The sequence below is a fragment of the Mixophyes fleayi genome, chromosome 4 (assembly GCF_038048845.1).
Source record: "Mixophyes fleayi isolate aMixFle1 chromosome 4, aMixFle1.hap1, whole genome shotgun sequence".
NCBI classification, from domain to species: domain Eukaryota; kingdom Metazoa; phylum Chordata; class Amphibia; order Anura; family Limnodynastidae; genus Mixophyes; species Mixophyes fleayi.
The window spans coordinates 308977241-309121419 of record NC_134405.1 but is presented as its reverse complement, the minus strand read 5'-3'; the positions used below and the strand labels follow the sequence as shown (position 1 = coordinate 309121419).

At 42.6% G+C, this 144179-nt stretch overlaps 3 protein-coding genes across 4 annotated transcripts in view; all 3 read left to right on the top strand.

Annotated features, from left to right (window-relative positions):
* The first annotated feature begins 41266 nt into the window (after positions 1 to 41266).
* Positions 41267 to 109769, top strand: LOC142152894 (leukotriene C4 synthase-like). Its single transcript, XM_075210015.1, has 6 exons — positions 41267 to 41499; positions 70689 to 70782; positions 72902 to 73001; positions 80988 to 81058; positions 83034 to 83115; positions 106678 to 109769. The coding sequence occupies exons 2-6, from the start codon at positions 70722 to 70724 to the stop codon at positions 106787 to 106789; spliced, it is 426 nt and encodes a 141-aa protein (XP_075066116.1). The 5' UTR covers positions 41267 to 41499; positions 70689 to 70721; the 3' UTR covers positions 106790 to 109769.
* A 121-nt stretch (positions 109770 to 109890) lies between these two features.
* Positions 109891 to 115966, top strand: LOC142152893 (protein chibby homolog 1-like). Of its 2 annotated transcripts, XM_075210013.1 has the most exons (4): positions 109891 to 109981; positions 111588 to 111704; positions 113815 to 113950; positions 115446 to 115966. In XM_075210013.1, exons 1-4 carry the CDS (start codon positions 109918 to 109920, stop codon positions 115882 to 115884), a joined length of 756 nt encoding a protein of 251 aa, XP_075066114.1. In that variant the 5' UTR covers positions 109891 to 109917; the 3' UTR covers positions 115885 to 115966. The 2 variants fall into 2 exon arrangements, with proteins under 2 accessions (XP_075066114.1, XP_075066115.1); XM_075210014.1 differs by lacking the exon at positions 111588 to 111704 and having other exon boundaries at positions 109897 to 109981.
* Positions 115967 to 139340: 23374 nt separating this feature from the next.
* Positions 139341 to 144179, top strand: part of PCDH12 (protocadherin 12) — a 12612-nt gene continuing 7773 nt past the window's right edge. The window contains exon 1 of the mRNA XM_075210012.1: positions 139341 to 142455. Within this exon, the coding sequence (XP_075066113.1) occupies positions 139549 to 142455 (2907 nt within the window). The 5' untranslated portion in view covers positions 139341 to 139548. The remainder of the gene's footprint in view (positions 142456 to 144179) is intronic.

Sequence of the window (144179 nt, the reverse complement as noted above, 5' to 3'; positions counted from 1 at the left end):
CTTCATGAGTAGTACAGTGTGAAGCGGGACATACCTCCCAACTGTCCTTGCAGTCAGACCAAATCCTGACTAAGCGAGAAAGTCACCCAAATTCGGGACTGCTCCAACAGATTCAGGACAGTTGGCAGATTGTCCTCCTCTCTCCTACCTGTTCTTGTCACTTTCACCACTTGTGGCTGCTGGTGTCCTTTGATCAGTTCCTGCTTGTCTGGATCCTGGAATGTTGTAGGCCCTATTGGTAAAAGAAATGGGTACATGAAGTTTGAACTTTAGAAACTTATCAATATAACAGCCACGTTTCATAAAGCCTCCTTCCAGCCAAAAATAAAATAATAGCATTCACATTTGATTGTCACAACTGTATGTTGCGTAGCTGCTAGCGTTGGCACTACTTGGAGGAAGGTGCGGAATCTAACGTGCCCCTGGTATTCACCAGGGACCCCCGCAAGGAGGTATGGACTCCGCTGCACTAGACACGCAGGTCGTGGTCCTTCCCCAATTCGGATAGCGAGGCACGTGAGAAGAATGGTCAGACAAGCTGGGTTGGTAACAATGCTGGCAACCAAGGTACACTAGGAGTATCCAGAAGAATGATGAGACAAGCCGGGTCGGTAACAGTCTGGTAATGCAGTACAACAGGGAAATCCAAAAGAGTGGTCAAACGGTCCGAGTAGAAGGGGCACAGGCAGGCAATGAGACCTGATACTCTGGCACTAGAGGACAGACAGGATATACCTTATAAGGGCTGGACAGCCAATGGATGGAGAGGGGGCGGCGGCGCTGTCATCAGCCACCGCCGGAGGTCATGAGTAGCGTCCCGTTGCTAGGCAACAGGACGCACATGCGCAGATGGCCGGGCCGGGTGGCTGGAACCAGGCAACCAGACGCGCGGGGACGATATGCAGGCGACCATCCCGGAGAGACAGCGGGACGGTGCCTGACATTGATAAATAGATCTACTTTCCTCCAACTAGTCCTGACATTAAATACAGAGCATACACATTTAATAAGTAGACCTATTTTCCCCAACATTAAATAGTATTTACATTTTATAAGCAAACCTATTTCCCTCCCTCCAAACAGCCCCAGCAATAAATTAAATAACATTTACGTTTAATAACTATAACAATTTCTCCCTCACAACTGATCTTCCGGCTCTAATCTCCAAAAGAAACTTACACGTACATTATACAGAGCCAATTCTATTACAAATTGCATAGCTTGTTCTGATTACACATATACAATACAGAGCACATTATGGTTACTGGTATACAAAACCCGCTCTCTGGTAACCAGTGTACGCTACAGAGCTCATTCTGGTAGTAAATATACATGACAACATATCTAATGGCAATAACATGCCTATTAATATACCCAGCAGTAGTAGGATGTCCATAATATTCCTAGTAGAAGTAGTGCCTAGTTGTGTGCCTCGCAGTAGCAATATTCAATAGCACGTAGAGCAGTAAGAATGCTCAGTAGCATGATAATAGCTGATAATAGGCGCTCTTACTGAAAATGCTAATGCTGCTCTGTCGTGAACATAGAGAGCTTACAATTATTTATAAGGGTTAACCTATCAAATAATTGTGGGGAATAAGTGATAAATCATAACTGCAGTGTAAATATGTTATATCAACTGAATCCATTGATAAATTGAGCTATTAAAGTGTAAAATGGGAAGACAGAAAGTCTGTTGTATGTTCCAGTGTGAGAAGATAGGAGTGTCACCTGTGGCAGCAAAGAGCCCCTGCTGTGAGATATAGCCTGGCCCGGGATGGAGTTTGACACCTGAATAGACTTTTAGGAACCGCTCAACATGGTGTTTGGTTCACAGAGGCCATGTGCCAGCGTGGCTATACTTTATATAGACAAATGGAATTCAGTTTTTAAAATATGCCACTTAAAATCAATAAAAGTAGCGATCAACCACATATTCCTCCATAGCATGATGAAGAGCAAATCATATGTCAAATTCAGAATTCTTCCCCACAGAGAAGTTAAGGAAATGAGTATAAGCTCTACAATTACACTGTATCTGGGTGTGTTTGATATAAAAAAATGGACAAGTTCATAGGGGATTTATTAATAATAAAATTGGACCTCTGTGACACTCCACAGGAAAGTTAGGTCACATAGTAGAATTTATTAGTAAATCAGGTAACATACAAATGGTGATTGAAAAAGTGTCACAGGCCACAACCACTGGGGGTAGGAAGAGGTGTGGAAGTGTCTTTCAAAGGCTGAAACCAGGTACAGCAAATTGTCAGACTTTGGGAAATCAATTCACATTGATAAGCTCTCTATTTTCCAAGCCAATTTCCCTTGGCCAGAATATACCACTTCAATGTAAGTTATACTCTGAATGTAATCCTTTTTATTTTAAACTGTTTTGCTTGTGTATGTGATGTTAATTTATTAATTGCTTAATAATTAATTTTTATATCTGAATGCCCAGTACTTCTGTATATTAAATAGTCTAACAAATCCATTACCCTATTAAGAAGAGATAGCTCGACCAAGGTGACCGTTTGAATGCCAGTGTGTGATTTGTTGATACATTTGATTAACAAGCTTAGTATGTGCTTGAATTTATATTTGTGTAACAGCCTGGAGGTGTGACGAGTTAACCCTTTGCTTGCTGGTGTGGGCTTTGTTAGCCTGTGGGTAGCTAGAAGCCTTGTGTGCCAGTGTGGGACAGTATATTGGCGTCCTATTGCCCGTATTCAATAGGTGGTGGCAAACCTGAAGTGTGTAGGGGTGCGAGCGCTGTTTGGGGGCGATTCAGTTGGTCTATAACCTGTGTAATAGGTAGAGAGAGACTGCGGGTTGGAATCGTGTGTGACCTCATACAGCAAACACCCCAAAGTCACGGCATCTGGGTGTCAGTCGCCGCCCCACTGCTCCTTCAGGGCGGCTGTCTGTCTCTGCTCCCGTCGCAATACTTCCAGCGGGACCGCCGGTTCATCTGCGCATGTGCATCCCGTTGCTAGCAACGGGACGCTATTCTTATCTCCGGCGGCGGCCAATGACAGCGCTGTCGCCTGTCTCTCCATTGGCTGTCAGCACTATTTAAGGCAACCCCTGGCCACATACCTGTGCCACAGTATCAGGTCTTGTCCCGCTCCAGCATCCTAGTGTGTTTTTGGCTTGTCTGACTACCCTCTGATCTCCAGTGTCCTTACTATCCGGCTTGTTTGACTTATCTTTTTGGATTTCCCCTGTGTATTGTTAGCTCCAGAAAGTTACCGACTGGGCATTGTTTTACCTCACTTCTGGATTCTCCCTTGTACCTCGTTGCCAGCACATTACCAGACCGGCTCGCTTGACTACTCTCATTCTGTGCCTCACTATACGACTCAGTGAAGGACCGCGACCTGAGTGTCTCCTGCAGTGGAGCCCATACTTCCTTGCGGGGGTTCTTCGTGAAGACCAGGGACACGTTAGATTCCGCACCTTCTACTCGAGTTGCGCCAACGTTAGTAGGTACTCTAAGCATAACTTGTGACAGTATTCTCTGGCCATGACCACCGAGGGTACAGGTGAACAATCAGCCCGTGACCTACTCCTCCATCTGGCTCAGCGAGTTGAACAGCAAGAGACGGCTCAGACTCGCCTGCTTCAGTGCGTCAATGGAATGTTCACCCGTTTTGACGCCTTGCAAAGTTCTTTGACCACCCCTCCTGCTGTAACCTCCTCTGCAGCGGCATCGTCCAGTGTGGCCACTTTCTCCCCTGCTTCGTCCAGCTTGTGCATTCCGGCTCCGTAAAAATTTGATGGAGATCCTAAACGGTGCAGAGGGTTTTTGAACCAATGCATCATACAGTTTGAATGCAATCCCGGGGCATTTCCTTCGGAGCAGACTAAGGTAGCTTTCATAATCTCTTTATTGAGCGGCCAAGCTCTTGCCTGGGCCTTTCCACTCTGGGAACATAATGACCCTCTTCTTGGTAGTTCTGCATCCTTCATTGAATCCTTCAGGAAGGTCTATGACGAACCTGGGAGAGTGTCATCTGCTGCTGCAAGTCTGTTATGTCTCCGCCAAGATAACCTTTCTGTGGGACAGTACGCGGTACAGTTCTGTACGCTGGCATCAGACTTAAAATGGAACAATGAGGCTTTGGTAGCAATATTTTGGCAAGGTTTGGCCGATCGGATCAAGGATGAACTAATTTCCAGAGAACTACCTTCAGATCTAGACACACTCATATCTCTGTGCATCAAAGTGGATCTGCATTATCAAGAACGTACGCAGGAATGATCTTCTACAAGGTGTTTTGTACCACAATTGGCACACCATTTCCAGAACCTGGTCCTGCCCCCGGAGGAACCAATGCAAATTGGACGTTCTTGACTGTCTCCGGAGGAATGGGAGAGACGATTTAAACAGCGACTCTGCCTTTACTGTGGAGATTCTGGTCACCTTCTCAAGGCTTGCCCTAAGAGAATGTGAAACCCCTCCTCCTAGACGGTAGAAGGGAGGCCACTTTAAGAGAATCCAGTTTTGCTCCCTATTCCAAAAACACTTCTGAACTTCTCATGGCTATCACCCTGGACACCCCTAAAGGATCTTATCTCACCATGGCTTTTGTGGATTCCGGCTCCTCCGGGAACTTCATCTTGGCAGTTCTCGCTTCTTGGCTCCAGATTCCTCTACAATCTTTGCCTCAGCCGGTCTCGCTTACAGCAGTTGATGGTAATCGTGTCAGCAATGGTTCCATCTCCTTTGTTACTTCAACAGTTTGGCTGATGGTAGGAGCTTTACACAGTGAGACTATCCCGTTCCTGGTGCTGCCTAAATCTATTAATCCACTCATCATGGCTTCGAATGCATTTGCCTCAGTTGGACTGGGGTCGTGCTCAGAGTGTCATCATAGATGTCTGTCCATGGTGTCTTCCCCCATAGCTCGGGTGGTCTGTTATTCCATATATGCAGACTCTACTCTTCCTTCAGTGTATGCTGCTTTTCGAGATGTCTTTTGCAAAACTGAAGCTGAAAGTCTTCCTCCCCATCGATCCTGGGATTGTCCTATCGAATTAACGCCTGGTCAACCAATTCCCAAGGGTCGGATCTTTCCGTTGTCTCGATCTGAGATGCTAGACATGTCTCAATACATTGCAGAAAATTTGAAATGTGTGTTCACTTGCATGTCTTCTTCTCCGGCCGGAGCAGGGTTCTTCTATGTTAAGAAAAAGGATGGTTCTCTACGCCCATGTTTTGATTAACATCCCCTTAACCGCATTACCGTTAAGAACCGTTACCCTCTACCCCTTATCTCCGACTTGTTTGACAGGATCAGCGGTTCCCAGATATTCACTAAACTCGACCTTCGAGGTGCCTACAATTTAACTCGTATTATAAGTGGGGAAGAATGGATGACGGCCTTCAATACCAGTGACGGGCATTATTATTATTATTCATTTTTATTTATAATACGCCACTAGGTATCAGTAGCGCCGTACAGGGACAGACAGAAATACAGTACAGGGTGAGACAGCACGGTACAGTTAACAAGAAGCACAGTAACTCAGAAGCTCAAGGTACAGCTAGATGAAAGGTGAGGGCCCCCATCGAGTAGCAAGAGGGGCAGAAGGACCTCACGGAAGAGACAAGGAGCTGGAGAGCAGAGCTAAGGTGGTGGAGAACAGGAGGAGAGGAGGCCCTGCTCGAAGTAGCGTACAATCTAAGGGGAGGGTGGGACGGGCATTTCGAGTATCTTGTAGTGCCCTTAGGCCTCTGTAATGCCCCTGCCATCTTTTAATCGTTTGTCAACGAGATCTTACAGGACTTATTGTATATTTCCGTTGTAGTCTATCTGGATGACATTTTGGTGTTTTTTAAGGATTTTTTCTCCCACCGTGAACACGACAAAGAGGTCATTTTCAGACTATGCAAACATTGCCTCTACTGCAAACTAGAGAAATGCGTCTTTGAGGTTCCACAAGTGTCTTTTCTTGGATTCATTGTTTCCGGCAAGGGGTTACAAATAGATCCAGCTAAAGTATCCACTATTTTGGAGTGGCCCCAACCCCGGGGTCTCAAAGCAATTCAGAGATTCATTGGTTTTTCCAACTACTACCGACAATTTATCCAAGACTTTTCTATCATTATTGCACCCATCACAGCATTAACCAAGAAATCCGTTGACCCCAGAGTTTGGTCTCCGGAGGCCATTGCAGCCCTTGTCATTTTAAAAAAGGCTTTCTCCTCTGCCCAAGTTCTTGCTCAACCTGATCAGGAACGACCAATCTTCTTGGAAGTTGATGCATCATCTGTTGGTATCGGAGCAGTTATCCTTCAAAGATCTTCTTCGGGCATTCACACTTCTTGCGGATTCTTCTTCAGACGATTTCTTCCCAGTGAAAGTAACTAACGAGTTGGGGATAAGGAGCTTCTGGCCATAAATGCGCACTCGAGGAATGGCGCCATTTACTGGAGGTCGCTCTTCATCCAGTCACTGTGTTTACAGACCCTAGAAATCTGGTATTCATCCGGCAAGCCCGCTGTCTCAACCCTCATCAGGCTCGCTGGGCATCCTTCTTTGCATGGTTCAATATGGTTCTCACGTTTTGTCCAGGCGCCAAAAACGGGCGGGCTGATGCTTTATCACAGTCCTTTCATGATTCGGATCGCTTGACCCCGTTGGAAACTCAATCCATCACTGATCCCTCAAGTATAGCTCTAAACAGAACAGAGACCTGTACTCCCCCTCGTGGTCGATCCTTTGTGGAAGTCCATCTACGACTCAAGACCTTACATTGGGCGCACTCTTCATGCATTGCTGGTCACGCCGGGATTAAGAAGACCACCGCATTACTTTGTCGCCGGTTCTGGTGGCCCACAGTCCATTCGGACATTCGTAAATTTATTATGGCTTGTACTGTCTGTGCCCAACATAAATTTTCCAGAAGAGCTCCTGCTGACTTGCTTCATCCGCTACCCATTCCCAGTTCTCTCTGGGAGAGTATTGCTATGCATTTTATTACAGATCTTCCCTCCAGTGCTGGACATAACACCATCTGGGTCGTCATAAGTTTTTTTAAAATGGCTCACTTTGTCCCACTATGTGGGTTGCCTTCTGCTAGTTGTCTAGCTGACATCTTCATAAAAAGAGATTTTCAGGATTCATGGCTGTCCCAAAGAGATCATCTCTGACCGAGGGTTCCAGTTTACATCTCGCTTCTGGAGATCCTTTTGTAAAAACCTTGGTACAGATCTAACATTCTCTTCAGGGTACCACCCTCAAACTAATGGCCAGCCCGAATGGATAAACCAAGACCTAGAGACCTTCCTTCAGTGCTTTTCTTCTGAAAATCAGAATAAATGGTCTCAACTTCTTCCTTGGGCCGAATTCTCCCACAACCAACATGTCCATGAATCTACAGGATTTTCTCCATTCTTCATTGTGTTCGGAACTCATCCTACTTTGCTGGATTCTTTTGTGTCCTCAGCCTCCACGGTTTCTGCTGCTGACTCTCTCCTCCGGGAGTTCTTGCTTATTTGGTCTAGGACTAAAGCAGTATTACTTAAAGCCACCCAACATCATAAGTTTTGCGGATCGCCGCTGGAGACCTATGCCGCTTCTTGCACGCTCCTCGACTACTTAAAGAGTTTAATAAAAAGCGGGACGAGAGGAGAGGAGGGTATACTGTCAGGCGCTGCCCCGCTGCTCCTTCGGGAAGGCTGCCTGTCTCTGCTCCCGTCGCATCTGGTTGCCAGGCAACCAGACGCAATACTTCTGGTCGGACCGCCGGTTCATCTGCACATGCGCGTCCCGTTGCTAGGTAATGGGACACTATTCTACTCTTCTCTCCATTGGCTGTCAGCACTATTTAAGGCAGCCCCTGACCCCATGCCTGTGCCACAGTATCAGTTCTTGTCCTGCTCCAGTGTCCTAGTGTGTTTTTGGCTTGTCTGGCTACCCGCTGATCTCCAGTGTTCTTACTACCTGCAATGTTATAGACACTTTTGCAGAGTGTTAGCGCTGCAAAGCTCATGGAGAGGAATCTGGACTCTATCCCTTACTCTAATCTTAGTTCTTACCCTGTCAGATTCTTCTTACTGACGGCCGGTCTTCTCTCTTCCACGCGATGTAAGAACTAGTATTAGAATAAGGGATAGAGTCTGGATTCCTTTTCATGAGCTCCTCAGTGCTAACACTCTGCAAAAGTGGCTATAATATTGCTGCGTGCATCGAAGTAGCACATTTATATCCTATCATTCTTGATATTACATACTCACAGTTCACAGTCTTATTAGCCTTACCCAGTTTGACACCACAGGTGCTTATTGTGCTCCTTTTCAATGCTCAGTAGCATGCCACCAGTGTTAAGAGCCAGTAATATGCACAGTAATATGATATTATACCCAGTTGTATGCTTAGTGTTTGGGATAGCACCACCACCACTGTGCAGTAAAATGCTAGCCTGTCAACCACATTCTCCAATAAATGTTTGCAGCAACAATGCGTAGGTATATGTGGATTGGAGCAAAGCTTGCTGAGTTCTGTCTAGGCACCTGAGTGCAGTTAGTTAGACAGCCACATGCAAAATTAATGAGATTGAAAGAACGAAAAAGGTGCATTTAGGTGTTACGAGCCGCGGCGGCTCTGGGCACCGCCACGACTCGCTCCCCTCTGTCTCCCGGCGTCCCGGCCGTCGTCATGACGACTGGGACGTCACTTCCGCCTTACCCCGACCGATGCCAAGGCAACGGTCGGGGCGCAATTAGATGCAGCGCCGCGTCCTAGCATTCATGGTAGCCGGGCGCGCGCGCTAATCAATACCTTAGCCAGGTGGCTAAATGTAGGTTCTGCCCCCAGTCCCCTTCCATTGGCTAGGGCACATTTATAAGGCAGGGAGAGGCAATCCTCCACTGCCAGTTATAGTCACTGCATCTGCAAACTTTGTGCTGTGCTGCTGTTGTTGCTGTATCTATATTACTCCCCGTTGCCGACCTCTGCCTGGATATCTGACTACGTTTGACTGCCTGTGCCCCTTAGTCTATTTGCCTGGACTCTTACGCTGCTGTTTTGCCTGTGACCCCTGACCTCGGTTTGTCTACTGGATATGCTGTCTGCTGCCGGCCCTCGACCCTTGCCTGAACTTCACTCTGCTGTTTGCTCCTATACTCTATCGCTGGGTTCTCCCCAGTCAGTGCACAACTCACGACCCTCTATTGTCTGCGGCCAAGTCTGTCGCCACCGCTAGGGGCTCCAGACTTCAGAGCAGACTCCGGGTTTTGTGGTGCTTACTGTTTGGGTTCCTAATATTATAACTGGCCCAAATATACACTAGGAGTGAGTGAACTGTCTATTCAGTCCTATGGAACCTAGTCCAGGTCAGGTGTTGGCAGGACAAATCCAGACCTTGTCCCAAATGGTCCAAGAGTTGTCTCAGTGAACACCAGACTTCAGAGCAGACTCCGGGTTTTGTGGTGCTGGCTGTTGGGGTTCCTAACATTAGGGGGATATTCACTGTTTGAATTCCACAAACAGTTTTTAAATTTAACATGTTTGTAGAAATGGTAGAAACCAGGTATTGATCTATACTTTCAATAGAATACCTATGCACCTACCGAGAGCATTTCTTACTGGAAAGTGTATTTTTAAGCATACGTTATACAATTTATTTGGAGCCCCTTTGTGCGTTTGGGAGCTGAGGGTGCACACACCTGAGCACTTACTACTGGAGACTCTCTGGAACTCATTACTCATGTCTAGCACAGCTCTTCATCTCAGGATACAATGAGTTTCCATGCAAACAGGTACCCCTGCTCATGCAATTTTGATTAGAATAAAACATGTACAGTGAAGATGCAGTCATAGTTATGCAGTACAATCTCCTGATGTTAAAGTACTGGCTGCCAAACCAACTCACTCAGATGAATTAAATAAATCAACATTATTACCTCTTTAATTTTTGACAAAGAGGGTATCAGAAAAATATTTCATAAAGGTTACGCTATGTGGTACGACCTCTTGTCAGAAAGCCATCATTTCTGGATATTCTTAAATACTCATTTGCAATATAGTATTGTCATGAAAAGTATGTTAAGTGTTGACACGAAACAACCATTTCCCTAAGAGAGCAACAATCACCCCTGGGTACCTGCCCTTACACTGACCTTACCACTGAACCTTGCGGGACAAATACTGCTGGAATTTCATTCCCATGATATTTACAATAAGGGTTAAATCAAAAAAGAAAACAAACCCACCCCACTGTAAAATAATAATGGGCCAGGTTGGAAGTGTGCAGAAAGATTGTTTCATTGCTAGCCCCCCAAGATAAGGGCTATCAATACACATCAGACAGGGTCTAGATCACCAATGTACCCAGAAGAGTCCAACATGGGAATTCCTTCTGGACTGTCATCGCTGATAGAATAAAGGGAGGACTCTCCAAACTCCAGGAAAGCATGCAGGTCTTGCTACCAGTGTGAGCCCAGTTGAAGCAGCGTGATGCCTGAGCTGGACCGCTGCCACCTCAGCTCTAAGGCATGGGTGATCAGCCTGCGTTTACACGGCCCATCCCTCTCCTTTCCTGCCTCTCCAGGCACAGACAGGGTAACTGTCAGAATCAAGCAAGTCAGTATAGACGCATATGTGTGCTCCCACTTTCATGCAAGAAATGCAGCACAAATTGCTGTTTGCCCCAAGCTACACCAATCTTTTTAAGGCAAATTATGAAACATTGTTTTTGGGGGACACGCACCCTTTTGGGGCAAGCCTGGTGTCCTGGCATGGTTATATTGACGATATACTGTTCGTGTGGGGAGGAGAACCAAATTCTTTGGATTCTTTTTGTGATTGATTGAATAAAAAGTGTGTAGTTTGTATGTTCTCCCCATGTTTGCGTGGGTTTCCTCCAGGTGCTCTGGATTCCTCCCACACTCCAAAAATATACTTGTAGGTTAATTGGCTGCCATCAAAATGTGCCAGTGGTAATACCTGTCAGCCACAGACCGCTCCACGCTACCTCGTATCTTACCTGCACCTGGACCAGTCTCTTCTCCACGTCAGTGGTAATACCTGTCAGCCGCAGACCGCTCCACGCTACCTCGTATCTTACCAGCACCTGGACAAGTCTCTACTCCACGCCAGTGGTAATACCTGTCAGCCGCAGACCGCTCCATGCTACCTCGTATCTTGCCTGCACCTGGACAAGTTTCTTCTCCACCCCAGTGGTAATACCTGTCAACCGCAAAACCGATCCATGCTACCCTGTGTAAAAATTTATTTTATGTTCAGTAGACAATAAGATCATCCTAATAAATGTATTTCATGAAATAGAAAGAGCCAGTTTATTAATCCCAAAAAAGAAAAATAACACAAACGACAAAAAATTTGAAGACGCTTTCACAATCCAGCAAAGCTGCCACCACTAAAAAACAGAGACAATTATAAACCAACACTGGAAACTTTTACATAAATATTTCATACTGCATCAATTGTTAAGCGGTTCCATAGATGTGGCATGTGTTTGGGATGTAGATCCATTAAAGGTGATTATGAAATTCAGGAATTTACTTCTAATGGTGTAACATCAAAATCAATCAGCTAATCACATGCAGCACTAAAAATATGATTAATATATTACAAAGTTGGGAAAACCAGCAGGATATTTAAAAAATGACTTGCAGAACATATATCGAACATAAAAGGTGGAGATACCAAACACATTCAGTCTCGGCCCATTTTAAAGAGAAACATAATTGTTCCGAAAAATGTTTGACTAACTCTTGGGGAGTACAATCGTTAAATAGTAGCTGGAAGTATATAAATATTGAGATACATCTGGCAAAAACTGAAATGGAATGGATCTACAAACTCAACACACTCACCCCCCATGGTCTAAGCAATGACTTTGAACTTAAATGTTTCTTGCTTAGACCAAGATATAGGGGACCTATGTTTTTTCTCAGTATTATCCCGTTAAAATATTTCTAGTAAGTTGATTTTCACTAGAGGGCAGTATCACCTTGGAAAGGAAGTCTTCTTGACACATATCATTGTGGCAAATTCATAAAATAAGACTTTTTATACTGTATAAACCTTGAGTTTGTATTTCTGCTTTCTTTTATGTTTTATGTTAAACAATATCACACCATGTTATTTTAGTACATTTGACCACTTTTGATTGAGTAAATAAGAAAACAACAAAACACAGGGGATTGGAAGAGGGAGACAAAGCACAGAAGAATTATTTTATCATTTAGGTATTCTTTATTAATCTTTTATTTTACATATATATACTTTATATACATAAAGATAAATAGATAGATAGATAGCTAGATAGATAATAGGACCTGGCCAAAATAACATCTCCTACAGGCTGTCAATTCAAAGGGTTACATGGTATGTCACCCCAGGACGAGTACTTAAATTTCACCCATTGGATAGGGGGAGGGCTTATTGTGGACACATGGGGGAGTAAGAAGGACAGTACAGGAAGTGAGGGACAGCTAGATGTCCTGATACCACAAGCTTAATTTAAGGAGGGATTGGGTACTATCTGAGGCTATCTAAGATCTGGAGGTGGGAAAAGCCAATGATTACCCATTGTCTTCCACAGGACTAGCCTAGACATTGTGGCAGGGACAGAGCAGGGGAGCCCCTGTGGAAGGCTGACTCATCTCCACTCTCACTCCAACCCCCTAGTTAAGCATCCTCCAATGTTTAAGAAGCGGAGACCCAGCGGAGGGAAAAACACTGTGGGGATTTGACCATGGATATAAGGTGCCACTCCAGGGGGTATGTGGAATTTTGAAGCATTGACTTCCAGGAAGGTGCATGGTTGACCAGGGACGGATCTAGAAAATAATTTTACTGGGGGCGATTTAGGGGTGGGGGGGGGGGGCATTTAGTCCACTATTTGCAGGTCCGTTCAGCAGAGACAGGCAGGAAAAGTGTGCTGCCCGGCTGCCGTGATTGTGTTTAAAACACAATCAGAGCAGCTGGGCAGCACACTCTCCCTGCCGCGCGGAGCTGCCCATAGTGTGGAGCCGCCGGCAGCAAGCCCCGATCGCCCCCCCCCGGCCTCCCCCTTCCCTGGATCCGCCACTGGGTCTGACTGGTGTTGAGTTCCTGTGCTCTACGAGCAGACCCAGTGATCATTGCTGTCCTGTATTTGGCTGTTGCTCCATTTTGGGATATGCCTTCATCTGACTCTATGGGGAGGTACTCACCAGGTTCTACATAATTGGAGCACCCACAGGAGGGGGAAGACTGATACCCGGAGCTTCATCACTCTGGTGGAGAGTTGACCAAGAGAGAACAGCAAGGACCACCTAAACCTTCTGTTGATAGAATCTTTTGCCTGTGGAACGGTTGCATGACTAAGGTGGGTGGGGAACTTTGCTGGGACTCCTATTGAAAATGGTGATCCACTGACCTATTGTTTAAAGTGTGCAGGCTTATGCTCTGTTGCGTTACAGTAGTAAAAGTAAAGATAGCGTTCTATCTTTCGTCCTGCTCCTTGCCTGTGTGATTCCTGAACCTAAGAGGACAGGGTAACCTAGTGAACTTTGGTTCTAGAATCCTGATATCCTCACAATATATATCATAGGAACAACTTTGGTAAGGACACTAGTAGCGCCAGGATTTGTTATGTTTTGTTGCTGTAAGTTATTTCAGAAATTCTATGTGCAATTTCCCTTAGAAAGGTAGCTGGAGTGCTGTTGTTTACATTTATAACAATAATTTTTTGCGTAAATTGGTTTCATCAGCCCCATTGCCTCTAGAACCCAACTTCAGTCAAAAGGGTACAGTGACACATGTCTCCAAGGTAAGCTTCTCTTACTGAAAGTAGGGGTCTTTCCCAGAGCATTACTACTGAAACCTCTCCCAGAGGTGGTACGCTTACTCACTTAAGGTCATCACTCATACATCTGCTTTCAAAGTGGTATTATATATTAAAAACATTCCAAAACACTGAAAGAAATCAAAGTGAGGAACCTTGTACGAAATTAGAATTACCTAAGTCACATTTATTTAGTAGATAATACCATGTACGTTACAGAGAGGCACCCCCTCCCCCCAGAATAAAACACTGCTACTTATATAAAACATAAAACAATAAACTGAAGTAAAAAAACATATTAACATATTGTGTGCTGAGAAAGCAATTTCTTATCAGTAAATAACACAATCTTTTCTTTTTGGCAATTATATAAGTTAATTTCCTTCCTATACTGTCTCATTTCCCAGGCACTGAGACTTAACAATTCTCACAAAAGCACAGATCTTATTGTCACACTTACACAATACTATAACTCATGAAGCTCTGGCCATTATGGTCTACTTCCACAACACACACGTGATATAGTAAAGACAGTTCTGAAGTCCCTTCATTATTAATTTAAGACATAAATGAGGTTAAATTAAGCATAGCAAAGGTTGAGTCCTAAAGTTGTTGAATGATAGACCTTGAAGTAGGGTTTTCACTTGTTCCACCATCCAGATTTGTAATCAGATCTGAAAGTTGGTGCAGATGAGTTTTATTTGGTAGGCGCATTCACGCAAAATGTTTTGCACTTTTGGAAATGGCCTTTTCTAGGGGTACACTCAGCTGCCAGGTCTAAGAGTTAGAGGAGGTCATGTAAGAACAGTGCAAAAGTAGAATAAGAGGCCGATATTTGAGGAAACCCACACAAACATGGGGAGAATATACAAACTCCACACAGATAAGGCCATGGTTGGGAATTGAACTCATGACCCCAGTGCTGTGAGTCAGAAGTGCTAACCACTAAGCCACCATCTCCCAATAGTAGAGAGTAAGCATATAGTTTGATGTGCGCTGGGTGGAATATCCAGGCAAAAAAAAAGGGCCCCGTTCCATCTGCTATTGAAGATCCAATTCCTAAAGTATAAGGAGAGACAAAGGAACGAGTAGCATCAAAGGAACATGGGGTTGAGCAGCAGCATTCTTCCCCTATGCATGAATTCAATAGATAGAGCCATTAAAATTTCTAGTTCCTGTGCTGGTTTTAAAATTAGTGGGCACACTATCCACTATATTTCACCATTGGACACCTCTGGTTTAATTTTAACACACAGACTGAGACTCACCAAGAAACAGGGACACAGAAGTTTGTCACCCCCCAGGGAGTGATTTATACAGTTGTTATTGTATTATACATATATTATCTTATGACTATTAAAATAAGGATTTTAATGACTTTAGATATACATATACGAGTCAGTACTGAGCTGCATATTTGATTGTACATAATCACAGTGCCTATTAATTCTCCTGTTTTTTTATCCATATTAATTACATATTTACCTACACACATATTGCCTACTGTGTAATTGAAGCAAGGATTTCTCCTTAATTGCTCATGCTCAGTAGAGCAGAGAGGTGGCATCAGGTAGGTGAACCAGCATTGCAGGGCCTCCCTAACTTCCATGCCCCATGCTTGCCACACCCCTTGCAGTGACAGTAGTTTTGCCCCTAGACTATTCTGAGACAAACCCAGCATGCACTAGGTAAGGGAATTACATACCTCACAACATTTAGACCTCTGGACAAAATAGGCTTTGATCTGCCCCAGCTCCACTCAAGCCACCCAGAAACCCCCAATTTTGCATGATACCCAACCCACTTTCATGCAAGCTCCACCCTTTTCTAGGCCTTTTCCTCTCCTGTGCTACCAGACCTCTACTGCATTTGAATGTTACAAGTCCTGGGAGGTCAGACCTTTCCTTAAGTTATTATTCTAATATTTTCTTTCTTCCTTTTTGATCAGGTAATATGATCAGTAATTACATTTTTATGCATGCATTGTTCTTTGTATTATAATATGTATCATCTGCCTGATTCTTTAAGGAAGGTAAGTACTGTTGCGTGCCATATTTCGCGTGAAATTGCTCTGTGCATGCTCAGAAAGGGAGTACACACACATTTATCCGATTCAAGCTGTGGCATCTCTGAGGTATGTGATTTTTAGCAGTATTATTGCACCAGCCACAGGGCAGGTGTAAGCGCCGATTGATGAACAACATGTATGCATGCCAGAACATGTGTTTGCAATTAAGAGTAACTGTAAAAATGCATTTTATGTTCAGTAGGCATTAAGAACAGCCTGGTATATGCATTTCAAGTAAAAAAAAAATATGTATGTAACATTTATTTTTTTCTGTGCATTATAATGGTACTTTATATTGCACATATGCATTGTGCGTATCCTGTCTGTCTGCATACGGCAAATGCCATATAGCCAGAGCATACTTATGTCCATAATTAGTGGTCGAAGTGGTAATTTAGAGGTGGCACCATCTTCTCCCCTGTCCCTCTCACCTGTCTTCCTGCATCATCTTTTCCCCTGTTCCTCTCACCTATACCCCTGCACTACATTCTCCCCTGTCCTGTCACTTATTCCCTTGCACCATCTTCTCCTTGGTCACTCTCACCTATCCCGTTGCACCATCTTCTCCCCTGTTCCTCTCACCTATCCCCCAGCACCATCTTCTCCCCTATTCCGCTCACCTATCCCCCTGTACCATCTTCTCCACTGTCCCTCTCGTCTATCCCCCTGCAGCATTTTCTCCTCTGTCCCTCTCACCTATCCCCCTGCACCATCTTCTCCCATGTCCCTCTCACCTATCCCCTGCAACTGTCATCACCATCTTCTCCCTGGTTCCTCTCACCTATCCCTCTGCACTATCTTCTCCCCTGTTCCTCTCACCTATCCCGCTGCACCATCTTCTCCCTTGTCCCTGTTACCTATCCCCCTGCACCATCTTCTCGCCTGTCCCTCTCACCTATACCTCTGTACCATATACTAACCTGTCCCTCTCACCTATCCCCCTGCACCATTTTCTCCCCTGTCCCCCTCATCTATCCCCTGCAACTATCATCATCATCATCATCATCTTCTCCCCTGTTCCTCTCACCTATCCCGCTGCACCATCTTCTCCCTTGTCCCTGTTACCTCTGCACCATCTTCTCACCTGTCCCTCTCACCTATCCCTCTGTATCATATACTAACCTGTCCCTCTCACCTATCTTCCTGCACCATCTTCTCCCCTGTCCCTCTCACCTATCCCCTGCAACCATCATCATCATCATCTTCTCCCTGGTTCCAACAAGTCCCAGCCAGCCCAGGCTGCCATTAACAGTCTGACTATGCTGGTAGTTCTACAAGCACCAGCATGCCCAGACTGTTAATGGCAGCCCGAGTTGGCTGGAACTTGTTGTTCCACAAAGTAAAATTGTGCTTTTCTCTCTTTCCTTGCTTTTCCATATTTTATTACCCTACAACAGAGGTTCCCAAAGTGTGCGCCGTGGCTCCCTGGGGTACCGCGGCACTGTCAAAGGGGTGCCGCGATCGCCCTAGCAATAAAAAGAAGAGAATTTTTTCTTTACCAATCATCCAGCGCCGGATACTCCTCCTCACTAACTGCCGGGCATGACGTCATCCCGTCCGTCAGCCTCAGTGAGGAGCAGCAGCAGAGAGGACGTCAGGAAAGAAGGTAAGTAAAGGAGAGTGAAGGGGGCATAGAGAGACACACTGAAGGGGGCAGAGAGACACGCGGAAGGGGGCAGAGAGACAAGCTGAAGGGGGACAGAGAGACACGCTGAAGGGGGGCAGAGAGACACGCTGAAGGGGGACAGAGAGACACGCTGAAGGGGGACAGAGAGACACGCTGAAGGGGGACAGAGAGAGATGCTGAAGGGGGCAGAGAGAGATGCTGAAGGGGGACAGAAAGAAGTTGAATGGGGCAGAGAGACACGCTGAAGGGGAACAGAGAGACACGCTGAAGGGGGACAGAGAGACACGCTGAAGGGGAACAGAGAGACACGCTGAAGGGGGCAGAGAGACACGCTGAAGTGGAACAGAGACACGCTGAAGGGGCAGAGAGACACGCTGAAGGGGAACAGAGAGACACGCTGAAGGGAAACAGAGACACGCTGAAGGGGGACAGAGAGAGACACGCTGAAGGGGGCAGAGAGACACGCTGAAGGGGGCAGAGAGACACACTGAAGGGGGCAGAGAGACACGCTGAAGGGGAACAGAGAGACACGCTGAAGGGGGACACAGAGAGACACGCTGAAGGGGGACACAGAGAGACATGCTGAAGGGAGACAGACACGCTGAAGGGGAACAGAGAGACACGCTGAAGGGGGACAGAGAGAGACACGCTTAAGTGTGACAGAGAGAGACACGCTGAAGGGGGACAGAGAGATGCTAAAGGGGGACAGAGAGAGAGATGCTGAAGGAGGGGGACAGAGAGAGACGCTGAAGGAGGGGGACAGAGAGAGACACTGAAGGAGGGGGACAGAGAAAGACGCTGAAGGAGGGGACAGAGAGAGACGCTGAAGGGGGACAGAGAGAGATGGCAAAGAAGGGGACACAGAGTGTGAGATGGCGAAGAGGGGGACAGAGTAATATGGTGAAGGGGAGCAGTGATATGATGAAGGGGCACAATGTGATTGTGAAGGGGCCTAAATACATCTTATGTCATTTTGACCCAACTACTTAATAAACGGGACTACCCGGTAATTATTTTGGCTTAGGGGTGCCTTGGAAAGATTATGGTGAGCCTAAGGGTGCCTCGAACTGAGAAAGTTTGGGAACCACTGTCCTACACCCAAAGACCCAGGGCTGTAGGAAGAGTCCTAGTGCTTTCAGCACGGGGCTGGGTATTCCTAGAGAAGGGGGGCTCGCACACTCCCTAAGGAATCCACCCCTGTAACACTGGCTGGTTTGCCTAGTAATGGTTTTTGTGAAGTCAGGGGAACCCACACTTTTCTTTAACCCCGATTTCACGGAAACCAGCAGTAGGCTAGTAGCACTAGAGTTAATGGTGTTTTTTGGTTTATCTAGTTTTAACACTTTATTGAGCCGGCCGAACTGCCGGCTAACTTAGACTAGCCCCAGAGCTGGAGCAAGAGATACGGTGGAAACAAAGGGTTACATCCAGGGCCATAGAGCTTGCTGCGGCTGAGGCTGCGTATACTAGAGTTTGGCATTCCCACACTATACACTGCCTACGGCCACACACCCCTTCCCCGCACCGATCACTCCCCCTTTATCGTAGGCTGTAGTAAAGGATGTTTTACCGGCTGTATCTGACGGTTCTGAGTGATTTTACATACCATACACTCAAAATCAGTCCTGATATTTTTAAATAGAGTCTATTTTATTAACTCTCATGTATACGGATCACTTTGGTCTAAGACAGATCAGAAGGGTAACAATGATACATTTGTACATACGTTTTATAAGCAATAATCTTGGCACCCATATGCAGAAGGGCATTCAGCTTGGCATTTACACTGATTGGATAAATATTAGTTACGTGCACCTCTACTCAAAGAATGTACCGCCTTCCACAATGGGCCTGATTCATTAAGGAAATTAATGGCTAAAAAAGGAGTACGTTTTCTCATTGACAAACCATGTTGCAATGCAAGGGGTGCAAATTAGTTTATTATTTTGCACCTAAGCAAAATATTGGCTGTTTTTTCATGCAACACACAATTTTCTGCTAGCTTTATGATGTCTACACTGACATTTAAAGTTGATCTAGGACATGTCCTACCCTAACTATAAATCTGCCATCACTTATTAAATTTACCTCCCCCTCCAGTGTAGTTTTGCCTAGGTGTAATGTCACTCCTTTTCTATTGCTTTCCTTTCCTTGATGAATCAGGCCCTAATTCTCTTATCAATGTTATAAATAAACACTAGTGCGAGACAGTACGAATTTATGAAGCATGAAAGTTATAAACATTTTTATTTCTTTCAAAACTTAATTCCATTAAAGCTATAGCATATAGTTCCTGTAATCCAGACTGAATATTCAAACAATTCTATATCACCTATATTCTGCTGAGCGGTGACAGGCTCAGCAGTTTTAAGGACCCCCCAGGTGTCTGAGGAACCTGGGCTGTAGCCCAGTTAGACATCGGGTAAATCCGGCCCTGCTTGTGCCTCACTCAGCGAGTGAATGGGATGCATGTATGTAATGCAAATGTGCTGCTACACTGTTGGGGGCTGGGGACGTGTGACGGCAGACACACTGCAGGGGTGTGTGGGGGTAGGGGGTACTTTGACCCCTGTCCATATTCAAATGAAAACATTTCTTGAGATCCATTTTCAAAACGGACAAATTGCATTCACTAATAAATCAGGCCCTATATGTGTAAATTGAGGTATAAAAAGGAGTACTTTTAGTAGATGTATGCTGCCTTGTAGTAAAATGTGTGAAATGTTCGTTTGAATTGAGGAGTCCCTGGTTGCTAGGAGAACGTATGCTGCCCCCTTGTGTACGGGCTAATGAGGGATAACAACGCTATTCCAGATGCCTCAATGATTTGACTGTGTGTGTGTATGTGCTATTGTGTGTGTGTGTGCATGTATGTGCCTGTGTGAACTGTGATGGGGTTAAAGACCCTTCTCATACACTATCAGAAAAATGCATAAACTAACATAAAGTGTAAACAAATAAGCCACTGAGTAACACAAATGCAACTATGTTTCTAAAGAAGATGCCTAAAATGTTAAATATGGTACCTACTTTAAGAGCAATTAAAATATCTCCACAGAGCAGTAACACACACATTGCAGTCTAATCAAGGTTCAACTTCGTTTTTGAAGACTATATTATATTTTAGTTTTAGTGTATTGTAAAGATTTGTTATTATTTCTCTTTAATGAACAGTGTTGTGGGAACCTTGTGGCACTTTATAAATAAAATATAATATTAATAATAGTAATAAATAATGATAAAATAAGTTTCCTTGGGTGCTAATTAAGTATTAAAAGATACTATCAATATTTTAATAATAAGAAATGTAGCTGCTGTCAGAGGAGACATGATTGGGGAAGAAAATAGGGAGAAAATTGACTGTAAATACAATCAGAGGCACTATAATATTCTCAGAAATCCAAGAATCTCAGCTTCAGGATGTGTTCCCACAGTCAATCCAACACCTTCAGCAGTCTCTTGATGTGCTCCACCAGAATACTCCTGAACAAATATAGATACACCAGTATTTACCTAAAGTTCATGTCACATATGACTCGATCCATACATCTATGGAACGTAGCTGGAGCACCTGACAATCCTTGCGGCATTGTATGAATTGGTAGGATCCCAAGGAATATATGAATGCAGTTTTTCCTCTACTTTGGCACTCATAGGGTAGTAGCCACTGCACAAGTCTAGTACAGAGAACCACTGACTTCTCTGAAGATAAATCAGGACCTTATTAATTCAGGTTTATGATGTACTGGTTATTATTATTATTATTAATTTTTATTTATAGGGCGCCACTAGGTGTCCGCGGCGCCGTACAGGGACAAACGAAATTACAATACGAGGTGAGACAGCACAGTACAGTAAACAATAATCACAGTAACTCAGTGAGCTCAAGGCACAGCTAGAGGGCCGGGGGAGTGGAGAGGAGAAGGTCTGCCAACAGCGGCACCTAGTTGGAGGACACGGATGAGAGGGAGACCCCCAGGGGGAAGAGGAGGGAGCGAGGGGGGGCGGGGAAGAGGATCCTCGAGGAGGAAGTCAGGGAAGCTGGCTAGCAGAGTTTAAAGTGGAGAAGACAGGAGGAGAGAAGACCCTGCTCAAAGGAGCGTACAATCTAAGGGGTGGAGTAGACTGACAGAGAGACACAGGGGAGAGAGGGAGAGAAGGAGGAACGGAGGATAAGGATAGGGGAAGAGGAATGAAGGGGAAGAGTCAGAAGAAAAGGAAGGAAGTTAAGTGGGAGACTGGAAAGCTTTAAGAAAAAGGTGGGTTTTTAAACACCGTTTGAAGCTGGACAGATTAGGGGAAGTTCTGATGGAGGGAGCTTGTTCCAGTGGAGGGGGGCAGCGCGGGCGAAGTCTTGGATACGCGCATGGGAGGAGGTGATCAGGGGGGAAGAGAGGCGACTGTCATTGGCAGAACGGAAAGGGTGGGATGGAGCATGAATAGAGAGGAGGGAGCAGATGTAGGGTGCTGTGGAGTTGGCGAGGGCCTTGTATGTAAAAGTGAGGAGCTTGAACAGGATTCTGTAGGGTAAGGGGAGCCAGTGAAGGGATTGGTAGAGGGGGGAGACAGAAGAGGAGCGGCAAGAAAGGAAGATAAGCCTAGCGGCAGCGTTAAGTACAGATCGAAGGGGAGCAAGGTGAGAGTGGGGGAGGCCAGTAAGGAGGAGGTTGCAATAGTCCAAGCGGGAGATGATCAGGGAGTGAATAAGACATTTAGTGGCATCTTGGGAAAGGAAGGGCCGGATGCGAGCGATGTTACGCAGCTGGAAGCGGCAGGATTTAGCAAGAGAGAGAATGTGGGGGCCAAAGGAGAGAGAGGAGTCGAGGATGACCCCGAGGCAGCACAGTTGGGGGACAGGGGAGATGGAGGTGTTGTCGACAGTGATAGAGAAGTCAGAAGGGGGCGAGGGGAGGGAAGATTATGAGTTCAGATTTGGGGAGGTTAAGTTGAGGAATCGAGAGGACATCCAGGAGGAGATGGCAGAGAGGCAGGCGGACACCCTAGAGAGGAGGGAGGGAGAGGTAAAGTTGAGTGTCGTCAGCGTAGAGATGATAGTTGAGGCCGTAGGAGCTGATGAGTTCACCTAGGGAAGAGGTGTATAGAGAGAAGAGTAAGAGTCCCAAAACAGAGCCCTGAGGGACCCCGACTGGAAGGGTGGACGGGGGGGAGAGAGACCCAGATGTGGTGACAGAGAAGGAACGGTCAGCAAGGTAAGAGGTGAACCAGGATAGGACTGGGCCGAAGAGGTCAAAGGACTAGAGGGTATGGAGGAGGAGGGGGTGGTCGATGGTGTCGAAGGTTGCAGAGAGATCAAGGAGGATGAGAAGGGAGAAGTGACCCCTGGCTTTAGTCGAGAGAAGATCATTGGTGAATTTAGCCAGGGCAGTTTTAGTGGAGTGAAGGGGGTGGAAACCAGACTGGAGAGAATCAAAGAGGGAGTGTTCAGAAAGGTAGGAGGAGAGACGGCTACAGACGAGCCTCTCGAGAATTTTGGAGGCAAAGGGGAGAAGAGATATGGGCTGATAGTTAGAGGGAGAAGTGGGGTCAAGATTAGGTTTTTTAAGAATGGGGGAAATGAGAGCATGTTTGAAGGAGGAGGGGAAGATGCCGGGGGAGAGGGAGAGGTTAAAGAGGTGAGCGAGGTGGGAGCAGGTAGTGGGTGAAAGGGAGCGAAGAAGGTGGGAGGGGATGGGATCTAGGGGACAGGTAGAGGGGGAGGATGAAATGAGAGAGTGGACTTCCTCGCCCGTGGTAGGGCGGAAGGAGTGGAGGGGAAGGTGGCTAGGGGGGGAGGACGGAAGAGTGGGAGGGGTTGAAGAGAGAGTGGAGGAGATTTCAAGTCAGATGGCCTCAATTTTAGAGGAGAAAAAGGAGGCGAAGTCGGAGGCAGTCAGGGAGGAGGGGGTGGGAGGAGGGGGCGGGGCCAGGAGAGTGCTGAAGGTGGCAAAGAGGCGGCTGGGTTAGAGGATTGGGTAAGGATGAGGGACTTAAAGAAAGATTGTTTAGCGAGCGAGAGGGCAGAGCTGTAGGATGAGAGGATAAATTTGAAGTGGAGGAAGTCAGCCAGGGAGCGGGATTTTCTCCAGTGGCGTTCAGGGGTACGGCATTTTTGGAGGAGGCGGGTAAGTTTGGAGTGCCAGGGTTGGGGTTTGGAGCAGCGAGGGTGGATGGAGAGGGCAGGGGCGACCTCGTCCAGAGCAGAGGTGAGGGTGAGATTGTAGAGGGAGACCGCCTGGTTGGGGCAGGACAGGGAGGAAAGGGGAGAAAGGAGAGTATCAAGAGAGGAGGACAGAGTGGCCGGGTCAAGGGCATCGATGCTGCGTATGGAAAGAGTAGGTTTGGGCAGGGGGAGGGGAGCAGGAGAAGAGGAGAAAGAGAAGGAGAGGAGATGGTGATCGGATAGAGGAAAGGGAGAGATGGAGAAGTCAGAGAGATTACATAAGTAGGAGAAGACAAGATCAAGGGAGTGGCCAAGGCAGTGGGTAGAGTAGGAGGTCCATTGGGTAAGGCCAAGGGAGGAAGAAAGGGTGAGCAGTTTGCAGGAAGCAGGGTCAGAGGGATTGTCCATGGGGAAGTTAAAGTCGCCGAGGATGATGGAGGGGAGGTCGGAGGAAAGGTGGTGAGGAAGTCAGGCAGCGAAGTTATCAAGGTAAATGGAGGTGGGGCCAGGGGGCAGTAGATGACAGTGACGCGGAGATCGATGTGGAAGAAGAGGCGGATGGAGTGGGCTTCAAAGGAGGAGAAGGAGATGGAGGGTTCAGGGGGAATGACACGAAAAGTCCAGGAGGATAGGAGGAGGCCCACTCCCCCACCTGGGCGGGCACCAGGTCTGGCGGAGTGGGTGAAGGAGAGGCCACCATAGGAGAGGGCAGCGGGGGAGGCGGTGTCAGAGTCGGAGAGCCAGGTTTCAGTAAGGGCGAGAAGGTTAAGGGAGGCGGATAAAAAGAGGTCGTGGATAGCAGTCAGCTTGTTGCGAACTGATCTAGCATTTCAGAGGGCACAAGAGATAGGGGGAGATGGGGATGAGGTTAGCAAGATGGGCAGAGCACGGGGGAGGGCGGGAGGGGCAGAAGAGGTAGGGCGGGGGGAGAGTATGGGTATGGAGCGAGAGCCGGGAGGCATAGTAGGGAGAGAGGGGGGGGGAGACGGAGAGAGAGGTCTGAGAGAGAGGCCTAGAATGAAGGAGCCAAAGATAAGGCAAGGAGGGCTAGGAAGACAAACAGAAAATAGGGCAGGGAAGGCAAGGAGTAGCAGAACAGTGAGATAAAGAGTATAGAGGATAACAGGTAAGAATAAAACCAGGGGGACAATAGCGATAAGGAAGACAAGGGCAAAATGAAAGACAATGGCAACGTGAAAGACAATGGCAAAATGAAAGACAATGGCAATGTGAAAGACAATGGCAATGTGAAAGACAATGGTAATATGGAAGACAATGGCAATATGGAAGACAATGGCAATATGGAAGACGAAAAAGTTAGAGCAAGGAAGTTAAGGACAATGAATGAAGTAGGACTGTAGAGGGCTAAAGACCAGGGGGTAAATGTATCAAGCTGAGAGTTTTCTGGCGTGTTTGAAAAGTGGAGATGTTGCCTATAGCAACCAATCAGATTCTAGCTGTCATTTTGTAGAATGTACTAAATAAATGACAGCTAGAATCTGATTGGTTTTTCAAACCCGCCGGAAAACTCTCAGCTTGATACATTTACCCCCAGAGCGGAATAGAAAGGCAGTGTCAGAGACAAAATAGAGTATAGTAGGCAAAAAATAAAATTGGAAATAAAAATAAAATCAGATGCAGTAAATAAAATACAATGAATGAACTAAAATGAGAGAAGGTAAAGGTGGCCTAATGGTAAAAATTAAAATGAGAGAAAAAAAAGTACAATGAAAAGAGAAATACAATATAGATGAGATGAAAAATGCAATGTGAACTAAAATGAAAAATACAATGTAACAGAAGAATGGAGGACTAAAGAGAGCAGGTACCAGGCGATGAGAAAGGAGATCACAGGAAACAAGCGAGTCCAGGCAGAGTCCAGGCAGATCACGGGTCACAGGTAGTAGCTGGAGGGACAGTGATCTGAGGGAAACCGAGTTCAGGCTGGATGAGAGGTCCGGGGAGTCGCAGAGTCACAAAGAGCAGGTAGCACCAGAATACGGGAGACCAGAGGTAAAGAAGGACCAGGAGAGCCCAGAGTTCAGGAGGACCAGCGATCAGGAGGGCCAGATGAGACAGCAATGGAACATCAGTAGGAGCAGCAGGACGGGAGACCACAGAAGACGGAGCAGCAGGACGGGAGACTTGGAAGGATCAGCAGGAAATCACGGGCAGCGACCCAGGAGAGGATCAGAAGGACCGGAGAGAGCAGCAGCGTCGTCCCGGAGGAGTGTAGTAGAGAGGGCCACAGGACTGGAGACAGCCGTAGGACCAGGACCGGAGGCAGCCGGAGGACCAGGACCAGAGGCAGCCGATGAAGGAGCAACAGCAGAGGACAGCGTCTTGGAGGCAGGAAGCGGCCACGTGGTCAGAACTGCAGGCGTCCAGCAGAGACGGAGTCAGAAGGGCAGCGGGAGTCGGCAGCATGAGAGCCAGACGGCAGCGTGGCAACAGGTAAGAGCACCACAGGGTAGGCAGGTAGTAAGAGGTATTCGGGAAGTCAGGTGGACACCCGGGGAGTTGACCCAGGTCAGGGCGGAGGGGGAGGCCGGAGAGTGAGGCCGAAGCCACGGCCTGGAGTGAGGTGAGTTGCCGGGGAGGGGTTAGAATGCCCCTTAGCCTAAGGAATGCCACAATGCTTGTAAAATAAGCTTTGCATGGAGAAGCTGATCTCTGGTGAAAGCCAGAAAATCTACTGGTTGGGGACTAATCCAAACACATTCTGATGCCTCCATTCTTTTTCCTTGCCACCATGACGGGAGAGGCATAGGGGCTCTCAGAATCAATGGTGATTCCTGTATCCTATAGTTATTTTCAAATGTTGTCAGACATCCACTAGGTGGGACACAGCTAAGCATATTTTTTGGGACTGCCCCACTGTTGGATGCCTTGGAGCTCAAACTTAAGGACAGTGTGCCCAGGACTTGCCTTTCATATCATTTGGTATTTTATAGATTATTTCCAGGTATCCACACTCTTACTTTTGGGGCATTCCAAGAGGCCTGGCACTGTTTTGGAGTACGCTATATGACTTGCAGGGAATCACCTCATTTTAAAAAGGGAGAAGATATCTGTGCAGGACTGTCACAGGCTGATCCACAGCATGCTAAGAGTCTATAACACCATTGACAGTCCTGAGGAAGAAAAGATTATTGATTTTTGTCTCCTACTATTCCTTCTCCCCATGTGTCTGCTTTTCAATACAACATTAAGCCTGTGACTCCCCCTCCCTCACCCCCTCCATCACTCCCCCATCACTGTTTGAAGTTTTGTTGATATGTCTTGCCTCTAATTTATTCACCCTCTCCTTATATGTGTCTGTCCTGCAATAAAGCTTCGGGCCTGTGATAACCCCGCCCCTCTGCTCCACCTACCCCCCCCATCCATTTCTTATTTTAATTTGCTGTGTTGTTAATGTGATGCATAGTTAGTGCAGTACTTGATGTATAGTGCAGGATGTCATATCTTGTACCTTATGTCTTGTACTGTACTAAAAAGTATGTCTGATTATGTGTATTGTGCTTGTAGCTTCCCTGCGACACAGTACACTTGAATGTAATGTATTGTATGTTTTTTTAACCAAAAAAGAAAATGCCTGTTTGATTGATAAAAAAAAATGTTTCCTGCATTTGTATTTCAGGGACAGGTTCTGGGGTGTTTATATGAGTGTGATATTGAAGGAAGCCTAACCCAGTATCCACTGGTGGTAATAACTAGCCATACCCAAAAAGGTTCTCATCTGGGAGACAATGGTAGGTCTTGAAATCTTGAAAATGGATTCTATTCCTTCAGGACTAATGGAGCATTCTCTTGCTAAAATATCATATCAAAAATAGTGTAAGTTAGGGAAACAGAGCTGCAATCAATTTTGCATGCTTCCACAGATGAGAACAACCCAGGTCAACAACAATGAACTAAGTAGACCTGGGAGGTAAGAACAGAAGAGAAGAGTTACTTGATTTGGAACAACAGCAACAGCTTTGTTAACAGTTTCAATATCTTCTACAAACCAAGAAGGTGATACTTTCTATTAAAGTAATTCTATCGTTTTAAAATAAGCATTGCTCAATCAATTGTATGTGTGTCCAAAGCACATGGTGGTTTATTTTAGCAGATGTAAATAGTCAACAATTCAATACGTTAACATATTATAATACAGTACAGTACAGCACAGCCAATACCAAAAGTTACATACATACATACCGCTGCAATCGCTGCGCTTCCATGGGTCCCAATGGAACAGTGTATCTGTTAGATAACTGTGGTCAGAGTTGACTGACCCTGATGGGGGATGCAGCTAATATATACAGTCAGTGTTTCATTGTAAACAATAGAGATGACGTAGCTTGCTTCCATAGGTCCAGGCACAGGGTGGCTTCAGGGTAAACAGTTCATAGGCTGATTCAATCTAAGGAATCCAAAGGAGGGGGTCGTCTCTCCAGGGGGTCTGCTCCTTTCATAGCCAGCATCATACAAAGGTTTATTCCCTAATATCAATAACTAAAGTATGCAATGTGCGATCTCTTCGCCGACTGCACCGGACAGCTGCTGATGATTAGGGCTTCAATATGATATCATGCATGACACCTTTCCTATAACCTAAATCTTTAATAACACTAAAATGTACATATAATCATATTATATAAACTAATAATAAACCAAATGCTATCTGCTCATAAATTACAGTGTAACAGAACCAATATGAATTGTATAAATAACTAAATGTTGTAATGCGAGTGTGTGCGTGCGTATTTTACCCTTGCGATCGCATCACGCCACTTGTTACGTGGCGTACGCTTCGCAATACGCACGGCAAACCAATATTAAACCAATATACTTTCGTTCATCCAATTATACGACTTCAACAGTCCACCCTTTGATAGTATAATAAACTATCACCTTAAAGATGTTATATGCAGGATCTCAGTACCGCGTTTCATTGTTATGTAATACAAATCCCCTTTGGTGTATGACTACGTTGTTTGTAGATCTAAACAAGTTATCATAAGAGAGAGTCTTAATCCTCTAAACGATTTCTTCTTTTACTATAAACCGTACACTTCTGGAGCTTGGAGATAACCTTTTGTATGCCCTTCAAGGGTGCAATAAAACACTTAATACATTATTTGGAAAGGTGCAAGGTACAGTAGAACATGTATCAGCTATACAGAATTCCCTACTACAGTTCTTCAAGTTTAACAGGTTCTTCTGTCCAACGCATGTCTTTAAGCTCAGAATACATTTAAACACTTCATGTTCATCAATAGCATCATCCTATGTCTATCAATAATGTCATATACAATCTCCTTCAGCTTGCGTTAATATACACACTTCTAATAATGTCATCAGTTCTTTTCATCAACACTTGTGGGCGGGCTATTGTCTGTATGTTCTTCCCAGTCTCTCAATACTCAGATTTAACAGTGATTGGCTTGCAAAGCATTGGGAGACTTCAGACTAAGGGACCTAGGTGTCCTACTTTTTCCCTTAGTGACCTCCCGCCTATAGTTCGGGTACCTCAAGAATATTTAGTGGAAAGAGAACTAATCCTACTTGATATAATCACTGAGGCACGTGTGAGCATGCCCAGCACTTTGTTTGGTCTAAAACCTTACCCTCCCAAGAATAATAATCATTCTCAAGGATGCCTGCTCAAGTCCGAAGCATTGGACTGGCATTGCTGGGTGTATCTCTTTTCTAACCATGGGGTCGCCGTACTTACGGATGTTATGCTACTCAGACAATAGCCCCTCACACTTTCTCCAAGCTCCAAGGTTTCTAAATTTTCCTTTACCCCTGAGTTGAATAGAGTAATTGGCTGGACTGATTATGCTTCTAACTTCTTTCTCCCCAATACCTCCTTATCATTACCTGAACCAGTCTCTGTCACCTGCTAATAATCAAAAGAATTAACCGCCCTGAGAAGAGAATGAAATGAGAGAACACAAAACAGGAAAAACTACAACTTCATGCTGGACAACAGTCTTAGCCTTTGGCTCAGGTGCTACTAACAGCATTCGAGGCCTTCCAGTACAGACTCATGAGTGCCCTTGGACCCTTCTCTGAGTGTTGGCCCCTCTGCAGTGGGTGGAATGGGCACCAGTGTGTCTCTGCTACCCTTGAAGCCGTGATGCTGGTAGCCTACACCTGGTACCTGTCTGTCAAATAACCTAAGCTTAAAAAATTTCTGCTCCACAACTGACTCTCCCGATCCAACATCCTGACAGTTAGTGTGACCTTTCAGGAAACAGTTTTTTTGGACGTTCTTGGTTGCTGTCTCACTATTTACCTTCTCTCAAGATCTAACCTAACCTCCCAGTTACAATCTCATCTCACGAGGGGTCAAGAACATTTCAAAAACTGACAGGTTAGGAGTCTGCCCAGGAGTGATCTTTTGGTAGCGGGAAAGGACTAGTGGCCGTAGTGATCAGTCACTTCAATCAAGTTCCAACTCTTATTCTATTCAATTCGTTCTACCGAGTACCACTACTATTTTTCACACTGGTTTATGGTTAATTGAAAGTATGTGATTTGTTACCACTACTCATACATTATACCTCTATTATCAATAACATGAATACCCCTATCATCTATTATAACTCTAGGACTATCACATTGAATAACAAAAGCTTTGAGTATGATACAGTAATACATTAGACACATTTCAATACACCTCTACCCAGACATTTTCATTGGCACACCAGTGTATACTTGAGGATCCTGCATGGTGGTAATTGGATGACGTGTATTTGTTTTACCTGGAGGAAAACCCATCAGCAGGAGGGATATGGGATGGCTCTATTGGTCTACCTTGTCCATCTCTCCAGAGTCCACCAGACTCCTCACCACATCTCTTCACCTTCCAGACAGTTTATCCCTCAGGTAACACAAATCTTCCTATATTAACCAATATGTGTATGCGTGCATGTGTGTGTGTGTGTTCACATTTTAAAACTTAAAACAATACAATGAAAAACAAAACAAAACATAGATTTGTTAACTGTCACATAAAACCCTGCTGTCTATTTGACAGCTATGTTCGCCCTGGTGTGACAGCCATGTATGGTAGTGTGTGTAAGTGTGGACTTTACTAGCAGCTACTTCAGTTGGTAACTGTGTTACTGTATAAAGTCCTCTATGTAGTGTCCTAATCATGTGCTGGTATTGCTATAAAACGATTTCTTAGTCACCTCAACATCGCCCCCTTGACTAGAAAAATGCTGAAGACCAATATATCAATCGATTTTCCCTCTGCCAACTCAGTACCTCACATTCAGCTACTTGACTAAGTGGGAAAGGCAAAGGGGTCTATTTCTATAACACTTTCGTCAAATATAACAGTACATGCCTGTCTAACAGTGAAAAAAATATAGAACATGAAAATTCTACATTTTCTAGGGTTTCACATTATGTCGTATCTTGTGGTATAAATCCTACTCCAATGTTCTATACAGAGATGCATATCTGTATGCCTAACCTCCAGCAATCTCCTATCCACCCTTTGTGCATCCATATAAAGGCACATTTTTGTACAGGAGGCACGAATCATAAAACAAAAAAAAAACAAAACAGATATGCAATCTATAAAACATGAATCGTATTTCCACAACAGAACCTTTATGCTTAAAATCAGCAGTTTCTATACACATGAAAACAAAACCCCTGACTGTTTCTGTAACTCATGTCAATCTAGTGTGTGTATCTCTGAATTTGTCTTATGTAAAAAAATAAAAATATGTTTTAGCCCCATTGTTGAGACTGTGTCTGATTCTATCTCTACCAGAGCAGAGAGAGAGAGAGAGAGAGGGAGAGAGGGAGAGAGAGAGGGAGAGAGAGAGAGAGAGACTAGCGTTTGTGTAAAAAAAAAAAAGAGAAATAGGAAAGCAATGAATGATGGGAATATAAAGATTTGAATACAAACATACATGCAGAAAGGGAGATTTTTTTTACAACAAAATGACAGCTGGATTGGACTCTGACTCTATGGGGAAATGGCTGTATTCATTCCACTGCTCCCCTTAGCTATTTGCTAACTATGACCCCTCCACATACTTGACTAGGGGGTCTTAACAGTGCAATCCAGCGTCGTCCGTCATTTATTCATTAAGAACTCGGTATCTCATTGACTACATACCTTTTCAACGGACTTTCCTAACTTATAATAGAGAAATGTAAAAATTAACTGTTGATGACTCATCTGAGATACATAAACGATATTTTGGAGCAAAGTATGTATATACTTCATTGTTGGATAATGATTCTCAGCCAAACAAATTATCATGAGACACTGCAGCCTAACAAAGAGTGTTCCATTTGTCTATTGTTAATTAGTCTTTCAAGAGTAATTCTTCTATTTCTCTATCTCACCCCTTTTAAACACTAGTCTATACTTCTTTTGTCTGCCTTTATCTGTGAAGAAAAGACAAGATAGTTATCTTTAAACAACAAACAAACCAAACATTCTCATTCTTTTCCATCGGCCAGCGATTTAGGAAAGCAAACATGTGACAACATAAAACAAACAAACAAAATCAACAAAGATTACCGTTTAAATAAGTTTCTTTCTACATTTTGCACCTTAATACTTACCACAGATTAAACCCCCCCTGGTTGTAGGACTGCAATGTCTGACCTGAACTCTAGAGTTAGTTATAGTTCTCCCCCAAAGTATTAGTTGTTACAGAGTGTGCAATCAATTGTAGGGGAACCTCTGAGAGAAATGTACGCCTCTTTTGTGGATGTCTATGTGATTTCCAACCCAGGTATCCGTTCTTCTCTCTACACAGTTCCTACTCATGTGTCCCTTCTTACGGCAGTAGAAACATGTCCCTGTCATGTCTGCACACTGTTTTGCTAGGTGTCCTATTTTATTGCATTGAAAACACTTCCTCAACTCATGTTGTTTCTCTTCCTTTTTACAATCTCTTGCGAAATGTCCATCTTCGTTACACTTAAAACACCTGATTTTTCTATGTTTCTTATTATGTGGGTTGTATGCTGGTGGTCGGGTGTGCAGACCCTCTAATGCTGGGATACTTACAATCATTACCCTATCACTTAGTGTCTCTTTCTCTTTATTCATACTTTTATTATGTCCTATAGCTGACTCCCTGAGAGCACTTACAGTACTTCCTCTCCAGTATGGTAATGAAGTTTGCACCCTTCTTTTCAAGTTTTCCCTGAGGCCATCCATTAGAACTTTAACAGCAACCTCTCTGTAGGGTACACTATCTTTTATGTCTGGTACCCCAGTATATTTGCCCATTTCTATTAGAGCTCTGCAAAAATAGTCTGTTGCATTTTCACTATCTTTTTTCTGGATAGTAAAAATTTTACTCCAGTCCACTATCACTGGGAAATATATGGCCAACCGTGTGATTATTTGTCTAATATTGTCCTGATTATCATCCTCGGTTAAGGATTCATCCTCCTCCAACATACAATCCTTAATGAACTTTTGTATATCAGTATTGAGAGGAAGACAGGTTTTCAATAATACTCGCCAATCGTTATTAGTTGGCTCATACATATTACCATAATATCTAATAAACTGCTGACATTTGGTCAAATCTTTCCTAGGATCAGGGAAATCAGACAAAATTTAAAATATTTCAGACCTAGGGCATGTATCATGCTTTGCTACATGTTTTAAGGGAACGTCACCATCTCTGTCCGCTTTCCCATTGGGAACTGTTGTAGTGCAGACAGGATGTAAGTCTACCAAATGACTATGTTCTGAACTAGTTGCTGAAATTGCTGCTGCAGTACAATGGATGTCTCCCCCTGTGTTAACCTTTTCATTATTCTCACCACTTTCAGCCGCTGCCCCTGCTGGTGGGACCGTCCCTCTTCTTTGTCCTGAAACATTACTTTTAACATTACTTAAAACAACATACAGGTTACTAGTTACAGTTTTCACATTTTTGGTATTGGCTGTACTTCCCGCCCCGACCAAATTTGTTGGGGGCGTGTTTGCGCTCAGTTCGCCACGCTTTGCAACGCACACTTCCGGAATGCTTGTTTCCGGTACGCTTACTTCCGCTGAACAAGCGTTTTTCGCTACACTCACTTCCACTGTGCGTTCGCTGCTCTGCCACGTGTTACCTTCCATTTGCCACGATTTTAAACAATGATTATGTGCATTTCTCACTTTCGTTGACTTGATCAACCGTACTTTATCTTTTACGGTATTTAGTACCTCTGCATTAAAACTCCCTGTTGTTGGGAAAGGCCTATCACAATCTTTGGTCATCTTGACCCACGTGTCACAATACACAGTTGCGTATGCACCATATTTCTTACACATGAGAAACCTCGCTGAACCAATAGGGCCTTCCTTAGGCAGTACACTGACCATCTCTAGCGTATGCTTAGCACCCATGTTGAATAACACCAATCTATGCAGACAACTTTCAAACATTTGCAACAAACACTCTACCGCTAGAGATCTCTTACTGGCTGTGGACGTATTTGCTCAAGCCGCGTCCACTCACTTCCTCTTGTATTAAACAAGGACCCCTAACACAGACAATATCACTGTGGGACCCAAGGGCTATCAGCTCCTCGATACCCTGGCTAAACCACAAAAATCTGTTGAGTTTATTATAACTGGGAGAACAAAGTCGATACAATCAACCAGCCTTTCCAATATAATTCCTCCTAGCTGCTTCACCAATTCGCACTAAAGATGCGGTTAGATCGCACTGCCTACCAATACTAATTATTAGCAAACCTTGCGATCTATTGGTAGCGCTTTGCGAAAACTCGGTTTTCGCATTCGGTATACCTGCCCTGTATACCGTCCTTCAGTTGGGCAATCCGCCTCGTCAGACAGCAACTGAGCACAATGAATAATAAACAGTGTATCTACGTTACAACATCACGCACTATACACCTTTTCTGCGCAGAAAATTGAAAGTTCCCAACAACAGTAATAATGTCTCAGAGGTTTTCACAAGTAATTATACTATGCACATATACTAACTATCAAGACGATTGTTTAACCACGTGGCAAATCTACCGGAAGTTTGCGTACGCACAGCCGGAAATACACATACGCTCAGCATTGCAATACACTTTAAAACGTAAAACGACAATAAAAAGAAACATTTATCTTTCTTGTCCCTAGATTCCAATTAGCGTTCCTTCAGTCTATGCAACAACGGACATTCGGTTTCTCAACACAAAGTGAACCACAGGTCTTGAACACATTACGTTCTTTCCTGCCATGCGACGCGTCCGTCAATCCACCCTTTGTTGAGGAACCGAATAACGTAAGCGTTGCATACCTGCCGGTAACGTAACTCACCTTCGAGCCCCCAAATTATTAAAGTAATTCTATCGTTTTAAAATAATCATTGCTCAATCAATTGTATGTGTGTCCAAAGCACATGGTGGTTTATTTTAGCAGATGTAAATAGTCAACAATTAAATAGGTTAACATATTATAATACAGTACAGTACAGCACAGCCAATACCAAAAGTTACATACATACATACCGCTGCAATCGCTGCGCTTCCATGGGTCCCAATGGAACAGTGTATCTGTTAGATAACTGTGGTCAGAGTTGACTGACCCTGATGGGGGATGCAGCTAATATATACAGTCAGTGTTTCATTGTGAACAATAGAGATGACGTAGCTTGCTTCCATAGGTCCAGGCACAGGGTGGCTTCAGGGTAAACAGTTCATAGGCTGATTCAATCTAAGGAATCCAAAGGAGGGGGTCGTCTCTCCAGGGGGTCTGCTCCTTTCATAGCCAGCATCATACAAAGGTTTATTCCCTAATATCAATAACTAAAGTATGCAATGTGCGATCTCTTTGCCGACTGCACCGGACAGCTGCTGATGATTAGGGCTTCAATATGATATCAGCCATGACACCTTTCCTATAACCTAAACCTTTAATAACACTAAAATGTACATATAATCATATTATATAAACTAATAATAAACCAAATGCTATCTGCTCATAAATTACAGTGTAACGGAACCAATATGAATTGTATAAATAACTAAATGTTGTAATGCGAGTGTGTGCGTGCGTATTTTACCGTGCGATCGCATCACGCCACGTGTTACATGGCGTACGCTTCGCAATACGCACGACAAACCAATATACTTTCGTTCATCCAATTATACGACTTCAACATTTCTTACAAATGAAAAAATTAAATAAAGGTAAGTGCACTTCTCCCGAGTCCCAGGTGCCCCTGAGTTTTCTTATTCTTACAGAAACAAGTGCTATCATCACACTTACACACTCGTTGTGTTTCCATTCCATCCTCACTTCTATGACATTTAAGTCTGTAAGTCACATAAAGAAGTCTCTTTAAATCAGGTCATGTTTGTGCCATGGCCCCATTGGCAGTCTGATGAAGCCTATGGACCCTTCCAGTATCTCACACACTTATTTGCGTCAAACATGATATGAAAATATCTGTGATTTCTATTGAGGACTAAGTCACAGCTACTGCTAATACTACTGTGGATTGTTGCCTATTATTATTATTATTATTATTATTATTATTATTATCATTTATTTGTTAGGCGCCACAAGATTTCCGCAGCGCCGTACACAAAGCAAACAGTAGACTATACAGGGTGAGACAGTACAGAACAATAAACAAAAATACCAATGCTTCAGAAACTCCAGGCAGGTTAATGCAGTAGATGCGGAGTAGAAGAACAGGTGTGGAGACAAGAGGGAAGAAGGCCCTGCTCATTCGAGCTTACATCCTAAGGGTGGGTGAAACGAACCAGACACAATTGAAGGAAGTTGAAGTGTGGGGAGAAGGACCGGGAGGAGAGAGGATAGAACGTTACGAGGAGATGCAGGGTTAGGTAGAAGGTTGGTACGCTTTGAGGAACAGGTGAGTTTTGAGTGCTCGTTTGAAGGAGCACAGATTAGGAGAGAGACGGATGGAGCGAGGGAGGTCATTCCAGTGAAGGGGAGCAGCACGGGAGAAGTCTACATTCATCATTGAAGAAAATTACAACTGAGGGATGGTCATCAGCCCAGAATAAATTAAAAGGCTTAGGTTTGTGTTCAAATCTGAAATAGGCTCCTACTGCTTATGGGGTTAAGGGGGCATGGCAGGTTTACTGGGATGTTCCCATGGTGTGTCACTGTGGGAGTTGCCTAGCATTCCTTGTTATAAATTTCCTGCTGGGCCAATGATCTCTCTCTTTTTGCAGTGGCTGCCCACCCTCCCATCCCCCTGATTGCTGTTCATGCCTTGTGTTTCCTGGTGACATGGTTTTCTGCTTGCCCTGGGCATTTAGGTTGTTTGCTTGTTGCTAAGCGCTTTGGGTGCCAATGCTCCTTTGCTATAGAGGGCGAGTGCCATTGAATGGGTCAACCTTGTATTCTGGGAGTTCTGGATGTCGGTTCCCTTTCTGCTGTCCTATGTTCTGTTGGTTCACACAATGGTAGTGGGTGAGGTTGCAGGTTATAGATCAGTTCAAACGATGCTGCTCCAAAGGTGGGGGCAACTCACTCCAACAGCTGTGTGCGTGTCTTGCCTTAGGGAGCCGCCAAAAATCCAGATTAAACTAACCTATTAGCATATTTGGTACAGAGTATTTTGAGTATTATTCTCATACTTATCATAGCTAGTGATCGCAATGTGCGATCGTATTCCTGCTGGTGAAATGTGGATTGATACAAGACCAAACACAATACATTTCTTATAACCTGAACCCTAAATATCTTTTATGTAAATTTACCATAGTGTAATAAATCTCTATTATTATTATTATTATTATTATCGCAGATTTGTAAGGCGCCACAGTGCTCTGCAGCGCCATACAGTAAGGAAAACAAGGACATACAAGGTAGACAAAATAAATGCAGACATGAAAACAAAGGGTATGAAGGGCCCTGCTCATTAGAGTTTGAGATAGGTGCATTAGTGTGAATAGTGTTATCGAGGAAAAGGTCACCTCTAAATAAGAGATTGGTTTTCAAAGAGCATCTAAAGATTTGAAGGCTGTGGGAAAGCCTGATTGAGCGTGGTAGGGAATTCCATAAGTGGGGAGCAGCATGGGAGAAGTCTTGTAGGCGTGAGAGAGAGGCGGGAAAGAGAGGTGGTTACCAGAGGGGAGACAAGGCGAAGGTCAGAGGTAAATCTAAGAGGACGGGAGGGAGAGTATTTTGATATGAGATTTGAGATGCATGCAGGGGTAGTGTTGTTGAGGGCTTTGAAAGTAAGGGTGAGTAATTTGAATTTGTTTCTGGAGGACACAGGAGCCAGTGTAGGGATTTGCAAAGTGGTGCAGCAGATGTTGAGCGGTGAGAGCGGAAGATCAGTTTTCCAGCAGCATTTAAAGTGGATTGAAGTGTGGATATATGGGTGTCAGGAATGCCAGATAGCAGGAGGTTGCAATAGTCAAGACGGGAGATGATGAGAGAATGAACAAGAGTTTTGCTAGCATATTGAGTAAGAAAGGGGCGTATTCTGTCAATGTTTTTAAGGTGTAGTCGACAGTACTGGGAGAGAGTCTGGATGTGAGGAATAAAGTAGAGGGCGGAATCAAGTGTGACACCAAGGCAGCGGGCTTGGGAGACTGAGGAAATTTTGGTGTTATTGACAGTGAGGGAGATTTGAGGTCAGGTGGTGACTCTGGTAGGAGGGAAGATAATAAGCTCTGTTTTGGACATGTTGAGCTTTAGGTAGCATTGGGACATCCATGTGGAGATAGCAAAAAGACAGTTGGTTACACGAGATAGTACAGAAGGAGAGAGGTCAAGGGAAGAGAGATAGATTTGGGTGTCATCAGCGTAGAGGTGGTATTGGAGGCCGAATGAGCGAATTAGTGCTCCAAGAGAAAAGGGTGTACAATGAAAAAAGTAAAGGGCCAAGAAACTCTAAGTTCTTTTAAATTAATAATAAAAGAATGTGAGTTGGAAACTTTATTAAAAGTGAGTTATTTACACATGTAGGTGTGAATGTAAATGTATTTACTTTGTTTTCCTATGCGATTCCGTAATTAACCCTTGTACGCCGTTGCCTACTAATCGCAATCGCACAGGAATCTAATACAACCGTTATTTATTAAGTTAGAATGACTTCATCCAATAATTTGATTTCAACAATGGTTACAGGCACCGCCCTTAGGGTCGGGTTTGTTGGTTGCGCTCGACCAGCCCAGAGAGGACGCGGGTCCTCTAAGGTTTGGGGTTTATGGATACCCAGTTGTTGTAAGGCGTCGCCCTTGGGAGGAAAACGTCCCGCAGCTGATTTATATTGAGAGGGTAAGTGACTCTCCCAGGGGCAAACAAACGATTTGTAAAGTGGGATCTCCACACCACGCCGCCAGTGAGCATGACCTTCATACATGGGGGCATGGCTATAATATTTGACAGTGCTTGGCTGCTCTCCAACTCTTCCTATCCCTATAATATACATGGGCAATGCTGCATGCATGTCACTCACCGGACTGTTAGTTCTTCTGGTTCAAGACCTAGGTCTCTCTCTGCTCTGCTGGCGCCTGTCTTGCGCCGCGGCCGTCCGCCATCTTGACCAGGGGTCTGCGCATGTGCAGGCCTATAGGACTTATAAAACCTTGTTCCTCTCCTCATTGGATGATTACTTCTCACTATTTAAGACACCTGCTTCCCTACTACCTTTGCCTGTTCTTGGTCCTTATTCCTCTGAGGTAACCAAGGAGTTCTCTGTTCCTGTTCGTGGTTCCTGTTTGCTGTGGACGCTTATCTGCAATCCGGACAAGTCTCTACTTCACGCCAGTGGTAATACCTGTCAGCCGCAGACCGCTCCACGCTACCTTGTATCTTACCTGCAATCTGGACAAGTCTCTACTCCGCGCCAGTGGTAATACCTGTCAGCCGCAGATCGCTCCACGCTACCTTGTATCTTACCTGCAATCTGGACAAGTCCCTACTCCACGCCAGTGGTAATACCTGTCAGCCGCAGATCGCTATATGCTACACTGTATCTTACCTGCAATCTGGACAAGCCTCTACTACACGCCAGTGTTAATGCCTGTCAGCCGCTGATCGATCCACGCCACCTTTTATGTAATCTATTATCGGGAGTAAGTTTCTACTTTTGCATCTGTGGTAATATCTGCTAGTCGCTGACTTCTCTGCTACTTTGTATTATTGGCAACTTGAATAAGTCTTCCTCTACAGCCGTGAAGTATCCGTCTGTTACAGTTCATCTGCATACTAGGTACTGCTGAACTTCTCATTCCCAGTTTCTACTGGTCATCATTCTGGCTGTATCAGTACAACTCCTACTACTCAGAGACTATCTACTCTCCTGGCATTCCTCCTCCTATCCAGCTCAAGGAGGTCCTTGTGCTCTCATCGTGTATAGCTGTATCCGTCAATTTACCATACTCTCCAGGGGGCCGCGACCTGCACAGTGGAAGCCACTAAAACCCATACTTCCTTGCGGGCATTCCTGGAGAAGACCAGCCACTGTGTTAGATTTCGCGCCTCTGGTGCATAAAGCTACATCTGGTAAATTCTGGGTCAAGACTCCTAGTGACCATGACAATGCACTACTGTTAGGTGCACGCAGCTCTCCCTTTTCAAGCAGAGCCTTGTGAAGCGGGGCCAGGTCAGGGTCCAGCCACCTCAATTATACACTGCCCCAGGCTTGAATGGGGGCTTCAAGGCACTAGAAAACACCCCCTCGGTTTGCCTATGCCTCCCTGTGATATGATGGAAATGGTTCTAACTGAGCTGCTAATGCTTTAGCCTCCGCCATATGTTTTCTCATGATAATAAGATTGACTTCTTATTTCCTAAACTCTGGTGTCTCTGGGACTGATTCATTAAGGAAAGTAAAGCAAAAAATGGAGTAACTTTGCTCCTGGACAAACCATGTTACAATGCAAGGGGTGAAAATTAGTTTGTTATTTTGCACATAAGCAAAACACTGGCTGTTTTTTCATGTAGCACATAAATACCTGTAGCTGTAGTATAACACTGAAATTTAAAATTGATCTAGGACTTGCTCTACCCTAATTATAAATCTGTCACCCACATTTTAAATTTACCTCCCCCTCCAATGCAACATGGTTTTGCGAAGGTGCAAAATTACTCCTTTCTTTGCTTTAATATCCTTAATGAATCAGACCATCTGTCTTTTATTTACTGATAATGTTTTAGTTATGGTTTTGGGGAGTCATGTTATCATTTTATGCCAAATTTCAGTAGGAGGTTACTAACCTCAGGTTAGTGAAAATAAAGATGCAACATTTTTCCCATCAAAGTTCAAGAATCCCCTGAAATCTATTTTTTAACTTATGAGGGTCTTTTAAATACAGCCTACTTCCACCCCATCAATCAAATAAACAATATTGATGTAACTAGATGAAATATCATACTTAAGGACATTAGTGACAGAAACATTTAGCCCTGTGCCGTTATTTGACTTGCTACGTGACAAAAACTCCAAGTTGATTCTCCACGTCTCGGAGTTGGATATTTGGCACATTATAACTCATTACCATACCAACTTCGCGTGCATGCATGCCCAAAACAGAGCTGCACTGAAAAAAAGAATATCACTGAAACTGTTACATATTAATGCTCTAGCACATTATTACATAACACAGAACACGAAAGGTCCTCTGCTCTCTCATGTTATAAAAATAGATCAGCCCCTTCTCGGTAATGCTGAAGTTGTAAGTCTGTATTGGGAATTATTCTGCAGAAAAAGGAGGTGGGACAGTCTTCAATCTCATATTTTCCCAATGAACAACATCTGCAAGTATATTTTCTCTTGAGATATTGCTCGACAATAGGAATCCGGTAAACTCCCACAATTGTTGCAGATAAGAGCGTGGCTGATCAAGAAATGAGACGTGGTAAGTAAAGAATATACAAAAGAATTTTAAGATTTGTTATTATAAGGTCCAAACTGTCTTAAAAAGTGTGTAGAGCGTGGTAGATTTGTCCAGTAGAAGTATTCCTTAAGCAGGTAATAGCTGCATACTCCTGTACTGTATCATTTATAGCTGTATTTTTATTTGTAGATTAAATTTCAATGCATACTGTGAATTTTGTGCTGAAATCAAAGGATGTCAAAATATATTACTACCACCACTATGAACTAAGTTCTCAACTTCAGCCCATGTACCCCAAGGGGGTTCAAGGGGAAATTCACTCCTCTACATTCACACACAAAAGTGACATGTAATGAAAACAGTTCTGATATCCCCTCACTCTCATGATTAATTTAAACCATGACTAAGGTTTATTTCATTTAAAGGAGTAGTACTTAAGTGGTAGGACGGTCAACACTGGTTTGAATATTTACACTTTCGTACAGTTCACTTTTATTTAGCAAAAAAAGAGATGTACCTTGATGTGTGCTGGGTGGATGAGCCCATTTTTCTGATCTTAGTGGCCGATTCAATTACTAGCGATTTGCTGCGGAGTGCACCCAAAAGAGTCCCGAAGGCAGTCCAAAGCTAAGCAACATCGCAGATTTTTCCTTGCATCCCGTAGTACCCAAAAATATGTTTCACTAATAATTGAATCAGTCCCTTTGTGGCATTGTTTTAGTGCCATTGTGTCATTGTTTTTGTGTGTTGCCTTTCCTTTTTGTGTTTTTTTTCCTTTTGTTACCTTTATGAGTCATTGTGGATATGAAAAGAACATGTTTTTCTTTATTACACTTGTTGTGTTGTCATCTTAGCAATCAGGTCTCGGCTTAGAAGTCAGTTTTAACAAATGTGGGCATAATCTTTTTAACAAATGAGATATTTAAAGAAGCCTGTTACACTTAATTTGTTATACCTTAATAAAGGGACATTATGGGCTTGATTTATGAAGGAATGTAAATGCCGATTTTGTGCATTTTATCCGCAAATTTAATCTGCATATGCCCAGAACTAGACCATATGCAATTAAATGCAGCAACATTTAATTCATCTTCGTATGCAAAGGACACTTACTAAAGCTTACGATTTCTAGGAGGGAACGAGGCCGAGAATGGTCAATGTACAGTAATGGTGTGCCAAACTTGAGCGCACGCAGCCACGTCGAATTCAAGCTTTGGGCATTTCAAAGGTGCTTGAATTTCTGCCGTATCTCTTGCTCCAGCTACAGGGCTAGTCTAAGTCTTGATTACTAGTGATGACAGCAGCGGATGCATGCTATAACATGTGTTTGCAATCATGAGCAACTGTAAAAATGTATTTTATGTTCCTTAGACATTAATAACATCCTAATAAATGTTTTATCATTAATGTCTATATTATCAACAGGTTACATTATTGAATAGATTTTGTTTGTGTCCTTTTGCAAATTTATATTGGACGTATCCTGCAGTGTCTTGTGCAGTAGAGCCGAGCAGACCTGCACCCGAATTCATCAGTGCATGTATCTTCAGATCTGCTCCTTGTATGTCTGAATTCCGTGCATTTTACAAGAAATGCATGTGGCATTCAGTATGCGTGTCTTGATGAATCAGGCCTTACGTGTTCTGAAATATCAAAGGAAACACAGAAACTTGCTGAACTCACAATGGTGCACTGGTTCTTCTTTTAACCACATTGGGTGAACCACTGACCGCAGTGCAAAAGCACTGAGTGCCTCATGTGTGTTTTGTAAATGTCCTGCGATATTGTTCCAGAATGTAGTGGGCCAATACTTAACATGCTCCCAGGGTTTCTGGGCCTGATTCATTAAGGATCTTAACTTGAGAAACTTCTTATTTCAGTCTCCTGGACAAAACCATGTTACAATGCAAGGGGTGCAAATTAGCATTCTGTTTTGCACATAGGTTAAATACTGACTGTTTTTTTCACGTAGCACACAAATACTTAATAGCTTATTTGTACACTGAAATTTAAAGTTGATATTTGTGTGCTACATGAAAAAACAGTCAGTATTTAACTTATGTGCAAAACAGAATACTAATTTGCACCCCTTGCATTGTAATATGGTTTTGTCCAGGAGACTGAAATAAGAAGTTTCTCAAGTTAAGATACTTAATGAATCAGGCCCCCTGTTATTAAAGTAATTTTATTGCTTACCAATAAAACATTGTCCGATGTGATTGTTTTGGTTCCAAAGCACAAAGATATTTAATTGCAAAATATGGTAGGATTACAGCAAGCCATTATTACGCATTACGTTTCATTTTTCTGTGATGACTCCTGGTATGTTCCCCCTTTACGTATGACCACACTGTCTGTGGATATTAGTCAGGTTACCATAAAAGAGAGTCACAACCCTAGAAGCAATTTTCTTTTCCTATGGAACATATCATCATCATCATCATTTATTTATATAGCGCCACTAATTCCGCAGCGCTGTACAGAGAACTCATTCATATCAGTCCCTGCCCCATTGGGGCTTACAGTCTAAATTCCCTAACACACACACACACACACAGAGACAGAGACAGACACACAGACTAGGGTCAATTTGTTAGCAGCCAATTAACCTACCAGTATGTTTTGGAGTGTGGGAGGAAACCGGAGCACCCGGAGGAAACCCACGCAAACACGGGGAGAACATACAAACTCCTTACAGATAAGGCCATGGTTGGGAATTGAACTCATGACCCCAGTGCTGTAAGGCAGATGTGCTAGCCACTATGCCACCGTGCTGCCCCATATCCCTTAGGTGCTCGGAGCTAACCTTTTGTATGCCCTTCACCCACATATGTAATACATTATCTGGAAGAATACAGGGTACGATAAAATATGTACCGACAATATAGAGTATTCTACTAACGTTCTTCATGCCTATAGGATGTTCATCTGTCCGAAGTATGTCTTTTAGCTTAGATGACATTTAAATAATACTTTTTCACCAATAGCATCATCCTATGTCTGTCAACAATGTCATTTATGATCTCCTTCAAACTGTGTTAGTAAATACACTCTAATAATATCAACGGATTTTTCATCAACATTTGTGGGGCGGGCTGTTGTCTGTTCGTTCTTCCCAGTCACCCAATACTCATTTTCTTTGTGCGTGAAATGGTAATTGACCTGACGAAAATTAGGAGACTTCAAATTAAGGGAGCTACCTGTACTACCTATCCACTACTGACCTCCCACCCCATAATTCGGGTACCTCAGAAATATTGAGTGGAAAGAGAACTAGTTAACTGCAATCTTGGGTCTCCCAGAACAGATTCACAAGTGTAATTAGAACCTTCTCCGGGTGTTGACTCCTCTGCAGTGGATGGTATGCAGAGCCGTAACTTAGAATTCTAGTGCCAGGGGCGAGAAAGACAAATGCCACCCCCCTAGCCCTCAATTTTAACCAAATTAACCTAAAATATTCCTAAATTGCGCCCCCCTTCAGCGTTGCGCCCTGGGCGGTCGCCCCTGTCGCACAGCCCTAGTTACGGCCCTGCATATGGGTACAAGTGTCTCTCTGCTACTTCTAGGGATGTGATGCTACTCAAGTATTGGACCTTTGGGACAGTGTCTATATATTTTGTATCTCTTTATAAGAAACAAATGAGATACTGACAGTTAGAAATGTAAAAAACGGGAAACAAGTCAGCAAAGAAGAACAATAATACTGAAGTGACATGCAGAACAAAAGAAAACAGAGATGGACATTTACAGTAAAATGACAGCTGAATTGGGCACTATGGGGACATGGCTCTACTATTTCACTAATCCCCTTAGCTATTAACTAATCTATGACCCTTCCCCAATTCTTATTAAGTGTCACGGGCACTAGGAGTCTTTACCCAGTATCACCCGCTGATGGTCTTATCAGAGCAGTAGAGTTGGTATATGGTACTCTGGTGGCAGGGTGATAATGGAACTGGAAACAGCAGATGGTTAGAGAATGCTCAGAAAGTCTATGACTAGCAGCACTGGTAAACAATAGGTAACTGAACACGAGGATCTGGATGGACAAGGACACGTGAGGGTAGTCAGTGGTCTGCGCACGGCAAGTTGTACCACTGCTATAGAGAGAAGGAATGTCCAGGAGTAATAAGGAGGTGGAAGTCAGCGGTCTGCGTATAGCAAGTTGTACCGCTGTCTGTAGTGAAGGAATGGAATCCAGGTGAAGGTAACGGGGAAGTCAGTGGTCTGCGTGTAGCAAGTTGTACCACTGCTTATGTGAGAGGATATATGCAACTGGTGACACAGGGAAACAGGAATCAGTGGTCTGCCTCTAGCAAGTTGTACCACTGAATATATATGTGAGGAAGGACACGAGGAGATAAATGCAATGCAGAGTCTACACGGGTACACTGAACTTGATCCCACGTTGAACTGCACACAATAATAATAATGAATGAACAGCACTGCACAGATAAACAAAGTCACTAGAATAGTCCAGCAAAAGGAAACACAGTCAATAATAGCAATAGTCTCAGAGGATGGAAACTCCGGAGGAGAACAACTCAGTCCAGATGGATATGCAATACACCAGCACAGTCAATGAGAAGTATGCATACCGTGGTTCAGATGAGCAGGCTGTTAGAGATAGCTGCAGGGATACCTGAGCGGCAGGGAACAGACGAGATGAGAAGTCCTTGCAGAGTGGAAGCGGCAGGTAGGTGCAGCGCACTGTAGGTAGGCCAGCAAGGACGACAAATACTCAGGAAGCAGTAGTATATCGAATAGAACAGCAGGAGACCACGGGAGAGCTGAAACGATGTAGCAGAGCTGGAAGCCGAGGAGCGTAGACTCGATGCTAACAGGCAAGTTGACACAAATGGACACACTGTAGAAGCAGTAGGCAGCGGGTCAGCTGACGGCAGGTAGAATGCAGACTGGAGCGCTGAGACGAGCAAGACTCTGTAGACACGCTGAAGTAGCTAACAGGAATCAGCTGGAACAGTAGCGATGTAACACAGGAGAGTTGGAGAGATCTGTAACTTGTTAGACACACGGAGGCAGTGGATAGGAATCAGCTGCTGGAGTCACGATGAAACACAGGAGAGTTTGCAGTAATCTGTAACTGTAGATACACGGAGGCAGCGGATAGGAATCAGCTGCTGGAGTCACGATGAAACACAGGAGAGTTTGCAGTAATCTGTAACTGTAGATACACGGAGGCAGTGGATAGGAATCAGCTGCTGAAGTCACTAGGAACACGAGGAGTAGAAGTGGTCTGGAAACCACAAACGGCAAACAGGAATCAGCATAAGCTGAACACACGAGGAGGCACTGAAACACCTTCAGAGACTCATGAGGAATGAGACTCCAAGATCAGGCAACGTGGTATTGACCACAGGTGCTTAATATAGGGAGTGTTGCCTGATCAGCCAATTAAGTTAAAGGAACAGAACTGAAGGTTAAAAGGGACTGCACTTGCGCAGTACCTCATTATAATGGACGGACACGGTTCCTAGCTACCTTAGAAGTAGCACTCACAGTCCGGTGAGTGACATTAAGTTTAACAGGGAGTTACAACACCCATTCCATCCAGTGTCGTTCATGGTTAGCTCGTATGGAACTTGGTACCTATGATCACAATAACTATAAAACATTGCAATGGACTTGTGGCTATAATAGAGAAGTGCAAAATTAACACTTTGTGACACATACTCTGTATCTCCCATGAATGTCTTTCTGGAATACAAAACTACATTAGAAGCAGAGTATATACACACTTCATTTTAAATAATAATTCTCAATCAAATAAGTTATCATAGGTCACTGCAGTTAGAAGAAAGAGTGTTACAATGACCCATTGTTAACTTGACTTTTAAGGGAAAACTTTGTACTTCTCCTGCAATCCCCATAATTACTAAATATATTTCTTTGGCAGGCGCGGGCTGGAAAGTATCAGCCCGGGGGGTGCACAGGCGGCCGCATCACATGACACGCGATGTGCGCTGATACGGCCGCCGGTAATATTAACAAATTATTGCATTCATGGCGGAGGACAGGCGGAGGCGTTAGGCTGAGCGGCACGGGTGCCCACTGCCCCCCTGCACCCCCGGTCCAGCCCGTCCCTGTTCTTTGGCTATCCGCATCTACAACAGAGAAGAACAAAACAAAGTTAGTATCAAACAACAAAGAAAAACAAACATTTTAATTTCTTTACCTTCAATTAGAGATGCTCACCGTGAAGTGGTTTTGGTTTTAGTTTTGGATCTGAATTAGCTTTGTGTTTTGCTTTTGGTTTTGGCTTTGGCAAAACCACCCTCGTGTGTTTTGGTTTTGGATCTATATTTTTTTCGAAAAATTGCTAAAATATGCTAAAATCACATAATTTTGCTTTTTTTTTGGATCCTACATTATTATTAACCTCAATAACACTAATTTCAAGTCATTTGCAGTCAATTTTGACAACCACACAGGTCACATTATTATTTTCATACACTTTCGGACAAATATTGCAGCGACCTGGCTGGATGCTAAGCGACAGAGCAATTACTCAACACACGACAGTTCTAGGACACATTGGCACACAGCAGTGGCAGAAAAGAAAAGTTGTGCAAGATGGAATTATCCTTGGGCCCTCCCACCCACCCTTATGTTGGATCCTAAAAAGGACATGCATACTTTAACAGACCAAGCACTACAGCCATAAAAGTGCCACTCCTTGTGGCTGAAGTGCTTGGTTTGTTTGGACTCCCACAAAACAAGGTAACAATGGCCTTAAGCCACCTAAGGTAACAGTACTGTTAATTAACTCTACTGTGGCAATATGTTGTTGTCATCATCGTCAGCCTCATCCTCACCCTCATCAGTGTGTACATCATCCTCACACATTATTAATTCATCACCGCTGGAATCCATCGTTACAGAAATCTCAGTATTTTGATGTAATTGGCATTAAAGGCCTTCTTCGTGGAACTTGAAGTTCATTTTTATGAACATCATCTTTTTCATATTTTGAGAAAGTAGCCTCCTACTCTGATCGCTGACAAGGTTCCCGGCTGTGCTAAAAACTCTTTCCGAATACACACTGGAGGGTGTCCTCTTCCTTGACAAGCAATTGGTTCAATTCCTTCCCACCAACCTCTGACATACTCTCTTCATTTGACCCCACAAATGAACAGGAAATTTCTACTCTTTTCTTATCCTCCTACTCTACCTCCTGTCCTCTTGATCCTATCCCCTCGCAAATTGGTAGATCCCTGTCTCCTGTGATCATCTCACCTGTAACTAAAATCTGTTATCTCTCGCTCTCTACTGGCATCTTTCCGTCACTATACAAGCATGCAGTGATTACTCCTATTCTAAAAAAACAAGATTCCGACCCAAACTCTCTATCAAATTACCGTCCCATCTCTCAGCTGCCGTGCCCCTCCAAGCTTCTAGAGAGACTTGCCTACACTCGCCTCACATGCTTCCTTTCCGCAAACAACCTGTTGGATCCTCTTCAGTCTGGCTTTCGTTCTCAACACTCCACAGATACTGCGTTGACTAAGGTTGTCAATGATCTGATCACTGCTAAAACTGAACGCCATTACTCTCTCCTAATTCTCCTGGATCTCTCGGCTGCATTTAACACCGTTGACCACACTCTTCTCATACAAATGCTGCAATCCCTAGGGCTTCAAGACACTGTTCTATCCTGGTTCTCATCCTACCTTTCTAATCGCTGGTTCACTGTTAATTTCTCTGGGGCCACCTCTGCTCCTCTTCCTTTATCAGTTGGAGTACCGCAAGGCTCAGTGCTAGGTCCTCTGCTGTTCTCTATCTATACCGCTTCTCTTGGAAATCTAATAAGTTCCTTTGGATTTCAGTATCATCTCTATGCAGATGATACCCAAATTTATCTATCCTCTCCTGATCTCTCGACATCTGTGTTGTCCCGTGTAACTGGCTGTCTTTCTGCCATTTCATCTTGGATGTCCTCTCGCCAACTCAAACTTAATCTTTCTAAAACAGAGTTAATAATATTCCCACCCACCAACAAGAGCATACCTGACATTTCTATCTCTGTTGATAACATGACCATAAATCCCACACCACAAGCTCGCTGCCTAGGTGTAATCCTTGACTCACATCTAACCTTTGTTCCCCACATTGAATCTATATCTAAATCATGTTACATACATCTCAAAAACATTTCCAGAATTTGCACATATCTCACAAAAGACACTGCAAAAACCTTAATTCATGCACTCATCATCTCCCACATTGACTATTGCAATTCCTTCTTTACTGGACTTCCCAAAAACAGACTCAAACCCCTACAATCTTTTTTGCACGCTGCGGCAAGATTGATTTTCCTTACAAATCATTATTCCTCTGTTGAATCACTCTGTATGTCTTTACACTGGTTGCCTGTTTTCTACAGAATCCAATATAAAATACTCTTAATAACCTACAAGGCCATCAACAAAGCTGCACCAACATACATCTCCTCTCTTGTCACAAAATATGTCCCAACTCGGCAAGTCCAATCTGCACAAGATCTGCGTCTCTCATACACACTCATTACATCCTCCCATTCCCGGTTACAGGACTTTTTCCGGGCTGCACCCACTCTATGGAATTCTCTCCCTCGCACAATAAGACTTTCCTCTAATCTACAAGCTTTCAAGCATTCTCTGAAAACCCACCTCTTCAGACAAGCTTATAATATTCCTCAACCACCCTCTTAACCTCACTTCACTACCCTATTACCACCTGTTATACAACTACCCCTTGACCAACATTGTTGTGTGACAGGATCATTTAGCTTATGAGTCACTTTTACCTTTGCAGTCTGGCTGGGCCGACTGCAAATGTAGACTTAACCTCGTGTCAAACTCCCATTGTCCAATAGATTGTAAGCTTGCGAGCAGGGCCTTCTCACCTCTTTGTCTGTTTTACCCAGTTTGTTTATTAGTTTACTATGTTTGTCCCCAATTGTAAAGCGCTACGGAATATGTTGGCGCTATATAAATAAATGATGATGATGATGATGATGGACAGCTTAGGCAATGCAAAGGGAGTTGGTACATGGGTCTCCAAATTCCCTTTTCTTCCTCCCAGTATGTAAAGGGACTGTCTGATGTGTCTATTTCTATACTGTCGTGAAAATAATCCTCCACCATCCTATGGATGTTGATAGTAGGATCATGTGTAGTTACGGCAGTGGTTTCACGTTTTTTGGTCAATTCTTTTAGACCAGACCAGATGTTAAAATTTGGTGCTTAATCATCTGCATCATCCCTGGGTCTCTTGGGAAAGCTTTTTTTTCCTAGCAGCAGTTGAGTGAGAAACTGAAGGAGGAGACGCCGTCCTGTCATGCAACACTTGAGCTGTCATCTTTCTCACCAAGAGCTCCTTGCATCTCTTCAGATCTAGGTCAGTTGGAAACAAAGAGAAGACATAGCTCTTAAACCGAGGATAAAGCACAGTCGCCAAAATGTAGTGATCCGATTTCAAGATCAACTCTTGGATCCTGGCGAAGCGAATAAAGTACTTGATATACAAGTCCGACATACTTACTGTAATTGCTTTGTTTAATCTCCTCTTTCAGTTTCTCAAGCTGCTTTTCCAAAAGTCTAATTAAGGGAATCACTTGACTCAAGCTAGCAGTGTCTGAACTCACTTCACAGGTGACTACTTTGAATGGTTTCAGCACCTTGCACAACACGGAAAGTATTCTTCACTGCGCTTGACTAAAATACATCCCCCCTCCTTTACCAATGTCATGGCTTGTGGAGTAAGCGTGGATGACTTTTCACTATTCCTCCATCAGCAGAAGCATAAACAGGGTGAAATTCCACCTTGTCACCACCTTTTGCTTCAGTTGATGGCAGAGCAAATTAAATTGCTCTTGCAGCTGCTGCAATCTCCTACATGCTGTTGCCGAATGCCGGAAATGTCCAGATATTTTACGGGCCACAGACAACATCTCCTGCACGTCCCTGACATTTTTTTAAAAACTTCTGCACCACCAAGTTTATTGTGTGAGCAAAACAGCGAATGTGATGGAATTCACCCAGCTGTAATGCTCTCACAATATTGGTGGTGCTATCAGAAATTACATATCCTGAGGAGAGTCCAAGCGGGATAAGCCATGTTGCAATGACATCCCTTAGTTTTTGTAACAGATTGTCAGCTGTATGCCTCTTAGTGAAGCTGGTGATACACAGAGTAGCCTACTTCTGAAAAATGTGACGTACTTGGGTACATGCTGCTGCTGTTCCTGCTTGTGAAGGCGAATCACCAACCCAGTGGACTGTCACAGTCATATAATCTTTAGTTTGCCCAGTTCCGCTTGTCCACATATCTGTGGTTAAGTGTACAGTGGGTAGAATGGCATTTTGCAGCCCAATAATAATGTTTTTACAAACCTTCTGGTAGAGATGAGGAATAGCTTTTCTACTGAAATGGTGTCGTGATGGAATTTGGTAACGGGAACACAAGACGTCAAGTAGCTGTCTAAAACCAGCTGCATTAATAGTGGATATTGGATGCAGATCTAATACTAGCATAGTCGCCATGGCGTCTCTGATCCGCTTTGCGACTGGGTGACAGCTTTCATACTTGCTTCCTCTTGAAAAGGATTGTTTAACAGTCAATTGTTGTAAACTACTAGTAGTCTTCTTCTTGGTCTGCTTCTGGGATGAAGATTCACCTCCAGCAGCAGCAGCAACAGCAGTGGGACTAACGCTCAAGAATTCTGAGGAATCCAGGATATTGGAGGAGTCATGTAGCTTAACAACTTGGATGTAAGACTAACTCCTAGGAAATTGACGAGGACGGTGTTGTGGGTGTAGATTGCAGGCGTTGGGATGTAGGTGAGAGAAGGGTCCTAGCTGAATGAGGACTGCTTGTTTTTTTAGCATAACTTTCAGATTTTCCCAACACCTTGCTATGAACTCGCGTCAAATGGTGTAACATGGATGAGGTTCCTAGATGGTTAAGGTCCCTACCTTGACTGACTGTGTCTTTACATATGCTACAAATAGCTAGACAACTGTTGTCAGGATTTGGGTAGAAATAATTCCACACATAAGAAGTGGATTTTTTGGTCCTATGTCCAGGCATGACAATGGTCTTCTTCTTATCACGTGCAAGAATTGCTTCCACTGGAGGACTTACATAAACAACATCATCCTCATCAACATCCTCATTAGCATACTCGTCGGCTACACAAATATCCCCCTCATCCTGTTACAATTACAAAGTGGCATCCTCAATTGGTTTATCACCGGCTACACTTGGGCTGTCCATGCACACATCTGCAGAAATGCTGAAAGGGGCCTTCTTTATGGGTACACTATCAGAATGGTCACGATTACACATAGCACTCCTGGATGGACTCTCCTCAGCGATTTGTGTCATTTCTGAATCTGAACATACATATTCCTCTAATGCCTTACTGTTTTCTTCCAGCTCGGCTTTTACACGTAAAAAGATTTGGGCACCACTTTTGGAGTCCGAATGACAAATTCTTGCTTGTTCACGCCTGACCTTACAAGAGGATGCCTCAGTAACAGTTGCAGAACTTGCACTCATAGAGAAAGGCGAAGGCCTCATTCTTTTTTTGCCACTGCGTGTTTAGAATGGCATGTTGGCAATTTTAGTTTTTTCTGCAGCTAACTTTGCCTGGATTACAGCTCCTTTTTTCTTGACCAAGCTAAAAGGTGTTTTTTTACATTTTTGTTTCCCTGACTTAAAAACACTATGTACTTCATACTACTATCATCATGACTGGTGGAAGCAGCTGCTTGGTGCTCCTGCTTTTCTGTGCACTGCAATTCCTACTATTTGTATTTCAGCAATGACAATTAGCAATGGAGCAATAGAGCTCTTCTCTTTGTGTGTATACAACACCGTACACTTTGACTGCAAATTCAGAAGAAAAGCCTGCAAGGCCTAGTGTTTGTATTTCAGCAATGACAATTAGCAATGGAGCAATGAAGCTCTTCTCTCTGTGTGTTACCTATGTAACACAGTAGAATTTGACTGCAGAATTACACCAACCCTGCCAGCACTAGTATTTGTAAATTTTCTGCAATGAGAATTAGCAATGGAGCTCTCCTATTTGTGTGTTACCTATATAACACAGTAAAATTTGACTGTAGAATTACACCAACCCTGCCAGCACTAGTATTAGTATTTTTCTGCAATGAGAATTACCAATGTAGCTCTCCTCTTTGTGTGCTACCTATATAACACAGTAGAGTTTGACTGCAGAATTACACCAACCCTGGCAGCAATAGTATTTGTATTTTTCTGCAGTGAGAATTAGCAAAGGAACTCTCCTGAATGTCACTGTAGACTTTGTTGAACACTGCTACCCCTCCTCTTTCAATTTTATCTATTTGGCTGCCCAACTGCTCTACACACTGTGCTACCCTTTCTGTGTCCCTCTTTCAAATGGTGCTAGATCGCCGTGGAGGGCGGTATTTATAGATTTCAAAACTCACGAGATCTGAAATCCGAGATCCGACGACGTAACAATGACGTTTTGCCTTGTTTTCGATTTCGAAAAAGTGCGAAAGTACCGAGCCGACTCACATCCCCTAAGTTCGGGTGTGTTCGGTTCTCGTGGAATCGAGCCTGAGCATCTCTACTTTCAATCCTTATTATGGACCAGCGACAGGAAAATAAACACAAGACAACAGAAAACAAACAAATAAAAACAAAACAGAAAAAAAACGCAGTCTGCTTTCATTCCTTGGTGACCATGCAGGAAAAATTCCCTAGCAACGGTTATCTACAATCCTTCTATTGTTCTACGGCTATATAGCCTCATTGCAGTCAGAGTGAATTAACTAAGACCATTTATCTTGACACAATAGATATCTCTCACCTACTGGAAAGCACATACATGTGATTTTTCCTTCTAGGATTTCTGAATCTAAGCCATTGCATGGACACCATAAATTTCTTTTATACATTTCTTTTCCCTGGCTGAACTTTATGAATTAAATAAAAACAAAAGTTTCTTCAGACTGTTTGAAAAACTGGTCTTTTTTTTTCTATTGCATGGTTTTGTTTTGTTTTTTCTAAATTCAGTCACATACACCATACACAAACACAAAAGAAAATATGCATTTAAGTTACTCCTCTTTAAACCTGAACAGTTACACATAACACAGATTATCAGTTACATTTGATATTTTTTATAAGTTTTTATTTTATTTTATTCGGTTTTACACTTTCCTGCTTTGCGCACTTTTCTTTTACTGTATGCTATTGCATACATAACATTACTGTACACTACTGTATACTTACCTTTCACTGCTCGACCCATTTGTTGCAGTACACCATTGCGTACGCACCATATTTCCAACACATAATACACCTTGCCGAACCAACCGGCCCTTCCTTAAGCAGCACCTCATCGACCAACTCTAGCGTTTGCTTAGCACTCATGTGGAAACTGACTTTTCTAACGCTTCGCAGCACACAACAACCACTAGAGATTATTATTGGCCGTGGACGAAATACACAAGCTGCGTCCACTCAATTCTTCTCAACTGTGTACAACTGAACAACACTTGCGATTGCCAGCGAACCCAGTGAGGACCCCTAACACAAAAACTGGGAGAACAAAAGTATCAATTTCGCAATACCCTGCCTTTTGAGCACACCTGTTGAGTATTTTACAACTGGTAGCGCTAAGTATTTACTAATACCAGCCTTGCCAGCGTATTTCCTCCCGCAACTTCCCAAGTCAAAATCACGGTCTCACGCTGTACCATGCGGTCCGATCGCACAGCTTAGAAATATTAACTATCAATAAACTTTGCGATTACTATTGGGAGTGCGACAAAAACCTCTTGTTTTCATTACCAGTATACCTGCCGTGTATACAATCCTCGGTTGTCCTACCTGTCTTGTCAAACAGCAACCGATATTCCCTGTCTTTTTCAACAGTAAATCAACTTTCACTTCATAGTCACACAATTCACATACATATACACCTTTGTTTTCTGTGCAGAAAAATACTTTCCGAAATGGTTTTAGTACCTTCTCAGAGGTTAATAATAATTCAATTCACTAGAAAATACAACAGGACTATCTATCAACACAACTGTTTAAAAATGCGTCAAATATAGGGAATCATATGCGTACCCTAAGCAAACAAACCACATTTAAATTGAAAAATGACATGAAAAAGAAACAGTTTTTCTTCCTTGTCCCTAAGCTCTCACTAGCACCCCATAGATTACACAAAGCGGATATTCGGTTTAGCAGCACTAGATGATATAAAGGCATAGAAATATATGCATTCTCACCTGTATATAATGTCCCACCCTTTGTTGCTAAACTAAAAATCCGTAGGTTTTGTGAATCCTTGCGCAATGTAGCGCCTTTGTGAGCCCCCAAATTATTAAAGTCATTTTATCGCTTACCAATAAAACATTGTCCAATGTGATTGTTGTGGTTCCAAAGCACAAAGATATTTAATTGCAAAATAGCAGGAGTTACAGCAAGCCATTATTACGCATTAAAGATGTTACAATAAAGCAGGAAAGTATAAAAACACTGAATACATTACATTTTCCTTATAGTGCTTCAACCAGGCCCAGGGGATACAGTCATCATCACATGTAGTCAGGATCAGAGAGAGAGCCTGAACAATGAGGGCCAGCATGCTTATATGCAGCTTAAGTATAGACAAAAACACTGATGTTGTCACTATGTATACAGATAACACTTAGTGAGATCTTCATTGGTCCAGGGTTAATGATATTCCAGTTGCCTGTTGGTCATAGGTCAGTTCATTTGATCCTTTCAAAGGGTGAGGGGCAACTTTCCCCAACTGTTGTCTATGTGTCTTCACTCTAAATAACTAGTTCAACTGACCCACACAAAAAGTACTTTTGAGTATTAATCTCATATTGCTTATATCTTGCGATCGCTAGATGCGATCGCTACTCTGTCCAAACCGGGTTAATGCTGGTGAAATAAGCTTTAATATGAGACCAAACTCTTTACTTTTTAAAACACCTGAACCATAAATACCATTACTATAGTATTAGCTATGCATAAATAATCTAATACATTTTACTAATAAATAAATGTGGATTGAAACCTTAATAAATGTGTATTATTTACAAGTGTAAGTGCGAATGTAAATGTGTGTGTTATGAACCTGTGCGATTGTATCATAACACGTGGCGTATTAACTGCAATCGCACGGTAAAACAATATTAATCAATTTGGTTTACTTCATCCAACTATCTGACTTCGACACTGTCTTTTGTATAAGCAGGAGTTAATTTGTACTGGAACACAGAGGAACTCTGTTCTGGCACTACTGTTAGCCACAGAGTCTTTAAGGTTTAAAGTTCATTTTTAAAGTCCTCCAAGCATACTTTTGGAGTTCCACTTCTTTTTTTTAATCTGCAAACTAAGCACGGAGAAAAAATAACAGTCAAAACTCCACATTTGCCTAACCTTTTCCTACATTTATACCATAAGTTTTAACCAGATGCAGTATATTGTATAATGTACAGCAACCTCTGTTGTTTATTACTGCATGTTTAGTTCAAGCATAGTGATGTTTAAGTAGGCACTCAGTGTCCAGTGCTGTAAAGCTGGGTACACATCTATGTAATTATTGAGTAGCTCACACGACTCACGATCGTATAGTCAGATATTGCTAAGAATGTGTACTCTCCCACGATCATGTTTTAGCGTACCAAAACACATAGGGCTAGAGTTACTAAGCTGCGGGTTTGAAAAAGTGGGGATGTTGCCTATAGCAACCAAAGCAAGGGGGGTTCCGCGCTGGGCTAAAAAAGTATTATATATTGTAATCCAGGTGAAATAAAGCAGCTGTAAACATAGGGGAAATTGCTAACCCCCAACTAGAAATATCAATAGAACAAAAGGTAACAGCGCTAAATGACACTCTGGGATAAATGATGTAGATAGTAAAAATATTGTTTATCCCAGAGTGTCATTTAGCGCTATAGCAACCAATCAGATTCTAGCTTTCATTTATTTAGTGCTTTCTACAAAATGACAGCTAGAATATGATTGGTTGCTGTAGGCAACATCCCCACTTTTTCAAACCCGCAACTTAGTAAATCTAGCCCATAGTGTCTGTTGATTTCGTTTTATAAACTTCCTAACAATCCCAAACAACAATGGAACGATGTCGGTCAAATGTGGAAGTGTGTAAGCACTCACGACCAGCAGCGTAGGCAGATATCTGTAGAGTGTGTACAGCAGGAGTTGGCAACCCTTTTCTATCACTGTGCCAGCTAAAATCTAATCAAGCCCAGGTGTGCCAGGTGCCGTATTTATATATATATATATATATATATATATATATATATATATATATATATATATATATTTCTTTATATATAAGTAAAACATTTAATTATGTCTTATTTTATTATGCTAATATCATAATATTAATAGTAATGGGACCAACAAGTAAACATTTATGTTATGTCACACAGTGGTGCCCCATTTCAAATTATGCCACATAGTAGTACACTCAATTCATATTATACCACAGTAGTGTCCCCAATTTGTTTTATGCCACATAGTCATGCCCCCAAATCATATCATGCCATATAGCTGTACCCCCAGTCCATATTATGCCACAGTAATGTCTCCAATTACGTTATGCCACACATAGGTGCCCCCAATTAATATTGCACCACATAAGGCTAATGGCTACCTGGTACACATTATTATGCCAATTTGCTAATCAATGAGTTTAAGCTGATATTCCAGGTTTGGGCAATCTTCAGCTCTCTAGTTCTTCTGGACCATAAGCAGCTGCCACAGGCTGAAACTTGTACAACAGGGGCTACAAGTTCTCTAAACCTGATAAATGCCACTATGACAGCTTACAGAATTCTGCCCTTAATAATGTCTGGACATCATAAATAAAGAGGGGACATTATTATGAGAACACAGGAAGTCACTTTATAAAAGAATTACAGAACAATTCCTAAGTTTAGAAATGTTTATCTCTCAGTATAGCTAGAGTAAAGGGACTGCACAGTATGGGTTTACAATCCCATTGCCTGTTTTATTTGCATTCATTGATTGCATATGAAAAGTGTGCATGAATGAAGTTTGTGTAAACCCCTCCGCCCTCAGTATAAAAAAGTGCCCATTAGTAGTAGACATATACCCTAGTCTGTGTGTCTGTCTGTCTGCGTGAGTGTGTGTGTTAGGGAATTTTGACTGTAAGCCCCAATGGGGCATGGACTGATGTGAGTTCTCTGTACAACACTGCGGAATTAGTGGCGCTATATAAATAAATGGTGGTGATATACCAGTAGTAGTTACCCAGTAAAATGCCAGCAGTGATAGTTATATGCTATTTGTTACCCAGTAATATACTTGCAGTAGCGCAGCAGATGTTATGGTCAGGACAGGTTTTTATGGGTGGAAATCATGGGGGTCCGTATGTGGGGAAAGCTGTTCAAGTAGCTAAGTGCAATTTCATATTGCCAGAACTATCTCATCCTTAACAAGTCAAAACACAGCAAAACGTACATTGGGTTACTAGAGGTCACTCCAATACACAGCATGACTCTCTTTTATGATTGCATCATTCTTGGCATTATGAGATACCATGTGTGAATTAGCACGAACAGTGTTCCATTTGTAGTGTCTGTAGATAAACCCTGCGGTCACTAATGTTTACATATTTGCTTTTCGTGGTACTAATCACAAAGTGAAGTTAATGAATTAATAACATACTTGCCAACTCCCGGAAACAAGTTTCCGGGAGAGTGGGCGTGACTGGAGGCAGGGGAGGGCTGGCAAACTTCAGCCCGGGGGGCAAGACTAAACTCAGCAGCTTATTTTAAAGGAAAAAAATGCAGGTGGCCCAGTAACCCAGCCCAAAGTAGCCCATTATGGGACCAGCCTGGGGGGCAGATGCCCCCCTGCCACCCAGCCCAGCCTGCCCCTGACTAGAGGGTGGGAGGGGGCGGGGCAAGGCCAGTTGCATCATTTTGGGTCCGCCCCCGCGAAAACGTAATGTACATCGCGGGCGGTGGGTCCAAAATGACACGATTGGCCTCGCCCCGCCCCCTCCCGCCCTCCAAATGACGCGATTCTCTGTGATATCCAGGATCCGGGAGAAATGCCAGCTCGCCCGGGAGCCCGGGAGACTGACCCGAATTTCGGGAGTCTCCCGGACTTTCCGGGAGAGTTGGCAAGTATGATTAATAAGCAGCTACATGTGCTTTAGTTAATGTACAGGACTAAATGATTAATTTTAGGTTACCATATGAGTGCAATTTGGGGTTACAGACTGCGCTATTAATATATTAAGGATATCTACACAGCCCATTACATGTATTATACATGGTCATAGCTAAACTCCATCAGTATCAAAGAGCATTTACTTACAGTTTAGTCCATATATATTTGGACAGTGACACAATTTTTGTTATTTTACCTATTTTTGTTATATTCAAGTTGCAGTTATATAATGTATATGGACCTAAAGTACAGCTTTAATTTGAGGATATCCAATATTGACTCAAACGCTGTTTCATGGACAGGTATGCACTATTCCTTCATTATTTCTTTATCAATTAAACAGGCAAAAGGTCTGTGGGTAAATGTATTAACTAGCCATTCTAGGAAATAGATGACATTCATCGACTTTGCCGGCATAATTTAAAACGGCAATGGGTTTAAAGGCAACACCTGCTTTTAAACCCATTGCCGTTTTAAATTATGCCGGCAAAGTCGCCAAATGTCAGCGGTTTCCTAGTATTCCTAGTTAATACATTTACCCCCTAATTAATTAACTAATTAACTAATTAATTAATTCTATTAATCTTCAACAATTTTCCACCTCTCTCCAACACCTTCTCTCCCCTATCTCTACATTCTCATCCCCTGAGATGGCAGTACCTCATTTTCACCAAACCTTAGCAACGGCCCTTGATCAAGTGGCTCCAGCGACACTTCATACTACACGTCGACTTCGATGTCAACCGTGGCACACCAAAGCAACACGAAATCTTCAAAAACTGTCCCGTAAAGCAGAACGTCACTGGCGTAAATCTCGAAGCTCTAATGACTTCTTCACATATACTTCTGTCTACCACTCCTATCGAAATGCTCTGGACACTGCAAAACAAACATACTTTCAATCTCTTATCTATGCTCAGGCTTCTAACCCCAAACGCCTTTTCAATACATTTAATCATCTTCTCAATCCTCCCACCCCGAACCCTCCATCTACTATCAGTGCTCAGGATCTTGCTTCCTACTTCAAGGACAAGATTGACAAGATCAGACTAGAAATGGTATCCTCTTCCTCAACAAGCCATCAGCTCATTTCCTTCCCACTACCCTCTGACACCCTTTCTTCATTTGACCCCACAAATGAAGAGGAAATTTCTACGCTCTTCTTATCTTCCTACTCTACCTCCTGTCCTCTTGATCCTATTCCCTCGAAAATTGGTAGATCCCTGTCTTCTGTGCTCATTTCACCTCTAACTCAAATCTGTAATCTCTCACTCTCTACTGGCATCTTTCCATCACTATACAAGCATGCAGTGATTACTCCTATTCTAAAAAAACAAAACTCTGACCCAAACTATCTCTCAAATTACCGTCCCATCTCTCAGCTCCCTTGCCCCTCCAAGCTTCTAGAGAGACTTGCCTACACTCGCCTCACACGCTTTCTTTCCGCAAACAACCTGTTGGATCCTCTTCAGTCTGGCTTTCGTTCTCAACACTCCACAGAGACTGCGCTGACCAAGGTTGTTAATGATCTGATCACTGCTAAGACTGAACGCCATTACTCTCTCCTAATTCTCCTTGATCTCTCGGCTGCATTTGACACCGTTGACCACTCTCTTCTCATACAAACGCTGCAATCCCTAGGTCTTCAAGACACAGTTCTATCCTGGTTCTCATCTTACCTCTCTAATCGCTCTTTCACTGTTAATTTCTCTGGGGCCACCTCTGCTCCGCTTCCCCTATCAGTTGGAGTACCACAAGGCTCGGTGCTAGGTCCTCTGCTGTTCTCTATCTATACCGCTTCTCTTGGAAATCTAATAAGTTCCTTTGGCTTTCAGTATCATCTCTATGCGGATGATACCCAAATCTATCTATCCTCTCCTGATATCTCGACATCTGTGTTGTCCCGTGTAACTGACTGTCTTTCTGCCATTTCATCTTGGATGTCCTATCGTCAACTCAAACTTAATCTTTCTAAAACAGAGTTAATAATATTCCCACCCGCCAACAAGAGCATACCTGACATTTCTATCTCTGTTGTTAACATGACCATAAATCCCACCCCACAAGCTCGCTGCCTAGGTGTAATCCTTGATTCACGCCTATCCTTTGTTCCCCACATTGACTCTATATCTAAATCATGTTACATACATCTAAAGAACATTTCCAGAATCTGCACATATCTCACACAAGACACTGCTAAAACCTTAATTCATGCACTAATCATCTCCCGCATTGACTATTGCAATTCCCTCCTTACTGGTCTTCCCAAAAACAGACTCAAACCCCTAAATCTATTTTGCATGCTTCGGCAAGACTGATTTTCCTTGCAAATAGCTATTTCTCTGTTGAATCACTCTGTATGTCTCTACACTAGCTGCCTGTCTTCTACCGAATCCAATATAAAATACTTTTACTAACCTACAAGGCCATCAACAAAGCTGCACCAACATACATCTCCTCTCTTGTCTCAAAATATCTCCCAACTCGGCAACTCCGTTCTGCAAAAGATCTGCGTCTCTCATCCACCCTCATTACATCCTCCTATTCCCGGTTACAGGACTTTTTTCGGGCTGCACCCACTCTATGGAACTCTCTCCCTCGCACAATAAGACTCTCCTCTGTTCTACAAACTTTCAAGCGTTCTCTGAAAACCTACCTATTCAGACAAGCTTATAATATTCCTCAACCACCATCTTAACCTCACTACCTTTAGCCTGTTACACAATTTCACAGAAGACAACTACCCCCGGACCAACATTGTTGTGTGACAGGATCATTTAGCTTATGAGTCACCTTACCTTTGCAGTCTGGCTGGGCCAAGATGCAAAATGTATACTTAACCTCATGTGTCAATCTCCCATTGTCCCATAGATTGTAAGCTTGCGAGCAGGGCCTTCTCACCTCTTTGTCTGTTTTACCCAGTTTGTTTATTAGTTTATTACGTTTGTCCCCAATTGTAAAGCGCTACGGAATATGTTGGCGCTATATAAATAAATGATGATGATGATGATGGAGTTGATTCCAAGTGTTGCTGCGAACCCACAACACGTGGTCAAAGGAGCTCTCAATGCAAGTGAAACAGGCCATCTGTAGATTGCAAAATACAAAAAGAAAACATCAAAGATATAGTTGGAACCTTAGGAGTGGCCAAATAAATAGTATAATTATGTTAATATGTCCAATTACATTTGAGCCCCTGAAAATAGGGGACTGTCTATAAAAATGGTTGCAATTCTGTGTATTGTATGAAACATTATATATTGTATAATGTTTCATACAATATTTTTTGTCCAACCCTTTGCATTAAAGCTAAAAGTCTGCACTTCAATTGTATCTCCATTGTTTAACTTCAAATTTATTGTGATGGCGTACACAGCAATAATTATGAAAATTGTGTCACTGTCCAAATATTTCCGGACCTAGTTGTATCATACAAAGTATACATGACAATTAAGCTACACAGTCAGGTGATGATGGGACAGCATACAAATTGGTCGTGATTATCATATTTAGAGACAGCTATTTGACACATGAGGCAGTAGATAAATATATACCCAGAATTATATTATACAAGGAGAGAATTAAAGGATCAATGCCAGTGTATAGCTTTGGGAATACATATGCTGTGTAGAAATATCTAATATAGAGTGATGGGAGTATAAGATCAGAGACCAGATTGGTAATGCAGGAACTCCTCACTATCTCTGCAGCTCTCTGATTGGCTGAGTGACTGTGTCAGCCAATCACAATTTTGCTTTTTTTATTATATTTCTTCACCTAGGGTTGCACAATATAATACATTTATAAAAATCATTTATGATATATTAAAAAAGTAACAATTTAATAAAATATATAAACAAATAAACCCATTCAAGATAAAGGTCTTTATTTTCATAATTACCTTTGATAGGAAGGTTTACAGCTGCTGTCGAGTTCTAATGTGATATAGAATGTTTGAAATTATAATATCACCAATCTAAGATTTATTTATTTGTATAACAAGTCATACCAATTATATGACAGCTTCATAGGTATTTATATATAACATTATATATAGTAAGTTACTTCATTATTATTACTATTATTATTATTATTAATTTGCACTTAGAATTTTTATAGCCCTTATCTTTAAAAATATTTTTATACTCACCACTCATCTTATTTTCTCTACTCACTTTAATTTTAATTATGGTTTTAATAGTACACTATCTATGGGACTATTACCTATAGTATATATATATATATATATATATATATATATATATATATATATATATATATATATATATATATAATATATGTATATATTATATATACAACTCAGTACTTAGACTATTTATTTATTACACATTAGGTCATATTACATACAATATGCACATAAGTCACAATTTTCCACTAAGTTTTATTGTTTTGTTTTGATTTATGTGTTTTTATTTTCATTTAATTTTTTCTTTTTTTAGGAAAGTTTCACCATCACTTATTTAATCACTTTACTCACCTATTTAGTTGTCACATTATATACACTATATATCTTTATTGCTTTTAGTAAATTTTCTCTGCATATTTAATAATATGATTGCATAAAAATAATGATATGATCTATATATAATACATCACTTTTTTAATAAATACATAATTAACCTTTTCCTATTTTCTAAATATCAGATTACATTATTATTATACAAAGATTCTCCAGAATAATCATAATTCTACTTTTTGCAGACTGTCTTACATATAGTTGCCAGGGCCGTAACGAGGGTGGTGCGGGCGGTGCCGTCGCCCAGGGCGCAAAGCCAAGTGGGCGCAGCAGCCGCCCGCTACCTGCCTTCATACTTTCAGCCCTTAAGTTCTGCTTAAGGGCTGAAGAAGAGAGAGAGGGAGAGATTAACTAACCAGAGTTTGATGCATGTGCGTTCCACGGCGGAAGTTAAGGACAAGCATCAAACTCTGGTAAATTAATCTCTCTCTCTCTCCTTCCCCTCCCTCCTCCCCCTCTTTAGATGGGCGGCGCCGGTGCCCTGTCTCGCCCAGGGCACCAAAATGTATAGTTACGCCACTGATAGTTGCATTCTCATTTATGAAGTTCCCTGCATGATCAATACACCATAATTCTCATTGGCACGTATTATTGCCAATCTTTACAATTTAATGCTCATTGCTGGGACTTGTTTAAATAGTCAGCCCATATTAGAAAGGGGTTGCCTCATTGTAGAAGCATTAGCGAAACATATGTCAGTTTTTTAGCAAGTGGTTGTTTAATGATTTAGCTCAGATAAGTAGGCTCTATTAAAGGAGTGTTTATCATTTCTACCTCCAGCTAAAATACACCTGACAAAAACAGATCCTTGCCTTCTCAGGCGTGTATACAATTCATTCAGCTCCTTAGCTCAGTAATAGCATTAACATTATAGATCTAATCTATTTAGAGGCATCAAGGAGTGTTTGTTTGGTGCTAACAACTTGGTTTAGATAACTAGCTAAAGCCATAACAGGCAGCACTAATTACCTGCCTGTACAGACTTTGGCAACTTGAAATCGCATCTTTGAACAAGCTATATTTAGTAACATGCTGGACATTAGACAAGCTGGATTGATATCATTAGAATAAGAAAATTAGATAAAGATTTCAGCTATATAAATTACTTAGCACATAATAATAGATCTCTGTCATCTCTGGAGTGTTTACAATTCATCCAGCTTTGAATTCCATAACAGGATTAACAACATAAATCTATTCTATTTAGAAACACCAGTGAGTATTTGTTTGATGCAAGTAACCTGATCCAGACAAACAGCTATAGCTGTACTGAACAGCACAAATCATTTGTCAGTGCAGCGTGGTTTAATAAGTCACACTTAACAATGTGCTTTGCATTAGAAAAGCTCATTTACACCACTAAGTTTTAATATTTCGCTTTTAATATATACAATTTTAATTTATACAAAGAAAATATTGTTCTAATGTGTGTTTTTTTCATTCATCTCATGTCTATGAGCATTATAAACCATTAAAAAAGAATTTTGGAATATACTAATCCTCATTACAATTACTACTGACTACACACATGAGGTGTGTTTTTCCCAGTAAACTAGGAGTGTCACCTATGGCAGCTTCAAAGGGCTCTTGCTGTGAGATATATCCTGACACAAGTTAGTTTTTGGACTCCTGAATAGACTTTGTGGGGCCAGTCACAGCTGGACATCCTTGGGGCCCAAGGCAGCATTTTGAAGGCCTATACAGGTATATAGAAATATGAGTTTCCAATGAAAATGCCTTCAAAGTTCCTATTTTGGGACATCCGGGTGGCACTCCATACTGAGGAACAGAAATCACACCAGGGTTATGAATGACAGGTACGGGTGATATCCGGGAACAGCTAAAATCAAATATCTTTGGAAAAGGTATGTCACATTGTCAACATTTCATCATGTTTGTTAGCAAAAGATGGACAGAGTCATAGGGGATTTATTAATGATAAAATTGGATCGATGTGACGCTCAACAGAAAAGTTAGATCACATAGTAGAATTGGTTAGTAAATCAGGCAACATGCAAATGGTGACTAAAAAAAGTGTCACAGGTCACAACCCCCTGGGGGTAGAAAGAGGTGTGGAAGTGTCTTTAAAAGGCTGAGACTAGGTATAGCAAGGGGTCAGACTTTTTGGGAAATCAATTCACATTGATAAGCTGTCCATCTTCCTTGCCAATTTCCCATGACACAAAGTATGCCAATCATGTAAGTGACACTCTGAATCTAATCCTTTTTATTTTAAACTGTTTTGCTTGTGTATGTTATCTCAATCTATTAATTGTTTATTAAATATTTTTTATATCTGAATACCCTGTACTATTGTATATTAAATCTATAATATAATATGTTGCGTCCTTGATACTCTAACAAATCCATTAGCCTGTTAAGAAGAAAATAGCTAGACCAAGTTAACCCTTTGAATGCCAGTGTGTGAATTGTTGATACATTTGATTGACAAGCGTAGTGTGTGCCTGCATTTACATTTGTGTAACAGTCTGGAGGTGTGAAGAGTTAACCCTTTGTTCGCTGGTGTGGGTCTGTCACGGTTAGGTACACTGGACTCTTAGACCTGCCCAACTTGGCGCTACTCCCAGCAGGGTGCGGAGTCTAACGGACAAATGGTATTACCAGTGATCACCGCAAGGTGATGTGGGCTTCGCGGCGTCCGTCCGCAGGTCGCGGTCCCTAACAGGAGTGTTAGGTGAGATCCCAGGGGAATAGGTGTAAGAGTTATGCAGACACACTGGAGATAATTGGGATGTAAGCTCTACAACCAACACACAGCGGAGACAGATGCAGCTTGAGCGGTATAGCCCGTGGAACAGCAACACAGCGGAGACAGGTGCAGCTTGAGCGGTATAGCCCATGGAACAGCAACACACAGCAGAGGCACTGACGATCCAAGTAGACACACAGGGAACAGACAAGGTCCTAATCAGGCAGGTAACTTGATCAAGAGGCCCAGAGGAAAGGGAGGAAGTGCCTTTTCAAGTTTAGAGCCAGAACTAAGAACCAATAGGGAATTGCAATGGACAGACAGGTACTAGGTCTGCGCATGTGCAGAACCAACGCCAGGAGCTGAGGTATGCTTAATGAGGGACAGGTGAGTGTCTTAGTCTTCGGATGTGAAAGCCAAATGAGCGCCGTGTGACAGGGTCTTGCTAGTCTGTGAAAGGCTAGAAGCCTTGTGTGCCAGTGTGGGACAGTATATTGGGGCCCTATTGCCCGTATTCAATAGGTGGTGGCAAACCTAAAGTGTGTGAGGTGTGAGCGCTGTTTGGAGACGATTCAGTAGGTCTATAACCTGTGTGATAGGTAAAGACAGACTGCGGGCTGGAATCGTGTGACCTCATATAGCAAACACCCACAAAGTCACGGCAGCTGGGAGCGTGTTCGTGACAATATTCCATTCAAACTGCACATAAACTAACCTCACAATCTAGAGTAATGCGAAGCATATTGTTTATACCTTTAGATGCTATTAAAGGTGTCAGCGGTGTTAGGTGAATGTGAAGCCACAAACGTTTTGAACTTAAACAGGTTGCTGTTTATTTGAACTGGGTAACACTTGATTTATACAGGTACTCACAGCTGGTGTAAGCAGTACAGCAGCAATCAGGTTCATGCAATTGTATAGGCAGTATACACTCTTATACTCTTGTATATAGATGCAGGGTTGTTATACACTTAGGGGTAAATGTATGAAAGTCCGATTTCTGCAAGTCACCGGAAATCGGCGACTTTGCAGTGAAAATTTAAAGGGGCAATGGCTTGTAAAGGCATGTTTGTCTTTACAAACCATCGCCGTTTTAAATTTTAGCTGCAAAGTCGCCGATTTCCGGCGACTTGCAGAAATCGGACTTTCATACATTTACCCCTGTATCTCTGGATGTCTCTGTACCTCTACAGTTATATAGATGCAGGCAGGTTCTTAGCTATGCTCAGTCTCTGCACGTCCGTGCAGAAATTATTGTGGTGGCCAGACTCTCCTACTTACCCTAATATATACTTATGTATATATTAGGGGAGAGCCTCCGGTCACTTAATGAGTCTTTGAGGGACTTTTCTGGTGTAACAGTACGCAGTTAGTTATAGTGCGTCCGTGGTGTTCACTGTCTCTGATGGAAGACTTGTCGCTAAGCCGAAATTCCGGTTTCTGCCACTGGTGCATGCGCAGTAGCACATATCGGATGGAGACATCCTGTCCCACTTTGGGTCCACTTGAACACCAGGGATACTGCGGCTGTAAACAGGGAAACAGAGCTTAGCGCTCCTCTTCCAACAAAGCATACAACCTAACAAACTCTATTCACAACATTACAACTCTATTACAGAACAAGCAGTTACACATTATAACTATTCTCAACCATGCATAGTCACAGATTCTGCAATTGTTTGATGCCTCACATTCCATTACAAAAACCATAAATACTTGCATGTCCATAGAGTCTTCAGATGGGGGGCAAGAGAGTAAAAGGGGGCTTCTAGCCCTGTGTGTGTGTGTGTGATTTTAAAACTTTCTGATGGAAGCAGAAATCTATGTCACAGGAAGTTGTCTCATAGCATTTGATATGTAAATGTAGGCAGTTTCACAGAGTAGAACCTGTTCTACAACTATTGTTCAGCAAGGCTGACCCAAACATGGCTGAATCTGAGGCTAATATATTAGAAAATGGAATATCTTTATCATTTTAACTTAATAGATCTTTTGTTATAGTAATCTAATGCTAGATGACTGCCTGCTATCAATAGATCACTAATGTCAGTGAGCAATTAATGTAAAGATAGAGTAAAGATCTGGATGGGCTAATCCCTACCCTGACCTGGCCCACTGCAAGGCTACAGGTGAAGACTAAATTATGTTAGCAGGCTTTTGTACCATCAGCAATGTGGAAATAATGTTCCCACTTGGCATACATAACACTCATACTAAACGCTTTGGCGGTCATTTATGTAGCACAATTGATGCCCATTACAAAAGGTCTTGGTTTTGCTCTGGTGTGCATGGATGGCTACCAGCCCACTTCAAGGGGCACCTAAATTCTTAAAATGTGCCTAGGTGTGTGAGAGGGTACATTGTGCAAAACTTTAAACATCATATCAAAGTACAACCACCTATCAATTTAACTAATCCCCTTTTATTAATTGTACGGCTTTTCTTCATCATGAGAGTGAGGGGAATTCTGGACTGTCTTTATTACATGTGGTAGCTGTATGTGTGCAAACATTTTATCACAGCCAAACTGCAACATGGAAATGCACAAGACCCATTAAAAGTATGGAGCTTGAAGATTAGTAATATTTAAATGTATTATTATGGTGCCACAAAATTCTGCAGCATCCATATAGTGGGGAAGTAGAGCAAGAATATTGAGGGCCAACAAGCAAAATACAGAAATAATCTAAGTCATAAAAAGATCATACAAAAAATATACATGCAAGAATAGCAACATATTAAGCTTAATTCACAAGAAATAATAGGCAAGGTATAGAACTAAGAAAGTGTTGTATACAGAATAGGCAAGAGGTATGATACAAGGACACAAGGTCGGAACGAATAAGAAGACAGGAAGAAAAAGAGAGAGCGCTGCCCATCTACCTAACTTTAGTATACATGGCCATTACAGAAATGCTGGAGTTATTTTCAACTCTAAATAATGGTATAATGAATAATGTGCATCACACCACAATCCAAAAAATGTAAATAACCACATGCAGTCAGGTTTGACAGCTGAAATTTCCCTGCATCTATATTACAATAATATTACACTACTTCTGATATTATGACAGCCCAACAATCAGAGGGAAGAATGTAAAGGAAGAAAGCCATAAATCACAAATGGCGAAAAAGTTGATATGTTCAGGGTGTAGTTAAGTCGGATGATGAATCTTCAGCTATGAGGAAAGGAGGAGGCAGTAAGGGCACCTCAATTGCTCCCATGTGTCTTTGGTGTACCACCTCCTACTCCAAACTGGGGGACCGGTGCGGGTGATCCTTGCAGAAGTTCATGTGGAGAGTTAGGGCATGTTTCCTGTGGCCACTGGCTCTGCCATCCTCTAGTTCCTCCATTCTTGATGTGATCTTTTTTTATTGCTTTGTTTGTTGACTACTGTCCACCTCAATCTCCTACCCAGACCAGTCTACTGGAACTGAATTTTAAATTGCCACTGAAAGTAGAAGACATTTTTCAAATGAGCTATACTCTGACAAACGTGCTCTATGTTCAATAATTGACTTTAATGATCGATGAGCACATTTGATGAATGTGTTACATGTATGTGGCATTTGCTTACTGGGCACCGAATGTTATCATAATGAGGGTGGAACTGCTTGAACCGTGAAACTTTGCAATAAATGTTGAACTTTCGCAAACTAGTAGAAAACCATTTGTTTGTCTGTCTGTCTAACTTGTGTATTCTTTTAACACTGCAGGATCCTGACCGACAGCTGTCTCTTCTGGTTATAATGTTGCATAATAATATTGTCCTATTGGGTGCTGTCACCTTGCTCGGCATTCTGGAACAAGGTACAAAGTACTATAGATATACTGTAGAATTTAAAGAGTCATATTGCTTTACTTCAAATGTATCCTTTGTCATTAAACATGTCATAAATCGTTTACGTGTGATTTTTATGATTGATATTTTTTTTCATAACACTTATTTCCTTTATTTTCACTAAAACTAATTTCATTTCATTGTTGAGAAATGTTAGTGCAAAACTACATTTTTAGTTTAAGAAGAGTTAGTTATCACTGTTTGTATTGGGTTTGACCATAGGTGGCATTGTTGCAATAGTAGGAGGAGCTTCCCCTGTTTTTTTTATACCCTCTTGATAATCCAATCTATTTAATTATTCTTCTCTCTATTGGCTGTAGCTGTGTTGCTGTGCTTTATAATGAAACTTTCCAGTAGACAAACCCACCATCAGCCTATCAATTCACTAGTAACCAGTGCCAAAATTCCTCCTGCGTAAATGATGTCTCTAGTCCAGTGTTTTTCAACTCCAGTCCTCAGGACCCCCTAGCAGTACATGTTTTCCATATCTCCTTGCTGGAGCACAGGTATATTCATTACTGACTGACACAGTGTAGCAGGTGTTATAATTATTTCACTGCTCACCTGGAAATCTTGCACTGTTAGTGGGTCCTGAAGACTGGAGTTGAGAAACACTGCTCTAGTGCATAGAGAATTGATAGGTTGTCAGACCACAAAATCGAATGCTGGGTAACATATACATATACATTCCCACTAAGCACTTTCTACCTTTGCAATGTGGCTGGACCATATGTAGCACTTAACCTCCTGTATCAAACTCACATTGTCCCATAGATTGTAAGCACTACGAGATTTGCTGGTACTATATAAATAAATGATGATGATGATGACACATATAAGCAGAGTTGTGTGGATGGGGGGGTGTAACTTTACTGGAATCCACTGGAACTTTACCTGGGTCGACTTACAAGCATATTTATCAAAGGGTGAACAACCCTATTGCTGATGAAAACATTTTTTTTCCTCCAATATAACAAATGTTTACTGCCAACGATAGCACTGCTATCACCAGGGGTAAACCCAGGCAGTGGTCAGATTCACTGGCTTTCACCAGAGATAGCTTCCCCATGAAGAAGAGAAAGCCTATTTGACAACAGTTGAACTATACTCATCACATTTTAATAAATAAGCCCAAAATATTCAAAAAAGTATAGCCTCTAAAGGGACATTGAGATGGGAGCCTCTGGCCACTCCATTTCCTCTAAATTTTTGCAACATTTTCAATAAAGGACAGCTGTACCCTCCAATTTGTACAAACAACACAAATAATAAAATGAACAAACTATGAGAAAAATAAACAAAATAAATAATAAATATGTGTCCAGAGGTACGGTCCCAGTCTTGGGCTGGAGTTTGCAGCCAGAAGACCAGGACCAAGCAAGCGGGCGCAACAAAAATGTGAGATACAGAGCTCTGTACCATACTAATCATTAAGGGTCTCTAGACTTTCTGGCATCCCTGGATAGCCAACCTGGAAATACATAGTACCACAGAATGTTTGTGCTGTTAGCATAGTGATCAGAAGACCACGGAAAACTGTCCACTATCAAAGGGGCCACCAATCCATCCTTAGGTACCCACTTGATTCAAGTTTATTATTAAATATAATTTTAGGCCCAGTGGTTGCAATTTTTTTTTCTCTTTTTTCAGAAATAAATATATTATAAGTGAAGATATCATTTTTTTTAAAATATCTAAGGCAGGCCTGTCCAACCTGCGGCCCTCCAGGTGTTGTGAAACTACAAGCTCCAGCATGCTTTGCCAGTAGACAACCTGTTGATAGCTGGAAGGGCATGCTGGGACTTGAAGTTTCACAACATCTGGAGGGCTGCAGGTTGGACAGGCCTGATCTAAGGGTTATATTATTTAGATCATTTCTATGTAGATGAACAGCACAGAAATGTTAATTCTGAGCAGCCGGTTTCTTCTATTAGTCTAACTTGCCTTAGATTAGTCATTCCTAATATCTGGAGGTTTGCTATGATTTAAAGTACAAATAAAATATAATGTTTTATATTTTCTTTTATTTTTTTTTGGATTCCACGTATTGATTACGCTGCAAATAACTGTTTATTTCTTGGTCTGTAGCGTATTTTTCTCTGCAGGTGATTGCAGCCAGGCGAAAGTTCAGTGTTTCTCCTCCCTGCACTTCTGGGCCGGCTGAATTTGAAAGAGTTTACCGAGCTCAGTAAGTTTTTGTTGCATCCAAAAACAATACACATAATGGTACACATTACATATAAATTGCATATTTGCCAATCTATACTGTTCAAACGATTTTGTGGCACTCATGCCTTTAATTCATACTTTTTGGACTTCCCCTCACCTTGATGACACCAATCATCATCATCATCATCATTTATTTATATAGCGCCAAAATATTCCGTAGCGCTTTGCAATTGGGGACAAACATAGTAAACTAATAAACAAACTGGGTAAAACAGACAAAGAGGTGAGAAAGCCCTGCTCGCAAGCTTACAATCTATGGGACAATGGGAGTTTGACACATGAGGCTAAGGCTAAGTCTACATTTTTCATTTCAGCCCAGCCAGGCTGCAAAGGTAAAAGTGACTCGTAAGCTAAATGATCCTGTCACACAACAATGTTGGTCAGGGGGTAGTTGTCTTGTGTGAAATTGTGTAACAGGTGGTAACTGGGTAAGGTAGTGAAGTTAAGAGGGTGGTTGAGGAATATTATAAGCTTGTCTGAAGAGGTGGGTTTTCAGAGAACACCAATCACGTCATAAAGGCCCCGCCCTCTTTACAAGAAAGAGGGTTGGAATCCGGGAGACTGGCCTGAATCTCCTGGACGTTCAAGGAGTGTAGACAAGTATACTTTAATTGCGTCTCATGCAATAAGGCCACCTAGAACTTGCATGGGCTGCTACATATATAAGTAGAACCCACGCGCTCCATGTAGCAGAAAATTTCTCCAGATGCCATATCAGATAACGATCTTATCATGACTCTGTAAACTCTATGAAGATCTGGATCATGAGTGCATACACACTGCAGAATTGGAAGGACATCGTTCCATCGTTAAACAAGATTTTTAATCCGGGTTACAAATCAAATCAAATGATACAATGAGCTTTGGAACGACGATCGTTCATCATTTCAGTGTACACATTAATGCAATATTGGGCCAAACTGTCATTTATCGTGTGTTGTCATGATAATCGGGTGAAAAGCCTATAGTGTGTATCCAGCCTTAGACCTTGAACAAGTCACTTTAACTTCCTAAAGATGTAATATTAACGTTATAAGCAGAGTGAAGTAGAGACTCGTATTCAACAGGAGACGTTCCTTCAGATCCGCTTGTAGTTGTATACACACATATGTTCGTTTTGTCCACCTTAATGAATCAGGACCACAAAGTGCAACTGGAACAAGACCATGCATTCCCCTATATCCCCCAATACCACAGGGCCAGACCTAGTGTGAATTAACCACACATAAAAATTAAGCAAAATATTATAATACCCATAGAAATAATAATTATATAATACAATTTATTTAGTGTGTATCCATATAGTTTAAAAGAAAACAATGGATCACTTAAATGCAGCAAAAATGTAATTAATGCTTAACAATGATCACTAGTTGACTGACTCCTCCCAAAAGCAAATCCATCCATACAGAAGGGATAATATAAAAATTAAATATTCCCAAGCAAATATAATGAAAGATCATAATCATCAGCTATTTATATAGCAGCCAATTAACCTACTAATATGTTTTGGGAGTGTGGGAGGGTTCTGGGCAGCAGGAATCCCCCCCCAAGTTCCCACCTGTGTAGCCCATGTGGTTTTCGTATAATAAAAGTCTAAAAAATTGGCACAATTTTTAAACAAATGTTATATGAATAAAATACTCCAACCCCCCCCAAAATAAAATTTCTTCAACACTTTATTACATTTAAAAAAAAAAAAAAATTTTTTTGCTTTCTTCATTTTTGATCTCACGTAGTCCAAATGGAGAGCAAAAAAAACCCCTCCAAAAGCAAACAGAAAAATCTCACCCCAAACAACCTCAACATACTTGTTCTAAATGATTAAACCCAGGAGTCCCCAGAACCCCCCTTCACCAACCAGTCAATCACAAGCATTTACCCATACAATCTACCCGCTATAGCTACTAATGGAAAAGCAACAGTGTTCCAGCAATAGACTATTGTTGGTTACCACTGCCTTTGTAAATGGGGTTGCCTGATTCTCCGGTTGGTGTAAAATATTTTGTTTAATCTACAATGATTCACAAATTAATTTTTGAATGATATGAATCCATTTGCCAGTCTCTAATTGAATGGCCCTGACTCTCCTCTGCTATTTCTAAAGTGCTGCCACACTGAAACAATACAATGGGAAAAAGCCTAAGGGCTAGATTTACTAAGCTGCGGGTTTGAAAAAGTGGGGATGTTGCCTATAGCAACCAATCAGATTCTAGCTGTCATTTATTTAGTACATTCTACAAAATGACAGCTAGAATCTGATTGGATGCTATAGGCAACATCCCCACTTTTTCAAACCCGCAGATTAGTAAATCTAGCCCTAAGTCATTAAAATGGTTTTCCTGCAAATTTTAGTAAATACATTGTTTTAGCTCTCTTCCTTTATTTTGTGCTTTTTTAGCAATATCTTTATAGCAGGGGTGGGCAAACCAGTCCTCAAGGGCCATATAACAGTTCATGTTTTTAGGATTTCTTTAATCATGCACAGCTGAGTTAATCTATTTGGCTGGGTCAGTAATTATCCCAGCTGTTTCTACAGACAGAAATCCTAAAAACATGAACTGTTATATGGCCCTTGAGGACTGGTTTGCACACCCCTGCTTTATAGTATCAACAAAGGTTGTTGCCCCGAGATACATCTCAGTACTGCTCTTGCAATTAGCTGGAAATATTTTCTGTAGCTTTCTGCTGTATCTGTTACCTCTAGCAGATATCGACATAAGCTCCCAGAACAGGTGCCAGAGGTCTTCGCCTATGGCGTGCGCCTTTCCCATAGAGTTTGTTGTGCTCACAGGTACTTGGTTGCCCCCAGGTCTTAACTCTTAGCATAGTGTTATGACTGCCTTTGTTTTGTATCTGGCAGCAGTACCTATAATCCATCAGAGGTGCTGCTGCTGTCCTGCTCCTGAACTCTGCAACATGCCTGAAGGAGTTAATCTCCTTGTCTGGTGCTAATTAGAACTGCACCTGTTGCACTGCTTTAAGTACCTGCCTCTAGCTGTGCTCTGAGCAGTTCATCCATTTGTTCCTGGCTGCTGCTAACCTGCTCCTGTGCTATTTGGTATATACCTGCTGGACTGAACTTCTGTGTATGACCTCTGCCTGTACCTTGGACCTTGCCTGCTTGTCTGAGACCCTGAATCATTTTCCTGTACCTTGGACCACGCTGTTTTGCCTGTTGCTCTGACCTTTTGGACAGACTTCTGGACCTCGCCTATTTGCTTGATCTCTGCCTGGCTATTTGTATTTGTTTGTCTGGTCTCTATTTGATCCCTGGACTCTGTCTGCTTTCCTGGACAGCCTTGTGCCTTCTGGACTGGGGTAAACTTATTATACTTGTTCCTGCCATTTTACTATACAGTCTCTTTTGGAACCTGTTATCCGTGGATTTGAGTTATCTTTGTTAATATATTTACCTGAATAAAGACACTTTGCCTTACACTTCCGTTGCACTTTGTGAATGCACTGGGATTCTTAACATGATGAACTGCCATACAATCTGGGCCTGCTGATTGCACGCCCTCTGCCTTAGTCCTGGAATTCCTAGTTTTGTTGCATTGAACTCTGTGTTTGACTATTAGACATGTCTGTAAATCCACAATTACAAATGCTGCAAATGGACATTGTTCAGCTCCGTTACAAAATCATACAACTATCCACTTTACTCCAAGAACTGCTTAAAACTCTTCCTGCTGCTGCTGTGATAAGTAATTTCAACACTAATTCTGATTTTAAAGCAACAAACTCCTCTAATGAAAGCATTCAGACTGCAGAGAATCCTCCCAGAACTTTTTCTGACATTGGTGCTGCATCTATGGTATTGCCAGCAGTCCCTACCATTAGGGATTCTAAACGACCAAGCTACCTGCGTCCCCCTCTCACTGAGGAGGAACGATAGCGCAGAAGGATTGGTAAAGTATGCCTCTACTGCGCCAGTGGCGAACATTTCTTACAAAGTTGTCCGCTCCGCAGACCACAACATCCTATGGAGCAGCCTTCAGTGTGCTCCTCTCCAGACCCTGGATTGTTCTGTACGTCACCTCCTGTTGCTTTACTTCAGCCTAATCTGCCAGTTTCAGTTGCCGCCTGTCCTGCGGTGCCAGTTCCAGCTGCCGCCTGTCCTGCGGTGCCAGGTCCAGCTACTGCCTGTCTTGTGATGCCAGTTCCAGCTACCGCCAGCACTGAGTCTCCAGTCATTGCCTCCTGTTCCGAGGTGCCAGCCTCTGTGTCCGGTCCTGAGTCCGCTGTGTCCGGTCCTGAGTCCGCTGTGTCCGGTCCTGAGTCCGCTGTGTCCGGTCCTGAGTCCGCTGTGTCCGGTCCTGAGTCCGCTGCCTCTACTCCCGAGTCTTCAGCTCCAGGAGGGGCGCTGCCCTTACATTCTGCTTACATCAGCTACTGACACCAACATGCCTCTCAGACAAATAATTTATTTGTCTGAGAGGCATGTTGGTGTCAGTAGCTGAGGGGGAGTACTGACATTGGATTGCTATTTGGAGGTCTCTGGGGTACCTCTTTGGTAAGTTAGCTCTAAATTTAAAAACACATATGTATGGCCCAAATATATGGGACTCTCATTGTTTAGAGTAGGACCACCCTATTAGCAAAAGCACCTTGGCGTGGTGGGTGGCTTCAGCATACATTTGCAAATGTGTGCAACTGAGACTTTTGCATTTTTATCTACAGTAGAAATAGCAGATCTGTTGCTGGCTATAGCAGTGTGCTGGGGGTATTTGTCTGTGTTTGTTCCTTTTAGAAGGTAGAAAAAGTCAGAACGTTTGATTGGGGAGTAAGGAGGTTTGGTCAATTCATATGCTTGACTTCTCTGCTTAACAAGGTCGTCAACCTTCATGTGTCTTATTGACATGTGTGTGTCCTCTGGCAGCTTTTACTAAATACATTGCTTTCAATAGATTTAAAGGTAAGTTTTGCCTTTAAAGCTATTGCTTTAAATTTACCATACAAAGTCGCCGGATATCAGCAATCTGCAATAATCGCTATTTGATACATTTACCACTTGGCCTCATTTAAAGTTGGATACATCTGGGCACTAAGCATTTTTTTTTAAAAAAAATAATGAAGGCATCCGTAAAAAAATATACTAGGAATAATTCTGTTGAGTGAGATATATCTCAAGTAGTATTTGCTCCAGGTGCACGTTAGACGTATAAGTTAAAGTAGACATGTGGTTGAAGAGTGCTAGTAATTAAGGCAAAATACCCTGTTGGTACACAATTTACTAATGTAATAAAGCGTCATATACACAAGAGGGAATAGTGTCTTAACTGTTATTAATAAATGTAAAACTTGCATTTTCCATATATAATGTCATACATATAATGTCATTAAATAGAAATACCCCCTACAGCCGTTGTTTAATCCAATGTCAATCTTTCTGGCTAGAGTAATCAAAGTATAACCTTCGAATAAATGATAGGAATAGACAATTGTAATGTAATATAGTATAGCTGCGATGCTAAAGAATTAAGAACTATCAGCTGGAGAGGTCAATACACAAACAGCCAATCAGCAGCGACTAGATTGTGCTGCTGGTGTCATCATCATTACAGATCTTTGCAAGGTCTCCAGAACCTACTCAGAGTTATGGAGGCAAAAATTAAGATGCTGAGCATGCGCAGTACAGAAATGCATATATGATGGCAAAAAATGCATATGACCAACTTTAAATGAGGCTCTTTGTCTAGCCATATAGGTATATAGGTGGGCAGTACGGTGGCTAAGTGGTTAGCACTTGTGCCTTACAGCACTGGGGTCATAAGTTCAATTCCCGACCGTGGCCTTATGACTATTTATTCAATCCTTGGGGTGCACTCCCCGGAAAGTCAATATTACACACCCCCCCCCACAGAGAAAAAGTCAGTTGAAAACTAGCATGGATGTTAAATGCAGTCTAAATATTGACTTTCCAGGGAGTGCACCCCCAGGATTGAATAAATAGTCGTCCTAGAAATAACTTACAAGTGCTTTAAGAGGTGGCTGTTCTCTGTTATTTTAATAATGAATGTATGAATTGTTTCAATTTTCAAAGAGAACAAGACGTGAGGTATAATTTACCCAGTTGAGTGCCTAATTAATATACCGCAGTGAAATTCTGAAGGTATTGTGTTGTGTTGTTCCGTGAGACCAATGTAGAGACTGACAGAGTGGCTCAGCAGAGGAAGAATGATTTTCAAGGAAAATCAGTCTGGTGGCTGTGTGCAAAATAGATCATAGTGGTTTGAGTCTGTTTAGGGGAAGACCAGTAAGGAGGGAATTGCAATAGTCAATGCAGGAGATGATGAGTGCATGAATTAAAGTTTTTGCAGTGTCTTGTGTAAGATATGTGCGTATTCTGGAAATGTTTTTTAGATGTATGTAACATGATTTAGATACAGAGTCCATGTGGGGAACAAAGGATAGTTTCGAGTCAAGTATTACACCTAGGCAGCGGGCTTGCGGAGTGGGATTTATGTTCATGTTGTCAACAGAAATAAAAAAGTCAGGTAGGGAACTTTTGTTGGTGGAAGGAAATATTATTAAGTCTGTTTTTGAAAGATTGAGTTTGAGTTGGCGAGAGGACATCCAGGACGAAATGGCAGAAAGACAGTCAGTAACGTAAGACAACACAGATGGTGAGAGATCAGGAGAGGATAGATGTATAGCGATGATACTGAAATCCAAAGGAGCTTATTAGTTTTCCAAGAGAAGTGGTGTAGATAGAGAATAGCAGAGGACCTAGGACTGAGCCATGTGGGACTCCTACTGATAAAGGAAGTGAAGTAGAGGTAGTTTCAGAGAAATGAACACTGAAAGAGCGATTAGATAGGTTGGATGAGAACCAGGATAGGACAGTGTCTTCAAGAGCTAGGGATTGTAACGTTTGTAGGAGAAGAGAGTGGTAAACAGTTTTGAATGCAACAGAGAGATCCAGGAGAATTAGAACAAAGTAATGGCCTTTGTTTTTAACAGGGATCGAATCATTAACAACTTCAGTCAACGCAGTCTCTGTGGAGTGATATATATTATATAAAACATAATTAAAATAATTTGTGCAAGCCAGTTAGTTTCCGCTGTATGTTACCTGCCCTGTGATGATGTGCTGTAACCCACAAAGTAGCGATAACGGGATAACAGGTATGAAAGCCCACAAGCTGCAGCCGTGCCTGGAAATAAAACACAGGTCGATGAAAATGATCACTTCCTGCTTTCACTTATTAGTGAGTTTTATGATATAATAAAAACTTAGAATAATTGCCAGGCGAGATAATGAACACTACACATGACTTGAATTCCAGAGTTACAGAACTGGTACATGCATGCAAATTGCAAATACTGCACACATTATACAGTCTTATTCAGAGTTTGAAGTTAAAAGATAAATAGACACACAACTAAACAAATTAGCTTTGGGAGTAGTTCAATGAAACAAAATAAAAAATTAAATTTTTACTTATTTGGGCAGCATGGTGGCTTAGTGGTTAGCACTTCTGGCTCACAGCACTGGGGTCATGTGTCCGATTCCCGACCATGGTCTTATCTGTGTGGAGTTTGTATGTTCTTCCCGTGTTTGCGTGTGTTTCCTCCGGGTGCTCCGGTTTCCTCCCACACTCCAAAAACATACTGGTAGGTTAATTGGCTGCTAACAAATTGACCCTAGTCTGTCTGTCTGTCTGTGTGTCTGTGTGTTAGCAAATTTAGACTGTGAGCCTAAATGGGGCAGGGACTGATGTGAGTGAGTTCTCTGTAGAGCGCTGCGGAATTAGTGGCGCTATATAAATAAATGATGATGATGATGATAATATTGGTGAAAAAGCACAGATGGATGCCAGGAGGATAAATCAATTTAGTATAAGTTGCAGGAGGGTATGTACAAGTAAAAACAAAGTAATCTGAATGTGGAACCCCCCTTTTAAGCTACTACTGACTTACTATCAATTCCTCATTGCAGAATGAATTGCACAGAATATTTCCCCATGTTCCTTGCTGTGCTATGGCTGTCTGGGATCTTCTTCCATCAAGGTGAGGCTAACGCTGTTAATAATTTTTGTTTTGGCCGGACTTCTCCCTTATTATACCTCCAACCTCACCACAGAGCAGAAAGAACTGACATCTTAATCAGCTCTATTTATAGACTATAAAATCTGCAAGAATGCAGCATATAATAATACTATGCAGAGCATCTGACTATTATATATCACCTAAGTGGTCTGGTACGTAAGGAAACTCAATTTCATGAAATCTGTGTTTAGCAGATGTGTGCTTTAATAATAGGAATGACAGGGCTTTTTTACCACAGAAAAGGACTGCGGGTTTGAAAAAGCGGAGATGTTGCCTATAGCAACCAATCATATTCTAGCTATCATTTTGTAGAATGTACGAAATAAATGATAACTAGAATCTGATTGGTTGCTATAGGCAATATCTCCACTTTTTCAAACCTGCAGTTTAGTAAATATACCCCTTGATCTTTACACATTAGAGGTGTAATTATCCACTAATTATTAATGGGTAGATAATTGACCATTCAAATGATCTTATCGCAAGTCCTATATTACATTTAGTAATTGGTTAGCATAAAGACTTCGGGTCTGTTTATGAAAGGGAAAATAGCCCAATTGGCAGAAAAAAACAGGATTTTGTCACCGGTGATAGCGCTTGTTATTGCATGCCCTATACATTAAAGGGGTTTTCGCAGGTGATAAGTGACAGCATTGCAGTTATGAAGAATGGTTTCAGATCTGGGTTTCGTTTGGGTAGATAGAGATGAGGGGGTAAATGTATGAAAGTCCGATTTCTGCAAGTCGCCGGAAATCGGCGACTTTGCAGGTAAAATTTAAAGCGGCGATGGCTTGTAAAGGCAAGTTTGCCTTTACAAGCCATCGCTCCTTTAAATTTTCACTGCAAAGTCGCCGATTTCCGGCAACTTGCAGAAATCGGACTTTCATACATTTACCCCCTGGCCTTTTTTTCTCCTGATTTTCCAATCAGGAATGCTGGTGACGAGGATTCACACACTCATCTAAAGAACAAAATTCAGATATTTGTTGATATCTTTATTTTATCGGCAAGCAGGAGGAAAAATTAACTTAGAAAGAATTAAATCACATTTTACCCATCCTATATACTACCAATCCTTTGAATGAATATGTCGTGTAGATTTTATATATTATTACTATATTTTATTTTAAAAATCCTTTGACGCATTTTACTTTTATAAGCACAGCATGCATTGTTGCCTTCATATTCATGGAGTGGGACAATTAGCTTTCGGTTATTAAAATAAAGAAGAAAAGAAAAACCTGGATTTTTCAGAAAAGCATAAAAATGTAGTTTTGGGTGGAGTAAGTTATGATGGGTAAAACGATCCCACATTGTACTCCAAATCATCATCATCAGTTATTTATATAGCGCCACTAATTCTGCAGCGCTGAACTCACTCACATCAGTCCCTGCCCCATTGGAGCTTACAGTCTAAATTCCCTAACATACACACAGACAGACTAGGGTCAATTTAATAGCAGCCAATTAACCTACCAGTATATATTTGGAGTGTGGGAGGAAACCGGAGCACCCAGAGGAAACCCACGCAAACACGAGGAGAACACACAAACTCCACACAGATAAAACCATGGTCAGGAATCGGACACATGACCCCAGTGCTGTGAGCCAGAAGTGCTAACCACTAAGCCACCATGCTGCCCAAATAAGTAAAAATTTAATTTTTTATTTTGTTTCATTGAACTACTCCCAAAGCTAATTTGTTTAGTTGTGTGTCTATTTATCTTTTAACTTCAAACTCTGAATAAGACTGTATAATGTGTGCAGTATTTGCAATTTGCATGCATGTACCAGTTCTGTAACTCTGGAATTCAAGTCATGTGTAGTGTTCATTATCTCGCCTGGCAATTATTCTAAGTTTTTATTATATCATAAAACTCACTAATAAGTGAAAGCAGGAAGTGATCATTTTCATCGACCTGTGTTTCATTTCCAGGCACGGCTGCAGCTTGTGGGCTTTTATACCTGTTATCCCGTTATCGCTACTTTGTGGGTTACAGCACATCATCACAGGGCAGGTAACATACAGCGGAAACTAACTGGCTTGCACAAATTATTTTAATTATGTTTTATATAGTATATATGTCATCAGGCTTTCGCTCTCAACACTCCACAGAGACTGCGTTGACTGAGGTTGTTAATGATTCGATCCCTGTTAAAAACAAAGGCCATTACTTTCTTCTAATTCTCCTGGATCTCTCTGTTGCATTCAAAACTGTTTACCACTCTCTTCTCCTACAAACGTTACAATCCCTAGCTCTTGAAGACACTGTCCTATCCTGGTTCTCATCCAACCTATCTAATCGCTCTTTCAGTGTTCATTTCTCTGAAACTACCTCTACTTCACTTCCTTTATCAGTAGGAGTCCCACATGGCTCAGTCCTAGGTCCTCTGCTATTCTCTATCTACACCACTTCTCTTGGAAAACTAATAAGCTCCTTTGGATTTCAGTATCATCGCTATACATCTATCCTCTCCTGATCTCTCACCATCTGTGTTGTCTTACGTTACTGACTGTCTTTCTGCCATTTCGTCCTGGATGTCCTCTCGCCAACTCAAACTCAATCTTTCAAAAACAGACTTAATAATATTTCCTTCCACCAACAAAAGTTCCCTACCTGACTTTTCTATTTCTGTTGACAACATGAACATAAATCCCACTCCGCAAGCCCGCTGCCTAGGTGTAATACTTGACTCAAAACTATCCTTTGTTCCCCACATGGACTCTGTATCTAAATCATGTTACATACATCTAAAAAAACATTTCCAGAATACGCACATATCTTACACAAGACACTGCAAAAACTTTAATTCATGCACTCATCATCTCCTGCATTGACTATTGCAATTCCCTCCTTACTGGTCTTCCCCTAAACAGACTCAAACCACTATGATCTATTTTGCACACAGCCACCAGACTGATTTTCCTTGAAAATCATTCTTCCTCTGCTGAGCCACTCTGTCAGTCTCTACATTGGTCTCACGGAACAACACAACACAATACCTTCAGAATTTCACTGCGGTATATTAATTAGGCACTCAACTGGGTAAATTATACCTCACGTCTTGTTCTCTTTGAAAATTGAAACAATTCATACATTCATTATTAAACTAACAGAGAACAGCCACCTCTTAAAGCACTTGTAAGTTATTTCTAGGACGACTATTTATTCAATCCTGGGGGTGCACTCCCTGGAAAGTCAATATTTAGACTGCATTTAACATCCATGCTAGTTTTCAACTGACTTTTTCTCTGTGGGGGGTGTGTAATATTGACTTTCCGGGGAGTGCACCCCAAGGATTGAATAAATAGTCATCCTAGAAATAACTTACAAGCGCTTTAAGAGGTGAATGTTTGTCATTATGTTTTATTCATGTTAATTGATAAATTGCAGTGGATGAGTATTTTATATGTTGGGGAAATGCATTGGCTTTGTGTTATGATGTTTACTTACATTAAATGAACATTTTAATTACAAATTGGTTGGTGTTTTGGAATAGTCAGAGAGCAGTGCCTTTTCTTTGCCCCCCTTTTCATTGGTTGCCTGTTTTTTACAGAATCCAATATAAAATTCTTCTACTAACATACAAGATCATCAGCAAAATTGCACCAACATATATCTCCTCACTTGTCTCAAAATATCTCCCAACTCGATAACTCTGTTCTACACAAGATCAGTGTCTCTCATTCACTCTCGTCACTTACTCTAATTTCCTGTTTACAGGACTTTTTTTGAGTTGCATCCATTCTGTGGAATTCCCTCCCTCGCACAATAAAACTTTCCTCTGACTTTCAAGCGTTCTCTGAAAACCCACCTCTTCAGGCAAGCTTATAATATTCCTCAACCACCCTCTTTACATCACTATGTTACCCTATTACCACCCTTTCCACAATTCACACAAGACAACAACCCTCTGACACAAGACCAACATTGCTGTGTGACTGGATCACACAGCATACAAATCACATTTACCTCTGCAATCTGGCTGGACCAATATGCAGTATGTAGATTTAACCTAGAGATGGGCGGGTCCGGTTCCCCGAGAACCGAACCCACCCGAACTTTGGCTATCCGAGTACCGAGCTGAGGAGCTCTGTACTCTCTGCCCGCTCCGAATCGAAATCGAGGCCGAACGTCATTGTGACGTCGTCGGATCTCGGGGCTCGGTTCTCGAGATACTTGAAGATTATAAATACACGCCTCCACAGCAATCCATCGCCATTTGACAGAGGGAGAGAGCAGGGTGTAGTCACAAGTTGATTAGAGCAGGGACAGAGAGTACAATATTATTCTTGCAATTGCTCTAACAAAAATCGCTAGAGAAGAGAGGAGGATAGAGGTTTATTATTTTGTTTTAATATTTGGCACTCCCCAGTGCTTTTGGGGTGTCCCCCATAATTGTGCATAAATATTTCTGCCTGTCAAAAGTCATATCTGTCAACAGTATCTACCAACTAATTTTTAGCACTCCTCAGTGCTTTTGGGGTGTCCCCCATAATTGTGCATAAATATTTCTGCCTGTCAAAAGTCATATCTGTCAGCAGTATCTACCAACTAATTTTTAGCACTCCTCAGTGCTTTTGGGGTGTCCCCTATAATTGTGCATAAATATTTCTGGCTGTCAAAAGTCATATCTGTCAGCAATATCTACCAACTAATTTTTACTACTACAAGTGCTTTGCGCTCAGAATGGATTCAAAGCAGTCCACATGTGATCAGAATGAGCAACCAGGTTCTGTCACCAGTCCTGATGTTAGTGTTCCCAGTATGTCATCTGGCCAAGGCGATGTCAAACAACAGAGTGTTTCCAAATCAGTGCAAAAAACAAAAACCCCCCAAAAAATTACTGTGTTGAAGCAAAAACGAAGTGTTACTGAGCAAAAGTTAAGTGCCGATAAAAAAAAAATTGCAAACATGCCATTCTACACACGCAGTGGCAAAGAGAGAATGAGGCCTTCACCTTTGGCTATTAGTGGCAGATCCCAAAAAGTTACCCAGCCTACAATTGGTGCACAACTACTGTTACGCGTCAAAGCCGAGCTGCAAGATAACAGTAAGGCATTAGAGGAGAATGTTTGCTCTGATTCACAAATGACAACAATCCCTGTGGAGAGTCCATCCAACAGTGGGATGTCTAATCGTGAGCATTCTGCTCATGTGTGCCTTAATAGCCCGAGTGTAGCCGGTGATACCCAAATTGAGGATGCCACTTTGGAATTAGAAGAGGATGAGGGGGAGATTTGTGTAGGTGACGAGGGCGCTAATGAGGATGTTGATGAGGATGAGCTTGTTTGTGTAAGTCCTGCACCAGTGGCAGCAGTTCTGGCACGTGACAAGAAAAAGACCATTGTCATGCATGGCCATAAAACCAAAAAATCCACTTCTTATGTGTGGAATTATTTCTACCCAAATCCAGACAACAATTGTATAGCCATTTGTAGTGTATGTCAAGCCACAGTCAGTCGAGGGAGGGACCTTAACAATCTTGGAACCTCATCTATGTTACGCCATTTAACGAGAGTTCATGGCAAAGTGTTGGGAAAAGCTGAAAGTTCTTCCCAAAAAAATACAAGCACTCCATCATCAGCTAAGACCCTCTGCTCACCGACATCCCGACGGCTACAAAATACACCCACCACACCATCCTCATCAATATCCTCAGTAGCGCTCGGAGTTAGCCCGGCATCCCACTTAAGGCTGGATGACTCCTGCACTATTATTGATTCCTCTGAAGAAAGCGTTAGTCCCACTGCTGCTGCTGTTGCTGCTGCTGGGGGTGAATCGTCATCCCAGAGGCAGGTCAAGAAAATGAGCAGTCCTACATTTCAGCAATTAACTGTGAAACAATCATTTGCGAGGGGAAGCAAATATGACAGCAGTCACCCAGTCACCAAGCGAATCACAGACGCCATGGCTGCAATCTTAGTGTTAGATCCGCGTCCAATCTCCACAATAAACGCAGCTGGTTTTTCACAGTTAATTGAGGTTTTGTGTCCGCGTTACAGAATCCCATCGCGACATCATTTCTCCCGTAAAGCAATTCCACAACTATACCAAAAAGTGTGTAAAAATGTAGAGATTGCGCTGAAAAATGCTATTCTGCTCACTGTCCACTTAACCACAGATATGTGGACAAGTGAAAGTGGGCAAACCAAAGACTATATGACTATGACAGCCCACTGGGTTGGTCATTCACCTTCACCAGCAGGAACAGCAGCAGCATGTACACCACTACGTAACATTTGTCACAGGCAGGCCACTCTTTGTATCACCGGCTTCACTAACAGGCATACGGCTGACAATTTGTTACGCAAACTGAGAGATGTGATTGATGCATGGCTTATACCACTCGGACTCTCCCCAGGGTATGTCATTTCTGATAATGCCAACAATATAGTGCGATCATTACAGCTGGGTGATTTCCAACATATTCCCTGTTTTGCTCACACCATCAACTTGGTGGTGCAGAGCTTCCTACGAAATAAACGTGAGGTGCAGGAGATGCTTTTAGTGGCCCGTAAGATTTCAGGCCATTTCAGGCATTCAGCCACAGCATGTAGGAGATTACAGCAGCTCCAAGAGCAGTTTAACTTGCCCTGCCACCAACTTAAGCAAGAGGTGGTAACTAGGTGGAATTCCACCCTGTACATGCTTCAGAGGATGGAGGAACAGCGCAAAGCCATCCAAGCATATTGCACAAGCTATGACATTGGGAAAGGAGGGGGGATGTATTTCACTCTTGCACAGTGGGGAATCCTTTCAGTCCTGTGCAAGGTGCTGAAACCATTTGAAGTTGTGACGTGTGAGGTGAGTGCAGACTCTGCTAGTTTGAGCCAAGTCATTCCTTTAATTAGACTATTGGAAAAGCAGCTTGAGAAAATGAAGGAGGAGCTGAAAGCAAGCAATTCAGCAAAGTATGTTGGCCTTGTCGATCAAGTACTTAATTCGCTTCACAATGATCCTCGAGTTATTAAGATCTTGAACTCTGATCAGTACGTTTTGGCCACTGTGCTTGATCCAAGGTTTAAAACCTACATTGAGTCTTGTAAATGAGCGAGATGTGAACTTTTGCAAGGAGCTATTGCTCAGCAAGTTGGCCGCTGAACTTGGCCTCGGCTTGACAACGTGTCCTCCTTCCCTTTCTCAAGCTCCTGCTGCTCGTAAAAAATTAAAATTCCCAAAAAGAAGCAGGGAAGACGCAGGTGAGAGACCAGAAAAATTTAACATCTGGGCTGGTTTGAAGGATTTTTCTAAAAAATGTGTCACTTTGCCCATAACTCCATCCAATACGTGTATAAACATGCAAAGGATGGTGGAGGATTACTTTCAAGAGGTAGTTGATATGGAAATGTCAGACAGTCCCTTTCCTTACTGGGAAGAAAAGCAGGCCATTTGGAAACCCATGTACAAACTTGCTTTGCAATACCTAAGCTGCCCACCCTCCAGTGTGTACTTTGAACGAGTGTTCAGCACAGCAGGGAACTTAGTCAGTGATCGCCGTAGAAGGTTACTTCCCAAAAATGAGGAGAAAATGATGTTTATAAAAATGAACTACATCTTCCACGAGGAAGGCCTTCACCATCCAAGACATCCAAGCACTGACTGTTCTCTAATGGCGGATTCAAGCGGCGATGAATTGATAGTCTGTGATGATGACGTACACACTGATGAGGGTGAGGATGAAGCTGAAGATGATGACAATAACATCTTTTTTTTTAAAACTTTCTATGTAAGTGTAGGGTGCAATCTACCCCCAAAGAGGAAAGGGACTTGTGGCATTTCCATATCACGTACCGTCTTGAAAGGCTGCTGTTTGGGCAATTTCTCCTTAAGGGTAGGGTGTCATAGACAGAGTGACCCCAAACTGCCTTTGTCCATTTCTCTTAAAATAGTACAGTCTATAACGACTGAATTTTTTTGTATTTTATACAAGTGGAGGGGAGCCTAGAGAGACAGAAAACAAACTGGCTTTCTCCATGTCAATGAATATTGTACAGTCTATAATGGCTGAATTTTTTGGTTTTGTAAACAAGTGGAGGGGAGCCTAGAGAGACAGAAAGCAAACTGCCTTTTTCCATTTCTTTACATATTTATCTATAAGTGTAGGGTGTAATATACATCCAAAGACGATGGCTGCATTGCCAATATGCATAGATGGAGAGGAAGACAATCCGTTTTGTGTGTAGAATAAATGAAGGCCTACCAATGAAGAATTAAACTGTTTTTTGGATGATTTATTACCTCTACAATTAGATTACTTATCTCTAAAACAGTTGGAGCACTAAATTGGGTTAGTTTAGGCCCAACAACATTGATTTTCCAACAAAATAGCAAAACAAAACCAAACAAAACCAAAACCAAAACACGCTATGGCGGTTTTGCAAAACCAAAACCAAAACACGACGGTAATCCAGATCCAAAACCGAATCCAAAACCAAAACACGGGGGTCAGTGACCATCTCTAATTTAACCTCATGTATCAGACTCCCATTGTCCCATAGATTGTAAGCTTGCGAGCAGGGCCTTCTTACGGCTTTGTCTGTTTTACCCAGTATTGTTTAATACTGTGTTTGTCCCCAATTATAAAGCGCTACGGTATTTGCTGGGTCTATATAATGTAGATGATGAAGATGATGATGAAATATATAAAAGATGATGGTGTGATTTTGAAATGCAACTACATAATTATGCACCTGAACTTTACACCAGGCAACCTAGTCAGTTTGCATCTGTGCAAAATTAATACATAAGTTCTAAGCTCTTCTCTGTTAGGATTACTATGATGTCATCATGTAAGATCATTAAGAATTTTCCTAAAGGGAGGAAGGCCAGAGAGGGGCTAACTACCTGCCCTATATATTATTAATACTTTGTACGGTGGATTTCTTGGTGCTGGAAATATGGAAGGTCTGCAGGGTTTATAAGTGATTCTATAACATCTCATCCGGTTTAAAAAAAAAACAATAGAAAGGCATAAAAAGAAAAAAAAATGAAAGTAAAAAAAAACAACTCTCAAAAATGTATCCTAGTCATTAACAGCATGGAAGGGTTTAGGTGGAGGTCCTGCGATAGCAGTGATGTATGCAGGGGTGTAACTAAACATTTGTGGGCAGTGATTTCACATACACCACGGAACATAACTACTGGGGTAGCAGCTGCTATTGGGGCACAGAAAATAACGGGGCCCAGAAGGAATCCATATCTCGGCTCTATCTGGATTTGGAAGTCCTGCAGCAACATGAACTGCAGCCCCGATCGAGTGGCCAGGAATGTACTTTTATTTGTATATTCTATGCCTGTTGAACCTTGCACTGTCATTCAGTCTGCATGCCTCCTAAGATTTTAATTTGGGGAGTCCCCTTCTTTAAAAAACGCCACTTCAATGCCATGCAAATCAGTGGCATGTGCGCGTGGCACCCGTTTACCATTGTAACTCCCAAGTTTCTGGCCCACGGGACAAAGCTGGGCGGTGGGACAGAGGCCCCTAAATCAGGACTGTCGGCCTAAATTGGGTCAGTTGGAAGGTATGAGCCTAGAACCTCTATATGCTCTTGGCAGCTCATAAAGAACATGTTCCTGTCCATAATGGGTGTGTAGTTGTCGACAGTGAAAATGTCTACACCAAAATGTCTACAGTTAGAAGGTCCACACAGTTATCAACTATTTTACATGCTAATCTTTTAACTGTGTCAACCTTATAAATATGTAGGCATTCTGACCGTTGACCTTTAACTGTGTCAACATTATGACTGTCAAACTTATGGAGCACTCATTGTGACTGTCGACATTTTAACGTCGACTTTTCATACTCAGCCCCCATAATTCCCCTTGCCTCAGTGATGTCAATGGTTCAGAGTGAATTCTACAATTTCATAAATGTTGAGCTCCAAGTGACCGCTTCCACTGTGACTAGGTGACGGCTGCACATTTAACTTGGGACAAGGGCAGCAACTAACATTTCCAGGGATAAAGCTTCAAACCTTGTGACTATCTGGCAACCAGAGACATTTGGTTTCTATGAATGTGTTAATTATTAGTGACACCTTCAAAACTGACAGAAAGGGGAAGTCTACTGTAAATGCGATTGTCTCCAATTAAGTTCACTCTATAAACAGTATCCCAAGCTGACATCTGTGACAATGAATCAGATTCTGGCCTCTCATTACAGTGTTGTTATGTTTTGTAAATGCTTTTCCTCTGCCTGGCTGTGAATAGCTGCTCCCGGTGGGTGAAAAACATCCCATCAGTCATCACCGGTTAGTGTGTTTCCAAAGCCACCAGCTGCAGCTTCTTTTCCTGGCTGTTTCCCGCTGTCACCCCAGGGCTGAGCTGTAAATGAGCTGCCTGCTCCTTCCTTGACACGTACTGCAGTGTGGTGACATTACAGGCTTATGCAGCTCAGCAGTTCTCACCTGCTGTGAGATTCCTTAAACTGTCTGTTTCAATCAGCCTTCCACATGTACTGTGACATCACAGAGATGCTGCTGTATTCTGCTCGGTACTGACGGTACAAACTGACTTACATAAGTTTTACGTAATATATGGGGCCTGATTCATTAAGGAACTTAAATTAAGAAATTTCTTATTTAAGTCTCCTGGACAAAACCATGTTACAATGCAAGGGATGAAAATTAGTTTTCTGTTTTACACATAAGTTAAATACTGACTGTTTTTTCATGTAGCACACAAATATCAACTTTACATTTCAGTGTACAAATAAGCTATCAAGTATTTGTGTGCTACATGAAAAAACAGTCAGTATTTAACTTATGTGCGAAACAGAAAACTAATTTGCACCCCTTGCATTGTAACATGGTTTTGTCCAGGAGACTTAAATAAGAAATTTCTTAATTTAAGTTCCTTAATGCATCAGGCCCCTAGTGTTGGCTGGTCATATAGGGATTTACATTGAATATTCATTATAATGAAAGAATTGCAAGAGACATACCTCCCAACATTTTCTAAATAGGGACATGGCCACGCCTCTTCTGACAGAGGGGTATGACCACATCACATTAGGGGCATGGGTGTGTCCACATTCCATAAGGGATGTCTAGCACTTCTGAAGAGTTATGTTGCCCCAATATCCTCCACTTCCCCTTCCCGCTTTTGAAAATGATAGTAAAGTACAGCAATTAGTACTTTTCATTACTGTGATAAGTGGCAATAAAAAAAATTAGGGCACCTATATACCATAAATTACAAAAATTGCCTTTTAAGCATAATTTCTTATTGCTACAGAAATAAAATAAATCTTGGAGAAATCTGTCAAATAAGTCTTGGCGAGAGTGCATCGCCAAAAAGTGGCTGTCCTGGTGAAGACTCGTCACCCTGGAGATGGTTTTTGCTGTGGCTAAACACTTCACTTTTGGATTCTGTCATTGCCATGTGCAGTAATAAATCTGTGCACAGGGCTGTCCTCTCTGGGGTGAAAATACAGATAGCAGGTACTCAATGATGGTGTTAGCATTTCAGGACAAGCTGCAATTTTTGTTGCTTGATAAATTACCTGATTTCATCATCCCCATAGAGATCTAAGGGGATGACGGAATCCGGTGACAACAGGGCTAATGCTGATAAAATCTGTGATTTCTCAGGTGTTAGCTGGACTGGAAATAGACTCCCTCTGGACCTCTGGATTGGACCTGGACTTCATCAGGACCTACCACAGCGTGCTCTCTGTCTCTGGCAGCTTACTTTCCGACACTGGCAGATCCCCCCGGGATTCTTGCAGCCCTGTCTAGTAAATCAGCAACTTTCCCTGTTAGGCTGACAGCTCTCTTTGTTAGACTGGCAGCTCTTTACAAGGGATTGACAATCCTCCAAATTGCATTCAGCCTCACTGTAATGGCCTTGCTCTCTCTGAATGTGCATCTCTGTGCAATTTCTCTCTCCTCAATTTCCCAGTGGTTTCTATGCACACTGTCATGTTTAGTGAACTTAACTGTGCTGTCTTGCCTTGTCCATTAGCTGCACTGAGTCAGGCTGTGGTCCCGACAATGGCCGTACATTCTTCCTCTCTGCCCGTACTCCTGCGCTTCTCTCTCTTGCAAAAATGTCACTTCCAGCTTCTCTGTTCCTGAGGCTGGTTGGGGTGTGTAGTTTTCAACACCCAAGGAAGCATTGACCTTTCCCCAGCCAGTGGCTCTTGCTCCCCTAACTCCTGGAACCCAATCTTCCTGACAGATAAACACTGGGTCCTGGGGTTACACTCTGTTTGGTTTCAAAACAGACATGTATAGTGATTAATAGGTGTATTAACCTCTAGTTGGCCAAAATTATTAACCAGTACTAATACATCTTGTACACCAAAGCAGGATCAGTTGTATGACCTTGATTCTCTACTGCTAAGCTTTCCGGAATTGGCAGTACCAAAGACTCAGTTATGCTGACCATACCCATCAAGTGTGACTGACCACACACCTCTTTATACGTTTGTGAGAGACAATTAGTAAAAATGCAACAGAACAGAACAATTCTCACAGCGATCAATAGGTGCATTATCCAGTGGGCAAAAAGTATAGCCAGCACTGATTCTACACCAAATCAAGATCAGCGTGCATTTAAAATGCTGCATTTATCATCATCATCATCATTTATTTATATAGCTCCACTGATTCCGCAGCGCTGTACAGAGAACTCATTCACATCAGTCCCTGCCCCATTGGAGCTCACAGTCTAAATTCTCTAACATACACACACACACACACACACACAGACACAGACAGAGAGACTAGGGTCAATTTTGATAGCAGCCAATTAACCTACTAGTATGTTTTGTGAGGAAACCGTAGCACCCGGAGGAAACCCACGCAAACACAGGGAGAACATACAAATTCCACACAGATAAGGCCATGGTCGGGAATTGAACTCATGACCTCAGCACTGTGAGGCAGAAGTGCTAACCACTTAGCCACCGTGCTGCCCGAATTACTTATTATGTGGTTTGCTGTATTAGTGCTATCTTTACTCCTACCCAAACTGCACCACCAGACAGCAGAATGACTTGACTATTGTCATCCCATTTGTATTTATAGGCTATACATTCTGTAAATTCCGAATTTACAAATACAGTGCAGAATGGCCGTTTCCTGGAATGGTGATGCTAAAGCTGTCTCAACGATTGTATTGCCGGAAATTCACACTTCTGCAAAATTACCTATTGTGAAATCTGATTAGCTCTAAATTCCACTGCATTTCCTATTCATGTCAATAAATGTACAGATTATGCAAGATTACATAATTGATTTTACTTAGGTTTCTAGCAATGGTGCATGTCAGTTAGTTATGGTAAAATACTACTTTAAAATCAACATCAATAGTGACAAAAAACATATAATCTGCAACTTAACTAAACTGTTGTCAACTCTTGCTGCTCAACATCTGATATTAGATAACTGGAGGGATCCAAAGATGTGTATGTAACAGATTCTGGATACTATATTACTAATCTTGATTAGCACTGGCTTACCTGAGGTGCAGAGTCTAACGATCTCCCCGGTGTTCACCAAGAACCGCCTTGCGGCGGGGTGGGCTTTGCTGCCAGGAGTCGCAGGTCGCGGTCCCCAGGTTCGCCTCAAGATGTAGTACAGCGGAGTGAAGCGGTGGAAGCGGAGTCAAGCAAGCCGGTTCGGTACACAGGAATGAAGTCAGGCAGAATTAGAAGGCAACTCGGAGTCAACAAGCCAGGTTCGGTACACGGGTCACAAGAATAGGAGAATGGTCAGCAAGCCGGGTCGGTACACAGGGATAGGAGAGCCAGGGAAGTCAAACAGGCAGAGATCAGCACACAGGAGACACTGGAAACTGGAAGACACTGCAATCCACGAAGAGCAGGAGCCAGGAACAGGTAAGTGTTGCTCTGACACTCAGCGAGTGTCAGAGTGAGGTTTTTATACTGAAGGGGATTCAAAATCCCCGCCTCTAGGGTTGTGGTCATGTGACCGCCTCCGGGTGCAGTCACATGGTCCTGAATGCGGAAGTGCGGCTGGACGGAGCGGCGGGGATCAGGTAAGTCCGTGACAGTACCCCCTGCCATAAAGGTGGACTCCGAACACCTAATAGGGTTTCAAAGGAATTTTTTTATGGAAGGATTTAAGTAGACGGGGAGCATGTAGATCAATGGCTCTTACCCATAAGCGCTCCTCAGGGCCGTAACCCTTCCAATCTACCAAGAACTGTATGGCACCTTGAACTTTACGGGAATCTAGGATAGTTTTAATCTCGTATTCAACTTGATCTCGATCCACAGCAGGAGGAGGAGTTCTGGATGAGGTGGAGAATCTGTTGGTTACCATCGGTTTTAACAAGGAGACATGGAAGACATTGGGTATGCGTAAAGAGGGAGGCAGACTCAATCTAAAGGCTACGGGATTAATAATCTCAGATATAGCGAATGGGCCAATAAACTTGGGAGCAAATTTTTTACTGGGTACCTTTAAACGAATGTTCTGGGTGGATAGCCATACCCTGTCACCAACTGCAAAACTTGGAGTCACTCTTCTCCTTTTATCGTAGAATTTTTTGGAACGAGTAGTTGCTTGCTTTAAATTTGTCTTGGTTTGTTCCCAAATATCAGAGAAGTTACGAAACACTGCTGGAACTTCAGAAGATGAGACTTGAGAGAAGGTGGGTAGTCTAGGATGGCAGCCATACAGAACAAAAAAGGGGGAGTTAGAGATGGCCTCATGGAAATGGTTGTTATGGGCGAACTCGGCCCAAGGGAGAAGGTCCACCCAGTTGTCTTGGTTACTAGAGATAAATATTCTTAGAAACTTCTCTTATTCCTGGTTGGTTCTCTCAGTAGCCCCATTGGACTGGGGATGATATGCGGAAGAAAAGTCAAGCTTAATCCCGGATTTATTGCAAAAAGACCGCCAAAATTTTGATATGAATTGTGATCCCCTATCGGAGACAATATGTTGAGGACAGCCATGGAGGCGAAATATTTCTTTAATAAAAATATCGGCTAAGGAGGAGGAAGAAGGAAGGCCTTTGAGAGCTATAAAGTGGGCTGTTTTAGAGAAGCGATCCGTGACCACAAGCACTACAGTACAGAATTTGGAAGGGGGAAGGTCCGTGATAAAATCCATTGAGATCTGTGACCAAGGGTAATCAGGAATGGGTAATGGGAGCAAGCATCCATAAGGCTTCTTCCTAGAGGTCTTGTGTTGAGCACATTTGGAACAAGCAGCAACAAATCTCTTCACATCCTCCAGCAAGGAAGGCCACCAGTAGCTTCGGGACAATAAGTCCCAGGTCTTGCGAATGCCGGCATGCCCAGAGAAGAGTGAGTGATGAGCCCAGTGAAGGAGCCGGGTGCGTAGATGTGGCAAGATAAATGTTTTGCCTGGAGGACAACCCTTTTTCAGGTGTGTAGCTGCCAATACTTGACATGGATTTACAATGAATTTATTATCTTCTGAGGATTCCATGTCAGCTGGATCAAAAGAGCGAGATAAGGCGTCTGCCTTCGTATTCTTAGATCCCGAGTGAAAAGTGATGTTGAAATCAAAGCGTGAGAAGAATAAGGACCACCTTGCTTGTCGAGGGTTTAGACATCGAGCAGTGCGTAAGTAAAGCAAATTCTTATGGTCGGTATATATGGTGATAGGAAATTGCGCTCCTTCTAGTAAATGTCTCCATTCGGAGAGAGCCAACTTGATGGCCAGGAGCTCTTTGTCGCCAATCCCATAATTCCTCTCAGCAGGTAAAAAGCGACGGGAAAAGAATCCGCAGGGATGAAGTTTTCCAGAAGGACCTCGCTGTGATAGTACGGCTCCTGTGCCAACAGAAGAGGCATCTACCTCCAGGACAAAAGGACGAGAACAATCTGGCTGTAGAAGAATGGGTGCAGATGAAAAGAGAGACTTTAATAATATAAAGGCTTGGATAGCCTCAGAGGACCAAATACCAGCATCAGCAGATTTGCGGGTCAATGCTGTGATGGGAGCCACGAGAGAGGAGTACCCCTTGATAAATTGACGATAATAGTTGGAGAATCCTAGGAAGCGTTGAGTGGCCTTAAGGCCCGAAGGTTGGGGCCAGTCAAGTATGGCTTTCAATTTTGTGGGATCCATCTGTAGACCGGTGCCCCAAATAATATATCCCAGGAAGGGAATTTGTCTCTGCTCGAAGGTGCATTTCTCCAATTTGCAAAATAACTGATTTTTTCGGATACGAGAGAGGACCTCCAATACATGAGTACGATGAGATGCTAGATCTTGAGAAAAGATGAGAATGTCGTCCAAGTAGATGACTACAGATTGGTACAAGAGGTCTTGAAACAGCTCATTCATAAAGCTCTGAAATATGGCTGGGGCATTGCATAGCCCGAAAGGCATGACCAGATATTCAAAGTGGCCGTCTCGGGTGTTAAACGCCGTCTTCCATTCATCCCCCTCCTTAATGCGTATAAGGTTATACGCTCCTCTGAGGTCAAGTTTAGAAAAGATGGTGGCACCCTTAATCCGGTTAAATAATTCAGAAATCAGTGGCAGTGGATACCGATTTTTAACGGTAATGGCATTCAGGCCTCTGTAATCAATGCAAGGGCGGAGGCCCCCATCTTTCTTTTTTACGAAGAAGAAGCCAGCCCCAGCTGGGGGGGCAGACTTGCGGATGATGCCCCTGTTTAGATTTTCTTGGATGTACTCCTCCATAGCCTTAGACTCCGGGAGGGAAAGGGGGTAAACACGGCCCCTGGGAATGGGTTTACCAGGTATCAGATCAATGCCACAGTCCCAGATTCTGTGAGGGGGAAGTCTAGTGGCCTCTTGTTGACAAAAAACATCAGAGAAGGTTTGGTATGGCTCCGGCAGGAGAGTCACAGGAAATTCTTGGGAACGTCTGGGACTATTCGGAGGAACCACTCTCTTTAGGCAGCGAGAGAAGCAGGACTGTCCCCAGGACAATATGTGACCAGATCTCCAGTCCAAGGTGGGAGAGTGGACACGAAGCCATGGAAGTCCTAGGATGACTGGGTTGGTAGATCTCTGTATTACTAGAAAAGAAATCTTCTCCCGATGAAGTGTTCCTATCTGAAGTAGAAGAGGAATAGTGCGTACCAGGATGGACCCCTCAGGGATTCTTCCCCCATCAATGGCCATCAGAGAGATGGGTTGTTCCAAGGCTTGTGTGGGAATAGCGAATTGTTTAACTACTGTGGCAGAAATGAAATTTCCTGCGGCTCCGGAATCTAGAAGAGCCGACTGCGGGAAGGTCTTTTGTCCTAACTGAAGGGAAATGGGAATAGACAGGCAATCATTACTATTGGGAACTGACTGACACTGAGAAAAGAGGCCCAACGATACAGCTCCAGAACTCGTTAGGCCCTGTCGTTTCCCGAGCGTTTGGGACAAGAACTCAGAAGATGGCCACTCTCTCCACAATATAAACACAACTTGTTCCGAAATCTCCTCTCCCTCTCTTCGGCTGATAGGCGGGTCCTCCCAAGTTGCATGGGCTCTTCAGGGGGAAGAACAGGGGTTTGGAAGTTGGGGGCCAAGCGAATCATACTACGCCGCGACTGTTCCTTCTCGGAATTACGTTCCTTGAAACGCAAATCAACTTTGACACAGAGGGAGATAATGTCGTCCAAAGACGTAGGGAGTTCCTGGGATACCAATTCGTCTTTGATTCGGTCTGAAAGGCCCTGCCAGAATGTAGCTACTAGGGCCTCATTGTTCCAGCGAAGTTCAGAGGCCATGGTTCTGAAGTGGACCGCATACTGCCCCACAGACTGGTTTCCCTGGCGGAGACGTAGTAAGCCGGAAGCGGCATTGGACACCCTTCCTGGCTCATCAAATATTTTCTTGAAGGTGGACAAGAAGAGGTTGAAGTTATGTAGAATGGGGTCGTCCCTCTCCCATAAGGGGGAAGCCCATGCTAAAGCTTGACCGGACAATAACGAAATCACATAGGCCACTTTCGTTTTTCCGGAGGGGAAGTTCCCAGGTAGAAGCTCGAATTGTATGGAGCATTGATTTAAAAATCCTCTGCAATTTTTAGGGTCTCCATCGAACTTGGGTGGGTTAGGTAACCGTAGCTGCGAGGAAGAAGCTGCTGCTGCGGCCTGAGGTACAGGGGCCACTGCCGGCCCAGGTGATCCACCAGCCACTAGGGTGTTCTGGACAACATCCAACCGAATGGATAGACTATTGAGGAGTTTTAAAAGTTGCTCTTGGTTAGCTTCTTGCTTGTCCATCCTTCCTACTAAATGCTCCAACAGATCTTTAGCTGTGGTATCCATGGTCAGAGAAAACTGTAACAGATTCTGGATACTATATTACTAATCTTGATTAGCACTGGCTTACCTGAGGTGCGGAGTCTAACGATCTCCCCGGTGTTCACCAAGAACCGCCGCAAGGCAGGGTGGGCTTTGCTGCCAGGAGTCGCAGGTCGCGGTCCCCAGGTTCGCCTCAAGATGTAGTACAGCGGAGTGAAGCGGTGGAAGCGGAGTCAAGCAAGTCGGTTCGGTACACAGGAATGGAGTCAGGCAGAATCAGAAGGCAACTCGGAGTCAACAAGCCAGGTTCAGTACACGGGTCACAAGAATAGGAGAATGGTCAGCAAGCTGGGTCGGTACACAGGGATAGGAGAGCCAGGGAAGTCAAACAGGCAGAGATCAGCACACAGGAGACACTGGAAACTGGAAGACACTGCAATCCACGAAGAGCAGGAGCCAGGAACAGGTAAGTGTTGCTCTGACACTCAGCGAGTGTCAGAGTGAGGTTTTCATACTGAAGGGGATTCAAAATCCCCGCCTCTAGGGTTGTGGTCATGTGACGGCCTCCGGGTGCGGTCACATGGTCCTGAATGCGGAAGTGCGGCTGGACGGAGCGGCGGGGATCAGATAAGTCCGTGACAGTGTAGGGGGATTAGTGAGTGACGGATAATGTTTCCATATATCTATGTACCCATACATAAACCAAGTCGTATGGATGGAACCTTTATACAAGTGTGGTACCCCAAAGCCCTGTTGAACAGCACAGAGGAGTGCATAAACGCTTTTAAAATGCAGGGCTACAAGGGGTTAATTGTGCTCCTGAAAACTTGTGCCCAGGAGTGATTGACAGGAGGAGGATGAAGGCCCTGATTGGCTGGGGGAGTAACAGGAAGAGGTTGTGCAGGAAGGAGGAGAGAGAGAGAGCAGCATGGTAGAAGGAACAAGGGGAAGGATGTGCAGCCGAGCAGAGAGAAGATAAGCTGCTACCAGAACTGTGACATTGCCAGCAAAGCGGACGGAGAACAGCTGGGGACACGCAATGGGGCGCCAAAGACGGTATTCACTAACTACAGAACTCTTTTCAAGGTAAAACCTCAGCCTGCAGTGTCAGAGGGAAGAGTGATGAGAGGATCTATCCAAAACTGACATTGCATTCTTGTACAAGGAAGGATTGTGAGAGCTTTTCCCCCAGATCATACCTATACACAGGCTGCAGGGAACAATTAAGACGATCGTTTCAGCTATATCCTGTGTGTGTGTGTGTGTGTGTGTGTGTGTGTGTGTGTGTGTGTGTGTGTGTGTGTGTGTGTGTGCGCTGATATCTAGACATTATACCCTGCTGCAGAGAACATGTGCTGATATTCATTGACTGTTGAGAGAACAGCGCCATCTTGTGGCCGAAATGAGCAACAACCCTGCTTTCTACTATAATACTTAACCCTTGATGGAAACCTCTGCAGGACATTGGAACATTACCCAAATTCCTGTGCACAGGTCAGCCCAGGACTGAGTGGAAAATATGGTAACGTTACCGGGGATAATATTGGTGCACCAAATGTTTTAGATGATGTTAATGTTATGTGATTTACCTAAGAATTGATTTATTAATATTGAAGGTGTGAAATTCAGTGTTAGTGGTACCGCTGTAATTCAAATTAACTCAGCAGTAGATGCTAAAAGTGGGGAGCCTGAGCCATAGGGAATAGCACGGTACCCCAAACACCTGAATAAGAAGTAGCCCTCTAGTGGGCGCGGTAGTGACCGTAAGAGTCTTGATGGGTTATTATTGATGGTTATTGCATCATCACCAGTCAGATATTGTTAACGTGAAAGTAGTAACTGTGATTACCAGTGTGCCTTATTAGACAATGTGTATTGAAGATGTTATCGTTATTCTGCCTTATATTCACCAGGTGTATGTTATATGTTAAATGCTATTGTGTTCTATGCTGATCAGACGCATTATTTTGTCATTACTATTGAGTTGAAGAGGTCAGTGGCGCGGTGGCTTACCAAAACTATCCTTACCGCATTCTCAATAAAATCAAGTTGTTTGAACAATCTTTGTCCCTTTCATTGAATTATTTATCTCCTGACCACCGGATATCCAAAAGAGAAAAGAACCTGACTCGTATCTGGGTGACAAGGTAAGGGAAGGATTTCCCATCAGTACTCGACCACCACATAAACTTTGGCATCAAACCAAACAGGATCCGAGTGCATCAGGAGAGTAATACCCTCAGTGAAAAATGGATCAGCAACCGGCAGGGCCACAAAACCCAGAACAGGCCGCCCCAGCAGAAACACCAAATATGCCCATAACCCTAGCGTACTATTTCGGGGCCCCATGGATCCCGAAGTACAGCGGAGACGACAACAAGCTACAGACGACTTCATTCACAGAATTCAAGAACAAACTGGAATCCTTGTTCCGGCTATACCCGTTGAATGAAAAGCAGAAAGTGGAGATCTTAATAGGGCAACTCACAGGGTCGGCGCTCAGAGAAGTAATCTCATGGCCGAGGGACGACAAGAAAGAAGCGGCACAAGTTTTAAAAATAAAAATCCACAACGTTTGAGACAAGAACTCTTCCGGAGCTGAAGATGAAACTATATGCTCGCAAGCAACAACCGAACGAGACACTGCGGGACTATGCCCTGAGCCTACAAGAGATGCTAAGAGCCATTCAGGCAGTGGACAAAGAGGAAGTACGAAACCCGGACGAAGCCCTGACCGTACAGTTCGTGGAAGGAGTCGCCCAAGAAAGCGTCAAGATTCATCTACGACTGATAAAGGCACAGATGCCAGGCAAAACCTTCAGAGAGTTTAAAAAGACCGCTATCGCCATTGTCGGTAACCAACGGAGAAGGGAGGAAGAATACCCAGAATTGGTGGGCTTCAGAGAAAGCGCAAGCTCGAGGGGAGCCATGGCAAGCAGCACAGAAAAATCAACACGGGCCCAAGCATTGGTAATACAGAGCGGTCAGTATCCCACCGAAGACCCAATACAAACGCTCAAAAAGCAAATGGAGGAGCTGGCCGTTGGAATGGGAGAAATCCAGCGAGAGATGCGCCAAATGGCGAGGCCACCCGCACCCACCTACGGGGAACCAGAGTGGAGGCTCGAAAGACAAAGACCAGCCCGAGGCAGGTGGGAACCACCTTGCAAGTATGTACGGCGATCGCCCAACCAATTCGATAGCCAAGGGCGCCCGATATGCCGCCGGTGCCATGGGATAGGACACATAGAACGAAACTGCGACCAAAACGAACATTTGAACTCCGACACCCCGAGATTGAGGGCCGAATCTCGGGGCGAGCCCCGGGAATAGATCCGGATCCAGAAAACTGGAGGCCCCAGTTCATCGGACAATGTCCCACGTTACCCGTTACAATTAATGGAGTGGAGACCCTGGCTATGCTTGACACGGGGTTGCAGATTACGACCATCCGGCTACCTACATTCCACAAGTATTGGGGCAAAGAGCAGCTGTTATCACCACCCCCAACCTGGCTGCGGCTGACCGCCAGTAACGGCCTCGAGATTGCGTGTGAAGGGTATTGGGAAGCGGACATCCAGATCGGAGCGACATTGTTGCCAAAACAAGGCTGTCTCGTCACCGCCCCCTGTGAAGGGAACATAGCCCCCATCATCCTAGGGATGAATGTGCTGCAAAGATGCCCGGAAGAGCTAGTGGCGGCTTTGAAGGGTAAATTAACCCAAGCGGCGTCCCCCGGTCATCAGGCCTTTCAACATACTGTTCGGCTCCTACAAGGTCATCAAAAGTCCTCTGGTCCCCATGTAAAGGTTTTGGGCACTGTCAAGTGGTTTAATGTGCGGAATGGATATGGCTTCATCAACAGAAATGACACCAAAGAAGATGTCTTTGTCCACCAGACAGCAATAAAGCAAAATAACCCACAGAAGTTTCTGCGCAGTGTTGGAGAATGGGAGACTGTGGAATTTGATGTTGTGGAGGGAGAGAAGGGTGCCGAGGCAACAAACATGACTGGCCCTGGTGGTGTACCAGTAAAAGGAAGCAGATTTGCACCCTACCAACGAAGGTTCCGCAGACGTTTCTACCGGCCAAGAGGAGAGAATGCTGCAGAATCTGGTGGAGAAGTAAGTGCAAAGAAAGTGAGCGAGGGAGTGAGAGCAGAGGAAGTGTCCCCTCAGCAGAGACCTGTTCAGCGTAGGCGCCCTCCTCCGTTCTTCTACAAACGGCAGAAGAAAGACTACGACCGGGATGCGCAGGCCTGTCGGCTGCCAGAAAGGAGCATCGTCCTCAAGAAGAATAATCGACCCCGGAGTAAGCTGGATCCCAAGTGGAAGTTGAACCCGTATGTGATTACGGCCGAACCCATATCAAGCTCCGTCCCAGGCCAGACCAAGGGCCAGAAGAAACATCAAGGGATGACTGGGACGAAGAGCCAGACGATGGCGAAGGGACTTTGCCTCAGCTGCCCACTAACCCTTTCGAGCTACTATTGGCGGTATCAGGATTAGAGATCTACTGAAACTGTTGTATATAATGTATATTAAAACTGCTGTCATTGTAAATGTTTGCCATTATAACTGTTGTAGATGTGTGATTTGAGTTGATAAAGAACAACCACCTTTATGTCTTAATGCGTGAGGACACGCACCTGAAAAAGCGGGGGTGAATGTGGTACCCCAAAGCCCTGTTGAACAGCACAGAGGAGTGCATAAACGCTTTTAAAATGCAGGGCTACAAGGGGTTAATTGTGCTCCTGAAAACTTGTGCCCAGGAGTGATTGACAGGAGGAGGATGAAGGCCCTGATTGGCTGGGGGAGTAACAGGAAGAGGTTGTGCAGGAAGGAGGAGAGAGAGCAGCATGGTAGAAGGAACAAGGGGAAGGATGTGCAGCCGAGCAGAGAGAAGATAAGCTGCTGCCAGAACTATGACATTGCCAGCAAAGCGGACGGAGAACAGCTGGGGACACGCAGTGGGGCGCCAAAGACGGTATTCACTAACTACAGAACTCTTTTCAAGGTAAAACCTCAGCCTGCAGTGTATTGCACACACCCCAGTGTCAGAGGGAAGAGTGATGAGAGGATCTATCCAAAACTGACATTGCATTCTTGTACAAGGAAGGATTGTGAGAGCTTTTCCCCCAGATCATACCTATACACAGGCTGCAGGGAACAATTAAGACGGTCGTTTCAGCTATATTCTTTGTGTGTGTGTGTGTGTGTGTGTGTGTGTGTGTGTGTGTGTGTGTGTGTGTGTGTGTGTGTGTGTGTGTGCTGATATCTGGACATTATACAATGCTGCAGAGAACATGTGCTGATATTCATTGACTGTTGAGAGAACATCGCCATCTTGTGGCTGAATTGAGCAACAGCCCTGCTTTCTACTATAATACTTAACCCTTGATGGAAACCTCTGCAGGACATTGGAACACTACCCAAATTCCTGTGCACAGGTCAGCCCAGGACTGAGTGGAAAATATGGTAACGTTACCGGGGATAATATTGGTGCACCAAATGTTTTAGATGATGTTAATGTTATGTGATTTACCTAAGAATTGATTTATTAATATTGAAGGTGTGAAATTCAGTGTTAGTGGTACCGCTGCAATTCAAGTTAATTCAGCAGTAGATGCTAAAAGTGGGGCACCTGAGCCATAGGGAATAGCACGGTACCCCAAACACCTGAATAAGAAGGAGCCCTCTAGTGGGTGCGGTAGTGACCGTAAGAGTCTTGATGGGTTATTATTGATGGTTATTGCATCATCACCAGTCAGATATTGTTAACGTGAAAGTAGTAACTGTGATTACCAGTGTGCCTTATTAGACAATGTGTATTGAAGATGTTATCGTTATTCTGCCTTATACTCACCAGGTGTATGTTATATGTTAAATGCTATTGTGCTCTATGCTGATCAGACGCATTATTTTGTCATTACTATTGAGCTGAAGGGGTCAGTGGCGCGGTGGCTTACCAAAACTATCCTTACCGCATTCTCAATAAAATCAAGTTGTTTGACCAATCTTTGTCCCTTTCATTGAATTATTTATCTCCTGACCACCGGATATCCAAAAGAGAAAAGAACCTGACTCGTATCTGGGAGACAAGGTAAGGGAAGGATTTCCCATCAGTACTCGACCACCACACAAGTACAGACAAATCTGATTGGCCAGACAAGGCTGACCAAAATTACCACCTGTCCTGATCGATATTTGTCAATACCGATCAACATCTGACGTTTGGAGCTATGCATGTTGTGATTTACATTCAATTTGGTCTGAAATTGTCCATTTGGTTTTAAGCATTGCACCATGTTTAAGCACCTTCCATCTCAGGCACCAGAATATTGTGAGCTCATTTGAAAAGTGTTCATTATCCTGCTGTAAAAGTCTGTTATGCTGCTAGATTTAATAATGACTTGATGTAGTGTATACTGCTGGTCGCCTCCGGCAGCAGAAGATCTAGGCACAACGCCCTTTTAAGAATATAAGTAATGGCAAAAAGTAAAATAAAATATTTATGTACACACATGACCTGATTCATTAAGGAGCGCAAAGTGAACGTAATTTGTTTTTTTTCTTTGAATTGGATGGAAAATGCACACAGGTGCGCATGTATTCAAACACAAGAGGATCTCAAGAAACATTTCTAGTTGAATACGGGTGGGTACTTGCTGTATGCAGACAAACACAGCACACTGCAGGCTACGCACAATAAATATATATATATATATATATATATATATATATATATATATAGTCCCATTAGAACGCACAGATGAAAAAAATATATTAAAGACATTAACACATGTTAATAAACTAGTCATTGATGAAAATACTTTTTTTTTTTAAAAGTTTTTTTTCATTTTTTTTCATAAAATACATATATCAGGATGTTGTTAATGCCTATTGTACATAAAATGCATTTTTACAGTTGGTCTTGACATCAAACACATGTTCTAGCATGCACAATCACTCGGCACTTACACGACACCTATAGCTGGTGCAAGTGATATGGCTAGCAATCACACACCTCAGAGTTGCCCTAAGCTTGAATGGGACAGATGTGCATGAGTTCAACCTTGGCACGCCCTTACTGAATATTGACTACGCGCATACGCCCTTTCCCTCTCCTCTTCTGCCCTTGAAGTCGTAGGCTGTTGGAAGTGAATTACATACGCTTGCATTCACTGGCGTATAGTCTGTTTCTGAGCATATGTAGAGCAATTTTACGCAAAACACGGCACTTATTGGCATTTACGTTCCTTAAGGAATCAGGTCCTTAACATTTTGCTATAAATGTTCCCTTAGCACACAAATATTTATTTTTTTGCTTTCAATGTTTTTTCTCCTTTTTAGATTGGTTCCAATGTATCTCAATGCTGGCGTTCTCTGGTTCATGATTGCCCTTTCCACATTAGGCATTCTGAACGCTCTCATCTCCCATTATCTGGGGTTGGAGATCCTGTGATACCGGACTGAACCAGATGCAAATGGTAATTAAAGAAAAAATCAAGCAGACATGCACAATCTGCAGTCTTACAAGACGTGTAATAAAACTTGTCAAGTTTGGACTTTTACTCTAATGTACCACTAAGACCAGAATTGATTTGACAATATCATGTTGACTTCCTATTGCATATCCTAGAAGATTTCATCCTCCTGTACTGCCAGTGAAACAGAGAAGTATATCGGCAAAGCTTGCTAAGTAATGAGTATTAGCACAATATGTAGTTCCGTCACCATCGTGGGCGACTATTCTCTACCCAACATTTGCCTCCCACCCCCCATCATCTACAGTCACACCTCATGCCCGGTTCCATCTAACCCCTGCAGTAGTTTACTTGCCTCTCTGCATCTTCTTGCTGGCTCCTTTCAGTTCCTCTCTATTGACAGCGCTCTGACGTTATTAATTACATGACGTCAGCGATGCTGCTGGGAGCCTCTCTGCCTTGTCGCTGCTCTTTGTCCAGGGGCTGGATCTGGAGCAGTAGTTGTGGAGCTCCGACATCTTGGGAGTGGAGGCAGACATGCTGCCTACAAGGAAGCCCGCTGCCACATCCTTAATTACGCGCAGAGGTCTCTCCCCGCACCACTTCTCACATCTCAGGAACAGCTGTTGCCTAAAAATGGCGCCCACTACCTCCCTTAATTCACTGCAGAGGCCCCCTCCCATAATAAATATGTTTGGGCCCAGGGCTGGTGGGGCCCCAGTCTGCTATTGGGCCACATACTGCTGTACTCCCTGTAGCCCCTGATGGCAGCCCTGCCAAAAACTGTTAATTAAGTTAATTTATGAACCAGAAAAAATGTATAATTGTTGCACAAACGTGCCTATTTGTCTTCTTCAAACACTGGTGCATATCCCATATACAATTTTTGTAAGGAGTTATGGAAGTTGCTTTGTGTGACCATTTGCAGGAATACAAGAGTTCAAACTTTAAAAAAAACTGCCTGCTAGCACTTTATGACTTCACACCAAAATCATTTAATCTTTTCCATTTTTGGCCTATATTTACAATGTCTTAAATAAGTCATGAGAATAAGGGAACATCAGGGTATTTGTTATTTTATGTCACATTCCACTGTGGAATATTCATCCCCAATTTTCACTTGGCTGAGAAATTTTGCACTTTTCTCTGATGAAATTTGGCTTTAAGTGTTCGGTTCGGAATTTCCCCTACCATTGTTTTGTTCTGTCCAGACTTCTCCCTTATGAATGAATGAAGTGAATGAATTGACATTGCTGACTTCACATCTCTCTCTCTATATATATATATAAACTATAAATTCAGCAGAATGTGAAATTTACAAACACAGAGTGGAATAGCATCCTGCCTCTGGCAAAGCAAAAAAATAAAATTTGAAGGTTTTATTGCCGTAACATTGTACCGCGACAAAACAGTGCACTTTGAGAAATGTACTTTGTATGGAAAGTTTGCTACAACTTACTACACTCATCTTTAGTTACCTATTGAACAGTTTAGGTTTTTCGAGACAGAACAGCAAAATAAGCATGACTTTATAAAGCCCAGTGCTTCCTTTGATTGCCTACTGATTAGGAACAGGTAAAGCTCATTGGCTAATTAGAAATCTTTGGTAATAACTTGACAGGTTAATTTCCTGACATATAGGGGTAAAAATAATGCACCTTATTGATCCCAAAGCTTCACATGATGCAATGAAAGTGTCTTCTCATCACCCAGTACAGCAAAGTGCGGGGTTTGTCCAAGCTGATTTTGTTTAACTTATTCTGGAACTGGTGCCGACTATTGTGGAACTACATGTTCCAGCATGCATTCTATGGGGAAAGAGCATAGGCAGATGGTCCCTATAGTGCCAAAAAGAGGTGAAGATCAGAATGGCATGAAGCTAAGAATTTAACTTGTTTTTGCAAGTGAATAATTATCAGGTGCTAAAACATAGCAATGAGTAGGCCTCATTTAGGGTAAGTACACACTACAGAATTTTCCGACCAATGTGTTATCTACAACGATTTTGCTAATGACTGAAAAAAAGTCCCGCTGAACAATCAAATCAAACGGTGGTCGGTGCTTTGGAACGACTATCGTTCACCGTCTAAGTGTAGACACTAATGCGATATCGGGCTGAACGTGGTCATTTATCGGGTGATTGGCCAGATAATTGGCTGAAAACACTGTAATGTGTACCCAGTCTTAGAGTAAATCCATCTAGAATGTCCAATTTTTCACCTTTTAGCTGAATTTGACACTAACTAAGGCCCCTATTTATTAATCTACAGTGATAACTGTCAATATCTGGGCTGTCATTTCCACTTGTTTTAAAAACAATTACAAAAATGATGTATAAAAATAGACAACAAATATATAAAACCTTATTGTAAAATATTTCCATTGGAAAAAAATGCTTCATTTAAATAATAAAGAATTTTTTTTCATTATCTTCTGCTATCACTCTGCGGAGATGGTAATAGCAGATGGTGGCACATGTACTGTCGAGTTCATAAATAGGCTTTTCATGCGAAGATGGCAAATCGTATAGCAGGTGGGGTCTATCTCCGGCAATAACACTGCTATTTTCATGTTTATCCCTTGGTACAGTGGTTCCCAAACCATGCGCCTAGGCTCCCTGGGGTGCCTTGGAGATCTCACAGGGGGGCCTCGGCCAGGGCCAGTGGTAAGCAAGGCTGGGGACTACTTGGTAATTATTTTGGCTTAAGGGTGCCTTGAAAAAATTTTGGAGACCCTAAGGGTGCCTTGATCTGAAAAAGTGTGGAATCCACTGCCTTGGTAGATAGGGTGAAGCCCTATCTCTGGTGAAAACACCCATGTTTGACAGAGATAGGGCCAAATGAGTCCTATAGGGCCCAATTTTGCAATCATAAATTTATGCTTCCGTTCTGGCCACCAAATTGCAGGTTATTCTAAATGAGGCCCATGTTGTCTATGTTTGAATAAACTGACTGTGTTGCCTTCTCAGCTGGTCATGTATTCATATTTACTGATTACTTTAAACTGCCAGTTTATTGGTGCCTTATGTTAAGTCATTGGATTCTAGAACACACAGATAGAACTATAGCTGTCACAAAAGGTTGCTTAGGATTTAGTTGCAGTTACCATGGCAAAACCTCAGCAACAGCATCATGGACCATCTTGTGGAAGAGCATATAAAATGCCAAGAGGTAGTATATGCCTTTGATTTGCATATAATTCAAATGTTAGTTAGCAGCTAGTCTAACTTTCACCATTTCCATCAAACAGCAGGAGATACAAATGAAAATGTAATCAGTGTTTATCAGATTTTAAAATAGCTTAGGGACTAATTCATAAACATTTTCCACTTACTCTCCAGTGTCGCACTAATCAAAAGCAGGCAGGAGAACCTAGCAAATATTATTTAATGATTTATTAACATAATTATGACACAGATATTACACATAAAACTGGAAACAAAAGACAAGTAATCCCAGCATAGCTGCTGACAAGTTAAAATAATAGTACAATGATTTATCTTATTTAAAACATTTTGTATTATATAAGTGTGTATGTTTGTTTATTATAAGTTAGTACCATTTATTGCCACTGAAACCTTAGTATTGAAATATTAGTTTTGTAGAACAAGTTTCTGATGAACCTAGATGATAATAATTATTGGGAGTAGGATAGGTTGTATTGATGAACCTAGAAATCATCCTGGTTTTCTTCTTTAAAAATGTGGGAGATACCAACATCTGACTATTTACAGAATGGCGACAACAGAGTTGTGCGTCATCTGTGACCTAATGCTGCATCAAAGTCAATTCACTAGATTACTTCACATTTTTACCTACTTATGAAGCACTGACTTGACTTTCACACTGCTTTATCTATCTCTTTCCCTGAACAATTACACTTACTCCATAGATATACACTACTTTTTATGGGGAAACTGCTGCTAACATACGTTGACCAGTTATTTCTTTATTGTTTTGGTGAATATTTCTGCTTGCTCCTTCTCATTTGTATTGTTTTGCAGTTTTACTTTGATTTACATAATTTACATAATTTAAAAGTGAAATGAAAACATTAGGGAAGTGAAATAGCATGTTTAAGTAGAACTCCACAAAGGATTTTACAATTTGCATTGATTAGCAAATGTTGAAATTGTTTTCGGCATAAAAAGTCAAAATCAAGTAGTAGGGTAAACGGTAATAGAGTCAAAAGTGAAAACAATTGATCTTTAATAAATAGGCTCCTTTGCATACCTGATACAAATTACATAATAATAATAATAATAATAATAATAATAATATAACAGTTTATTTTACAGAAATATAAACACCAAAATTAATAAAACGCAAGGTTCTCCATTTTCTTTTTTAAAATATTTCCCATCCCTTAATTTTCTCCAACATAATGTATTTTACTACAATACAATAGCCATGCTTGTGATAGGATGACCTTATTCTGCCATCCTGCTCCACCATGCTATATGAGCTTTCAGTAATAGTCACTGATTGTTTCTATTAGCGCCGCTTGACCAAACCAGTAACTCGCCGACTGGTAGTGTCAACTGCCAATGAGGTGTCCCCAGTTGTAGGAGGATATCGCTGCCACCACCAGCTTCACCGCCATCTGGAACTGCTCATGTTTCTGGGTCAATGTGTTGCTGCTACAGCACCTCTTTGCTGGTTGCTTTGACTTAATCCTTCCTGATCTCTAGAATTTTTGAGCTAAATACTGAGGCCACAGCCCAAAATCTTTGAAGTCGGAGCTCACTAAATTCCGAAGCATGACTTTACTTTCTAGTCTTATCTCTAGTACCTTCCAGAGTTAGTGGGAAGGCATCTGGTGCTGCCGCTCTCTGGTACCTGGACCTGGAACCAGAGGCTCAACAGTCTAATACTCTTCTTACTAAATCACCAGGTGAGTATTTTTTTTATACATATTTTTATATATGCAGTTATTTACTTTCACATGCACACCTAGTGCCCCTATTACAAAAATAAAAAGCTCCCCACAGCATGTGTGAACAAGGAAGAGCCACACTCCTTCCCCGTACCCATGCAGGCCATCTGACAGTCGTATTCCCACGATCTGGCTTGTGGTTTCACAGTATCTGGGGTTACCCAGAGTTACCTTGGGGGTCCTGTTGCCAAGAAAGTCCATCTGAATTGCGGTGAACCGTTCCTTACTTGTGGTTAATATGGAAGCCATAAAACTGAAGCACAAGGCTCCACTTCCAGATTCAGTTCCCTGAAACGTCTTTAAAAGGTCAGTCACCCAGTCATACAAACAGGGCTGAAGTTTCTTCACAGCCCACATAATGGTCAAACCATCCTATTCCACAGTGACATATACCAGCTCAAACAATCCACATGATGCCCCAGCTCATCAGATCCCTTCAGGTTGAGTACTGCTACAAGTCCTTACTGGGACACATCAGTGTGTGCAATAAAGTATTTTTGTAGTTTTACACTCCCAGTACTGGAGTAGTCACAAATGACATTTTCATTTCTATATTGCCAGCTTTAAAGTTGATGTCCAACTACCACTTTGGGGAGCTGCAGTGCTAAAGTCATGTACACACCTGCAGTCATTAAGAATGCTGGTACCTGTCTCTGGGTTGGGGCTTGCCTCTAGCATTTCTGGTTCTAGCCTACCCTAGGAATTGTTCTTTTGACATTCCTGACTGAATAGTTAATCCTGCTTCACAAATTTTCCCTTCCACATGCTCTATTTGTCACACATGGTTACCCCAGGTCTTAATAAAGATGACTGTGTCTTCTTACTAAACCTGAGCAGGTGATTGATTAGGTGTCAGAAGGTAGCTGGGGGGTTTTCATCCCAAACAATATGACCATAGACTTATACAAGCCGAATGGGGTAATGAGTGCCAACTGTTCCTCGATCAGTGGAATCAGCCAATACATTTACTCAAGTCAAAGTTGGAAATGCCCCTGGATCCTGTTAACTAATCCAACAAAGCATCAATATGGGGCAGGGGATAGGCATAAAACCCAGTACCATCATTCAACCTGGAGTAGTCTGAATAAAACCATGTTGATTTGTCTTTCTTAGCAACCAACACATAGGAAGCTGCCAATGGATTCTGGGTTACCACAATTCCAGAATCTCCTGTACCTTGTTGCATTTGCTTTCCCTAGTCTCCGGTAAGACCCAGTAAGTGGACTGTCTAATTGGCTTATTCTCACTGATTCATAGATCAACACCAAGGAAGATCTGCCTGATTTTCTACTGAACAGCTCCTCAATCGACTGGAGCACTGAGTTGCACTGAGCAGTTCACCTGCAAAAACCTTTTCTACACTACCTTCACCTGTGGCATCTGCGTGGAGGTCAGGTGGTGGGTCACTACCTGGTTCCTCTATTTGTAAGCATCAAATTGCTCATAACATCTCCATGTGATCATGGTATGCTTTGAGCTTTGTCCCTGGAAGCTTTGTCCAAATGCTGCTTGTAGGTTTGGAGCCAGATCTCAGGGGTGTAACCAAGAATCACCAGCAGTCAAGCACACAGAGGTCTGCTGTGGTGCTCCTGGTAACTCCAACATTAGAACTCTTCCAAAGCTAATCGGAGAGTATTTGGTGCTGCTGCTGTCTAGTCTCTAGACATGGGGCCAAAGGTAAGGAAGTCTACTGGCCCCTTAACCTCAAAACCTCAAAGGATAAACACTTTTTATACATTAATATACGTTTTATACATGCAGTTATTTCTATTCACAAGGCACCTAATGTAAAGCTTCATACAGTCAGCGGAGGGCTGGCAAATTTTAGCCCGGGGGTCAAGATTCAACTCAGCAACCTATTCTGAAGGAAACAAAATGCAGGTGGCCCAGTGATCCAGCCCAAGGTAGCCCACTATGGGACTGGGGGACAGATGCTTACCTGCCCCCCAGGCCAGCCTGCCCCTGCCTACAGTGGGGAAATGAAGAGAGATTCAGCCACACCTTGTAACTGTGGTCATTTTAATATAGTTAATGCTATCTAATAATATAATGTGTTATCATATTTTAGCACATTACTATCAGCATGGGTGCCAGGTGATTGGGGGAAGATGGAACCCAGAAACTTCATCAAAGGTTGTAAATATACCATCTTACAGACAGGACGCAGGAATAACCCAGAGCCGCTGGCAGAGATTTGTTACAAGGTAAGTGTGTATAGTGTGAAACAGGTATAGAAAAAATAAGTGAAGATCCCTTAATAGTAGCCAGGATGGATCTTATTCATATATAGTAACCAAGTGAAGAATTTGGGAGCCAGTGGGGTTTTTAACTAAACAGATCAATGTACCCAATATAACCAGAATTCAGATGAAAAGATTGATGGGGATTTGGGTCTAAAAGAATGATTGGGGTATTCAGTAGCTAGTGTAAAGTTGCCCAAATACATTGTGATCTGGCTGTTGCTTCCCTGAGGTTAAGCTGATACGACACAACTGGATCAGTAACCAATTTGACCACACACATGGATGTAACATTGCAGTAATCCTGTTGCTCGTGTGCCCTACAGAACAATTGGATCTAAGAGCTTTGTATTGCTGTCTGCAGTTCTGGGTTGAACAAAAACCAACACACACAGTGATGTCTGATAGTAGCAGGAAGGCTTTGAAAGTCTGGGAGCTTCTTGAAATAAAACACATTTTTCTCATCATCAGAAAGCAGAAACACAAATTAAATCAGGTATCTATCAGATTTGTATGCCTTCTCAATCACCCAGGTTAGCAGCTTAAACTGAGGGGAGCAAAGAAGCCTGTTTCCTATCCATCAGAACATCTTTATTTAGAAGCTCTGATTAATAACAAGGCCTCGTAAAGACCACCCAATTCACAGAAGCAGGTGTAAAACCTTGAAGAGACTGACAGGCCTGTACCTGTCCGTAGGGTTGATATTAAAGCCAGGAAGGTAGCAACAAGCCCATGCAACAGTAGTCCTTCTGCTACACAGGGCTCAAATATCATGAAATTGTGAAGCAGAAAGGGCTGCTACCAGAGACATGACTAGACACTTGTGAGCAAAATTTTGAAAGGGTCCCCGGGCACCACCCATGGGTGAAGAAAACACAGTGGGCTTTGAGAGAGGAGGTACTCCCTCCTCTCCATAGTCACCAGACCCCCTTATACTATGGTAGCTATACACTTGGTTAGGACTATGATTATGTATAGCAATTATTTTATAGCCCATACCTGGTACAACTGTTGGTCAAGTTGGCCACTCAAAATAGCACTGTGTGTGGGCAGCATAAGGTATGACACCAGTAGAGTAAAAAAAATAAATCTCACAATGAATACTGGAATACAGCTTGTTGCTCTCCACTGGACTAGTAATACGTTGCTAATACTATCTATATAGTCATAAAACATAATATCCTACTACTAAAAACTATCATTAACCAATCTCACTCTACATATCTGTATCCAAAATCTTAGATGTCTTGAGTGATTTGCCAAAATTACAATTTCTTATAAACCAATAAATAAAAGCTGATTCACCAATCAGAGTGTACAGCAGCACCATTGAGTAATTTTATAGTTTGAGGCTCAATGTCAAGTTGATCTTAAATATGTAAATCACTAAATAGTTGGTGTCTTTTAAATTAATATGTTTTTGAGGACATCCAACACTGTCTCCTCTCTACTTCCACAGAGCAAATAACAGTGTGGTTAAAAAATGGTTTTCTGGACCTTGTTCAATTCAAAACTATCTACATTCTCGCAAGTTTAGACCTAAAAAGACTCCCCAAAGAAAAGCTGCTACCATCTCCTCCCTTTACCTGCTCAAACATCTTTCCAGGATGGATGAACTTGGACTGAAATTGGGCCCACCAAGAGTACAGATGAATAATCACTCTTACGTGTTCCTCAAAGGTCATTGGTTCCATCAAAGATGTATCCTTGATAATTGCCGAACCCATCAACATTTGAAAATGCTGGAAGCAGAGAATAAGAATTTGGAGGAGCAAAACAACTACTTAAAACTCCAGGTGGAAATCCTCTTTGATATGCTGCTAGAGGCCACTGCCAAGCTTCCTCTTGGAAAGGAGTCAAGTTTTAGAGGCAAAGGGAAGACTCACCCTTCAATCTGACCAGTAATATTGCAGCCATGTTTGGTCTAGACAACTTCAAATTCATGTTAGTGAGTCTTACAAATTAAACTTTGTCTGTTCATTTCTTGCCTATTAATTCTGGTGCAATCTCCATTTCTAAACTTTGACTGCAGATTAAACCCAATTTGTCCATGTATCTGCAAATTCATATATCTATATATCAGCTATATACAGGGCTGCCAAGAGGAATTAGGGGTCACGGTACAGCAACTTTTTGCTCCCCGCTCCACAGAGGAGAAGGGAAAGGGGTACGTGGCCACAGTTTGGGGCGTGGTCAACATGGGGCTATGTCGCTTTAAACATGATATATTACGTGTGACGAAACAAGTTTGATAACATCTTAACCAGCCTGTCCCTCGTTTCTCATAAAATGTGGATTATAGCATGTACTTTTTATAGCCCTTGCTTTTGTTCCTCAGACAAAATTAACCACTACCACCACAGACTTAACCACTACAAATTAATCCCGAAACCAATAATAGCTGTCAGTTTGCTCCCTCTCTCCCCCCTTAACATCACCCCCACCCCCACCCCCCACCCATTTGTGGGTATTCGCGCACGCGTCACCCACGGCGCAAATAAAAAAATTGAAGAAAATTTTCATGTAAAAAAATAAATCTGGCTGCCAGTGGAGCCTGGGCCCCAGTAATCTGTACCCCCCCCCCCCTCCCCCCCAGTGCCCCTGGCTATATAAGTATATATTGTACTTACAAATGTAAATAATGCCAGTACAATCTCAATAATCTTAGATTAGTAAAATATATTCACATCTTTGTATCTTAGCTAGACACAGATATAATCACACACTGCCTCATTTCCAGTTAGGAGCAAAACAAAAAAAGGAGGCAAATTTGCACCTTGGCAAGACCATGTTGCACTGCAGGGGAGATAAACTTAGATTGTACAGACAGATTTAGAGTCGGGAGGGAACTTGTCCTAGCTCATGCAGACAGTCCTAGCTCAATGCAGACAGTATTTTCCTTGCATGCAAAAAAAAATGCATTTGCACGCATTGTATTGCAGAATTGTTTGTCCAGGAACAATTTGCTCCATTTTTTTACTCTGATCCTAGGACAATAAAATGTTAGTTTGAGTAAAGTAATCGTTAAAAATGAAACCGTGTTGCATATAAAACAATAAAAATCCTCAAATTATAAAGGACAATTTAATAATATGGAACATACTTTATTTTGAGGTATATTTACTAAACTGCGGGTTTGAAAAAGTGGAGATGTTACGAGATTCAAATAAACCACCATTAATTAGTAGAACGACCTTCTGGGAAATGGTGTTGAGATTTTTCACGTACACACACGCGGTAAACAGTCTGTGAGGGCAGAAATTCTGTCTGCATTCTTGTGTTTCCCAGACATTGTTGTTTCACAATAATCTTACGCCAGCAGTAATTGAAGTAAAATTCAGCAAATTGTCACTAAAAAAAGTTATTTGAAAAAGAGGATGAAGAACCACCCAGTTCTGTACATTGTAGACAGTAAATAGTGGAAAGCATATCTTAATAAGATGTTATTTTTTAAAAAAAATGTCATCACTGTTACAGTTTTCAGCAGAACCCTCTTGATATGTGTTGACTTCAACATTTTTTGTCATTGTCGTCATTTGCGATCGGTATACATGGTATAGTAATATAGCTCTGCAGCTTAAGGTACCTGCAATGTACATATGCAATTTAAATAGGCACTTAATATGTATGTAAGGACAATAACATTATTTTTACTGTTTACCAGAGTGTACTGATATTAATGTGACACCAAGCAAGTGCTCAGGTCTAATTAAAGGGAATTACCATATTGCATTTGAGAAGGAACATTATCATCATTATCATCATTTATTTATATAGCGCCAGTAATTCCACAGCGCTGTACAGAGAACTCACTAACATCAGTCCCTGCCCCATTGGAGCTTACGGTCTAAATTCCCTAACATACACACAGACACAGAGAGTAGGGTCAATTTGATAGGAGCCAATTAACCTACTTGTATGTTTTTGGAGTGTGGGAGGAAACTGGAGCACCCGGAGGAAACCCACGCAAACACAGGGAGAACATACAAACTCCACACAGATAAAGCCATGGTCGGGAATTGAACTCATGACCCCAGTTTGAACATTTCTATGTAATACAGACAGGGCCGCCGAGAGGGGGGGAGCGGGTACTAATTACCCGGGCATGTCAGGGGGCCTAGCGCCGACGTTTCTTTTTAAAAAAAAATATTTTCGTTTTTTTGGGGGTTTTTTTGCAGCGGGGGGACGGGGCGACATACTCACGTGATCGCGGCGCTGGCGTCCCTCCTCTCTGCTGCTCTGTGCTCCATTGCTCCAGACCGTCTGAATGCCGGGTGTGATGTCATCATGTCACGCCCAGCATTTAGTCAGTCTGGAGCAATGGAGCACAGAGCAGCAGAGAGGACCATGAAAGAAGAGAGAAGAAAAGGTAAGTAAAGGGAGGAAAGGGGGGGGCAGCTTGACACAGAGGGGTTAAAAAACGGGGGGGGGGGGGTGCAGCTTGACACAGAAGGGTTAAAGAAAAGAGGGACAAAAGCAGCATGGCACAGAGGGGTTAAAGAAAAGAGGGACAAGAGCAGCATGACACAGGGAGTTAAAGAAAGGAAGGAGAAACGCAGAGTGACACAGGGGGTTAAAGAAAGAAGGGACAAAAGCAGCATGGCACAGGGGGGTTAAAGAAAGGAGAGACAAAAGCAGCATGGCACAGAGGGGTTAAAGAAAGGAGGTACAAGCAGCATAGCACGGGGGTTAAAGAAAAGGGGACAGAGGCAGCATGGCACAGGGGGTTAAAGAAAGGAGGGACAAAAGCAGCATGGCACAGGGGGTTAAAGAAAGGAGGGACAAAACCATCATGGCACAGGGGGTTAAAGAAAGGGGGACAAAGGCAGCATGGCACAGGGGGTTAAAGAAAGCGGGACAGAGGCAGCATGGCACAGGGGGTTAAAGAAAGAGGAACTGAGGCAGCATGGCACAGGGGGTTAAAGAAAGGAGAGACAAGCAGCATGGCACGGGGGTTAAAGAAAAGAGGGACAAAGGCAGCATGGCACAGGGGGTTAAAGAAATGAGGGACAAGCAGCATGGCACGGGGGTTAAAGAAAGGGGAACAAAGGCAGCATGGCACAGGGGGTTAAAGAAAAGAGGGACAAAAGCAGCATGGCACAGGGGGTTAAAGAAAGGAGTGACAAAAGCAGCATGGCACAGGGGGTTAAAGAAAGGGGGACAGAGGCAGCATGGCACAGGAGGTTAAAGAAAGGAGGGACAAGCAGCATGGCACGGGAGTTAAAGAAAGGAGGACAAAGGCAGCATGGCACAGGGGGTTAAAGAAAAGAGGGACATAAGCAGCATGGCACAGGGGGTTAAAGAAAGGAGGGACAAAAGCAGCATGGCACAGCGGTTTAAAGAAAAGAGGGACAAAGACAACATGGCACAGGGGGATGATGAAAGGAGGGAGAAAAGGCAGCCTGGCACAGGGGAATGAAGAAAGGGGCAAAGGCAGCATGGAGGGCGCAGTGTGATCATAAGGGGGCATAGCATGGTGATGATAAAGGGGCACATTAATGTGTGTGTGATGGCACGGAGCTTTTGGCAATGTAGTGTGTGTGAGGTAGATGGTGGCTAATCAATGGTTGCTATTTTGTTTGCGGGGTAATGGGAATACTATTTTAATGTTGGGGCTGGAGGAAGGCCTAATTATTAATCATGGATGCTATTGATTTAACGGTGGGGCTGGCTGTAATTTTCTAAACGTAGCCATTTTTTTTTCCAAATAGGTCCTCCAACATTCCAGGATCCGGATAAGCCGCAACTAACGAAACCAGCAGCCACATGTGGTAAAAGTGAGAAGAACAGGTAGGACAGAGCAGCATAGTGTGTGAAATGTTGTGATTCTAGTAGGGACAATGGCAATGTTTGGTGAGTGTTTGGTGAGCCCAGTGGGCGCAGGCCAAGACTGAACTCTTTCTGTACACACTGCATTCTTCCTATACTACACAAGGGTGCTAGATGTCCTGAAAGTCAGGAGTGCTTGTACAAATGTTACGGTCCAGTGAATTCAGGACCTAGTGATTTTGATGTGCTAGCCACGCCCCAATGGTGCATAGCCACGCCCCCAATCGTGTGACCACACCCCTAAAAAATGTGGGCCTGCTCAACTATAAGGGGGGCCCCATGAATTTGTTGTACCAGGGCCCTGAATTCCTATTGGCAGCCCTGAATACAGAACTGAATCCTTTGTGGTACAGGATTCAAGGCAACTACTGGACGTTCATTGGGGATAGACAAAATATAAGTATTAAATTAGCCAAAATGTTGATCCATAAAAAAAGTCATGACATTGCCTGTAGTTCTCCAGTTGTTGGGTAGCTACAACTTATATTACAATTAACAGCATGCTATAGCACCACATTGCTGGGATTTGTTGTCCCACAACAGCTGCAGAGCAACAGGTTGACAAGGTTGACAAGGTCTGGTCTACAGAATATTACACATATAGCAGAGATCAATAATGTAATTAATTTGTGGGGTTTTTTTGTTTATGTATACCTGTCTTAAAAAGTCTTAAAAAGGAGTTCCATTATGTTTTTTTGTACTGCGCGCTTCTGCTGAGTACTAACCATTACTTTCACTGGGAGACCTTATGCGACATCCAGGACGATTATATATGGGAAAGTTAATGTATATGCTGACAAAAATGAATGAAATTTAAACATTACAATGTATATATGTGACATTTGAAACAAAGATTGGCCATGATGTGCATAATATTAATTTAATGTCGGGGCTGGTTTAAAGGAGAGAGGCCTAAAGCTGGGAACACACCTATGCAATCTTACTGCAGATGTGATTTCTGTAACGATTTTTACCAACGATTGAAAGTCCCGATGAGCATGCCGATCCATGTGTACACACCTACACAATTTACCTTCAGATCTGTGATCTTCATCTCATAACCATCTGCTGAAAAGATTGTGACTCTGCACACTCTACAGATAACTGCCTACACTGCTGGACATGACTGTGTACGCACTTCTACATTTGACCGACAGCGTTCCATCGTTGACCTTGATCTTTAGGAAGTTAATAAAACCATTTAAAGTGTTCACTGATTGCTAGGTTTTGCAATATTTCATGTACCTATCCCTTTACCAAACAGTGCCAGGGGCAAACGCAGGATTTCCCCCCCCCCCAAAAAAAAAAATATATATAGAGAGAGAGAAAGAGCTGCTGCGGCCACGCATGCACAGCAACTCCATTTTAGCGATGCTGTATTGTACAGCAGCTGCGGCGCTGTCAAAGAAGCGTCCGTGGCAGTGCTGTATTGTAGTACAATACAGCACCGCCGCGGACGCTTCTGTGACAGCGCTGTGGCTGTTGTACAGTACAAGGCAATGCTTAGTGCCCATTTGTTCGCGGAGGGGAAGGGTTTCTGGGGAACCAGAAACCCCCCTTGCGTGCGCCCCTGAATGCAGGATCCAAACAGGCAGCAACTGAACTACAGACATGAGCGGCAGCAGGTAGTAAAAGCTGCAAGAACAGGTAGGAGAGAGCAGGACAGTCTGCCAGCTGTTCAGATTCTGGTGGGGCCGAGACTGTGCACTCATTATTTACATTGCAATTTTTATATATTACACCACTGGGTCGGCAACCCCCGGCATCCATGCCAGATATGGCTCGCAGACCACTTCTGTCTGGCAAACTGGAGCTCCACAGCTGTCTCACTAAAGAAACCAAAGATGGCCTAAGCAAAGTTGCTGCGCATGCAAACATGTTTTTTTGGAAAGCAGTACATGAGCATGTGATATGCACAATCACTAATCTAGGGTATATCAATATATTCAGTGGCTTGGGCAACATCAACACTAAATACCTCATTAAGATTATGGGGATTTTTGGGAGTTTTTTGCTCTCAATTTCCTTAAAGTATACCTGTGACCTAAGTATAATATTTATAAGACTATACCTATCAGTTCACTGGAAAATAGAGTTTGTGATTCAGTGATGTCACTGTCTCCTAGTAAATTGATTGGCTGCATTGCAATGAATATTGGTTCAACTCACAAAATGGCTGCCTCCAGGTTCAGTGTACGTTAAGTGCAGATCCAGTTCTTTGTTTTTTCTTTATGTGACATCTCAATGACAGAAATGTTATCATGGAGGTAATATATTAATTTACAAAATTAACCCGTTTAATAAGGAAATACCTCTTAACACAGCATAACAATTGTCCAGTCACTGTGAATTATAATTCTGTATGTAGGATATCCTGGTATTAAGTTTGCACAAAAATATTTACTTGTGATTATTTTTCTCAAAAAACAATTGAAGAATTCCAACACAAAGTTAAATATGAAAACAGGAAGACAAAGAGAAGAAAACATAGGTGCGTCATTGTTTATAATGAAAAGTCTCAGCTGGCAACTAAAGAGTTATAACATAACATTAGACGTTGAAACGGTGGGCGATAGGTTTGGGACAATAGCATGGTCACCTTTCTGGTTTTCCGCTCTGGGTGTGTAAGGACCTAATTACTGACCCAGTTCTCTCCCAATTCTTCGACTTCAATCCTTGAACTCATGAAAGGCAAGCAAGACCCAGCTGAAAAGGAAACTCAGACAAGCAGGGGTTAAGAAGCAGCTTCCTGTCATTGTAAGCCTTTAGTTGAAATTAGTCCCTAAGCAGTTAAGGGGAACTGATGGAGAGGAGTGTTTGGCTTAGACGTGGCTTCCTAATAGGAAACGGCTGAGAAGTCGTGGTCCCATTGTTCACAGTGCATATATAGTGTTAATATTTAGAGCATAGTTAAGATAAATTACAATTTTGTTAACACCAAATCTATGCCCTTTTCAGTCAGGTTTTGTAAGGATTCTGAATAACAGCAGGAATAATAGATTTGAAATTAGAGCATTGTGTTTTGAAGCCTTATGTCCTTTCATTAACTTACCGAAAACATATGGAGCACTGATTATTTTCTCTAAAAAGCAAATAAAGAAGTCAGGGAAGATAAGCGATATAATAAATATGTTACATAGAATCCGTATAAATAGATGAGTATTTTATCATTGTAATATTTGCTATGCCTTTGCTCAACTGCAGGCAAGGCTGTAATATAAATACCAATAAATGTAGGGGATGTGACTAATATAACACTGAGGTAACTGAGGAAAAAAGGTAATAGGGCCCTGCTTGAATGTTTACAATCTATAGAAGTCAAAGTTGGGTTCCTCATACCATTTACCATTGTACCACTGTACAGGTGTACAGTATCATAGTACATCTACTGAGGTACAAAGTGTAAGAGAGTTCACTGCTTCTTTGTTTTGTTTCTTTTATTATGTTATATGTTGATAAATCATTTTTATGCCTCTTAATATTTGCACTTTGTTATTCAGGGTAGAGGGGTACGTATTTCCAATTTCCATAAATCCAACAATAGTTATACAGACCCAAAAATGCAGATTACTATAAAGGTGACATGGAGAAAATACAGACATACCATAAAACAGACAGGCAACATACCCAACATGCCTGATACACACCTGATATAAAGTGGGGGGAGTAGGTACAAAGTCCTGGGCCCAGGTGTGCCTGGGTGCCTGGCCTGCAGACCCTTCGATGGCTATGGAAGTAGTCTCAAGAAGTTGCTGTACTGGGCCCTGAAATTCCTCTGGGTGGCCCTGCACATTGCTGGGGTGGGTCAGAAAAAGAACAATCAATTTGTAGACTATGTATCAGTTCAATAACATCTCATAACACAATTGGTTGTCAATAAATGCAATCAGTACATACACAGTAGTGACATTTCTATTATAAAGTGATCACTTGCACTCAGTAAGGCCTGCACCCACAAGAGCAGTATAATACATGTGAATATGGTTGACACTTGAAACACTAATGAACTTGGTACCACTGGAACGATTAAGATGGGAAACAATGCCACTTGTTGAGGAGTGAGGTAATCGTTAGCAATAGGAGCACATGATCCAAGGGAATAGTCAAGTGGAAACCTCCCGTATAAAATACATAGAACACATAGAATACAGACTGTACAAGCTGATTAAGTCTGATGTGAGTGGAATTTTCTATGGCTACTATTTTGCTAAGGGTAGTAGGGTGGCACCTTTGGTACGGGGAATGTATAGAGCCTAAAGTGTGATAGTATGGGCAGAATTGCTGCGATTCCTGCCAATTCTGTAGCCCTGGGAGGTATTCAGAAAGGGACACACTGGACCAGAACTACCATCTCTGGCCATAAGGCCCTCCTGTTTCTGGACTGGCAGGCTGCTTGACCTCTTCACAAGGTCCTATGCCCTGGAGGCCCTTTAGCCGCTTAATCTCCGCTGGACGCCAGAACAGGACACCCTCCGGACATCTGGAGATTGCTGGTCACCAGAACAGGGCATCCTCTGGACACCGCTGGATACCAGAACAGGACTTTCTATGGACACTGCTGGGCACTGGCATTCCTCTGCACTCAGGAAACCAGGGCATTTGCAGACACTCTTTCCAAGATCACTTTGCCCAGTCACACCTCTTTCCCCATTCACCATGCTGGACTGTAATCCTGCTCTCCTGCCACTCCTCTGTTCCTCCTCCTCCTCCATGCTTGACTGCCCTCACTGTTCCTAAACTTCCCTGCACCCATGGAATGAACATTTCTTCTATTTCCTTTTCCCAACACACAGCATGGGGGGGGAGAGTCTGTGCAGTCCAGGGTCAGTCTGGTGTACTGACCAGAAGTCCCACTGCTCTTCCTATGCCTTTCAGTCCCAGGACTGTGGTCTCTCCACCCTGGAGGTCTGTGGTCATGCATTTTGGCATCTGCAACTACTGAGCTGGCTTTCTGTTCTCTCTGCATTGGTAGATCTCGGTGAAGATGAGATGCCAGAGCCCCTAACTGGCTCTTCTTTTGAAACTTCAGACACCATCACTAATTCTTACAGACATTGTTGTCCCAGATTGAGTCTGTAAAGTAGGGTGGACAGGCCACTGGATATTATCACCTTGTTCTGCAGGTGTTATGCCTCCAGTTGTTTCAGGTAATGCTCCAGTGACTCAGAGGACACCAGGGCAGGCATCTTTTGCCATGAACCCTACCTATTTAGTCAAGGCACTTCATTCAATTTGCTCCAGGGGCATTGTTAGACCATTACATGATTTACCTGCATTCCACATACAGGATGATTTGGGTTTCAGTCTGTATTGGGCAATGACAGGCCTACTGTTATCCAATTCCCATAATCTCATTCACATGCCATGGTTAGGTTACCAGTTTCTGAATGAAGCAGAGAGTAGGGAGATGGGCACTCAGGCTACATTAGCAGGTAAAGCATCAACATTGATAATGCAGTTACTGTGCTCTACTTCTTGTCGGTTTTTCCCCAAGCTCAAACCACACCACACTCTGTATCTGTGGTTTTGGGCTCTGGTCTAGTGATGCCATTGTCAGGGAGTAATTTGTCTGCATAGTCTTGCTGTAAGTTTAGAGCACAGATGTTGCATGACAACCACAGAGAAGCATAATTGTGTATAGCCCCACTGTTAGGCTTACACCTGGCATAGTATATAAAATAGAAATTCTGGAGAGGAGAATAAACAGACATTGTCACTTTGCTGCCTGTGTTTTAAGACTATATTGCCAGGACTGATAGAAAATACAACAAAAGGGGTGAGGAGTGGGTGAAGGATTAAATGTGAAAAACCTTTGTTAATTAGTTGCAAGCCTTTGCTATGCTGATTAGCATTATTAGTGACAGGGTCCCAAGGAATGTTCCCCTCTTTGTAAATAAGCACAAACCTTATCTGAAGCTTTCAGGGATTATGGTGGCTTAGTGTTTGCACTATAAGAGACTTTACAGCAATTGAAGATCATATATCAGTACATGCCATGGGGTTGTATGGCATATGGATTTATTGCTGGCTGGTATATGATCCATGTCAGGTGTGCCCGTTGCTCCATATATGAAGGTCCATTTAAGCAGGGGCACATGTGTTCTCATTGTGATACTGTGGTTGGATCACTTATAAATAACTTATTGTAATAATATATTTAAATTATTAGCACAGTGTGCCAATTTATATTGTTGCAAATGTACTGATTCTTGAGACTGTGTATTGGAAATTTATTTATTTTATCATATCGTGTGGCACTTTGTATAGAAAATGTCTTCATTTCTGAGGTATTGATTTGTAACTTCTGAGACAGGATGTCATGATTGGATTTGTATAACTTTTCTAAAGAAAGTCCCTCATGTTAATTAGACCTTTCATCTCAGTGGCCAATGCGTTTGTTCAGCCAGTATACACAGCGGTCCTCTCTGTCTGTGTGGCTTGTATCATGCATCTCAGATCCTGTCCGAATAATGCACACAGAAGGTTTTGGGATATAGCAGATGTGTGAATTTTGTTAAGTATAAATTGCATTTAAATCCATGTTTGGGAAAATATATTGCGTCCTGAGACTAAAAATAACTTATTAGGGCCAGCAAAGAGTTCAGGGGGCTGGTTTATCCACTGCAAGGCTGTGTCCAGACACTTGAGCTAAAAAAACATCACTTGCTTCAAGAGCTGCTTAAGAACTTCTTCCCTGCTTCAATTTCCTGTTACCTACTGTCAGGCGCCGTCCCCGCTGAGCCTTGTCAGCCGGGGAACGGATGCCTTCCTCTCTTCCGGCCGCAGCGGTCTGTTGCTAGGCAACAGACGCGCTGCGGCTTCCGCTGCAGACTCCTGTCGGGCGCATGCGCCCTGTCTCGTCCCGTTGCCTAGCAACAGGACGCTATCTGCCCCGCTCTATCCTCGCCTCCCGGCGCCTCCAATCCTCTGCTAGTTGCCTCTATTTAAACCTGGCTCTGGCGCCATTAGGGTGCCAGATTAACAGGTTTATCCTAGTATCCTGGTTCCTGCTTCCTTGACCTTCATTGTGCCTATTGTTCTGCTCTTCGTGTGACCCGGTTTGGCGACCATCCTATTGTCTGTGACCCATCTTGTACTTCGACCTCGACTTGCTGACCATTCTTCCGGATTCTCCCTAGTACCGTATATTCCTGATTGGCTTTGACCCGGACCGTCTGACCCTTCTACACTACACCGGCAACTGGCTAGTAGGACAGTGACCTGCATACCCTGTGCAGCGAAGTCCAAACCTCCTTGCGGGGGTCCCTGGCGAACACCAGGGGTACGTTAGACTCCGCACCTGCTAGTTCAGTGGCGCTAATACTGGTTAGTGTTCTGTTCCGTATACACCTCAGAAGGCCTGCGGCCTGACAGTTTACTCTGGCCATGACAGACGGCGCCGGCGAACCCTCCGCTCGAGACCTACTCCTCCATTTAGGACAGCGAGTGGAACAGCAAGAAGCTAACCAGGCCCAACTCCTGCACTGTATACAGGGGGTAATGTCCCGCCTGGAAGCCCTGAACCTTCCCCAGGCGGCGGCTCCGGCTCCCGCTATCTCTCCTAGCATGAATGTTGCTACTTCCAGGACTCTACGGATTCCCACTCCCGAAAAATATGACGGCAACCCCAAGGGATGTCGAGGCTTCCTCAATCAATGCTCCATCCAATTCGAACTAGCCCCCGGAGAATTTCGCTTCTGAAAGGGCCAAGGTGGCCTACATCATTTCTCTTCTTACCGGACAAGCCCTGGCTTGGGCCTCCCCATTGTGGGAACGTAATGATGTATCCCTTTCAAATTCTGCCGTATTCCTCGAGAATTTCCAGAAAGTGTTCGATGAGCCCGGTCGGGTGTCTTCTGCCGCCTCCAGTCTCCTTGCCCTCCGTCAAGGATCCCTTTCAGCTGGTCAGTATTCAGTACAATTCCGTACTTTCGCTTCTGAATTGGGATGGAACAATGAGGCCCTGACAGCTACCTACTGGCAAGGTTTGTCAGATCGCAATAAAGATGCTCTCGCTTCCCGGGATCTTCCGACTAAACTTGACTGGTTCCTGCTTCCTTGACCTTCATTATGCCTATTGTTCTGCTCTTCGTGTGACCCGGCTTGGCGACTATCCTATTGTCTGTGACCCATCTTGTACTTAGACCTCGGCTTGCTTACCATTCTTCCGGATTCTCCCTAGTACCGTATATTCCTGATTGACTTTGACCCGGACCGTCTGACCCTTCTACACTACACCGGGAACTGGCTAGTAGAACCGCGACCTGCGTACCCTGTGCAGCGAAGTCCAAACCTCCTTGCGGGGGTCCCTGGCGAACACCAGGGGTACGTTAGACTCCGCACCTGCTAGTTCAGTGGTGCTAATACCGGTTAGTGTTCTGTTCCGTATACACCTCAGAAGGCCTGCGGCCTGACACCTACAGATTAGAACCAACTCTAATTTTTTTCCTGTTGTTCTGATCTTTGGACCCAGTTTTCCGGTACCAGCACTCTGCCCGCTACCCAGCAACTCTGGCCAGTGTGATAGGCCAGGGGGGATCCATCCCCAGTAACCCTGATCTATAGGAAGAGGTCAGGGGTACCAGCCCAGGCGCACAGCAAGGGGGTACACTAGCAACGACAGTTACCCAGAAGGAACGCGGGTCTGCATACCGTGAAGGAGTCCAGTGGTGGCAGCAGCTTAAGTCCCTACTGCGGTCAGAGGGAGCATTTGGGATAAAGAAAGGGAACAGTGGCAAAGTAAGCACAGACGGTTTCCAGCAACAACAGACAGGGTGCCATAGGCGGTCCATCCTGTCACAGGTACCCATTCAGCCTTATTAATTTTCAGGTGCTTTAAAGAAAAAGGGTACATGTAGTAAAATGTCATGCCTCTGATATTAAGGGTAATCATCCAAAAACAGTGCAGGTTGAAAAGATGGCGAGCCTGTATTTGCTTTTAGGGGATGTTTCCATGGTTGTGCTATTCTTATGGATGAGTTATATTCTGCTGGTAGAGGAGATCCAGTACTAAGGTTGATGTACGGTCTGCATTCAGATTGCTTTGTTATATACAAGCCTTCAATTTCCTGGCTCTCTTCTTATTCATATAGAAACTTCCACACTCATAGGCTACCAATTTGCCATTAGGCTAGCTTGATCTGGGTAGGTGTTGCTGCATTGTCCAAATCAGCATTAGGCTCTTAGTGATTATTGTATTATCCAATCAGTATCAGGCCCTTAGTGACTAAAATGACTAATAATACTTACTGACAACTATCTATTTGGCTATCTAGTGTTCTATTTATTCCGTACCTCTGCACTATCCTTTTGATCTATAATTTCCCATTTTCCCATTTTCTACTGTTTTTTATTCTCTTTGTTTCTATAGAATCTTATATACTTCTCTGTCTCCAGATGCTTCCTCGCTCTCTTACCCCCCTTAATTTATGATCCTTTATGGTCTCCCTTAATGTCCCATCCCGTTCCTATATCTCATTATTTTCCAACACATTTTGCTGTATTACTTTTCTCTCTTTTATTCACATTCATTGTCTCAGCTACTCCGAGTTCTGTCCTTTTTTTCTCCTTGGTGTGGTCCTTGTCTCCCTCCTCTCCTTTCTCTCAGTCTTTGCCTGCTGTCTGTCAGGTGTTATCCTTCAAAACTTAGCTCCGCAGCTAGAACCATTTTCTGATGGGCTTGTTCTGGAAGTACAATGTCAAATGGGAGACTGTGTCAAATAAGTATTGGGGGAGATCTCTGGACCTGGCTTACAGCAGTCCCGAAGCATTGTCCTTCCAGTGGGGTGTGACCACCGTGACTTAATGCAGCGTGGTGTGCGGTTTGGTCACAGCATACATGACCCTATGGGAATTATTTAGCTGGTACCCCCTCCCTCTAAAATGTTGCACAATAATAAAGTATTTGGAAATTTTGTTACCACAACATTATGTTATGTAGTTATTGTTCGGGTTTGACGAGTGGTGGCTGTTTTTTTATTAAACAGGAGTAGATGCATACATGTTCCTGAACAATTAGAAATTATAACCACATGTAAAATCGTGAACTTTTACCATAGTGACCAAGGGCTTGAAGCAGACATTTCTGGTGAGATACTTTTCACTATATTCACAATTAAACTAATAACCTCTCTTCAGTCATGGCTTAAAGACTTCTCCTGTGCTCCACCTAATTTATTGAACTATTTTCCTCCACCCCATCACATTGTCCTCCAAATTTATATTCTAAATGCATTTTCATAAACATCAACCTCTTTGGAAAAGCCTTTTCCATCCGTCCATTACTCTATGTTAATATCATCTATCTTACACTACCAAGATGGGGCCCAATTTACACACCAACCAACCTATTCAGTCCAAGTGTCTCACATAGACTGTTAGCTGGTAACCCATGACAGAGACAGAATATGGAGAAGTACAGTAGTATAACATTGACTGTCTTGTTATCTTTTCCTGCCAGTGCTTATTTCTATTATTTATGACTGCTCAGACCCCCGTACTTGTGACTTAATGGCACATCTGTTACTTATTCATCATGTCGGAATCATGTAATCGATCTTCAGTAATGTGTTAGAGGTTCAATAATCCAACCTTTAGAAGATGACATCACTAATGACTCATCATTAGAGACCTATGAAAGGAGGGATTTTACATTTATTCAATGTTCTAGTATAGATCTGAATCTCTGTAGGTTTTGTACCACCATGCCTGAACCTGAATCCTAATCAGAATCTAGTATTTTGAACCTCAGTCTTGTCTAGTCTTGAATTTTCAATTGAAAATTTTGGCTTTCATTCAAAAAATTTTAAGGTTAACCCATGATACCAGATCCCTGGTAGGTCTGACGACACCACCTATTGAAAGGACTTTGTGATTACCAACTCCTTTCCACAACAAGTCCCATTCTGGTAACTCCAGCCCGACTCTCGTGTCCATTTCCTAATTGGTAGAACAACAGAGTTGCTACTGGAGAATAGATTGGAGAATAAAGCAATACATGGTGCTCATGTACTGAAACATTTGTATCTAAAAGCTACTAATACATAACAATATTTTGGGTTGGAAATAATATGGTAAGGTATAACAGTATAGGGAGTTGCTCTACACTGGCAAACATTTCATTTTGTTCATTATTGTTATTTTATTTACAGCAAAATCATATATTTGTTATAAATCAAAACTCCTCTTTTATTAGTGTACTATATCTTGTAACTTTATACTATATGTATATACATGGTAAAAGCTACAATGTATACAGTGAGTTTGGTTGTTGAGCTAGGCTTTTGATAACCTAGTAATCCATATGTTTAGTACATTGCAAATGCACCAAATTGGACTTACTTTTAAAAGTACAGACATGGTCAAAATGATTCCCCAGCGACTTCCTTTTTCAAAATTTCATACAAAGCCCCTGCCAGTGGTTCCCATGTATATCAGACTGTCTGATTTGGCCAGAGATGCACTTTTTATATTTATCTCCCCTTAACGATGATTTGCAAGATAAAAGGATCAAGAAAGTATAAAGAAGCGATATTATAATGAAAAAATCCACGTATTGTCTTCTATCCAAAGCAAACAGGAATTTAAAAGGTTATAAATAAATGTGAGAGACTATTAAAATGGGTGTTGAACTTTAATCTGTTGGTCTGTATTTAATTTGCTCTAAAGGGCTCACTTCCTTTACTTGTGTTAATGCTTTTCAGGCTTAAAAAACAAAAAAGGTTTCCTTCCCAATTATTCCTCTGGTTTATGACAGAGAGGAAATCATTTTGCAGAGTCTATTCCCCGGTTAGTTACTTGCCAAACCTTACCATAGATGAGGTTCGGGAGCCCCCCCTCTCTTTACTCTTTGCTGCCTGACCTAAGATGACCAGTTAAAAAAGTAATTAAAATACAGTTATGGTGTTAGCATGCAAATGCCAAATAAGCCAAACTAACTTGTACTATGTCCTTATTTACACTTTGCTTGCAACAAACCCTGATATTTAACATATGAAAATATTTTAAAAATCATACAGGTACAATAACTATTTAGAACAAGAATTCATCTGGAAAGCAATATGAAAGTCATGTATTAACTGTCCAAATAAAGGAATCAAGACAAAATTGACCACGCCTCTGATCCGCATAGGCCATGTGTGCCCACGGAAAATCTAGACTGTCCTGCAACAAACGGTTCTGTTAGGGGGTACTATTTAGTGCAGCTGCTGGATAGGTCGGTAGATAAAATTGCACTAGTGTCATGTTCCTATACTGCACTTTGTGAATTACCAGTATCTGTCCTGTAAAATTGGTAACACCAAGAAACCATTTTTATAATTATTTAGCTAGCCAGCCCCCGTGCATATGGGAACAATAAGGCTCTGGGTAAGGGGACGCTAATGGTCTGCATATGGGGTACCATAGTCTCTGCATATGGGGACAGTGAGGCTTTACATACAGGGACAGTGTGATGTCACACACTGTCCGGGAAGTGGGAGCTGCTGACAGCCCGCTCCCACCCTCCCTCCCCCTTATCATCACCTCCCCCCCCCCCCACACACCATTCGCAGGTGCATTAAAATCACGTGGCTGTTGGGCCCAGGCCCTGGTAATTTGTGCTCACGCTCCCCCAGTGTAGAGACAAGAGTGAGAGTTATTATGCTCAAGGCGCGAAGTGTATGATCATGGGAACAATGTCTAATTGCTAATAAACAACTGATAAACCTGTTGTATATAAATGTTTGGTTTCTCTTTGCCTGCTGAAGACAGATCTCACCAACATACAATAAGCATACCTGCCTACTCTCCCGGAATTTCCGGGAGGCTCCTGAGTTTCAGGGAGTCCTCTCAGACTCCTGGAGGAGTTGGCAAACCTCCTGGACCCTGTAAAATGCCAAAATTCATGGCATTGAATAGCGGGTGCGAGGCTTAATATAGTCATTAAGCCCCACCCCCGCTAGTCAATACTTTGAACTTCTGTGTTTGATGGTAGGGGCGGGGCTATAGTGACATAACGACATCGTCATGCCCCCTCCTACCCTCTGTCGCATGATCTGTACTCCGGGATCTCCCGGAGTACAGATTTAAATAGTAGGCAATGAGTGGGGAGTTCAGGTGCAGAGAATTTTGCACAAGGCAGAAGTAGTCATGTTGGGTGGTATGCCTGTATCTATCACACCCTGTTTGCCCTTTGCATATAAGCAGGCATGCTGCCTTTTGTTAATTAATCCTTTTGTCTGCATGAGAACCTGCAAATACCAGCAATAGCACTTCCTTCCATTTTCCCCAGGTCTGTGAAATGTTTCCTATGTCTGGGTCGAATGAAGCAATCAGGCCTCCTATATCTAGCGATGCACCCTAGTGTAAATAGGCCACATATCCAGTGTGTGTGCTACACTTATGTGTGTCTGCCTCTACTGTACTCTACTTATCATTGCTCACCCCAATCCGTCTCTCCAGGAGAATGGGTCCACAAGAGCAAGTAAACTTAAAATTGAGCCACCCACAGCTAGACTTAAGTTAAACGCCAAAGTAGGCCCTTTATGCACATAATACTAGAACTATATGTGATTTCAGTAGGAGTAGCAGCCACAGGATTTAATTACTCATCATTCAATGGGTTAAGGTTCTCTTCCAATATGTATATGGGAGGGCCCGGGTGGTTTTGCTGATCACTGAGTTTCCCTGCTATGGGTCCCTGCCCAACAGGAAGCAGCGTGCAGCTGGCTGCTCTCTCCAGCTCTTGGCCAGGTCATTATCTCCTTGGCAGTCGCGGCTCTGACTCAGGTGTTTTCCTGGACTACTTGACCTTCTGGCCTATAACTGTGGCACCACCAAAATGGGATGGGTTCATTTCCTTTGAAATCATTAAGACATTTTAATATTTCCTAAGGTAGCCAGATGGTTATGTAAATGTTAATGTGATAAGAAATGGTAGACCTGCAAAGGAATTGTAATATTAATGTAATAATTATTATGTATGTAATAAATACATTTAGTAGTATTGAGAAGGATTTTAGGGGCGTGGGCAACATGGGGCATGGCTGCGCCTCTTTGGACATGTTTTCCTCTCTCTGTTATTGCAGCTTTCACAACCAGGTGCTGGATTCTTGACTGGATCCTGGAATGTTCGGACCTGTTTGGAAAATGTATTGGTACATGAAATATGGAAAGCCGAGCAATAAGTGAACATAGTACATAACACAGATCACGCAGTATATAATGCATACATTATAATATAACATTACATTTATCACGCTAACCCAGACACATCACTCCCTCCCCAGACATGTCACTCCAGACCCAGCCCTATTACACCTTCCCCAGCCTCCCCAGTCTCATCATGCCCCCCCAGTCTCATCACGCCACCCTAGCCACATAACACCACCCCCAGTCTCATCATGCCCCCCCAGTCTCATCACGCCCCCCCCCAGCCACATCATGCCCTCCCTCAGCCACGTCACTCCCCCCTCAGTCACATCACGCCCCCCACGGCACATCACGCCCCCCTCAGCCACATTACGTCCCTCTCAGCCACATCACGCCCCCCCTCAGCCACATCACGCCCCCCTCAGCCACATCACGTCCCCCTCAGCCAAATCACGCCCTCCCTCAGACACATCACGCCCTCCCTCAGCCACATCACGCCCTTCCTCAGCCACATAATGCCCCCCCTCAGCCACATCACACCCTTCCTCAGCCACATCACGCTCTCACTCAGCCACATAACGCCTCCCCTCAGCCACATAACGCCACCCCTCAGCCACATCAAGCTACCCCCAGACACATCACACCACCCTAAGCTTTTTGGAGGAGTGTGCACTTTTTAAAAATATTTTTATTTATTTTTAACATTATCAGCACAGACCTTACACCAAGGGGAGAGCAGCCTCAAAACAACTCCTAGATGTGTATAGGCATCGTCTTCCCCCACTACATAGTACATAAGAGCTCTAACAAGCTCTTACTATGATATGGCCACTACTAGCTGACCACTACCTCCCCCTTTCTGCATCCTCACCCTTCTGTTCAGAAGGTTACGGGGAGGAGATCCGTCTCAGTCTGAGAGCAAATGTGACGTAACTTTAACTACTACGCATACTGCACGTCCGACCAGAGCCGTAACTAGGGTGGTGCGGGCGGTGCCGTCACCCAGGGCGCAAGCCCAAAGAGGGTGCAGCAGCCGCCCGCTACCTAGCTCTGTTGCCAGTGATAAGAAAAACCTTTGACTTCCGCAGTGGAACGCATGTGGGTTCCACAGACAGGAAGTTCGGCATTTGCGTTCCAAATACCGAACTTTCTGTCTGTGGAACGCACATGCGTTCCATTGCAGACGTCAAAGACACATCTTGAGTGAAAGGCTCCGCTGCCATGCACCGCTGCGTCATGTCTGCACTCTCCTCCAGGTCTGCTGTTTGTCCCCTCCCGTGTCTGCAGGTCCTTATATGTAGTTTTTTCATATATCTCTCTCTAGGGTAAATAACATTGTTTTTTCATATATCTCTCTCTAGGGTAAATAATATTGTTTTTTCATATCTAGTATTTCAGTTATATATTTTTTGCATGCTTTAAATAGTCATTAGGGCAGAGAGCCAGTTGTTAATTTATTGGAATCCCACCACTGTGTGTATATATGTATGTGTGAGTATATATATATATATAAATATAAATATATATATATATCTATATATATATATATATATATATATATATATATATATATATATACATATACGAATTCTTTCAGTAAAGTGCTAGACACACCCACATTAGGTTGGCCACACCCACTTGTCAAATGCCACTCCCACTTAGATGGGGGGCGCCGGTGCCCTGTCTCGCCCACGACACCAAAATGTCTAGTTACGGCACTGCGTCCGACCCTACATGACCCCCTAAATTCACAATAAATAAATAAACTGCAGGTCAGCTTTGAAAAATACGCACAATTATCTATATATTAATTGAATGTGCATGTAATAATGTGAATCAATAACTTTGACTCACGATTGACTTGCATTTCACTTTGAAGCACAAACAACATTACTTTTAACCTTATGCCAAAAATAAAAATGATCTTTTATAAGAGAGAAGAATTTACAATGATATATGTAAGTCATACAGTTCTATTTGATATTTCACACATAATGATCTTTCCATTTGAAAATTCCTGGCCAATTCATTTGACTCCTTTTTATTTTAGTAAAACACAAACAAGTTTATTGCACAGGCTGTCGAAGAGTTGGCAGAAAATTGCGGGCACTTAATGATGGCAGTGTGAACACAGCAATATTTACAGGAGGCACAATACAACACAACTATATATAGGGTTTGATGTAATGTTATCTAATTATCCATATGTTTTATTTAGAAAGTGCCAATATGCTCTGCAGTGTTGAACAATACAGAAATAAAACAAACATTGGTTACAATGCAGGAATATAATGAGTCAGATTAGAAATCTGTTCTCAAGAGTTTACAACCTAATGTATACATGTTCTAGAATAATAAAGACATAGGGCTAGATTTACTAAACTGAAAAAGTGGAGATGTTGCCTATAGCAACCAATCAGATTCTAGCTTTCATTTATTTAGTGCATTCTACAAAATGACAGCTAGAATCTGATTGGTTGCTATAGGCAACATCTCCACTTTTTTAAACCCACAGTTTAGTAAATATACCCCATAGACTATACTCATTTTGATGGTTTGCAAATAATGCTTGATATACTCTAAATTACCCCCTAATCCTCTTTGTCCAATATTTAATAAAAATGTCATCATACAGAAACTTTGTTTTAATAGCTTGTGCTCTGTCCAGTAACTTTGACAAACTACATTATTTTATATTTCTAGTGTCATTCTGTGTTTATCAGCAGTTTCTCTTTATCATTCAGTTAGATGTTTATTTACGGGCAGTACGCTGGCTTAGTGGTTAGCACTTCTGCCTCACAGCACTGAGGTCATAAGGTCAATTCCCAACCATAGTCTTATCTGTGTGGAGTTTGTATGTTCTCCCTGTGTTTGAGTGGGTTTCCTCCCACGCTCCAAAAACATACTAGTTAATTAAATGGCTGCTTTTAAATTGACCTTAGTCTCTCTCGGTGAGTATGTTAGGGAATTTAGACTGTAAGCTCCAATGGGGCAGGGACTGATGTGAGTGAGTTAACTGTACATCACTGCAAAATAGGTGGTGCTATATAAATAGCTGATGATGATGATTCACATTACCCTTAGATATGACATAGCATAGCTCTGTTCTGTTCCTGCTCATACACAGATGCATCCTGTTGAATGTATAGGATAGCTTCCAATTAATGGCACCTACAGGGTACAAGTAAAAATCAAAAGTTTTTGAAGAGGAGAAAGGGGTCTATGGACTGCTGCTATACCAGTAATACCCATATAAATTTGCACTCTCCCCCCCTTGACATTTATTTAAATATTTAGTCCTGCAATATGCTTAGCACACATTTAGCAAGATGGCCAGACCCACCCATCTTCTCCTATCAGAAAGATCAAACTTTCGTACCCCAAGCAGTGTACACAATCTTGATGTGATCACGCCCCTGCTCATTATTATGCTTTGATAACACAGATTTTCTATCAGAGCTTATGCCACGGAATGTTTCAGACTGAAGATCACCTGCAGGTATTAGCACTGCTACACAGGGAGGCGCGCAGTCTAACACACCACTGGTCTTCACCAGGGACCCCCGCAAGGGATTTATTTATTTTTTCGCTGCATTGGCGTGCAGGTCGCGGCCCTCCCAGGAAGCTACCAGCGAAGTGAGTGGTGAACAATCGTAGTCGTACAGGCAGGAGTCGTAACCGTGCGGGCAAGCGAGGTACCAGGGAGTAGATAAAGTCAGAAGGCCAGGAGTCAAAACCAGGAAACACGAAACAGAAAAGAGGGGGATCCAATGCAAAGTCAAGACAAGTCGGTTCAGTACACAGGAAATCAGGCAGGAAACTGTAAAGGATACTGGAGTGCTGCAGCATAGGGATATCTAGATACTCTGGCACCTTAATGGTGACAGAGTCTCCCAGATATAGAGGTAGCTGTAATTTCATTGGTGGACAGGGGAATCGGCGGTCAGCTTGGCTGATCGCCGATAGGAAGCCGATGAGCGCGTCCTGTTGCCTAGCAACGGGGCACACAGGAAGGAGAGAGCGGCATCCTTCCCCGGCAAGGGAGGAGAAGCGGGGACAGCGCCTGACAGCTTATCTCAGCAGCAGAAAATGTTATCGCCGTAATTCATCATCATCATCATCATCATCATCATCATCATTTATTTATATAGCACCACTGAGTCCGCAGCACTGTACAGAGAACTCACTCACATCAGTCCCTGCCCCATTGGGGCTTACAGTCTAAATTCCCTAATATAGACACACACTCACACACAGACACAGACAGTCAGACAGAGAGGGAGACAGACAGAGAGGCAGAGCATAGGGTCAATTTTGATTGCAGTCAATTAACCTACCAGTATGTTTTTGGAGTGTGGGAGGAAACCAGAGCACACGGTGGAAACCCACGCAAACACAGGGAAAACATACAAACTCCACACAGAGTGCTAACCACTAAGCCACTGTGCTGCCCACAGCGACACTCAGCTGCCCGGCGATACTGGCTGGCAGGGAATAAAACCCGTTTTCGCCACAGTTACGGATTCTCTCCCTTTAATAAATAGATGCACTAATCTGAGTAAGTATCCTTATTCTCTTCAACAAGAAGATACAAATAACATTATATATTCTAATCAAGAGAAGTGATTTCTCAAAATAATATTCTTTTAAAACATGAACAAAAACAATAAAAATGTAAAATAATAGAGTAAAAAAAAAATTTAGTCCCGTAAATAAATAAAAAGTGGAATTATTAAATGGTGCTAATAGTTAAAACAAAAGATACACCATTAAAGGCTATTTCTAGAATTTCCTCTACCAGAATTGAATATGTTTGAATTTATAGATGGTCTTTAAAATCAGTCTGTCTTATCTGTCCCATATCTTTATTCCTTTGTTTATTAACACCCTCTCAGTAATACCATCTCCCTGAGTAGTTTTTCCAGACTTTTTCTTTTTACTGGCTTGTGAACTGAGAGTACTGCTAAATCTAACTCATCCATCTTCTTATCTGCTCCTTCATTTTCTATAAGGAAATCTCTCTGCAATTAGAGGATTATTTGATGGTAACTAAACTCCCACTGTTCTTATCACTATCACTAGCTCATTCCCATCATGGCTTCTGTAATAGGACCCTGAGAATCTTGGTTATTAATGGAAAAACAAAGTTAACTGTTGTATAGAATAGGGTCAGGAAGTGAATTGTTTTACAGTATACTGAAGTTCCATTTGGAAATTGTGGGGTTAATGGAGCATTGTCCATTACTGACTTAGAGTTCCTTCCTCAACCCTCTTCCTGTAGGAGGATGGCTGCTTTCCCTGTGAAAACAAGTAACTCATAACTTTCTGTCACATCACTCCTCCCCAGGATTTTCTGCATTTCAATTCTTCCCTGAAAACTTAAGTGAAGTGTGTAAATGCCAGCAGCCCTTTCGGTTGTTGCAGACCTAGTCTGTGCCACAGACTACATGACTTGCAGATCAAAGCTGTCTTAACAAGTGTACCAATGTTACAGGATAAAGGAAAACTTGAAGACCTCCTGTTGAACCCTCAATACTCTTCTCAGCGGGTACAATAGGTCAAGTAAATATATTTCCTTTGCATTGGACTACTTCTGAGGAGTCATGGGTGTAATTCTTAAAGTCGTCTGCCAATTCTATACTCTTCTATTTATTTGCTCTTTCTACAAAAGTTGTTGCCAGAATTCAGCTTCCTTAATGGTGAGATTCCGTATCCAAGAAGAAGTGCCCGTTGGCACACTCATTGGACACATATCTGATGTACCAGGCTGGGCTGAGGTTGTGGATGAAGAATATCAGCTCATACAGGAATCCAAGATTTTTCCAGTTCATGTGGGTTTAAGAAATGGATCTATAACAACTATAGGACGTCTGGACAGAGAAAAGCTTTGTCAGGATCATGGACATTGCATTTTGTCTTTTAATGTCTTGGCAACCAAGGCCTTGTCCTTAGTCCATGTGGAAATAGAGGTTCTAGACATCAATGACAATGAACCAATGTTTCCAAAAACTGAACTAGATATAGAGATTTCAGAGAGTGCTTCTCTACGCACAAGGATTCCACTGGATAGAGCTTGGGACCCTGATAGTGGCAACAATGCAGTGAAGCTATACACCCTCTCTTCTAATGAGCACTTCACTTTGGATGTTACCTCTGGTTCTGATGGTATCAAACATCCACAATTGTTGGTAGTAAAGGAACTGGATAGAGAGCTACAATCTTCTTTCCATTTAGTCTTAACAGCATTGGATGGAGGTCTTCAACAAAAATCAAGTACCACCCAGGTTAGGATTAATGTCTTGGACTCTAATGATAATAGCCCAACATTTGGGGAAAGCTCTGTAATTCTAGAAGTGTCAGAAGATACTTCACCAGGTACACTTCTTATAAATCTGACAGCCACTGACCCAGATCAAGGTCCAAATGGGGAAATAGAATTCTCATTTAGTAAACACACTCCACACCATGTGCTCAGTATGTTCAGCCTTGACCCAAAATTGGGTGGAATAGTTCTGAGACAGTCACTTGACCATGAAGATAGACACTCTTATGAATTGGATGTACAAGCAAAGGATTTAGGACCCAATCCTATCCCAACTCACTGCAAGGTAGTCATTAAGGTTCTAGACATTAATGATAATGCACCCGATATCAAAGTCACTTGGGCTTCTCAAGATTCCCCAGAGATTGTGGTTTCTGAAGCTGTTCCATTGGGCAGTTTTGTAGCTCTGGTTATGGCTAATGATCCTGATTCAGGTACAAATGGGCAGGTACATTGCCATTTAATTCAAGACCATGAACATTTTAGGTTACAGAAAGCTAATGGTAACAGCTACATTTTGATAACCAATGCCATACTAGATAGGGAGAAATGGGATCAATATGACTTAACCATCCAAGCTAAAGATCAAGGTGAGCCCTCATTTTCAGCTAAAAAATCTTTGAAAATTCGTGTTACTGATGCCAATGACAATCCTCCCATTTTTGAAAGGCTAAACTATGATGTCTCTCTATATGAAAACAATGGTCCTCTTGCTCATCTTCTCACTGTAAAAGCTCGAGATGTTGATCTAGGAGACAATGCTGAAGTCACGTATAGTATTATTGACTCTGTCATCTCAGGAACACCAGCATCAACATTTGTCTCTATCCACTCCAGGACTGGGGAGATTGTTGTACTTAAGGCCATAGATTATGAGGAAATTAAAGAAATTAAATTTTTGGTCCAAGCAGAAGACAATGGTGATCCCAGACTTAGTAGCAATGCTTCGGTCAAGGTACTTGTAAGAGACCAAAATGACAACAGTCCACTAATTGTGCAACCACAACTTAAGAGAGGTTTTGCTAGTATTACTGTCCTAGTGAATGCAGAGTCTGGCTACTTTCTTTCTACCATGGAAGTTTCAAATTCGGAGGCTTTGGGATATACAGCAGATGAAATATTATCAGAAACTGCAAAACTCAACATACACCCAATATTTCAAATGGTAGCGACAGATGCAGACTCAGGTGACAATGCCAAACTTCTCTACCACCTGGTGGATGACCATCTGGGCTTATTTGCCATGGATGAACATCTTGGCCATATATACATAAATGCTAGCAATGCCAGCTTCCTTATTGGCAGTGCACTGGACTTGGAGGTCACTGTTAGAGATTGTGGAATGCCTCCCCGGGAAATAAAAGCTCTTATTCAAGTTATGTTCAGTAGTCACTTGGACCACCTGAAAAATTCAGCAAGTGAAACCAATGGAAAGCTAAGCCTGTCCATGGTAATTGTTATTTGTCTGGCTGTTCTTTTGGCTATATGTCTTTTAATTTTAGCTCTTATTATGTCCTTTTGTCGAGTGGATAGGAAGGACAACAGAGCTTACAACTGTAGGGAGGAAGAATCAGCTTATAGAAAGCAGCCAAAGAGGCCTCAAAGGCAAATCCAAAAGGCAGATATCCATGTGGTCCCTGTACTTAGAGGTCGGCAACAACACCCGGTAACACCAGTTGAAGAGGCCAAGCCATTTCCTGGGCCAGATGATGGTCAAGAAATACTAGAGGATAAATCTCTCCATACACCTTTTCATCTTACACCTACTCTTTATCGTACATTAAGGAACCAGCATAACCATGAAGCATTTTTTGAAGATATCACAGATCTAGAGCAACCTTTCTCTCTACCCCCCTCTGTGTGCCGGACTTTGCAGTACCAGAGACAGAGAAGTTGCTCAAGAGAAAATCTCCAAGATCCATATGGAACTCTCCCTGCAAGTACCAAAACCTTAAAGAATCCAGGAAGCCCCCAAATAAGAGTCCACAATGATACGACCAGTTCTTCTGGACCCATGATATACAATGGGGGAGATTTTTCACCAGCCACATCTCCAACATTGAGACGTCAAAGGCATGTAGAACAGTCTTCCAAGGAGCAGATTCTCAGAAGCTTGGTGCGTTTGTCCATGGTAGCATTGGCAGAAAAGGAAGCAGTGGATCTCACAATGCAGTCACCACATGTGCAGGTAATTATGTCTATTATTATTATCCCTAGTTTATGTTAAAATAGTTTTCCATTTTACCTATACCTTGTTTAACAAGTCATTTCTTTAATGCACATTGTATTACCTCCACTGGGTTGCTATTCTATGTATCAATTACTCCCTAATTATTTATCATGCATTGCTAATATGTTTAAAAAGCACTATATAATAATTGTATTTCCATAGTTACAGCTGTTGATGAGTGTTGTCATATATTTGTTAAAAACATATTAAACAGACTTTAAATTTATTTTTATTTTTTTGTGTGTTGCACTGACATAGTAAACTGTCCTTAACTTTCCAGGGCTAGTCATTGTTTGTTTGTTTACCAGATTTAGCCTGAACACATTTGACACTGACAATACTCTGATTTTTAATACTAACACTAAAAGTGCACACCACCAGTACTTTAATTTTGCTTTTTGGATCAATTGTTAATCTGTTTTTACGGTGCATGTTGTATAAAATAAAATTTAATTAAGGGTGGTCTCTTGTGATGCAATATGAAAGTGATATGGTCACATTGTGGGAGTAATATCCTACCACTAGTCACTTGCATACTGTGTGTGATTGTGATGTGTATCTATATAACTGCTATGTAGTAAAGCGTCCCTGGAAATAGTTATTTACCAGTTCCAGCAATCAGCATGACTCTTATTGTTGGGGAACTGTTGTGGACTTCCATCTTGTCCTGAAATAAGGTGGACTTGTTTGCTGGGGTTTGTAGTTCCACAACTACGGAAAAGCCCCATGTTGTCTAAGCCTGGTTATTGTTCTGTAGACCAGTGCCTTTTAATGCTTATTAGCAGACTATATTGAAGGATATATAGGAGAGATAATCACTCCATCAACAATTAAAATGTATTTTCTTGAGTCAGCCGGCAGTAGTCTAGAATGCAAATAATTAACCAACGCAAATGAACCATACTGGTAGGTATGTCTGATTTTCAGTAAAGTGAGGCTTATTTTTGGCATATTAATACTTTATTAATAGGTCTGATTTATTGGTGTCTTTGTCTTGAATCAGATGTCAGCAGTTTGTGGCAAAACAGTTCAAAAGAGTAGTATTATCGGCAGGTGTGTACTGATAAAGAGGCATATTCAGGCAGCTGTTGCAGCGCAGGCAACAGGTATGGGGTTGGGGGATGGGAAATAAAATTTAAGGGATTCATTTATAAAATGAGGAATTGGGAAATTTTAATTTTTTTTAGTGTATATAAATGTTTAGGATTCCTTTGTTTGTGTAAGCCTGGTGAAGGGTCATTACAGTTGCCACCACAAGCACCATAATAATTAGACACATCCAAATAGTTATTTATTATTTTATTATACAATTAGATCCATGTCTATTAAAGGGAAATATACAGTAGAGCAGGACCCAAGCATAATATATATTATTTTCTAGACCACTAGTAGGAATGACTGTTCTTGCCAGTTTAGCATATCTGTAACAACATACTCTGTGGTTATCATCTGTAGCAACATATACATTGTCATCCAGTTTTCATTGGCTAGTGACTTAACATCTGGTGGAAATACTTGTATTAATTGGATCCCATCCACATCCTGTCCTACAATGTCTGCATACAGGTGTCATGGCTTGAATTATACCCAAATATATCAAACATTACACAAGTGGAAGAGCCTATGGGCTGCCTGTCCACACTATCATGTCGGAATAAGCACAGTTAAGCGGAAACAGGGCT

Coding starts and splice junctions, on each gene's coding strand:
- LOC142152893 (XM_075210013.1), top strand. CDS start 109,918: ATGGCAAAACCTCAGCAACAGCATCATGGACCATCTTGTGGAAGAGCA. Junction 109,982..111,587: donor AGCATATAAAATGCCAAGAG/GTAGTATATGCC, acceptor TTTACTTTCTAG/TCTTATCTCTAGTACCTTCC. Junction 113,951..115,445: donor TGGCAGAGATTTGTTACAAG/GTAAGTGTGTAT, acceptor CTACTTCCACAG/AGCAAATAACAGTGTGGTTA.
- LOC142152894 (XM_075210015.1), top strand. CDS start 70,722: ATGTTGCATAATAATATTGTCCTATTGGGTGCTGTCACCTTGCTCGGC. Junction 70,783..72,901: donor GCTCGGCATTCTGGAACAAG/GTACAAAGTACT, acceptor CTTGGTCTGTAG/CGTATTTTTCTCTGCAGGTG. Junction 81,059..83,033: donor TGGGATCTTCTTCCATCAAG/GTGAGGCTAACG, acceptor TTTCATTTCCAG/GCACGGCTGCAGCTTGTGGG.